This window comes from Neoarius graeffei, chromosome 3, assembly GCF_027579695.1.
Source record: "Neoarius graeffei isolate fNeoGra1 chromosome 3, fNeoGra1.pri, whole genome shotgun sequence".
Lineage (NCBI taxonomy): Eukaryota > Metazoa > Chordata > Actinopteri > Siluriformes > Ariidae > Neoarius > Neoarius graeffei.
The window spans coordinates 30759567-30886020 of record NC_083571.1 but is presented as its reverse complement, the minus strand read 5'-3'; the positions used below and the strand labels follow the sequence as shown (position 1 = coordinate 30886020).

The window sequence follows — 126454 nt, the reverse complement described above, 5'->3', positions numbered from 1 at the left end:
ACCAATGGGGAACCAGGACAGACAGTAGTATTGAGTGGGCTGGGCAGGAGCAGAGAGGAGGAGGGGCCAGGCGACCAGTAGTAGCAGAGCGTAGGGATCTGGCTGGCATGTACAAGGGGAACAGACTCTGGTGGTATGCTGGACCTAACCCCTTGAGAGCCTGGTAAGCTAGCACCAATGTCTTAAATTTGATATGGGCTGCGATAGGTAGCCAGTGCAGTTCGGCAAGCAGAGGGGTGATGTGAAGAATGAGAGAGGTTGTAGACCAGGCAAGCTGCAATATTCTGGATGAGCTGTATGGGTCTGATGGCAGAAGCTGGAAGGCCAGCAAGGAGAGAGTTGCAGTAGTCCAAGTGGGAGAAGATAAGTGCTTGGACCAGGAGCTGAGTAGAGTAGGTGGTAAGAAAAGGGCAGATCCTTCGGATGTTGTAGAGGAGGAATCTACATGTCCAGGTCACTGCAGCGATGTTCGCTGAGGAGGAGAGTTTGTCATCGAACATGACCCCTAGGTTCTTTGCACTGGGTGAAGGAGACCTAGAGATGTCCCCCATGTAAAGGATAATGTCCAGGGGTGGAGAGGATAGAGCAGGGGAATGTAGATTACCGCTTTCTTGCCTGGGTTGAGCTTCAGGTGATGGTTGTCCATCCAGCTCTGTATGTCACGCAGGCAAGCAAAGATGCAAGCGGAGATCTGTGTGTCAGAAGGAGGAAAAGAGTGAAACAGTTGGATGTCATCAGCATAGCAGTGGTAGGATAGACCATGAGCAGAGATAATTGGGCCAAGAGACTGGGTGTAGAGGGAGAAGAGAAGTGGACCAAGGACTGAACCTTGAGGGACACCGGTGGTAAGTGGGCATGGTGCTGATACAGAACTAGACCAGGTAACCTGGAAGGAGTGACCAGAGAGGTAGGACTTGAACCAGTCTAGGGGCTGTTCCACAGATCCCTGATAAGAGATGATAAGGATGACAAGAGGATGGAGTGATCCACAGTGTCAAATGCAGCAGAAAAATCAAGGAGAATCAGGACCGAGGAGAGGGAGGCAGCATGTGTTACACGAAGTGCCTCACTGACTGACAGAAGTGCAGTTTTGGTTGAGTGTCTGGCATGGAAGCTAGACAGGTGAGGATCCAGGAGGTTGTTCCATGAGAGAAAAGAGAAGAGTTCATTAGCAACAGCATGTTCAAGCATCTTTGACAGGAAGAGGAGGAGAGAAATGGGGCAGTAGTTCTGGATGACAGACGGGTCTCAGGTGGGTTTTTTTCAGCAGAGGGGTGATGTGAGCCCATTTGAAGCTGGAAGGAAAGTATCTGGAGGACAAGGAGGAGTTGATGATGGAGGTGATAAATGGGAGGATGTCAGGAGTGATGGTCTGGAGAAGAGACGAGGGGATAGGGTCAAGGGCATAGGTGGTTGGATGGTGAGAGAGCAGGAGCTGGGAGACATCAGAAGTGGAAAGAGGGGGAAAAAGCAGAGAGCAAGGGGGAAGAGACAGGGAGGGGAGGGTGAGGCAGATGTGGTGAAGGAATTGTGGATGGCTATGATCTCCTCAAAAAAGACTGTGAAGTCCTCTGCAGTGATAAAGGACTGAGGTGCAGGTGGTGCAGAGTTGAGGAGAGAAAACAGAAAACAGTTGACGAGGGTTGGAGATGGAGGTGTGAATTTTGGAGTGATAAAACTTCATCTTGGCTGATTTGAGTGAAGCTGAGAACTCAGCAAGGAGGGGCTGGTAGCAGGAAAGGTCAGCAGGGGCCCTGAATTTTCTCCACTTCCTCTCTGCTGCATGGAGACCAATTCTGTAGGAGCGAAGTGTTTTGCACATCCAGGGACTAGGAGGGGAAGACCTTGCTGGCCTGGAGACAAGAGGAGATAATGTGTCCAGTGATGATGATAGAGAGGAGAGCAGGGAGAATGCAGCAGATTCATGGTTGCCATTTGCCTGCAGGATTCCAAGTCTCTTATTATGCCATCTGGTAGCACCACCCCCTCAGTTCTGACTGCTTTCCCTCTCCTTGTTACCATCCAGGCACACTTATCTAGTTTGAATGACATTCTGATGTTGTTGCTGTAGATCAGTGAGTTGATGTCTCACTCAGACCTGGCATACAGCTTGATGTCATCCATGTAGAGGAGGTAGCTGATGGTTGCATCATTTCACAGTCTGTATCCATAGCCGGTCTTGGTGGTGATCTGGCTGAGGGGGTTCAGTCCTATGCAGAACAGCAGTAGGGACAGGGCCTCTCCTTGGTATATGCCACACTTGATGGTGACCTGTGTTATTGGCTTGAAATTGGCCTCTAGGTTTGTTTTCCACAGGCTCATTGAGTTCTTGGTGAAGGTTCTTAGAGTCCTGTTGATGATATTGTAATTTTAATTTTGTAACTTGTGCTGCCTCTTGGCCAGGACGCCCTTGTAAAAGAGATTATTAATCTCAATGGGTCTTCTTTCCTGGTAAAATAAAGGTTTAAAAAAAAAAATGTACATTTTCAAGCATTCTAGGATCCATGTATGGGGCATCGAGTCATAGACTTTCTTGTAGTCAATCCAGGTGGTGCACAGATTGGCATGTCTGGTTCTGCAGTCTTGAGCTACTGCACTGTCTACCAGTAGCTGATGTTTTGCTCCTCTGGTGTTCCTACCAATTCCTTTCTGGGCCTTGCTCATGTATTGAATCATGCGCCTACTCATCTTATCCACTATGATTCCTGACAGGATACCTCCTTAGATGGGTAGCCAGGGCTGTGAGTTTTTGTTTGGCAGTCTCTAGGGCCTCAGGTATGGACAGCTTGCTGTATTTCTTAGGTAGCCCTTTCCTTATCCTACCTTTCTGGAGTTCTGATAGCTGGCTAACTTCTCTTCTGGTCACCTTGAGCTTAGCCTCTAACCTTCTCTTCCATGGTGGATATTGCACCTTATGGTTTGTGTCCATCTTATAGCCAAGCATTTCCAGGATCCTTGTTGCTATTATGTATATCAGCTTGTTGGTCTCAGTGATGGTCATAGTAGGGATCGTTTGTACTGCTGCATTCACATCTTCTAGGAGATTTTCAGGAGGTACTTCACACAGTTGTAGTAGTCGGGCATAGTGGTTCAAGGTGTTCAGCTTTGTTACTATCTTCAATTTCAGGTCAGCTGCTCATGCATTAAGCTCTTGCTCACAAAGGTGTGTTGCTGGGGGGTTCCCAGTCTCCAAAAATGTGTACTGTATATACAGTAACTGTATACTTACTGTAAAGCTTCAAAGTACATATTTCCACTTGCTTTTACATTTTTTCATTTCCCTATTCATTGTACTGCACTATATTTATGTACTGTATTTACAATACAGTAAATATATGTATTCAAACATTACTGTATTGCATTTTATTGTACTGTACCACATAGGATTGCAAAACTACCTCACAGAGGTGGCAGAGGGTAAAAACTTTGAATCATATCCAGTCTCTTGCAATCAATCCCCCCACACAGTAATGTGTAACTTTGCAGTATTGACATTGTTATACCACACAGAAAAAAAGTGCTGCCTTGTGCATTTTCACTCAGTGTTACCAAAATCCTAGTCACAGTTTTCATTAGAAAATACTTACAGAGCAAACTATTATATTGACAACATGACAAAACATTTTGACTATCTTGTTCATAAACAATGGCACAAGGACTCGTCATTCTGATAGTACTGACAGTTTCATTGGCATAAATATTTGCTTTTGAGACATACACTAAACATTTTGAGGAAGGTATGTGCTTTTGCAGGGAATCCATTGTGTTTTGCAGTTTGCACACATTATTTCGAGAAATGCACTTACTGTTGTGCAAACGTTAATGATGATTTTGAGAAATGCACCAAAACGGCTGAGAAAAACTGTAATATGGGGGAAACCATGGCGTAAAGGTTAGAGCAGCTTTGAGACTTGAAGGTTGCCGGTTTGATTCCCAGGACCAGCAAGAATGGCACCTAACTTGATAAGAGCATCTGCTAAATACATGTAACGTAACTGTATTCATGATTAAAATTATATTAATTCTGCCAAAGAATATACATCTAGAAAAAAGTCTCACTTTACTATTAGATATAGCTATTAGAACAGAGGTTAAGAATAAACTATTATACATATTATTGTGCAATCGTGGCAGCAACAGTAGCAAAGGGAGTCTAAAGATAGCCTGCTTTATACAATCTTCAGTTAAGAAAACAAATATTCAATCCAGGAACAGATTTCAACAATTCATGTTATCTCGTCTCAGACGGGGGTATTGTAGGCTGACTAGTTTATTTAATAGATAAACATGTAGACAGGTTGTGTGTGGATATACTATAGGTTCCTTGAAACTCTACATCATGTATTAATTAGCTGTCAGAATTATAACGAATAAATAAGTATACTTATTTATGAACTTTCAAAGATTGGTGTTACCACTTTCTTGCTGCTCTCAATTTTATGTTCATGTAACATCCTGCCTTCATAACTTTTTAATATGAGTGTGTTCACAATACTGGGCATTAACAGTGTACCACCACTGTCGAAACGTACACTCACCGGCCACTTAAATAAGAACTTGTTGATTCTAAGATTCCTGTTCTTGGCTGGAAGAGTGGAACCCAATGTGGTCTTCTACTGTTGCATGCTGAGATGCTTTTCTGCTCACCATGGTTGTAAAGAGTTGTTATGAGTTACTGTATCCTTCCTGGCAGCTTGAACCAGTCTGGCCATTTTCCTCTGACTTCTCTTATCAACAAAGCATTTCCACCCACAGAACTGTTGCTCACTCAATGTTTTTTTGTTTTTCACACCATTCTGTGTAAACTCTAGAGACTGTTGTGTGTGAAAACCCCAAGAGATCAGCAGTTTCTGAAATACTCAAACCAGTCCAACTGGCGCCAACACCCATGCCATAGTGAAAGTCAGTGTGAGTGTAAATTGTCCCATATTAATACAATTGTTGTAGTTTTTGAAAGTATCCACCAACTTAAAGGAAATGAAAAAATATAAGCGGTCTCACAATCTTTCTTCTACCATCAAGTCAACATTACAACTGTATACACTAGTGAGTTTCTGTTGCCATGTTACGGACAGACGCTGTGGGACAGGAGTATTACTGTACCAATCCTGAAAGGTTTGTTAAGAAGAAATGTCATTATTATGCGCTATTATCACTTTCAGTATTACTCATCACACTCATGTTTAAGGCAGATATCTCCATTCTTAACCCTTTGATGCAAAACATGGGTCAAAAGTGACCAGGCTGAGTTTTTAATCTTCTATATCTTTGCAATAAATTAATTCCATCATTCAGTATTCAAGATATTCCTCAATTAACTTGTTTTTGATCATCATACATCCTTATTTTATTTTTCCTTTCTTACTTTTTGAATAAAAACCCTTTTTGTATCACTACCCTTCTAATGCACAACATGGGTTATTTCATGTATGGCTGAGTGTTTCTATGATATACTTTTTAAATAAATTCATTTTGTCATTTACTTTTCCAAATATGCAGTAAATATCTTGTTTTTGTTTCGCACAAATCATTTTTATTTTTCCTTTCTTAAGTTATGAACAAGCACAGCTTTTGTAATTCTACATCAAGTTTACACACATGGGTCAGAAACGACCCGCATGCGTTTACTCCAGCGTTTGGTGGGAACTGTGAATTGTGCTTGTGTCAGACATTTCACAGCTCAGCACAGCACCCTTTGCCCAGCTAATACATGGAAGGAATGTTTTTCAATTGTTCGAACATTACCTTAGAAAAAAATGGATTATGTTTAGGTTACCTTGAAGTGAGTAGATTACTTGTCAGAAAGTTACTATTAGCTACCGAGCTGTTGGCATATTCTACTTTAGTTAGCTAATTTTATTGTAGTTGGCTTAGCTAACTACATAGTTAATAAATAAATAACTGGCCCCATTCACTGCGAAAGTAATTACTTGAAACAAATTGTTATTATAGTATTAAGACATTTTAATTTTAAATCACACTTGGATGACCCATGTGTAGTAATATAAAAAGTATTTTTGTTCATAAAGTAGGAAAGAAAAAATTTAATGATTTGTGGTAATTAAAAAGATATTTAAAGAATACTTGTTAGGGTTTTGCTGGGATTCGAACCTGGTTCGTTGGTGTGATGATCCAGCAAACCCCCACTAGGCCACCAGGGGAATGACTCAAATGCAGAGGCGTGAGGCGGAAGTAGAAAAAGTAACAAAAGGTTTATTTATACTATGTACACTATATACAATCCAGGGCAAAACAAAAAAAAAAAACAAAGAGTATAATACAAAAAGAAAAAGGCAAAAATGCAAAAGCTCAGAAGATCCACAAAACACAGTACAAAGGAAACTGGAGATAAACATAACAGCACAAAGACTCCGTGACAAGAGGACTGAACTCAGGGGTATAAATACACAAACTAATTAAGGACACAGGTGAAGATAATTAGGACTAACAGGCAATTAACAAAAAAAAACACAAAACACAGGAACAGTGGCGGCCTCTAGAGGCCAAAATAAATATGACACGAAAAGGAAATAACAGCGGCCTCTAGAGGCCAAAACAGTCCAAGTCCTAACAGGACCCCCCCCTCTAGGAGCGTCTCCTGACGTTCCCAGGGCGATCCGGATGGGCCGAATGGAAGTCCCGACACAGTTCTTTATCTAGGACATCCCGAGCAGGAACCCAGCAGCGCTCCTCAGGACCATAGCCCTCCCAGTCCACCAGATATTGCAACCCGCCGCGGACCCGGCGGGAGTCAAGCAGGCGATGCACAGTGAACACAGTCTGCCCCTGGAAGATGCGGGGGGGTGGGGGGTTCCTAGGGGCAGGGGCATACGTAGACGTCAGTACAGGCCGCAACAGGGAAACATGGAAAGTGGGGTTGATCCTCAGAGTCCGGGGCAACTGGAGCCGGTAGGAGACAGGGTTCACCCTGCGCACCACCTTGAAGGGGCCAATGTAGCGAGGAGCAAGCTTGCGGTTCTCCACCCGCAGCGGAAGGTCCTTAGTGGACAGCCAAACCCGCTGCCCAGGGCGGAAAGTGTGTGCAGGTCTTCTGTGGCGGTTGGCCTGAGTCTGGTTGGTTCTGGAGGTCTGTATGAGGGTCTTCCTGACCTTGCTCCAGGTCTTGCGACACCGTCTCACATATTGGTTGACCGAGGGCACCCCCGCGTCCTCCTCCTGGTCCGGGAACAGAGGTGGCTGGAACCCGAATTGGCACTGGAATGGCGACAGCTTGGTGGCCGATGACTGCAGGGTGTTGTGGGCGTACTCTGCCCATGGCAGCCAGGTGCTCCACGATGTCGGGTTATCCATAGCCAGGCCTCGCAGGGTGGTTTCCAGGTCCTGGTTGAGCCTCTCCGTCTGACCATTGGACTGTGGGTGAAACCCAGAGGAGAGGCTGGCAGTGGCTCCGATGACCTTGCAGAACCCGTGCCACACTCGGGAGGAGAACTGGGGCCCTCGGTCTGAGACGATGTCCTGTGGAAGACCAAAGACTCGGAAGACATGATTAAATATAAGTTTCGCTGTTTCAAGAGCAGAGGGGAGTTTGCACAGAGGTATGAAGCGGCAGGCCTTGGAGAATCTGTCAACAATGACCAAAATGACCATGTTACCTTGTGACTCAGGGAGACCCGTGATGAAGTCGACTGCCACGTGGGACCAGGGACGCCGGGGAATGGTCAGAGGATGCAGGAGACCCTGGGGACGCTGTCGTGGGTTCTTGGTTCTGGTGCAAACCTCACAGGACAGGACAAATGACCTTACTTCCTGCTCCATGTTAGGCCACCAGAAGCGTCTTTTCAGGAAGTCCAGGGTCCTCCGAGCTCCCGGGTGGGCGGTGAGAGGGGAAGAGTGACCCCACTGGAGAACCTTGGCCCGGGCTTGATGTGGGACGTACAAGAGGCCCGGTGGCCCCGTCCCAGGACCGGGGTCCTGGCGTTGGGCTCGTCGAACAGCCTCCTCAATACCCCAGCGGACAGGGGCCACAATCCGGGACACCGGGATAATAGGCCCGACTTCATTCTCCCTGTTAGTGGCAGAGAACAGCCTGGACAGTGCGTCAGGTTTGGTGTTCTTGGAGCCGGGACGGTACGAGAGGGTGAAGTCAAACCGACTGAAAAACAGGGCCCACCTAGCCTGTCGAGGGTTCAGTCTCTTGGCTTGCTGGAGGTACTCCAGGTTCTTGTGGTCAGTCCAAACCAGGAATGGATGTTGCGCTCCCTCCAGCCAGTGCCTCCACTCCTCAAGGGCCAGTTTGACCGCTAGCAGTTCTCGATCCCCCACATCGTACCGGGACTCCGCAGGACTCAGGCGGTGGGAGAAGTAAGCGCAGGGGTGCAGCTTTCCTTCCGAACGTTGAGAGAGTACCGCGCCGACACCACTGTCCGAGGCGTCCACCTCCACGATGAATGGTTGGGAGGTGTCCGGGAGGACCAGAATGGGTGCCGTGCAGAAGCGGGCCTTGAGGTCTTTGAACGCCTTTTCTGCCTGAGGAGACCAGCCATAAGATCCACCTGTCCCTTTGGTGAGGTCTGACATGGGTGCTGCCACAGAACTGAAGTTCCTGATGAACTTGCGGTAGAAGTTAGCGAATCCTAAGAACCGCTGAACCTCCTTAACGGACTTGGGAGTAGGCCAGTCCCGGACGGCCAGGGTCTTGGCAGGGTCCATTTGGAGTTGGCCTGTCCGTACAATAAATCCCAGAAAGGAGACCTCGGGAACATGAAATTCGCATTTCTGGGCCTTGGCGAACAGATTGTTCTGTAGCAGCCTCTGGAGAACCTGGCGGACATGGTGGCGGTGCTCCTGCACGGTCTTGGAAAAGATAAGGATGTCATCGAGGTAGACAAAGACGTACAGGTTAATCATGTCCCTTAAGACGTCGTTGATTAGGGCCTGAAAAACAGCTGGTGCGTTGGTGAGTCCGAAGGGCATCACCTGGTATTCGTAGTGCCCAGACGGGGTGTTAAAGGCAGTCTTCCACTCGTCTCCCTGTCGGATACGGATGAGGTGGTATGCGTTCCGTAGGTCCAACTTGGTGAAGACGGTGGCGCCTTGAAGCAGGTCGAAAGCAGTGGACATCAGCGGAAGGGGATATCGGTTGCGCACAGTAATCTTGTTCAGGCCCCTGTAGTCAATACATGGTCGAAGCCCCCCATCCTTCTTGCCGACAAAGAAGAAGCCGGCACCAGCAGGTGAGGTGGAGGGTCGAATGAACCCAGAGACCAGGGCGTCTTTGAGGTATTCCTCCATAGCCTTGCGTTCTGGCTGAGAGAGGGAAAACAGTCTGCCACGAGGAGGGGTAGTCCCAGGGAGCAAGTCGATGGCACAGTCGTAGGCCCGGTGCGGAGGAAGAACGGCGGCCCTGCTCTTGCTGAATACCTCCTTGAGATCCCAGTACTCTGTGGGAACTTGAGATAACTCGGTGAGATCAGGGGGCTCGGCAGGAGACACAGGAGAGCTAGAGAGCAAACAAGAGGCATGGCATGCAGGGCCCCATTCCACAACCTGGCTTGTTACCCAGTCTATGCGAGGGTTGTGGCGAGTAAGCCAAGGAAGGCCTAGAATAACTGGGAACTCAGGTGAAGGAATCAGGTGCAGGGATATTTCTTCCTTGTGACCTTGAGACTGGAGGAAGACTGGAGAAGTAACTTGAGTGACTCTTCCATCACCTAATGCTTGGCCATCGAGGGCAGACACAGACAGAGGGACTTCAAGAGGTGCAGTAGGTATATTGATGCTTTGGGCGAAGTGAATATCCATAAAGTTCCCAGCCGCCCCTGAGTCTATCAAAGCTTGACAAGAGTGGACAGACTCACCCCAGGAGATGGAGACCGGGATGTAGATTCCTTGGCCAGGGAGTCCGGGAGAGAGGGTAGGCCCCGTCACAACCCTCCCTCGGCTGGACGGGGCGGTCCTTTTCCCAAGAGTTCGGGACATGATGCTCAGAAGTGACCAGGCTTGCCACAGTAGATGCAGCACTTGTCCCTCCTTCTGCGCTCCCTCTCAGATGCGGAGAGGCGAGTACGACCCACTTGCATGGGTTCTGGACAGTCACTGAAGGAGGTAGATGGTCTCCAGGTAGAGGTAGGGAGGCTGGGGGGGCTCAAGGCTTGGTGGCGTTCTCTCATCCTGTTGTCCAGACGAATAGCATGTGAGATGAGGGTTTCGAGGTCACTTGGGCATCCAATAGAGGCCAGACCGTCCTTGATGGGGTCAGACAGACCATGGTGGAAGGCTGACACCAGGGCAGTCTCGTTCTATCCACTTACTGCTGCGAGTGTTCGGAACGAGATGGCGTAATCTGCGACGCTTCCTCCTTGCCGGATGGACATGAGCTTTCGGGCTGCGTTGGTACTGATGTCTGCCTGATCGAAAACCCGAAGCATCTCTTCAGAGAACAGCTGGAAATCAAGGCACTCAGGTCCCTGTCTTTGCCAGATAGCAGTAGCCCAGGCTCGCGCCTTACCAGCTAATAAGGTGATCACAAAGGCAATCTTGCGGCGATCCGTAGTGTAGGTGGTAGGCTGAAGCTCAAAGGTGAGTTGACACTGGGTAAGGAACTCTCGGCACTCACTGTGCTTGCCGTCATACCTCTGTGGTGCAGGAAGGCTGGGTTCGCGAGGTGAAGAAGGCAGCATGGCAGGAGGCACTGGAGCAGGAGTGGGAGCTGGATCAGGAGCAGGAGATGCAGGCAGAGATGTCAGCTGTGCCAGGGTTTTCCCAATTTGCTGAAGCAGTTCCTCGTGGCGAGCAAGGGCCTCACGTTGGCTGGTGAGCGTACGTCCATGAGCGTCCATGGTCGCTCCGAAGCGTGTCAAAGCTGCCATAATTCCCTGAAGGTTGGCCGGGTAGACAGTTGAAGCAGCCTCTGCTGAGTCGGTCATGACGGAGTCTTTCTGTTAGGGTTTTGCTGGGATTCGAACCTGGTTCGTTGGTGTGATGATCCAGCAAACCCCCACTAGGCCACCAGGGGAATGACTCAAATGCAGAGGCGTGAGGCGGAAGTAGAAAAAGTAACAAAAGGTTTATTTATACTATGTACACTATATACAATCCAGGGCAAAAAAAAAAAAAAAAACAAAGAGTATAATACAAAAAGAAAAAGGCAAAAATGCAAAAGCTCAGAAGATCCACAAAACACAGTACAAAGGAAACTGGAGATAAACATAACAGCACAAAGACTCCGTGACAAGAGGACTGAACTCAGGGGTATAAATACACAAACTAATTAAGGACACAGGTGAAGATAATTAGGACTAACAGGCAATTAACAAAAAAAAACACAAAACACAGGAACAGTGGCGGCCTCTAGAGGCCAAAATAAATATGACACGAAAAGGAAATAACAGCGGCCTCTAGAGGCCAAAACAGTCCAAGTCCTAACAATATTAAATCATAAAATAAATTGATTTCAAAAGATAGAGCAAAGAAAAACTCAGTCAGCATGAAATAACCTGGAAAATGAATGTGGGTCATTTTTGACCCATGTTGTGCATTAGAAGGGGTGTGCATATGTTTTGCATCAAAGGGTTAATGATAATCTTTGGAACAGATTACATACAAACTTGTTGTTTTTGTGTCTACATGCCTGTTGGTCAAACTGCTTCTAGTTCTTAAAACTTTAACCTAAGTATGAAGTATCATACACCATTACAAGCTAGTACAGTATATATATCTGATTTTTATCAGATAAAATTATGTATTCCCCCCCAAAAAAAAAAAAATTAAAAAAAGCATCTGTTTGCTAAAACAGAGGTAATTTGCAACTGGTCACGCCAACATATCCTCGTGCTAGATTTGTTTTCTCAATCAGATGCATATCCAATAGAAAAATATATACTGAATTATTCTTTGAAGTTTAAAACATGGTAATTGTGTTCCATTGTGAACACGCTCATATTTTCTGCTATTTATTCCAGAATATAAACAGCGCCAGACCCATTATGTTGAATGATTGTATAATGAAGGTGAAGGTAATGCACCAAATGGTGCCTAATCTACCATTAAACCCGAAGAAGAAACACCTAACAGACATTACGCCTTTTCCACCAAGACAGTTTGAGGGCAGGTTTGGAGCCGATGCTTAATCTCGAACCAGTTCTTCATGTTTCCACAGCCAAAGAACCAACTTTCTGCCAGGAAAACCAGTTAGAGAGTGGCACCAACACTTTCCTGGTCTAGAACCAAGAACTGTTTATATCAGGGGCTGGGGGTGGGTTGATTGTTACCAACAAAACCAGCTAAAACTTTGTGACAGCCATTTTGTGGCACCTAATCTGAGGAAGAAAGCAGCCACCAGAGCTTCAGTATGGATGTGAGATTGAAGCAGCAGTGATCCGTGGAGGAGACAAATTGTCTTCTGGCACTGTGGTTCTCGACAGAAGTTCAGAAAAAAACTAGCTGGAGCTTCAAGAATGAAACTATTGTTCAGACAGATGCAGCATGGGATGACTACAGTGGGGTACAAGAGAAACGTCAAACAGATCAACAACAAACTGAAAAAGGAGTACAGGGACCAGAAGAAGGAGCTCAGATGAAGGAGCAATGCTCGGTCACAGAGAACTCTCCATTTTGAGTGTCTCGATTCAGTCCTTGGAGACAGACCTGCATGCCAACTGCAGGAATGGTCTGAGGAGGAGGTGAACTGTCTGCTTGCACTGTGGACTTTGAGAGAAGTTCAGAATAAATTAGATGGAGCTTCAAGAAAGAAACCGGTGTTGGAAGAGATACAGCACGACATGGCTACAGTGGGTTACAACAGAAACATCAGACAGATCAGCAAGAAACTGAAAAAGGAGTACAGGGACCAGAAGAAGGAGCTCGGGCAAAGCAGCAGTGCTCAGTCACAGAGAAACCCCCATTTCGAGCTTCTCAACTCGGTGCTTGGTGACAGACCTGCACGCCAACTGACCAAGGCCTTGAATTCACTCAGCACCAGCGGTGCTTGAGGTGACTGTGGATGATACGCTGTCGCAAAATTCCACTGATCCTGGTAAGTTCAATTTTTCAAATGTTTCAACTCTTTTTCGCCAGCCAGCTAGGAATATTTTTTAGCTGTTTAGCAAGCTGCTAATTTCTCATGTCAATGTTATAAATGTAGCTATATTTGCTTGGATAATGTTAGCTTATTAACAGCTAGCTAGCAAACCAGCTATCGTAACCTTGTAACAGTACCTAATGTTAGCATGGTACTTTCTAAGTAACCTTATCATCGGCTCATTTACCAACATCACTTAAAATTTGGCTTCACAAAAGGATAACATTGTATAAAATGTAATGGACAAGATTAAAAAAAAACTTTGTTCTTTTGTTTTTATTTATAGAGCCATCTGACGTCGATGCTGACGAGGAGCTACTGCCACCACTGGACTGCAACTCGCCCTCACCGTCTTGCAGCTCTGGAGCTCAAAGTTCTGCATCTTAGTAGTCTGCCACACCAAACTCAAGGCAAGCTTCAAGTTATATTTACAGTACACTCACTGGCCACTTTATTCGGAACACCCATCCACCTGCTGTTTGACGCAGTTATCAACTCAGCCGATCCCTTGACAGCAGCACAATGCATAAAATCATGCAGATACAAATCAAGAGCTTCAGTTAATGTTCACTTCAAACATCAGAATGGGAAAAATTGTGATCTCAAACTGAGACTTTCACTGTACCATGGGTGTTGGTTTGAGCCAGATGGACTGGTTTGAGTATTTCAGAAACTGCTGAGCTCCTGGAGTTTTCACACACAACAGTCTCTAGAGTTTACATGGAATGGTGCGAAAAACAAAAAACACTGAGTGAGTGACAGTTCTGTGGATGGAAACAAACGCCTTGTTGATAAGAGAGGTCGGAGGAAAATGGCCAGATTGGTTCGAGCTGCCAAGAAGGATATAGCAACTCATATAAGGCAAAAAAAAAAGATAGTGTGTTTCAGGTAACATGAAATACTAAAATAAGGTCGGTAGGAAGGAAAAAATTTTTTTTTCTTAATTTGTTTTTTATTTTGTTCGAAAAAATTAACACAAGTAAACATCTTACAAAATAGTATTTTGGCACAGAATCCTTTATACCACACATCATAATAAAATAAAAGTGTTTTAAATCTTTAAACGAATAAAAAAAATATCGTGAGAGTTCGAGTTATGATCTACGGAAGCGTATTGCTGCCACACTCAAAAAGAATTGGCTTAGAATCAAGTAATTACTTGAAAAGATATTGTTAACAAAGTTATCACGTTTTTACAATATATTTATCATGTAATAACATATCACGTAATTTCATGATACGAAATTATCACGTTATTTCATGATATTTTTATGTAATAACGTGAAAACACCTTATCAAGAAATAACGTGAAAATAATGTCCTAGGCTAGGCTACTTCCATTAAAAGCAGACAGCCTAGCCTAGCCTACTGTAGAACTTGGGTCGAGCAAAAACACCGAGCAAAAACATGGCTGAATCCTGAATGACTCCTATTTGTATAAATAGGGGACTACATAGGCGGCAAAATGTAGTGTTTTTCCCTGCCATGGAAGTGCACTTGTATACTGAAGAGGAAGCAATTTGCATTACAGCCTTGAATGAGGATTCAAAATGGCGCCTCGGCTCAGTTTCCCCTTCCTCCTTCAGTATACAAGTGCGCTTCCATGTTTATGCAGGAGGGCTGATAGAAGTGGTGAAACATTTTACTTTTTATCGTTTCTTTCACAACTTGAATGCGTTGAAACAAAAAATTATGACAAACTAACGCCGCTTACACTAAAATATCGAGGGAAATTTGTAATAAAAACTTTACGGTCGGCAATTTCGCCGCCGAAATTCTCGGTCGGTCGGGTTACCGGAAACACACTATTTTTTTTATTTGGCCTAATCACTCTTTACAACCATGGTGAGCATAAAAGCATCTCAACATGCAACAGCAGAAGACCACATTGGGTTCCACTCCTGCAGCCAAGAACAGGAATCTTAGAATCAACAAGTTCCTATTAAAGTGGCCAGTGAGTGTGTATTGCAATCAGGCTTGGACAGTTTTTATTTTTCTTCACTTACTGCTGTGGCAGGTAGCTGGACATTCAGCTCTTTTTGTATGGCACCTCTGAATCCATGGAGAAAGCCTTAGAAATACATTTGATTTTTCATTTGTTAGTATTTGATGGTAGAAATGTGTGATAAAGAATAGAGGCTTAATCAACATCAATTCATAAACCATGATAGATATTGATGTTGTATATTGTTCATTCCCTGCAGAAAACAGGTATTTGCAATGGCATGACTACTGTGTTAATTATTCTCATTCTTGTACACAGGAAAAAGGAAGCGAGACAACGTGGAGCTGCTGAAATATCTGGAGAGGGCAGATGAGAGGTTCTTGCAGCACAGCAAGGACATGAATGACTCCTTGCTGCAGAAAATAGAAGCAGAAACAGCTGCGTTGCTTCGGCTCATGGAGCGCCTGGTGGAAGTGATGGAGTGACGACTATACATCAATGCCATTTTTTTAAGCAGAAAGTTTGAGATTGCACACATGGCTACTACAGTGTGCTGTACATTTTTGTGTCAAGTTTTTTGTATTTTGTGTATTTTGCTGTGTTTTAATTTTTTTTTTAAAAGACAAACTGATTTTTCTGAATAGATATGTCTGCTTTAGTATGCTTAATCAACAGAGAAACATAATGCAGCTTATGACAGATGTCATAAGATGGGTAACTGTAGCACTCCCCCCCAAAAAACAACCAAACAAACCAGACAACACCCCATCACCCCCCCCACCCCATCCTGTCTAACTGTCTAATAAAGTACTCCATTCAATGCAGCTCTAATATCACTCCCTTCTGGATTATCATGCTCAGGTAATGTCTGAACAGGAGGCTGAATGACGCTTACCTGCCCGTCTTGATGCTCCTCAGTGAAACAGTCCTCACAAATGTTACAGAGCACCCAGCAGATCAGTGCCATTTTCTTGCTCAGCTCCAGCACGCAGTTGTTTCTTTTTAGGAGGCACCTCATCACCCTTTTAATCTCCCAAAAGACATCTCCACAACTAGGGCTGGACTGGGACAAAAATCAACCCAGGCATTTGGGCCCAGACTGACCCACATTCAGAACCTGCCCATCTTTTTTTTTTCTCTCTCCAAATATCACTACAGAGATGTACAGTAAGTGGACAATAGAAGTGTAAGATTATCGGATTAAAATTTAATTGTTCCAACAGTGAAATTTTCTGTCAAGAAAATAAAGACCGTTAAACTTTCATTTGTTTTTGATGCACTCTGAAATTAATTTAGCTTGGGGGGGGGGGACAATAAATAACTTAATAGGATGATCGCACCATCTTCTAGACAAAAAAAAAGTTACATGGATCGTATGCTCTATGGGTATGGTGAGTATTGGTGACGGCTTTGAGACTGCCTTCTCAAATCATGGCTTCATTCTTCATTGGTAATGTCACTTTTCACCAACAATCTAATTATGAGGTGGGACTTGGACAACATTAAAATTTAATAATAATAAACAGTGTGACTAGATTTTCCAAAAAGAAGGCACTTGTTGCAAAGGAGAGGAGATTTGTAAGGATTTTATGATGGAGAAATAAGACTAACTATAAATGATGGCTTAATCATGGCTAGCAAAATCATAACATGGGCTAACAACGGTCCTCCTCCATAAGACAAGGTATTAGAGCAACATTTGCAAGATATTTTTAGTACACGGAGAGTTAGCTAGCTAACTAGTTGTTAGCCGAGTTACCAGTATGCACAAATAGCTACTATAACCTAGCATTGATGTTAACTAGCTGTGCCTTCATTGACGAAGTAAGTGAGCCAGCTATGGACTTAAAATGAGGTAGAGTAAAGCCTGAAGTTTGCTTTGTTGTAATGTTGTCAAGCTATTTTTGAAAAAAGCTAGCTAGTAGGCATACCCTTCTAGTGCATTTTTGCTCAACTTTATCAAGGGAAACATCATGAGATCCTGTACTTGACAGTAAATGAACAATGGTTCTATGATTTGGTAACAGTCATCATGCTCACCTTTCAACTTCTAGTCTCTGTTTTTTACTTTGGCTTATCCATGTTTAACATGGGGAAGCCATGGCCTAAAGGTTAGAGAAGCAGCTTTGGGACCAAAAGGTTGCCGATTCAATTCAGCAGGAATGGCTGAAGTGCCCTTGAGCAAGGCACCTAACCCCCAACTGCTCCCCGGGCTGCCCAATTGATAGGTCCATTGTGGGTATAATAGGGTCTTGTAAATTGCTGTGGATAAGAGTGTCTACTAAATGCCTGGAATGTCATGTAACACAGATCTTAACATAGAGCTCCAAGGTGCCTTGTAAAATGGGAATGGACCACTGGGCAGCTCACTGCCGGTTGAGAAACCAACCAATGGGCCTCTCTGTCAGGCCAATCAAATTAAGTAAATAAATATGTTGGACACAGCCAGTCCAGAACTGTCCACAACTGGTCATGCTCAGTCTGTAGTTGTTCAAGGTCAATCTGACAGGGTCCGAAAAGTGTTTCTGCATGAGGTAAACTGGCTCACCAGTCAGGTAATGCCCTTTATCCCAACCAGAGATGGTCACTTTGTTTTTACCTTAGTAATTCCCCATCACTTAGGACCACCCACAAATGTGACTATTGTAGTACACTGGATAGACAACGCATACATCCCAGAAAAGACCTTTTGCCATCCACAACTGCTTGCAGAACAACTGAATGCCATTGTAAAAGACTCAAGGTTACTCCTCTGGTGCTGTTACTAGAATGTGGCTTCTATCTATTTCACCAACACACTGTGGTACTCGCCAAAGATTATGGAAGAAAGCGGCCATTTCTACCAACTTGTCAGTATCAGGTCATGGAATGTGGACAGGAAGCAGCACCATGATGCAGCACTGCAGAATTCCTGAACACAACTGAACACAGTGCTCAGGCCAACCTCAAAAAGATCACTGATGGTCCTGTATTCATTCCCGGTGGTCAGCTTCCAGATGGCAATTGCGGCCCACTTTCAAATTGGGACACACAAATAGTAATTTGTGTTCCTTCTCAACATGACATGCCTGACCAAATCGCAGATGTACTCCAATGACTCCCGGGAAGCACAGCACAAATCCGGAACAAATGTGTCCCACCAATTGTGAGACTGGGGTGTGTTATTTGCCGCAAGACTACCTGTAGAGATAAAAATTGGTGTTTCATTCATTTATTAGATTTGTTTAATGGCAATGTGATTGATACCAGTATAGTTGATACTAGGCTTACAAGCTTTAGTGTTAATCAAAACCCTTCTTCTCAAACGTAATCACCATCCATAGCAGTCACGAGGAGCAACACAAATGTGTTGGATGAGTCATGTTTGGATGCCAATAGGCTCACAAACCCAGGAGCAACACGTGTAAAGAGACGATGTAGTCCACCATTGTTGTTATTGTGCTTGAGGCGAGTGTTCCTGGGAAAGTGGAGATGTATACAGTGACAAAATGACGTGGCTTTATGGTAGCTCTATAGCCCGTGGAAAAGCATACCGGTTCTTAGAAAGCTTGCAAGTTGAACCAACTCAGAACTAGCACAACATGAACTAGTTCATGTTGGTGGAAAGGAGGTAACACAGACTTCAATGGGTATCTGTTCGCTCTGTGTCATTCCCCAGAAAACACTTCAAGTTTAATGAATGAACAGCCTGATAATGCGCTGAGATACTTGATCTTTTGATTTGCTAAAATATCAAATTCCACCAAGACTGATAAATAATATAGATACTTTGGTAAACATTTCATTGCTGTGTTTTAATGAAAAGTTACAAGAAGCTGGTCTTCCCATGTAGATTTAAAGCTCGGCTCAGACTAGACTTCACGACTGAAAGAAACAAAATTTTGTCTTGTGTTATAACATGGTTATACATACTGTGCTATTACATGTCCTGATCATCCTTAAAAACAAGTTAATCACAAGCTGAACACAAGACACAGCTATCATTTGTATACTTTCTCCCTGGATGAAAAAAAGTGTCCCAATATTTCATCCCTAACAACCCTTACAAGTCCACGGCTGGAAAATATGAATCGGTCCGGGAGACGTACTTTCAGCCTGCAAATGTATTTCTCACGTAGGTACAAGAAGGATTTGTGCAATTACATTACACTCTCTTATCTGTTTACACTCAGGAGCAGCCTCCATCTCCTATCAGTCCTCAACGAAACCAGAAAACGTCAAATAGATCCTGGATATGTTTATCAATGATTATATTTACGAAAACTAGTTTACTTTGTGCTACAATCACTGTCAGTGACAGGAGTGTTAGCATACATTAACAAATATTCCTAATATTTCAGATCTAAACATACACTCACCAGCCACTTTATTAGGAACATCAATACACTTGCTGTTTTATGCAGTTCTCTAATCAGCCGATCCCTTGACAGCAGCGCAATGCATAAAATCAAGAGCTTCAGTTAACGTTCACTTCAAACATCAGAATGGGGAAAAAAACTGTGATCTCAAACTGTGACTTTCACTGTGACATGAGTGTTGGTGCCAGACGGACTGGTTTGAGTATTTCAGAAACTGCTGATCTCCTGGGGTTTTCACACACAACAGTCTCTAGAGTTTACGCAGAATGGCGCGAAAAACAAAAAACATTGAGTGAGCAACAGTTCTGTGGGTGGAAGCACACGCCTTGTTGATAAGATAGGGTCAGAAGAAAATGGCCAGATTGGTTCGAGCTTTTTTGCCAGGAAGGATATTGTCACTCATATAATCACTCTTTACAGCCGTGGTGAGCATAAAAGCATCTCAGCATGTAACAGCAGAAGAACACATTGGGTTCCACTCCTGCAGCCAAGAACAGGAATCTTAGAATCAACAACAAGTTCCTATTAAAGTGGCCCGTGATTGTAGATACCAGTATGGCGGCCATGTTGCTTCACGTCCTTGAGTCTCTGAAATGTATAATTACGCCTCTTATAATGTAAATGAATTATGTAATTATGAGTTGGTAAGGCTATTTGTTGTAATTGATCAAAGCTTTACTTTCGGTTATAATATACTGTATATGATGTATGATATGTATGAAAATTTTGGATTTTATTTTTTCCTAAAGAAATGTTTTGTATACTTTGTAGATCAACTGGTTGCATAATTTGAATACTCTGAAACAGAAGTGATTCTAGAGTGATCGTCATGTTTTGTTTTAATTTGGACGTATTCATGACGTCCAATTAGGAAGCAGAGTTTTTGTAGCCAGAGGGATCAGGTTTGACTGAGCAGAATGAGAGCTGTGTGCAAATTATTCTTTGACAGATGGGGTGTGTGTGTGACACATAAGGAAGAATGTCTGTTGAGCTACATAGCTGCAGTGAAGGTGTGTGTGTGTGCGTTTATGGTCGTCACTAAGAAGATTCATTAGGTTCATTACGTAGAGCGTGGCAGTGAAAGTAGTTGAAGTAAGTTAGTAATGGTTAAAGACTTTCTGTGTGTGTGTGTGTGTGTGTGTTCTCATCCTCTGCAGTGGGCTGGCATAAAGCCATGCTCTGAGCTCTGATGTCCTTTCTGCTTACACAAGTCCACAGTCTCACACATTCACACCACTGCATGCTAGCTCTTTACCACACACACACACACACACACACACACACACACACACACACACACAATGTTATTGCACATATTTCTTGCACACTCAAAACTGTATAGCTCCGTATGCTCAATGCCCACTTCAATCATTTGTGTGTGTGGAGTGGATGAGGGACCCTTCTTCCTCCCACACACACACACACTGCTACTGAAGTGCTATCTATCATTTCCTCCCCCTCATGCACACTTTCTGTAGTGAGCTATTTTCATGGACACTACAACCCAAACTCAACATTAAAGAAATACTCCACCATATTTTGAAGAATGTGTAAAATATTTTTACAAAGATATGGGTATAATAATTGTTTATTGATAAAATTTCACAACTGCCCTTAGCAGCACAATGGTGCAGTGGTTTGCCTAACAGCAAGCAGGTTCTGAGTTTGACTGCGGGTTTCCTCCAGGTGCTCCAGTTTCCTCCCACAGTCCAAAGACATGCAGATAAATTGGCAACCTGTCCAGGGTGTACCCCGCCTCTCACCCAATGTCAGCTTGAATAGGCTCCAGCTCATCCGTGACCTCACAGAAAATGAACGAACTGCCGTTAGACTTCCACTCTAAGCGAGTTTTGAACTTTTCCGAAAAATGTCAATGTTCTTGAGTGCCATAGACACAGTACCTCAATAACAAACAGGAAATTTTGGGCTGTTATTTTGGTAAACATTGCAGCTATTGTGAAACCTATAGTGTCTAGCTAGTGAGCAATACAACTAGCTATCAGTAGTGGGTTGCTACATATATCCTAACTACACTTTACTCTTTGCAGGACTCAAGTGTGGTTTATTTGGTTAAATCCAGTATCATGTGCAAAATAATAGCTAGACAACATCAAACAAGGAAAATCCATGCTTCAAAACATGGGAAAACCAGCAAGGGCCAAAACACTAGACATGGAAGTATGAAACAAACTTAGAAATGGACAAATACAATCGACAAGACTTCGCAACACAACATACCAATGGCAGGACTGAGCTGAAGACTAAAATCATATGGCCAGACAAAGCGCATGACAGAACCTCAAAGCAAAACATGACAACACCACTTGTATTGTTTTGAGAAAGGGAATCTGTGATGCACAGAAGTCATAGGGAAGTTGACACAATTCCATTAAAATTATAAGACTAGTTATAGCTAGCGAGCTAATTCACAAAAAGTACAGACTGTAGAGTGTTTTCTGTTCATTGTGAATGTATATATAATGTTGGAGTCAAGCTCAAGGTGTAAGTGTTGATATCTAAGAAATGAGTACATCCTGTTGTGAAAGCGCAATTTGGAGACGTTATTGTCAAACCTCATCACAATCCCTCAACTTTATTCCATGACCTTCTTAAAGTCTTAAAGACAATGCTAAAATTAAATTCTGAATGCATTTTTAATTCCACATTGTGACAAATTTCTGAGTCAAACAGCATATTTTCTGAATTCGGATCTACACTGTGGTTGTTTATAAGCAATCATGGAGTACTGGAAATCACAACAAGGAAGTTTGCTTATGACATTACAGTAGTTGGCCTCATCAGCAACAGTGTTGAGTCAGCATACAGGGAGGAGGTGAATCAGCTTGCAGTGGTGCAGAGACAACAATCTATCTGTCAATACTGAGAATATGAAAGATGATTGTTGACTTCAGGAAGACTCGTGGTGATCAGTCTTCACAGCAACATCAATGATGCAACTGTGGAGAGAGTCCAAACATAGTGTGCACATCAGAGAGGACCTCACCTGGCCCATTAACACCACCTACCTAGCCAGGAAAGCCCAAAAGTGTATTCACTTCCTGTGGAGAACAAGGAGACCAAACTGTCCCCGTTCATCCTCACCATCTTCTACAGAAGACCAACAGAGAATATCCTGACTGTCCTACTGTTTCACAGTCTGATATGGGAAGTGCTATGGTGGATTGTGAGAACAATTGAGAAGCTCATCTGGGTCCTTCTACCAACCATTGACCTCCCACAAGCATTGCATCCACAAGGCCATTAGCATTGGAGATTACCTCTCCCACCTCTCACACAGGCTCTTCACCCTCCTGCCATTTGGTAGAAAGTACCAGAGCATCTATACCACCACCACCAGACTCTACAACATGTTCTTCCTTGAGGGAGTTGGACTACTCAACATTCACCTGGACAAAACAAGATCTACCCTAAAACAACCATCATTGCAGACGTGAACTTTCAAATTACAAAATTACCTCATGGATTTCATTACACCTGAGAGACTACGTTGTTATGCTAGGACACTTTTTTACTACCAATCTTTTACTCCTTGTTCCTCCATTCTACTACAATTTACAAACAATTGTTTGAACTAGTTTTTTCAATCCAATACTGTTCTGTCATTCTGTCTAGTTAGCATGCCATGCTCTATGTCTTTATTGGAGGCTATGTTTTGAGCTCGTCTCACAGTGTTATGTACAACCTCATGTAGTCCTGTGTATCATACTTCTGTATTGTTCATTGCAGGACCATGGTAATAAACAAACAGCATTTTGTTCCAATGTATACAAGTATATGAAGGAATGCCCAAAGTTATAGCTACAGGACAGGTGATTGCTTTGGACCCCGGGTTTTGAGTCCTGAAAACTTGAACTCCATAAACATATCAAATCTCAAAGTATGGAACTCCTCCAATACCTCTGATACCCCTTTTCAACCAACAGGGAATGGGTTCTGTTCTGATTCGTGCACCAAATTTTGAACCTTTCAGAGCATTTCAACCAAAAATAAACTGGTTCAGAACTTGAAAAGTTGGTTCCAAACTGGAACCAAAATATAGCTGGTTTTTCCAGTGCTACCCGTGACAACATCAGCGGGCGTGTCATTAGTTTGGAGAGAAAGCAGAGCGTAGCAATGGAGAACGAAATGGAAAAGGATACCTCTTCAGAAAAAAATATCTACAATAACAGAGCAAAAGCTCACAGGTAATCAGTGTGCTCTGCCATCTTGTTACTACTTGTTACGACTCCCATTGTGAATTGTGCAACACCCTCCTTTCATGATGCATCCTTGATTATAACGGTTCCACTCAAAACTGGTGAAAACTTGGGTTGGTTCACTAGCTGGAACCAAAATATAGCTTTCAAAGAATCCTGAATGGAACTGGTTCAAGAACATGCTCCCTGTTGGTCAAAAAGGGGTGTGATGGGTAAACTACAATGATATAACTGGAACCTCCTTAAAGGAAACACCGTCGTCCTCCAGAATAAGGGTCTTGGATCAACTCCCACTAACTTGGACTAAGTTTATTAGAAGAAGAACAACAACTTTATTCATCACACACTTGTGAAATTCCTCTCTGCATTTAACCCATCTGAAGCAGTGAACACACACATGCGAGCAATGAGCACACACACATACCCAGAGCAGTGGACAGCCATGCCAACAGCACCCAGGGAGCAGTTGAGGTGCCTCACTCAAGGGCACCTCAGCCCAAGGCCGTCCCATATTAACCTAGCCGCATGTCTTTGAACTGTGGGGGAAACCAGAGCACCTGGAGGAAACCCACGCAGACATAGAGAGAACATGCAAACTCCACACAGAAAGGCCCCTGCTGGCCACTGAGCTTGAACCCAGAACCTTCTTGCACCACCGTGCCACCCACGGTATGAATGGTCATCCATCCATCCATTATCTGTAGCCACTTATCCTGTTCTACAGGGTCGCAGGCAAGCTGCAGCCTATCCCAGCTGACTATGGGCGAGAGGCGGGGTACACCCTGGACAAGTTGCCAGGTTATCGCAGGGCTGACACATAGAGACAAACAACCATTCACACTCACATTCACACCTATGGTCAATTTAGAGCCACCAGTTAGCCTAACTGTGCATGTCTTTGGACTGTGGGGGAAACCGGAGCACCCGGAAGAAACCCACGCAGACACGGGGAGAACATGCAAACTCCACACAGAAAGGCCCCCGCTGGCTGCAAACCCAGAACCTTCTTGCTGTGAGGCGACCGTGATAACCACTTACACCACCACGGTATGAATGGTCATACTTTCCAAAATGAAGAAAACGTAGACTACCTGTGTGCTGGCTGGAAGCAAGAAACGAAGAGAAAACAAGAAAAAGAGGAAGCAGAAAATGTATCAAGTGATGGAGATAATCTAATAATGACAGTTATTATGAATTTAGGGTGGCACGGTGATGTAGTGGTTAGCACTGTCGCCTCACAGCAAGAAGGTCCTGGGTTCGATGCCAGCGAGGGCCTTTCTGTGTGGAGTTTGCATGTTCTCCCCGTGGGTTTCCTCCGGGTGCTCCGGTTTCCCCCATAGTCCAAAGGCATGCAGGTTAGGCTAATTGGTGGCTCTAAGTTGACCGTAGTTGTGAATGTGAGTGTGAATGGTTGTTTGTCTCTGTGTCAGCCCTGCGATGACCTGGCGACTTGTCCAGGGTGTACCCCGCCTCTCACCTATAGTCAGCTGGGATAGGCAGCTGTCCAGCTTGCCTGCGACCCTGTAGAACAGGATAAGCGGCTACAGATAATGGATGGATGGATGATCATTCATACCGTGGGCGGCGTGGCGCGGCGCGGCACGGCACGGTGGTGCAAGAAGGTTCTGGGTTCGAGCTCAGTGGCCAGCAGGGGCCTTTCTGTGTGGAGATTGCATGTTCTCCCCGTGTCCACGTGGGTTTCCTCCGGGTGCTCCGGTTTCTCCCACAGTCCAAAGACATGCAGGTTAGGCTAATTGGTGGCTCTAAATTGACTGTAGTTGTGAATGTGAGTGTGAATGGTTGTTTGTCTCTGTGTCAGCCCTGCGATGACCTGGCGACTTGTCCAGGGTGTACCCTGCCTCTTGCCTATAGTCAGCTGGGATAGGCAGCTGTCCAGCTTGCCTGCGACCCTGTAGAACAGGATAAGCAGCTATAGATAATGAATGGATGGATGACCATTCATACCGTGGGCGGCATGGCGCGGCACGGCACGGTGGTGCAAAAAGGTTCTGGGTTCGAGCTCAGTGGCCAGCAGGGGCCTTTCTGTGTGGAGATTGCATGTTCTCCCCGTGTCCGCGTGGGTTTCCTCCGGGTGCTCCGGTTTCCCCCACAGTCCAAAGACATGCAGGTTAGGCTCATTGGTGGCTCTAAATTGACCGTAGTTGTGAATGTGAGTGTGAATGGTTGTTTGTCTCTGTGTCAGCCCTGCAATAACCTGGCGACTTGTCCAGGGTGTACCCCGCCTCTCGCCTATAGTCAGCTGGGATAGGCAGCTGTCCAGCTTGCCTGTGACCCTATAGAACAGGATAAGCGGCTACAGATAATAGATGGATGGATGACCATTCATACTGTGGGCGGCGTGGCGCGGCACGGCACAGTGGTGCAAGAAGGTTCTGGGTTCGAGCTCAGTGGCCAGCAGGGGCCTTTCTGTGTGGAGATTGCATGTTTTCCCTGTGTCCACGTGGGTTTCCTCCGGGTGCTCCGGTTTCCCCCACAGTCCAAAGGCATGCAGGTTAGGCTAATTGGTGGCTCTAAATTGACCGTAGTTGTGAATGTGAGCGTGAATGGTTGTTTGTCTCTGTGTCAGCCCTGCGATGACCTGGCGACTTGTCCAGGGTGTACCCCGCCTCTTGCCTATAGTCAGCTGGGATAGGCAGCTGTCCAGCTTGCCTGCGACCCTATAGAACAGGATAAGCGGCTACAGATAATGGATGGATGGATGACCATTCATACCGTGGGCGGCGCGGCGCGGCACGGCAAAGCATGGTGGTGCAAGAAGGTTCTGGGTTTGAGCTCAGTGGCCAGCAGGGCCTTTCTGTGTGGAGATTGCATGTTCTCCCCGTGTCCGTGTGGGTTTCGTCTGGGTGCTCCAGTTTCCCCCACAGTCCAAAGACATGCAGGTTAGGCTCACTGGTGGCTCTAAATTGACCGTAGTTGTGAATGTGAGTGTGAATGGTTGTTTGTCTCTGTGTCAGCCCTGCAATAACCTGGCGACTTGTCCAGGGTGTACCCCGCCTCTCGCCTATAGTCAGCTGGGATAGGCAGCTGTCCAGCTTGCCTGTGACCCTTTAGAACAGGATAAGCGGCTACAGATAATGGATGGATGGATGGATGACCATTCATACCGTGGGCGGCGTGGCGCGGGACGGCACGGTGGTGCAAGAAGGTTCTGGGTTCAAGCTCGGTGGCCAGCAGGAGCCTTTCTGTGTGGAGATTGCATGTTCTCCCCGTGTCCACGTGGGTTTCCTCCGGGTGCTCCGGTTTCCCCCACAGTCCAAAGGCATGCAGGTTCGGCTAATTGGTGGCTCTAAATTGACCGTAGAGCGTGAATGGTTGTTTGTCTCTGCGATGACCTGGCGACTTGTCCAGGGTGTACCCCGCCTCTCACCTATAATCAGCTGGGATAGGCAGCTGTCCAGCTTGCCTGCGACCCTGTAGAACAGGATAAGCGGCTCCAGATAATGGATGGACGGGTGTCTGCGTGAGTTTCCCGTACAGTTAATATGGGACAGCCTTGGGCTGAGGTGCCCTTGAACGAGGCACCTCAACTGCTCCTTGTAGGACGGGATGGATTATGAGTTTCGTGTCCTCACACAATCTCAAAATGGATTCCTCTGGACTGGGGGAACATTTTGTTCTCACCGAGACCTGCAGAGAACTTCCCTAACCACACACACACACACACACACTCTTCACTCTCTCAGAACACCAGAAATGTTAAAAACTTTTAATTGCCTCCAGTGATGCAGGGTTTGTCACTTGACGTTCACGAGCTTCATATTTTGAAAAAAAAAAAAAAATGGCGCTCGCGCACTCGCTCGTGCCGGCTGGGACGTTGCATATCGAAGTGCGCGCGCGGTCCTCTGCTGTGCACGCGGAATCCGATCCGTCCCGTTCCTGCTGTCTTTCATCGGACACAACCGGATTCGCGCGCGCACACAGACAGACGGGACAGAGATGGAGTATGACAGCGGCAGTGTGTTGTTATAACCGGACGGCAGTGTGTTGTTATAACCGGACGTCTGTGCGTTTGAGTGAGCAAGGATTTATATGTTTATATAAATATTTTTTGGCCGGACTTCACGAGGTAAGGACCGGAGCTGCGTCCCGAACCGCACATTAAACCGCAGACTAGTAAACAGTACCTTTACTAAACACTGTTTAATATGCGTTCCTGATGCGCGCGCGCACGCGCGACCGACCTCGGGTTTCGCGTCCTACTTCCGCCTATTAATTAATCCTCTGCGGTTTGGGACGCAGCCTGTGAGCAGTTGAGGACAAGTCCCGGTCAGTGCAGTGTGGGTGTTTAATGCGCATGACAGTGCAACTTCCCCAAGTCAAACTTCACTCAGCCCGGCCGTTGTTTTCTTCTTCTGCTGCTGCTTGATTTTATTATTTTGTGCGCGTGAGTTTGCTTCAGTAACTCCCTGCAACCTCTGCGCGCGCCGTCTCTGGCTCACCTCAGCTCACCTCTAGTGATGGGAATTTCGGCTCTTTTTCGGGAGTCGACTCTTTTGGCTCTTCTTACCAGGGGCGCCGCTAGAAATCTTGGTCCCTATGAAAGATTACAATTTAGGGCCCCTCCGGTAAAATTTTCAAGCTCAAGCAACTGAATTTGAAGTCTGTTTTTGGCTGGCACTTTTACTTTACTACGCGTGTGATCAGCTGCCTAGCAAGTTTAGGTGATACAGTTATTTGGTATCTGAACATTTTAAATGCCGAACTGTCAGAATTATGCCGCTTTTCCACTACAAACGCGGCTGAGTGGGGCTGTTGGGGTTGCATTTCGACTACAACCGCGCTGAACCGTGCTGGCTGGAAGTGGGTGGACACATTGGGTGGAGTTAGTGAAAGTGGGTGGACGTCATGTGATGTCGTTAAGCAGCGCAAACAGTGACATCAGTGAGCTTTTAAGCGGTAGTCTCACGACCCGGAGAGTAAACAATAAACATGGAGTCGTTAGTGTTGCTGGTCTTGGTGCTGTGGCTTGTTGTCACCGACAACGCCAACAGATACTGGCAAGAGCGTATAGATGAGGCGAGGCGCATAAGGCTTCAGAAATTCTCGTAATTCGTAATTATTCTTCTTCCGGGTTTGCGGTGTTTACAGATCCCAGCGTGCTCGCGGGGCGTGTGTGGGCATGTGAGGACACTCCTCCTCACCAATCAGTGCACAGGGGAGTGTCTGCTCACGCCCCCAGCCTCACTCGGCTCGGTTTGGCTCGCTTCAGCCCCACTCCAAAACGGTGCGAGTTTTAGGGGCTAAGCAGGGCTGAAGCGAGCTGAGTCGTGCTGGTTTTTGGTAGTCGAAACGCGAGCCGTGTCGGGCTGAAGTGAGCTGAAAAGGGCCATTAGACTGAATAGACTGTTGCCTTAAAATGAACATTCCATGATATATATCTCATCTCATCTCATTATCTCTAGCCGCTTTATCCTTCTGCAGGGTCGCTGGAGCCTATCCCAGCTGACTACGGGCGAAAGGCGGGGTACACCCTGGACAAGTCGCCAGGTCATCACAGGGCTGACACATAGACACAGACAACCATTCACACTCACATTCACACCTACGGTCAATTTAGAGTCACCAGTTAACCTAACCTGCATGTCTTTGGGGGAAACCGGAGCACCCGGAGGAAACCCACGCGGACAACATGCAAACTCCGCACAGAAAGGCCCTCACCGGCCCCGGGGCTCGAACCCAGGACCTTCTTGCTGTGAGGCGACAGCGCTAACCACTACACCACCGTGCCACCCCTCCATGATATATATGGAAGATATATATATTAGTGCTGTCAAAAATGTCGCGTTATTAACGCGTTAACTTGACTCAATTTTAACGGCGATAATTTTTTTATCGCGAGATTAACGCTCTGTAGCATGATGTAGGTTTTTCATAAGCTTTTGAAACTGCCAGGAACTTGGAACAGAGACTTTGCTTAGAAAAACGATATCCGCTAGCCACCAATGATTAATGATTCATATTTTGTTCAATATTTTCAAATATTAGTGCTGTCAAGCGATTAAAATATTTTATCGCGATTAATGTCGCGACTGTCATAGTTAACTCGCGATTAATCGCAATTTAATCGCACATTTTTCTCATCTCATTATCTCTAGCCGCTTAATCCTGTTCTACAGGGTCGCAGGCAAGCTGGAGCCTATCCCAGCTGACTACGGGCGAAAGGCGGGGTACACCCTGGACAAGTCGCCAGGTCATCACAGGGCTGACACATAGACACAGACAACCATTCACACTCACATTCACACCTACGGTCAATTTAGAGTCACCAGTTAACCTAACCTGCATGTCTTTGTGCTGTGGGGGAAACCGGAGCACCCGGAGGAAATCCACGCGGACAACATGCAAACTCCGCACAGAAAGGCCCTCGCCGGCCCCGGGGCTCGAACCCAGGACCTTCTTGCTGTGAGGCGACAGTGCTAACCACTACAGCACCGTGCCGCCCCTCCGTGATATATATGGAAGATATATATATTAGTGCTGTCAAAAATGTCGCGTTATTAACGCGTTAACTTGACTCAATTTTAACGGCGATAATTTTTTTATCGCGAGATTAACGCTCTGTAGCATGATGTAGGTTTTTCATAAGCTTTTGAAACTGCCAGGAACTTGGAACAGAGACTTTGCTTAGAAAAACGATATCCGCTAGCCGCCAATGATTAATGATTCATATTTTGCTCAATATTTTCAAATATTAGTGCTGTCAAGCGATTAAAATATTTAATCGCGATTAATGTCGCGACTGTCATAGTTAACTCGCGATTAATCGCAATTTAATCGCACATTTTTGTCACACGAGAAACCATTGTAATTCTCTTACCAGCATAAAAAAGTGAATGGGCTTGTTTTGTACCAGTGTTTTTCTTATTGCAAAGCATAACACGTCTTGACACAGCCACTGCAAACTGAAACCTAAGCTGAGCACCGTGGCTCTTCGTCCCGAGACTAATGGCCCTTTTCCACTACCCTTTTTCAGCTCACTTCAGCTCACTTCAGCCCGACACGGCTCGCGTTTCGACTACCAAAAACCAGCACGACTCAGCTCGCTTCAGCCCTGCTTAGCCCCTAAAACTCGCACCGTTTTGGAGTGGGGCTGAAGCGAGCCAAACCGTGCCAAGTGAGGCTGGGGGCGTGAGCAGACACTCCCCTGTGCACTGATTGGTGAGGAGGAGTGTCCTCACATGCCCACATACGCCCCGCGAGCGCGCTGGGATCTGTAAACACCGTAAACCCGGAAGAAGAAGAATTACGAATTACGAGAATTTCTGAAGCCTTATGCGCCTCGCCTCATCTATACGCTCTTGCCAGTATCTGTTGGCGTTGTCGGTGACAACAAGCCACAGCACCAAGACCAGCAACACTAACGACTCCATGTCCTCCATGTTTATTGTTTACTATCCGGGTCGTGAGACTACCGCTTAAAAGCTCACTGATGTCACTGTTTGCGCTGCTTAACGACATCACGTGACGTCCACCCACTTTCGCTAACTCCACCCAATGTGTCCACCCACTTCCAGCCAGCACGGTTCAGCGCGGTTGTAGTCGAAATGCAACTCCAACAGCCCCACTCAGCCCGACTCAGCACCGCACGGCTCAGCCTGACTCAGCCGCGTTGGTAGTGGAAAAGCGGCATAACAAGAAAACCATGAGTGAAGTAATCTACTGCTTGAGTTAGTCTATCAGAGAGATAGGTTACACAGTGACGGTAGGCTTGACATGCTTGATTATAATATAAAGTGCACTATTATATTAACTTTAAGTTGTTCGTTGATAAATATTGCATTGAATCTGATCTTTACTGTTTCAGCTCACTTAACACATTTTGTACTTTTACACTTTCTGCCTGTTGATGCGTCGCGCTGTCCAATCAGAGGCGGTCAAATTTGCATATTACAGGAAGGATTTCTGGGATAGCATTGAGTTTACAGTTCAGAGGGATCTGGCTTCTTTAGACGCTGTCTTCTTAAAACTGAATGAATATTTAAAAAGAGCCAAATGAGCCAGTCTTTTGAACGGCTCTTTTCAAAGAACGGATCACAAAGATGCGGATCCCATCAAAGAGCCATAAATCCCATCTCTACTATTGCGCCCTGCCCGCGCTGGTTCTTTGAGGGAGGAGGGCAGAGGACTCTGGCTGTGCGGGGCGTGGCGTGGCTAGCTGATATCGTTTTTCTAAGCAAAGTCTCTGTTCCAAGTTCCTGGCAGTTTCAAAAGCTTATGAAAAACCTACATCATGCTACAGAGCGTTAATCTCGCGATAAAAAAATTATCGCCGTTAAAATTGAGTCAAGTTAACGCGTTAATAACGTGACATTTTTGACAGCACTAATATATTTTTTTCTTTTATGAGCAACTATTATTAGGCCACTCAGTAGCCTATGGAGTTCATTCAATCCAAATGTTTGTGTTGAGAGAAATTGCATGCATCACTGTATCAGTGTGGATTTATAACATTCTGTATGCACATTATGGAGACTCCAGAGCCCTCCAGCAAACATCATCAATAATCAGGATTACAAAATGTATTCCTTTGTTTCCTCCATTTATTGACTTATTGTATGTGATCAAATCTATGCCTTGATGAATAACTATAGTTTTTTGATACAATCACATAGTGCACTGCAAGAAATCCGCTAAGTGTTTTTGGTTTCTTTTAGGCATCACACATTTATTAGAAAACACAGCAAATGTTCAAATATTCAAGTTAAATACTTAGCAACAGTATCAATAAATCCACACATGAACAATAGCAATGATATCTCTGACCACAGCTAATGTGCAAAATATTAAAGTTAAATACTTAACAATATCAACAAATCCACACATGAACAATGGCAAAACATCTAGACTTAATTATACAATAAAGATACCTATGAAAAAAGGTGATTTTTTTTCACACACAGTGTGATATCCGGACTTCATAATTTATCACACCTGCTCCTGCTTAGCAACTTCTAGAATGTACACCTCTGTTGCGCGCAGAGAGAAACTGACAGCTGCTCTAAACTGCGCTAATCCCGCGCCCAGAATCACACTGTACCATTAGTAAAAAGGGTGGAGGGGTGAAATGAGAATATCATAAATAATTCAAGAAAAATGTTATAGCAAATCATAACCATGTATCTCATCTCATCATCTCTAGCCGCTTTATCCTTCTACAGGGTCGCAGGCAAGCTGGAGCCTATCCCAGCTGACTACGGGCGAAAGGCGGGGTACACCCTGGACAAGTCGCCAGGTCATCACAGGGCTGACACATAGACAGACAACCATTCACACCTACGGTCAATTTAGAGTCACCAGTTAACCTAACCTGCATGTCTTTGGACTGTGGGGGAAACCGGAGCACCCGGAGGAAACCCACGCGGACACGGGGAGAACATGCAAACTCCGCACAGAAAGGCCCTCGCCGGCCACGGGGCTCGAACCCAGGACCTTCTTGCTGTGAGGCGACAGCGCTAACCACTACACCACCGTGCCGCCCAGAAATAAAACTTACTTACCAATTAATAAATTATTTTCTCACAAACATAATGCAAAACTGTGTTATATTACCAATATAAAATACACAGAAGACATCAACTGTTTATCCTTTATGGCTTTATTTCACACTCGACCTTGAACAAAATGCCACAAAATAAATTATGAAGTATAAATCAGGCCTAAGAAACTATGAAGCAAAGTTGGAAATTATTTTAACAAACGCAGAACAATGTGCAACAAAATATTTTATTAAATAAAATATTAAATAAGTATATAAAATAAGTATGTTGTATACCACAGATTAATCTGGCCATGCCAAGGCGGTTGCCGACCGAACCTGTCAATTTATGAGCGACAATTTATATCATGAGCTTTAGGAATTCACGGCAACAAAACAATGATCATGGTTGTCAAATAGACAATCATCCTTCAGCTGAGCTGAACTCTCTCTCTCTCTCTCTCTCTCTCTCTCTGAGGCACCTAAGGACAAAAAACTAATTCGGCTCCCCAACTCGGCTCCCACCGAAGAGCCGGCTCCCGTCGTTCACTCTTTGAACCGGATCGTTCGCGACCGACACATCACTACTCACCTCACCTCAGCTCACCTCACCCTGCAGAGCTCAAGCTAACGGCTAATTTAGACCATTTTTACACAATACGACATTTTAATCATAATAAACACCGAATTTCCTTCAAATACTTGATGGGATACTGAACTTAACGACTTTTATTCGTTTTAAACTCTAAACGAGCTGTTGAATAAGGGTTGTTTTACAATCAGGGTACAAAGTTTGTGTCACAGGGGTCCAAAATTCAAACTGATTCAGACTGGTTCTTGTACCAGTTTTTAAGTGAAGGACAAGTTAAAGAACAGATTTCAGGTAATTTTTTGACGTGTGTATGGTAGTTTTGTGTAATCTGCTGTAAGATGGGAGAAACAAATGAAGTGATTCTCTTAGGCCCAATCCCAATTCTAATTTCTACCCCTACCCCTCCGCCTTCCCCTCCGCCTTCCCCTTGGCCCTTCCCCTTGAAACTGAGCTACAAGGGATAGGGCTTGAAATTCAACCCTTACGTATTGGGATAGCCCTTCAACGATCGCATACGTCATCGCGTACCTCCGTCAGCGTTTACGTTAGCAAAACGCGACGCGTCATTGGCTGCGACCAGCCGCTACAGTCAGAGGCAGAAATCTCTGCTGGCAGGGTGTGATTTGTTAACTAACACCACTGAATGGGATATCTTTGGCGCTTCGTGCACCACATCCGACAGAATGAGGTGTCAGAACACTCATGTAAACAATAAAAGCGAGAATAACAGAACAAAACGTACGCAGTAAAGCAACCGAAAACAATACTCACTCCCAAAGCTTTTTAGCAGCAGCTTGGATTTCAGAAATCGCTGCTCATTCTCAGCTCGAAAGCGAATCAAGCGGCGTGTTTCCTCTGGATAACAACTTAAAACACGTAAATAATGGAGAAAATACATTTATGACAATCTTTCGCCGCGGGAACCGCCATCTTTCTGAAATCCGCATGAAATCTCGCTGAAATCCGCATGGCATTGTGGGAAATCACTCAAACCCCTTCGTTCGGAGTCTGCTCCAGGAAAATCTCCGTTTGGAGGGGTACAGAAGCCCTACGCCTTCCCCTACCCCTCCGCGTTAACTGGGATTGGGATACCCCTACCCCTTCACGTGAACGCGCAAAATGGAGGGGAAGGGCTAAGGGGTTGGTCCAAGGGGTGAAATGGGATTCGGCCTTAGACTTAGACAAAACTTTATTTATCCCCGAAGGGCAATTAGAAGGGCGAAGAGCGGTACATTAAAAGGGCAAGAAAATAAAATCACAAAAAGAATAAAAATCACAAAAATGGGTGGGCAAAAACAAAACAAAAAAACACCAGCGTATTATGTACAATATACAATGGCAGGCCTGTTGCCAGTAACAAAGTAAAAAAAAAAAGGCAGCAGATAAAATATGGCAAATAACTAAAGGGCAATTCCATGTAAATGTCAACCTCACCATGCAAAAATAAAGCAACATGTAATACATCAAAACCACTCCCAGAGATATCACCTAGGCCTGTATTTTACAGATGTGAATAAGTTGAACCAATTTGTAACCAACCTAATGTCACTGTCAGTCTTTCTTTCTTATAATGTAAACCCCAAGCTAAAATCAACTTTGATCATGTACAATTCTATATTATTGCCACAAGCCACAGAAATGTATGCTAAAATCCACAAAACAGCAAAACAATAGCCATCCTAAATATTATTTAAGAACTTTGATAGTTTTAGCTGATATTTAGAGAGTTTTTCAAAGGGTTATGGTGGTTAAATTGCTGATTTTCTAAACATATGCCATGTCTATTTCAGACGCGTCACATCCGTAACGGAATTTCGTCACATCCATAACGCTGACTTTTCCTTCCGAAACTCTGCATGAAATACAAAATATTTTAAACAAAGATTTTTTAATATTCACCTTGGACCCCTCTATCAAATGGATATCTCCATTTCGACATTAGGTTTACGATTTCACAGAGTTTGATAAAAATGTACAGTCACCCAAGAAAAGTGATACTTTTTCTGTCACATCCATAACGCATCTTTTATTGGCGTTTTCTGGCATGCCCTAGATGTACTATGGGAATTGTTCTTGTTCTATCACTTCTCCAGTATGGTACAGCCTTAAAATATGCAACACCTGTTTAAATACTGGGAGACAATAAAACATGCACTGGGTCATTTGTTGCCATTTTGAGTTCAAGTGTCACGTCCATAACGCTGGAATTGCTCTAAAATGACGCGTGGATAAAATTAAAATGACAATATGACATACATGTCAACCTATACGGAATGTCCGTATTTTATACGGATTTGATTCAATAAACGTAGTATACGGGCGTACAAATAAAGTTATACGGATTCTTTAAAAAAACTTCAATATTTATTTAGAGCTATAATCAATTCCCATGATGATAAAAGAGCGCATAACATTTACAAACGTACTGTACACCACAGAAAGCACAGACAGCCAGTAAAGAGTCTTATGAAACCGCGCGTTATCTTGTGGTAGCGAGACTTCGTTCCACTTCTGATCATGCGCACACCGCATTGCGAGAATCCCGCCAACCGTGAAGTAACATTTTGTTTGAAATGCGTATTTCCACCTGAGCGACTTTCACTAGCGACTGAAAAGATTCTGAATGGGCACTCCGGCAAGATCAACACAGACACTTGCTGTGACATGCAGCCTCGTGAGGTATTGGTGCAGACTGCTAAAAAAGCTGTCTTGGAGTACAATTCAGAACATTAGAGTGACACTTTGTGTTTTTGTCAAACATTGGAGCTTTGTATTCATTCTGAAGGTTTATTGTTATTAATATTGAATAAAAAGTAACTTGGATATATCGTTGCTAATTATCATTCAAATTTTAGGTAAATTATTTTAATTTGCATCTTATAAGGATTTTATAAGGGAAATATGGATTTTGGAGGTTGGTTATACAGGTTTGATTGACCAAAGGTTGACATGTATGATATGATAAGAGTGACATTGTAGTTAAAGTGACAAGGTGATATTGATTCAAACTGGTTCTTGAATGGTTTATTATGATTAAAATGTCATGTCCTCTCGGAGAGGACATGACATTTTAATCATAATAAACACTGAATTTCCTTCAAATACTTGATGGGATATTGAACTTAACGACTTTTATTCGTTTTAAACTCTAAACGAGCTGTTGAATAAGGGTTGTTTTACAATCAGGGTACAAAGTTTGTGTCACAGGGGTCCAAAATTCAAACCGATTCAGACTGGTTCTTGTACCAGTTTTTAAGTGAAGGACAAGTTAAAGAACAGATTTCAGGTAATTTTTTGACATGTGTGTATGGTAGTTTTGTGTAATCTGCTGTAAGATGGGAGAAACAAATGAAGTGATTCTCGGACAGGACATTTTTTTTGACAATTCAGAATCCACTACTTCCATAGTGCTTTTAAATATAAGGCTGTAAGCTTTGTGTTAGTTGTCTCTAATTAGGGCCCGAGCCCTATGGGCGAAGGCCCTATTGTTCTTGTAAGAGTTCACTATTATTCTTCTTCTTCCGTCTTCTTCTTCTTCTTCTTCCGTCTTCTTCTTCTTCTTTATTTTTCTCCGCTGTTGGGCCATTTTCGGGGCGCTTGCCATGGGCGAAAACGCACGAAATTTGGCACCAGTTCCGAGAATTGCCACCGCTACTCAGAACCAGAAGGCCAAACTTAGCCGGGGCTCCGGGCCTCTATAGCGCCCCCTAAGTCGTTGTGATTTTGGCCTCCCGCATTAAGGTGCCTGGGTGCCATGTCGTTTGTAGTAGTGGCATGCCATTTGGTACGCGTATGTATCTCACTAAGCCGGACAAAAATGTAATGCCAATGCATTAGCCACGCCCAACAGGAAGTGAGGTAATTTCACTTTTGTGCGAAATGCATGGCCACGAAGACGGCACAACTCCTCCTAGACCGTTCATAGGAATGTCACCAAAATTGATACACATCATCTACAGACATGGCTGACAAAAGTTACTAAATACGTTTCACGTAGGATCAACCGTTCAGAAGTTATACGTCAATCAATTTTCGATGCAAAATTTTACATGCTTAAAAATTCATAACAAATCTTCTGATTGCTCAAAACTGCTCATACTTCACACGCAAATCACTCATTGGGCTTCTGATATGTTACCCAATTTCTGTGATATTTCGCCACTGGGGGCGCTATTTTTGGGCAAAAATTCCAATCTTTCCTCAAATTTGGTCAAACTTCACGGCCACCCTCTTACTACCTCCCATGTCATGTATACCACGTTTTGGGAATTTTCGTCCATGGGGGGCGCTGTTTTTGGCCGACGCACTTGCTCCAAAACGGGTTTTTGGTAAATAATTCCATAATGCTTTTCCTTCACACCACTACCTTGTGATAGTACGTTGCTGTTGTAGACCCTTATTTTTCCAACTCATCATCACTCATGTACAGCATAGCGCCACCTACTGACATGGGAAAAACCAAAAAATTTATTCTTCAAAAATCTATATCTCATCTTCTATTTACTCAATTGTCATCAAACTTCATACGCAAACTCTTCATAGCTCACCTGACATATACGCCAAATTTTGTGCACTTTCGCCACTGGGGGCGCTATTTTTGGGCAAAAAATCCAATCTTTCCACACATCTGGTCAAACTTCACGGCCACCCTCTTCCTACCTCCCATGTCATGTATACCACATTTTGGGAATTTTCGTCCATGGGGGGCGCTGTTTTTGGCCGACGCAATTGCTCCAAAACGGGTTTTTGGTAAATAATTCCATAATGCTTTTCCTTCACACCACTACCTTGTGATAGTACGTTGCTGTTGTAGACACTTATTTTTCCAACTCATAATCGCTCATGTACAGCATAGCGCCACCTACTGACATGGGAAAAACCAAAAAATTTATTCTTCAAAAATCTATCTCTCATCTTCTATTTACTCAATTGTCATCAAACTTCATACGCAAACTCTTCAAAGCTCACCTGACATATACGCCAAATTTTGTGCACTTTCGCCCCTGGGGGTGCTGGTTATGGCAAAAGTGATATTGCAGCTTCTGATTTGTCAAACTTGGCAAGCAAACTCTTTACAAGACCCTTATTGGGGCGCTTGCCATGGTCGACAACGCACGAAATTTGGCTCCTTTTTCTTAGACTGCCACCGCTACTGAGAACCAGAAGCCCAGATCCAGGCCGGCCTCAGGGCCTCTATAGCGCCCCCCGAGCACCGTTCAGTGCGAGACCCTATTGTTGCCATGTGTCCATTTCTGTGGTTTGTCGCCATTGTAGGAGTAATGTCTCTTGCCGAAGAAGCTGTGGAAGGTATTTCGCGGGGACGCATGCCCCCGCCCCCCTTGGCCGCTGGCGCGAGGGCCCGTCGAGGCCGCTTGCGGCTTTAATATTTATGTCCCAATATCTTGACCACATTTTAGGATGAAAATAATCTCATCTCATCTCATTATCTCTCGCCGCTTTATCCTTCTACAGGGTCGCAGGCAAGCTGGAGCCTATCCCAGCTGACTATGAGCGAAAGGCGGGGTACACCCTGGACAAGTCGCCAGGTCATCACAGGGCTGACACATAGACACAGACAACCATTCACACTCACATTCACACCTACGGTCAATTTAGAGTCACCAGTTAACCTAACCTGCATGTCTTTGGACTGTGGGGGAAACCGAAGCACCCGGAGGAAACCCACGCGGACACGGGGAGAACATGCAAACTCCGCACAGAAAGGCCCTCGCCGGCCCCGGGGCTCGAACCCAGGACCTTCTTGCTGTGAGGCGACAGCGCTAACCACTACACCACCGTGCCACCCATGAAAATAATCACTTTAGATATGTTATTTTATATTGAAAAATTAGCTGTCTCGGAGAGGACATTTTTTTGACACAATTACATACTAATTTGATCAAAATAGTCTGAAAACTTACTGGCATTCAACATTAAAACTTAACTATGTTTCCAATGATATGGAACCAAATATTTGTTTTATGGTATAAAGAATGATTTACGGTAAGTGCATCCCTGTGGTCAAAAAAGCACTTTTTCTAAATGACACGAGTAATTTTGCTAAATATGACATATATTGCCATACATTCACCAAAAATAACGTTATCACCAAATTTTTTTTTTGCATGGTAAATAGAGCTATCACAGGGCTACAATAAACAACCAAGTTTATTTAGTCAAGCCTTTTGATATTGAAGATAATACGTGTTCAATGTGATTTTTAGCTTGCGTACCCTGATTGTAAAACAACTCATATTGAACTTAATGACTTTTATTCGTTTTAAACTCTAAACGAGCTGTCGAATAAACTTGTTCTATGAGACAACTAATTCACAGATGAATAAACATGATACTTACTAAATTCTTACCTTTGTTGATTTTGAATTCAGGCTTAGAGAACAACAACAACAACAACAACAATCTGTGTTTTACCAATACCAATATACAGTATTAACAGTATGAATTAACTTGAATTACAGTCTCGAATTAAACTTTTGAGTGTTAAATGTACTCATATAACAGTTAAGGGTTGTTTTACAATCAGGGTACGCAAGCTAAAAATCACATTTAACACTTATTATCTTCAATATCAAAAGGCTTGACTAAATAAACTTCTGTTATTAAGAGCAATATTCGCCTGTTTGCTTTTGAGAATAAAGCTCATAAAGCTCATTGACCAGCAGAGACGCATTAGGGCTCGGAGGGCAGCAATTGCAGAGCTTCTGGTGACCAAAAGAGCCCGACCGTACCACCGCCAGCGTCGGCGATTTTGGGTTCGACCTGGACGGACTGCTATCTGGTGGGAGAATTTCGAGAATGGCGTTGTCGTCCCGGAGGAATGGCAGGAAAATTTCAGAATGTCGCGATCCTCACTCCTGTCACTCGCAGAGTTGGTACGTCCGTACATACAGGGTGAGTGTACTCACATGCGCGCTTCTGTCGATGTCGTCAAAAAAGTTGCCTGCACACTCTGGCGTAGTTTAACAGCTCTTGACAGCGTATTTATGTGGATCAATATGAACGTAATTTTAAAAAAAAAACGCAGCTGTGTGCACGAAGTTATTTTGGAAAAGGGAGTTTAGAAAATATGCGTTTTTAAAAATACCCGGGTATGTGTAAACAGCGCCTTATATTGAGTACAAAATATATTTTATATAAATATATCGATGTCGATGCTTACGTAAATTAAGAAGTAATTCTCATGTTTGTAAACAAATGTAAACAATGTTTAACTTGTGTCAGAAAATCTTTTTGTTCCACTTTCTAAGTATTTTCGCAGATCACATTTTGTTAATCATTCGTTGTTGTTTGTATTAATTTCTAGTTTACCAATAAATGTCAACGGGTAATCAACATTGTGACCGCATGAAAATCCAGGTCAAAGGTCGCATGTCATTCCTCGAACCAAAATATAAAATGTCTACTGATATTGTAATATGTGGTAGATATTTACAACAAACTGCAAAAAAAATATTTTCTGAATGGAATAGAAAAATCTGAGTATTTGGGCAATTCCATGTAAATGTCAACCTCACCATGCAAAAATAAAGCAACATGTAATACATCAAAACCACTCCCAGAGATCTCACCTAGGCCTGTATTTTACAGATGTGAATAAGTTGAACCAATTTGTAACCAACCTAATATGTCCCTGTCAGTCTTTCTTTCTTATAATGTAAAACCCAAGCTAAAATCAACTTTGATCATGTACAATTCTATATTATTGCCACAAGCCACAGAAATGTATGCTAAAATCCACAAAACAGCAAAACAATAGCCATCCTAAATATTATTTAAGAACTTTGATAGTTTTAGCTGATATTTAGAGAGTTTTTCAAAGGGTTATGGTGGTTAAATTGCTGATTTTCTAAACATATGCCATGTCTATTTCAGACGCGTCACATCCATAACGGAATTTCGTCACATCCATAACGCTGACTTTTCCTTCCGAAACTCTGCATGAAATACAAAATATTTTAAACAAAGATTTTTTAATATTCCCCTTGGACCCCTCTATCAAATGGATATCTCTATTTCGACATTAGGTTTACGATTTCACAGAGTTTGATAAAAATGTATAGTCACCCAAGAAAAGTGATACTTTTTCTGTCACATCCATAACGCATCTTTTATTGGCGTTTTCTGGCATGCCCTAGATGTACTATGGGAATTGCTCTTGTTCTATCACTTCTCCAGTATGGTACAGCCTTAAAATATGCAACACCTGTTTAAATACTGGGAGACAATAAAACATGCACTGGGTCATTTGTTGCCATTTTGAGTTCAAGTGTCACGTCCATAACGCTGGAATTACTCATTTCAAACATGTAATGTTTTCCATGCTCGGAATTTAATTCTGCTCTAATTCTATTTATTGCAATCAGATTCCAAATAGTCTATAAACATTCCATTCTATTATGAATCAGGAAAAAAAAAACATTATAAATCACAGCACTTTTATTTTTTAAAGTACTTCATCGACTTCAACAATGTTACACAAAGATCGAGCCATAACAGTTGTAAATGTCACTTAATTCCACAGGGTGTCGATAACGGTGGACACCGGTGAAAGTGATCACTATTATCGACACCTCACGTGATTCTCAAACGCGCATTTAGATACAAAATGGCGACTGTCAAATGAAAGAGTAAGAAACAAAGTAGATTTCGACAAGGAGATCATGAAATATCAGTGAATTTGATCAGTAAAAACATGTCCATGATCTTTCCACCATGCTTACCTGTGATGATAACGTCCGGGTTTTCCTCAAATTGCTGATCACGCTAAAAAAAATCCGTCTCAGGTAACGGGCTGTGCCATCAGATGACAAGATCAAAGGGCAGGGTGGGGACTTCCGGTTGATTAATTAACCAATAATAACTGTTGTAACTGAAACGCACCTTTGTCAAATAGTTTTTTTATTGGTAGATCTGAAAAGGTGTCGATAATTATGGACTGTCGATAATTGTAGCCACCGCTTTAGTGTTGAATTAGTGCCATCATTCTGGAATGAACTGGAGGGTTAATTATGTTATTCTGTGTTGAATTATCTCTTATGGTGTTAAAACAGTGACAGTGTTGAACTAGAAGGGTACCCAGCAGCGCACATACCACTGCCGAGCCACATAGTATCAACAGCAAAATCAAATCACTTGAACCTAAGATAATATTAACCCTTTGATGCAAAACATATGCACACCCCTTCTAATGCACAACATGGGTCAGAAATGACCCGCATTCATTTTCCAGGTTATTTCATGCTGACTGGGTTTTTCTTTGCTCTATCTTTTGAAATCAATTTATTTTATGATTGAATATTCCAAGTATTCTTTAAATATCTTGTTTTTAATTACCACAAATCATTAATTTAATTTTTTCTTTCCTACTTTATGAACAAAAATACTTTTTATATTACTACACATGGGTCATCCAAGTGTGATTTAAAATTAAATGTCTTAATACTATAATAATAATAATAATAATAATAATAATAATAATAATAATAATAATAATAATTTGTTTCAAGTAATTACTTTAGCAGTGAATGGGGCCAGTTATTTATTTATTAACTATGTAGTTAGCTAAGCCAACTACAATAAAATTAGCTAACTAAAGTAGAATATGTCAACAGCTCGGTAGCTAATAGTAATTACTTGTAACTTTCTGACAAGTAATCTACTCACTCTCAAGGGAACCTAAACATAATCAATTTTTTTCTAAGGTAATGTTCGAACAATTGAAAAACATTCCTTCCATGTATTAGATGGGCAAAGGGCGCTGTGCTGAGCTGTGAAATGTCTGACACAAGCACAATTCACAGTTCCCACCAAACGCTGTAGTAAATGCATGCGGGTCGGTTCTGACCCATGTGTGTAAACTTGATGTAGAATTACAAAAGCTGTGCTTGTTCATAACTTAAGAAAGGAAAAATAAAAATGATTTGTGTTAAACAAAAACAAGATATTTACTGCATATTTGGAAAAGTAAATGACAAAATGAATTTATCTCAAAAGTATATCATAGAAACACTCAGCCATACATGAAATAACCTGGAAAATGAATGCAGGTCATTTTTGACCCATGTTGTGCATTAGAAGGGTAGTGATACAAAAAGGGTTTTTATTCAGAAAGTAAGAAAGGAAAAAATAAAATAAGGATGTATGATGATCAAAAACAAGTTAATTGAGGAATACCTTGAATACTGAATGATGGAATTAATTTATTGCAAAGATATAGAAGATTAAAAACTTAGCCGGGTCACTTTTGACCCATGTTTTGCATCAAAGGGTTAAAGCTGTCCACCAAATTTCATCCAAATCCATTCACTACTTTTTGAGTTACGTTGGGAACAGCAAAACAAATCCTGGATATCCATACATATCTGAATCCCAGATTTGGATCAAAATCTAATCAATTGTTCCTTGGCCCATGGCTCACCCTTCCACCAAATTTCATCCAAATCTGTTCACTACTTTTTGAGTTACATGGGGGGGGGGAGGCGAAAAGATGCTGTGAAGATGCTGTCAGACTTGAGATCAATAAATGACTGCAGGATAACAGGTGAGCATTGGTGTTTGGGTTATTAAGGGCACTCTGTACTCTGTATGTGTGTGTGTGTGTGTGTGTGTGTGTGTGTGATGCAGGTGTTCAGTCATGGATTTGAGGTTATTGTTCTTGCTGCTGTTGCTGGTTCAGTTTTCTGCTGAGGGCACTGCAAAAGAAGGAGGCAAACCCAAGAAAGGCAAGAAAGGCAAAAAACCAGTCGTCTGTCCTTCGTGAGTCTCACTGTGTGTTGCTTTCTGTCTCTCTCTCTCTCTCTCTCTCTCACACACACACACACACACACACAAAACAGTAATTCCATTTTCTTTTACACCTGGTAACTAAATTTTAACTTATTTGGGTGGATTAGCTAACCTGGAGATATTTTGCATAAGCCTATTTGCAACATTTTAGAATTTTTCCAGACATTTTGTGACTCGAACATTACTTTGAAGGTGCACCGATGTTTGTTTGGTACCAACAGAACGTGCGATGATGATCAAATTTGACATTATCTAAAAATTAGCATCATTGTAGTTTCACTAATTCAAGAAAAAAAGATACATATAAAGTGAATTGGCATGTTTCAGCATTGCTATGGGTCTTCTTTTTTACGGAGGGTATATTTATTATCTTAATACAACACTAACAGGCTAAAAACTAGCAGCACACGACACTGTTCAAAATAAAGGTGCCCGAAAAAGTTTCTTCAGTGATGCCAATTTCTTTTCTTAAATAACCTTTAGGTTAATGGATCTTCAACCATTTTTGGTTCAGGAAGTCAGTAAAAGTTCACCAAAAGTGTTACTATTACATATAACGTCTTTAAATAGTTCTTTCGGGAAGCAAACATGCTTCTACTATGGCATAAATTCTTTCTGTGTTTTGCAACTGGGGTTTCATTTCGTGCCTTTTAGGGCCAGTACATGCAATATTATAGGGCAGTGTTTCCCAACCTTTCTTGAGCCACGGCACATATATTACATTTGAAAATCCAACGGCACACCACCAAACAAAAATGTCACAAAAAGTATATATAATGAAATATAATGATCATCTCATCTCAATTTACTCACAATTTACTTACTCAGTGTGAAACCTGGGTCTGTTTAGTTGAATACAAAGCTGATATACTCGCAGGAATTGAAGAAAGACACACACAAAGATCTTCCTCAACAGCTCTGAGTCACTCTCCTTTTTTAGTTTTTATAGCAGTCATGCTTGAAAAGCCCAGCTCGCATAGATAGGTTGTGGAAAATCACCTTTTTCGCTTTCTTCTGACCTCTACTCATACTAGGGCCTTCATCTGGGTCAGAATTTTCTCCAGGACCCAGTTTGGATTGTGTACTTTTTCTTTTCAAATATTTATCAATCGCCATCACCGCTGTCATGCCCAAAGCATTACTAATTCTGTTGTTTGAATGGCAACAGGTAAATACACAGGTTAATTAGCTACCTGCTGCCATCTAGTGAAAGAGTATTTAATTGTTCTGCCTGTCACTATACGTCGCTGGCATAGACGAACAAAGACAAATTATTGGCAGTAAATAAATAATTTTCGGAACAATTAAGTGAAATTGGATAATTTCCCATGGTACACCTGATGATCTCTCACGGCACACTAATGTGCCGCGGCACAGTGGTTGGGAATCACTGATATAGGGAATAAAACCTTTCGGGGCATGCCGTTAAAGGAAAATAATCAACGATGGATGTACATTTTGTGATGTGCCTTGACATTGTTCTTTTCCAGGAACAGCACATCTCAACACTTACATCTAAGGATAATGATTATTGCTCTATCTGTAAACAGGTATACCAATGCTGAATACTGGATAAACTTGGACTATAATATTGTTATCGGACAAAGTGATGAAACATCCCAGATTGGAAGTTGAGGTGTGATAAGAGGAAACCTTGAAAATGTTGGAAAAGACTAAACCAGGATTGGAATGGACTAAATTGGATTGCAAAGCAGATAACTTGTCTTTTATAGTCCAGAAAGTATGGTAATTTAATTTGGAAGACAGAACAAGGGTTCATTAATCAAACGTGGACAGGAGAGGTGAGAGGAAAACACAACTGTCACTGAGCTGCTAGTCAGCAATGATCAGTGCAGAACGTGGTGAGGGACACACTGACACCAGACACTGAATAGAGTAGACGAGAATATTTTTGTATACTTGAAGGAAAATAGGATATAAATTAAATAAAAATAGGAAGTAAATATACAGTATAAAAACAATATACTGTATAACAGCAGTCACTATGGTTCGTGAGCATCTCAACTGCTGCTGTGCTGCTGTGGTCACGTAATTGTCTTACTTTACTGACTGCAGAAAAACTCAGGAGAATAAAAACCATTATAATGTAATGTGGAGTGAGTTGAGACAGGCACAAGTCTGAAAAATTATTTTTTATTTTTATTATTATTTTTTAAATAGGGAAAACCTATTCGTAAACATTGTCAAAGTCAATGGCACGGTCCAAAAAACCATCAAATTAGATTAATCCATAATCAAAGATGACCGACACAGACATCTGTTAAAACTAGGAAGTAACTAAAAACATGAGAAGGAGGAAATATGGTAAGCAATAGGCATGTAACGATATATCATGCAATGATAAATTGCGATATGAATTTATGAGTGATTATTATTATTAGGCTGTGTAATCTCTCATTTTTTCCTCGCTGTAATTAAGAAAGAAAGAAAGCACAACTTTATTCATCACATACAGTGCTCAGCATAAATGAGTGCACCCCCTTTGAAAAGTAACATTTTAAACAATATCTCAATGAACACAAACGATTTCCAAAATGTTGACAAGACAAAGTTTAATATAACATCTGTTTAACTTATAACATGAAAGTAAGGTTAATAATATAACTTAGATTGCACATTTTTTCAGTTTTACTCAAATTAGGGTGGTGCAAAAATGAGTACACCCCACAACAAAAACTACTCCATCTAGTACTTTGTATGGCCTCCATGATTTTTAATGACAGCACCAAGTCTTCTAGGCATGGAATGAACAAGTTGGCGACATTTTGCAACATCAATCTTTTTCCATTCTTCAACAATGACCTCTTTTAGTGACTGGATGCTGGATGGAGAGCGATGCTCAACTTGTCTCTTCAGAATTCCCCATAGGTGTTCGATTGGGTTCAGATCAGGAGACATATTTGGCCACTGAATCACTTTCACCCTGTTCTTCTTCAGAAATCCAACAGTGGGCTTAGATGTGTGTTTAGTCATGTTGGAAAAGTGCACGACGACCAAGGGCATGGAGTGATGGTAGCATCTTCTCTTTCAGTATAAAGCAATACATCTGTGAATTCATGATGCCATCAATGAAATGCAGCTCCCCGACACCAGCAGCACTCATGCAGCCCCACATAAGGACACTGCCACCACCATGTTTCACTGTAGGCGCCATGCATTTTTCTTTGTATTCCTCACCTTTGCGACGCCATACAGTTTTGAAGCCATCAGTTCCAAAAACATTTATCTTGGTCTCATCACTCCAGAGTATAGAGTCCTAGTAGTCTTCATCTTTGTCAGCACGGGCCCTGGCAAACTCTAGGTGGGCTTTTTTGTGCCTGGGCTTTAGGAGAGGCTTCTTTCGTTGACGGCATCCATGCATGCCATTCCTCTGCAGTGTACGCCGTATTGTGTCACGGGAAATAGTCACCCCAGTTTGACTTTCTACTTCTTTAGATAACTGCAGTGAACTTGCCTGCCAATTTTCTTCAACCCTTCTCATCAGAAGACCCTCCTGTCGAGGTGTTAACCTCCGTGGATGACCTGGACGTCTCTGTGAGATGGTTGCAGTTCCATCTTTCTTAAATTTTTGTACCACTTTTGCTACAGTATTCTGACTGACAAGTAAAGCTTTGCTGATCTTCTTGTAGCCTTCACCTTTGTGATGTAAAGAAATTATTTTCTTTGGGGAATTCTGAAGAGACAAGTTGAGCATCACTCTCCATCCAGCATCCAGTCACTAAAAGAGGTCATTGTTGAAGAATGGAAAAAGATTGATGTTGCAAAATGTCGCCAACTTGTTCATTCCATGCCTAGAAGACTTGGTGCTGTCATTAAAAATCATGGAGGCCATACAAAGTACTAGATGTAGTAGTTTTTGTTGTGGGGTGTACTCATTTTTGCACCACCATAATTTGAGTAAAACTGAAAAAATGTGTAATCTAAGTTATATTATTAACCTTACTTTCATGTTATAAGTTAAACAGATGTTATATTAAACTTTGTCTTGTCAACATTTTGGAAATTGTTTGTGTTCACTGAGATATTGTTTAAAATGTTACTTTTCAAAGGGGGTGTACTCATTTATGCTGAGCACTGTACTTGTGAAATTTCCTCTCTGCATTTGACCCATCTGAAGCAGTGAACACACACATAGCCAGAGCAGTGGGCAGCCATGCTAACAGCGCCCAGGAGTTAGGTGCCTCGCTCAAGGGCACCTCATCCCAAGGCCTAACCTGCCTAACCTAACCTGCATGTCTTGGGACTGTGGGGGAAACCAGAGCACCCAGAGGAAACCCACACAGACACGGGGAGAACATGCAAACTCCACACAGAAAGGCCCTTGCCGGTCGCGGGGTTCGAACCCAGAACCTTCTTGCTGTGAGGCGACCGTGCTAACCACTACACCACCGTGCCGCCCATTAGATTGTCTAAACAATTAGATTGTTTAGACAGCAGAGGGAGGATGATAACGTACAATAGAGGGAATGCACGTGATGTCATGTCACCATAGATGGAAGTAACGCAGCTCTAATGCCACGGAAAACACACAGCAAAAAAACTGATCCGTTGCACGATTGACTGTACAAATACACTCACCGGCCCCTTTAATAGGAACTTGTTGTTGATTCGAAGATTCCTGTTCTTGGCTGCAGGAGTGGAACCCAATGTGTTCTTCTGCTGTTGCATGCTGAGATGCTTTTCTGCTCACCACGGTTGTAAAGAGTGATTATATGAGTGGCAATATCCTTCCTGGCAAAAAAGCTCGAACCAATCTGTCCATTTTCCTCTGACCTCTCTTATCAACAATGCGTTTGTTTCCACCCACAGAACTGTCGCTCATTCAGTGTTTTTTGTTTTTCGCACCATTCTGTATAAACTCTAGAGACTGTTGTGTGTGAAAACCCCAGGAGATCAGCAGTTTCTGAAATACTCAAACCAGTCCATCTGGCTCAAACCAACACCCATGCCACAGTGAAAGAAAGTCACACTTTGAGATCACAATTTTTCCCATTGAACATTAACTGAAGATTTGTATCTGTATGATTTTATGCACTGCGCTGCTGTCGAGGGATCGGCTGGTTAGAGAACGGCATAAAACAGCAGGTGGATGGGTGTTCCTTAGAAAATGGCCAGTGAGTGTAAATATAACTCGAAACCGGAATTCAGCCTTCACAAATGTTCATCAATGGTTATTTAGAATAAAAGGAGTATTTTAGTTAATAGGCTATTATATCATACTTCGAGCTTTATAAAAGTTGTAAATAATTATTGGTGATCAGTCGTACAAAGGTTTTTTTTTTAAATTGATGAATCAGAAACTAAAAGTTGCTTTTTTTTGGTAATAAAATTTTCTCTCTCTTTTTTTTTTTCAAAAATATCGTGAGTCGAACCGAATCATGAATTGGGTGAACCGTTACCTGGTTAGTAAGCAAAGGCTTAGAAAGGCATGAAAACACTGACTTCGCAAAGAGACAGTCAAACAGCAGGGCTTTAAATACGCACTAATTACAGCTTAATCAGGAAAACACAAAAGAGGTGAACACAGTAGGGCGAATGACCAATGGGAGGAGACGGCCAGCGACAAGGATAGAATGAAAACAAAGAGCACTTGGCGACATGAACAAAACATGAAAACAGAACTGCTGATACTGTGACGTAATAATATAACGGTGCATAATCAGACTGTAATAAGAAATAAATGTATAATCTTTGTAAAAGGAGTGGTATATTCTGCAGGCAAACAGGAAGGATCCTGCAGTGAGACAAATAGCCACATTAGGGTGAGAATGGGAAATGGTAAGGGAGGCTGATAATGCAAATGCGTTCTGCCGAAAGGCGACGTGATGATACAAATCCTCTTGGTATGAAGAAGCTGCAGAGTGTGAAGAGAAACACTGATGTTTTCCTGCATTTTCTGTGGCGTCATAAAAATGCTGACAAGCCTTTTAATATAGTTAATCAAAACATTACTTAGTATAATTACAAATCTAGCCAGCTTCACTGTAAGTTATGTGATAAAAGTAGCTTAATTACTGTAATTCAGTGACTGTTCTACTTATAACAAATAGCTGATTAAAAATAGGAGCTGCATGATACTTCGTAAACAGTAACCTCTTTATCATGACTTGTTTACAACCAAAAGGCAAGCACTGCTGCATAACTTCATGGAATAACAGGACAGTATACACTCACCAGCCACTTTATTAGGAACTCCCATCCACCTGCTGTTTGATGCCGTTCTCTAATCAGCCGATCCCTCGACAGCAGCACAGTGCATAAAATCATATAGATACAAATCTTCAGTTAATGTTCACTTCAAACATCAGAACGGGAAAAATTGTAATCTCAAACTGTGACTTTCACTGCGGCATGAGTGTTGGTGCCAGACGGACTGGCTTGAGTATTTCAGAAACTGCTGATCTCCTGGGGTTTTCACACCCAACAGTCTCGAGAGTTTATACAGACTGGTGCGAAAAACAAAAAACATTGAGTGAGCAACAGTTCTGTGGACGGAAAATGGCCAGATTGGTTTGAGCTGCCAGGAAGGATGTAGTAACCCATATAATCACTCTTTACAACCACGATGAGCAGAAAAGCATCTCGGCATACAACAGCAGAAGAACACATTGGGTTCCACTCCTGCAGCCAAGAACAGGAATCGTAGAATCAACAAATTCCTCTTAAAGTGGCTGGTGAGTGTATGTAAACAAAACATATATATATATATATATATATATATATATATATATATATATATATATATACAGTGGCATGAAAAAGTTTGGGCACCCTTGCTAAAAATGTCTGTTACTGTGAATAGTTAAGTGAGCAGAAGATGAACTGATTACCAAAAGGCATAAAGGTAAAGACGACACATTTCTTTTCAGCGTTTTCTGCAAGATTTGTGTATTATTTTTGTTTTGTACAATTGGAGAGTGAAAAAAGAAAAGGAACACCATGCGAAAGTTTGGGCACCCCAATACATTTGAGTTCTCAGGTAACTTTTACCAAGGTTCCAGACCTTAATTAGCTTATTGAGCTGTGGCTTGTTCAAATTCTTCATGATGCAGATTTCAAAGCTGTATAAATTCTCTGACTCCTCAAACTTGTCCCTAAAATCAACAGCCATGGGCTCCTCTAAGCAACTCCCTCGCATTCTGAATAATAAAATAATTGATGCTCACAAAGCAGGAGAAGGCTACAAGGACATAGCAAAGTGTTTTCAGGTAGCTGTTTCCTCAGATTGTAATGTTATTAAGAAATGGCAGTTAACAGAAACAGTGGAGATCAAGGTGAGGTCTGGAAGATGAAGAAAACTTTCTGAAAGAACTGCTCGTTGGATCGCTAGAAAGGCAAATAAAAACCCCTGTTTGACTGCAAAAGACCTTCAGAAAGATTTAGCAGACCCTGGAGTGGTGGTGCACTGTTCTATTATGCAGCGACACCTGAATATGACCTTCATGAGGGAGTCATCAGAAGAAAACCGTTCCTGCATCCTAGCCACAAAATTCAGCGTCTGAAGTTTGCAAATGAACATCTAAGCAAGCCTGATGCATTTTGGAAACAAGTCCTGTGGACTGATGAAATCAAAATAGAAATTTTTGGCCACAATGTGCAAAGGTATGTTTGGAGAAAAAAGGGTGCCAAATTCCAGGAAAAGAACTCTGAAGCATGGGTGTGGATCGATACTGCTTTGGGGTTGTGTTGTGGCACAGGGCACATTTCACTGGTCGAGGGAAGCATGGTTTCGAATAAATACCAGCAAATTCTGGAAGCGAACATCACACCATCTGTAAAAAAGTTGAAGTTAAAAAGAGGATGGGTCCTACAATAAGACGATGATCCAAAACACACCTCAAAATCTACAATGGAATACCTCAAGAGGCCCAAGCTGAAGGTTTTGCTCTGGCCCTCACAGTCCCCTGACCTAAACATCATTGAAAATCTGTGGATAGATCTCAAAAGAGCAGTGCATGCAAGACAGCCCAAGAAACTTGTAGAACTGGAAGCCTTTTGCAAGGATGAATGGGTGAAAATCCCCCAGGTAAGAACTGAAAGATTATTAGCTGGCTACAAAAAGTGTTTACAAGCTGTGATACTTGCCAAAGGGGGTGTTACTAAGTACTGACCATGTCAGGTGCCCAAACTTTTGCTTCAGGTCCTTTTCATTTTTTGGTATTTTACGCCTGTAAATGATGGAAATAAAAATGTAATCATGGGGAAAATATTAAAGAAATGTGTCATCTTTACCCTTATGCCTTTTAGTGATCAGTTCATCTTCTGCTCACTTAACTATTCATGGTAACAGACATTTTCAGCAAGGGTGCCCAAACTTCTGCATGCTATTGTGTATATATATATATATATATATATATATATATATATATATATATATATATATAATACACATCTAACACAACAAAATATTATTTATTTATTTTTATTTATTTGGTTTATTTGAGAAGGACACTGCACATTTGTGAACAATAGTATAAAATACATAATGTAAATATGCCAGTGTTAGCATAATTGCTAATTTTCATCCGTAGTCCCCAGGCAGGTGACATAAAACAAAATGGGATACAAATACACATACAACACTACACTAATTAAAGACAAATGCAACATCACTATTGACAAATCCAGGACAGTAATAAAACCAACAAAAACAAACAACACAATACAACAGCATGAATAGAGACAAGAACAACAGCGAGGTACACTGTGCACAAATCCAGTCTCAAACAGAATAAACTTAAAACATATTTTATATATATATATATATATCTCATCTCATTATCTCTAGCCGCTTTATCCTGTTCTACAGGGTCGCAGGCAAGCTGGAGCCTATCCCAGCTGACTACGGGCGAAAGGCGGGGTACACCCTGGACAAGTCGCCAGGTCATCACAGGGCTGACACATAGACACAGACAACCATTCACACTCACATTCACACCTACGGTCAATTTAGAGTCACCAGTTAACCTAACCTGCATGTCTTTGGACTGTGGGGGAAACCGGAGCACCCGGAGGAAACCCACGCGAACACGGGGAGAACATGCAAACTCCACACAGAAAGGCCCTCGCCGGCTCCGGGGCTCGAACCCAGGACCTTCTTGCTGTGAGGCGACAGCGCTAACCACTACACCACCGTGCCGCCCATATATATATATACGAGGTGCTTGAAAGTTTGTAAATTTTTAATGATTTTCACACAAGTCCTAAAAGTAGATAAAGAGAACCCAGTTAAACAGAGACAAAAATTTTATACTTGGTCATTTATTTATTGAGGAAAAGGATCCAATATTACAAATCTGTGAGTGGCAAAAGTATGTGAACCTTTGTTTTCAGTATGTGGTGTGACCCCCTTGTGCAGCAATAACTGCAACTAAACGTTTCCGGTAACTGTTGATCAGTCCTGCACACCAGCTTGGAGGAATTTTAGCCCATTCCTCCGTACAGAACAGCTTCAACTCTGGGATGTTGGTGGGTTTCCTCACATGAACTGCTCGCTTCAGGTCCTTCCACAACATTTCCATTGGATTAAGAACAGGACTTTGACTTGGCCATTCCAAAACATTCACTTTATTCTTCTTTAACCTTTCTTTGGTAGAACGACTTGTGTGCTTAGGGTCGTTGTCTTGCTGCATGACCCACCTTCTCTTGAGATTCAGTTCATGGACAGATGTCCTGACATTTTCCTTTAGAATTCGCTGGTATAATTCAGAATTCATTGTTCCATCAATGATGGCAAGCCGTCCTGGCCCAGATGCAGCAAAACAGGCCCAAACCATGATACTACCACCACCATGTTTCACAGATGGGATAAGGTTCTTATGCTGGAATACAGTGTTTTCCTTTCTCCAAACATAACGCTTCTCATTTAAACCAAAAAGTTCTATTTTGGTCTCATGCGTCCACAAAACATTTTTCCAATAGCCTTCTGGCTTGTCCACGTGATCTTTAGCAAACTGCAGACGAGCAGCAATGTTCTTTTTGGAGAGCAGTGGCTTTCTCCTTGCAACCCTGCCATGCACACCATTGTTGTTCAGTGGTCTTCTGATGGTGGACTCATGAACATTAACATTAGCCAATGTGAGAGAGGCCTTCAGTTGCTTAGAAGTTACCCTGGGGTCCTTTGTGATCTCGCCGACTATTACACGCCTTGCTCTTGGAGTGATCTTTGTTGGTTGCCCACTCCTGGGGAGGGTAACAATGGTCTTGAATTTCCTCCATTTGTACACAATCTGTCTGACTGTGGATTGGTGGAGTCCAAACTCTTTAGAGATGGTTTTGTAACCTTTTTCAGCCTGATGAGCATCAACAATGCTTTTTCTGAGGCCCTCAGAAATCTCCTTTGTTTGTGCCATGATACACTTCCACAAACATGCGTTGTGAAGCTCAGACTTTGATAGATCCCTGTTCTTTAAATAAAACAGGGTGCCCACTCACACCTGATTGAAAACACCTGACTCTAATTTCACCTTCAAATTAACTGCTAATCCTAGAGGTTCACATACTTTTGCCACTCACAGATATGTAATATTGGATCATTTTCCTCAATAAGTAAATGACCAAGTGTAATATTTTTGTCTCATTTGTTTAACTGGGTTCTCTTTATCTACTTTTAGGACTTGTGTGAAAATCTGATGATGTTTTAGGTCCTATTTATGTAGAAATATAGAAAATTCTAAAGGGTCCACAAACTTTCAAGCACCACTGTGTGTGTGTGTGTGTATATATATATATATATATATATATATATATACACACACACACACACACACACATATATATATATATACTATATACACATATACATACATACATACATACATACACATCCATCCATTATCTGTCGCCACTTATCCTGCTCTACAGAGTCACAGGCAAGCTGGAGCCTATCCCAGCTGACTACGGGCGAAAGGCAGGGTACACCCTGGACAAGTCGCCAGGTCATCACAGGGCTGACACATAGACACAGACAACCATTCACACTCACATTCACACCTATGGTCAATTTAGAGCCACCAGTTAACCTAACCTGCATGTCTTTGGACTGTGGGGGAAACCGGAGCACCCGGAGGAAACCCACGCGGACACGGGGAGAACATGCAAATTCCACACAGAAAGGCCCTCGTCGGCCGCTGGGCTCGAACCCGGACCTTCTTGCTGTGAGGTGACAGTGCTAACCACTACACCACCGTGCCGCCCCACACACATACATATACATATAAAAAAACAGAGTGATTACAATTACTTCATAATTGATTGATAAAATAAAAACAAAGGAAATTAGCTCGAAAACTAACTCAGCAAATACAAAAGGAAGGTCTAAATGGTCTAAAGGTCTAAAGGAAGGTCTAAAGGTCTAAACTAGTTTAAAGCTAGTTTACAAGGTAGTTGTGCTACTAAGTAATGTTGTTAGTTCTCTAGCTAGCTAATAGCTTCATTAGGAACACTGTGTTCTGAGCTCTACTAAAGATTTTCATGTCGTGTTTTTTTTTTTTTCTCATTGCGTTTATGGAGTGTATGTGTGTGGAGTGTAACTGTGTGGGTGATGTTATTTGTTGATTACAGTCAATTGTCAGCCGAAGATCTCGATCGAGTTCCTGCCAATTCCACTAGTAACATCCTCAACCGTCTGCTGGTGACTTATGACTCCCGCATCCGCCCAAACTTCAAAGGTACTGCCATTCATCACCATCATGCCTGCTTTGTATTGAGACTGAAAGAGCAATCTCATTGTCTTGAATTTTACAGAGACCATAAGGCGTAATCAGAATATTGTATTATAATGATCAGTTTGTATGCTGTAACACCTCAGTGTGAGATCAAATCAAAAATATTTATATTTCCAGAAAATACAGTGTGTGTCAAAGGCAAATCAAGGCTCTGTGTTTATGCAGAACTGGCAAGTCCAAAGTACAGTTATGGATGAGCTAATTAGAGCTGTAATTTGGGTTTAGGACAGAGTGAGGCTCACACTGTGCAAGATAATTGGAAGTTCTCGAGTGTCACAAAACAGCTGGTGGAATTACAATGTCATACAGGAGCATCGATGATCAACAGTCCTCGTTTTCACTTTCACAGGCATACTCGCACAAGAGCATTCTTCATAAAGGCCAATGATATGTGAGGACAAGTTCAAGCAGTAATATTCAAACTGCTGTTGGTTTTCAGCAATCAGTTTCCATTACACACACACACGCACGCAATTACACCTAACCCAAAGTTAGGCATTATTCACAAATCGTTATGGTGTGTATTTGTATGAATTCTATAAGTGTGTGTGTGTGTGTGTGTGTGTAGGCATTCCAGTGGAGGATAAGGTGAACATTTTCATCAACAGCTTTGGCTCAATTCAAGAGACCACAATGGTAAACATGACCATTTAAAGCTATTAAACACTATGTATATTCATTCATTCATTCATTCATTCATTCATGCTCTTGCTTGTTCATTCATTCATTTGTTTTTCCGACCATCTCTTTATCCACAGATCCATTTAGTCATCCATCCATCCATCCATCCATCCATCCATCCATCCATCCATTCATTAAGTCATCTATCTCTTCATTCGTTTGTTCATTTGTTCATTCATCTCCTTGTTTGTTTGTTCATTCATTTGTTTTTCCAACCATTAATTTATCAGTCCATTCATTCAACCATCCAATTTTCCATCCATCCATCCATCCATCCATCCATCCATCCATCCATCCATATCTTCATTCATTTGTTTATTTGTTTGTTCATTTGTTTTTCCAACCATCTATTTATCCATCCATTTAATTCATCTATCTATTCATTCATTTTTCCAACCATCCAATTGTCCATCCATCCATCCATCCATCCATCCATCCATCCATCCATCCATCCATCCATCCATCCATCCATCCATCTCTTCATTCATTCAGTTATCTATTTATCCATCAACCTATTCATCCATCTATTAATTAATTAATTCCCTTGTTTGTTCATTCATTCATTTGTTTTTCCAATCACCTATTCATTCATTCATTCATTCATTCATTCATTTTTTCAACCTTCCAATTATCCATCCATCCACCACCCATTAATTCATCCACTTCCTTCATTCATTCATTTACCTATCCATGTATCTAGCCATTGATTCATCCTTTCATCCATCCATTTATTCATTAATTTATCTATCCATTCATTCATTTTTCCATTCATCCATCTATATATTCATTCATTCATTAATTCTCTTGTTTGTTCGTTAATTCATTTGTTTTTCCAACCATTTATTTATCCATCTATTTATTCATTCATACATTTACCTATCCATCCATTGATTCATCCATCAGTCAATTCATTCATTCATTCATTCATTCATTCATTTTTCCATCCATCCAATTATTCATTCATCCTTCTACTTATCCATCCATCCATTCATTCACTTGTTTCTTCATTCATTCATTTGTTTTTCCAACCGTATATTTATCCATGCATCCATTTATTCATTCATACATGTACCTATCCATCCATCGATTCGTCTATCCATCCATGCATTTATTCATTCATCTATTTATCCACCCATCTATTTCATTCATTCTTTCATTCTTCCAACCATCCATTTATTCATTCATCCATCTACCTGTGTTTATCCGTCTATCAATTCATTCATTTACTCATCCATCCATTTATCTATCAGCCATCTGTTAATTAATTAATACATATATTTATCCATCCATTCCAAAAGCAAACACTGAAACATGACCATATTATCTGCTCCATTAATATTTCTCAGCGTCACAAATATATGAAAGATCATATTTGTGTACATTTAGCAAAATAAAAACGATTCTTTCTCTCCCTCTTTATTTGTGTCTTGTTCATCCAGGATTACCGTGTAAACATTTTCCTGCGGCAGCGCTGGAACGACCCGAGGTTGCGCTTGCCAACAGACTTCAAGTCAGACGCGCTGACAGTGGACCCCAAAATGTTCCAGTGCCTGTGGAAGCCTGATCTGTTTTTTGCCAACGAGAAGAACGCCAACTTCCATGACGTGACACAGGAGAACATCCTGCTGTTCATCTTCCGCAACGGGGACGTGCTCATTAGCATGAGGTAGCTCTGTCTTTAACTGTTTTTGATTCAGTTCTTTCCCTGGATATCTGCAGCCTGCTTATTGACTCATGATTGCATCGCCTGCATAAATTAGGGTATGTTTTATGTAAATTAGATGTATAATTTGGGTAAATTGAGGCATGTCTTATGCATTTGTCATGTAAATATGTAAGGATTAGTGTTTCAAACTAACTCAAACAAACTCAGTTTCACACAAATTGATTTTGATGTCGTATGACAGTTTCATGAATCAGACACCGACTTGTCCATAAATCATTCTGATGAATAAAGGCCATTATGACAAAAGGAAACTTCCTTCAGCTACACAGAGAAAAAGATTCAGTTAATTAGTGTATATTAAATAAAAAATTATTAGGTTATAATGTACTGTGATTTAATCAGCATTTCAGTTCTGAGCAAAAATAATCCTGTTGATTATTTTAGTCGATTATTATCAAGCCCTACAAAATGAGCTCTACTGGGATTCCTACTTAAACACGAGTGTTTTATGGACTGTAATGCGATTACATATAATTTGAATCCTCAAATGATTGTATCGGTTATGCATCAACGTGCGCCAGACTCGCCTGGATTGATTATTCACTAATAACTTGAACCCAAGACATTGAGCTTCTCTCATCAGCTCAGTCGTCGAGTATTAATATTAACACACAATAAAGCTGTAGCTCTTTGAATGAATTCCTGTTGCATGCTTGAGATAGCATCGCTGTTAACACTCTGTCTCTCTATCAGTTGTTGTGGTGTGTGAATGTTTTTTCAGAGAAAAACGCTGTATTTCGTTCCACTCTGTGTGGGGTTTTGTGCTCTGTGCTATAGCGCAAGCTGAAAAAAGGACTTTATAGTGTAGCAGATGAAGAACAAGAAAATTCTGGGTTTGTGCTTGTCATGTGTGGGATAGCCGTAGGCCAGACCCCCCCCCCCCCCCCCCCCTCTCTCTTTCTCTCTTTCTCTGTCTCTTGCTCTCTCTCTGGCTCTGTGTTTTTTCCTCATCTGCCACTGCAGCTTTTCAGGCAGCCGGGCCTAATGAACCTTGCAGTGTGTCTATTCAAAACCCCTCTTTCCCACACACACACACACACACACACACACACACACTATGTATTTCGTCAAATATATTGCCTTCTAAATTAAGTCATATGTGTGTGTGTGTGTGTGTGTGTGTGTGTATATAAAATCCACAGTACTGTGCAAAAGTCTTAGGCACCCTATTTCTTTTTTCATACAAACTTTGTTATAGATTTCTATTTTATGACTTCTACATTGAGTCGGTACAAAAACATTTTAGAGTCCAAACGTTCATTTTCATCATCTCATCTCATCTCATTATCTCTAGCCACTTTATCCTTCTACAGGGTCGCAGGCAAGCTGGAGCCTATCCCAGCTGACTACGGGCGAAAGGCGGGGTACACCCTGGACAAGTCGCCAGGTCATCACAGGGCTGACACATAGACACAGACAACCATTCACACTCACATTCACACCTACGGTCAATTTAGAGTCACCAGTTAACCTAACCTGCATGTCTTTGGACTGTGGGGGAAACCGGAGCACCCGGAGGAAACCCATGCGGACACGGGGAGAACATGCAAACTCCACACAGAAAGGCCCTCGCCGGCCCCGGGGCTCGAACCCAGGACCTTCTTGCTGTGAGGCGACAGCGCTAACCACTACACCACCGTGCCGCCCCCAAACGTTCATTTTCCAGCACAAAATTAAATATTACAGAAAAAAAAAGTTTGTATCTGAGCAGCATATTACATAAGAGAGCACTTTTCAGATTAAACTAGATAGAACTCGACACCAACGGCGTCGATGGGGATGCCTCCGCCTGGTAGACTACACGGCTTATTAAGTTGTGATTTGGGGATGGACATTTGACCTCACAGTAATCTTGACCTGTGACCTTTTAACCTCAAAATCTAATCAGTTCATGTTTGTCCCCAAATGCACAAATGGTGAAAGTTTGGTGAAATTCCTTTCATTAGTCTTTGAGATATGGTGTTCACAAAGTTTGGAGATGGACATTTGACCTCACAGTAATCTTGACCTGTGACCTTTTAACCTCAAAATCTAATCAGTTCATGTTTGTCCCAGAGGGGACAAATGGTGAAAGTTTGGTGAAATTCCTTTCATTAGCCTTTGAGATATCGTGTTCACAAGGTTTCGGGACGGACGCACGCACGGACGGACAACCCGAAAACATAATGCCTCCTGCACCTTAAGGTGGCGGAGGCACAAAAAGAAAACATAATGAAGGCTGCTGGGTTTTGGTGCAAAATGAAGACGTGAGTGTGACAGTCAAAGTGTCCAGAAGAACTGTGGCCGGCTCTGTAAGATGCTCAGTAAAACCTACAGCTCATTTCCGCATAAAACTGCACTCATTGTACCTGAGACTACTATTTTTTTTATCGAGCAAAAGGTCGTCTCATACCAAATATTGACTTTGATTCATTTATTATGGCTTACTGCTGCTTATAGTAATTTTTTAATGTTGAAACATTTAATTTCATTATTTTTTAAGGCAATTTTTGGTCTAGAGCATTTCTTTACATGTGCCTAAAACTTTTGCACAGTGCTGTATTTGATGTGTGTGTGTATATATATGTGTGTGTGCTTGCAGGTTGTCAGTGACTCTCTCATGTCCTCTGGATCTCACCCTTTTCCCCATGGACACACAACTTTGCAAGATGCAACTAGAAAGCTGTGAGTTCACACACTGAAAACACTCCCTTTCAAGATCAGATGGTACACCAGGGTCTTCTAGACCTCTGAGATTCTCTGTACATCAGTACATCTCTATTTGCAACCTGGACAAAAAAGCTGAACGTTACATAAATAAGTCCACTTACAATATTGTGCTTAACCAATCAGGTGATGGTAGACACCATCCAAGCATCAAGACTGAATTTGCTTCAAAACGCTGTACATATTTATTATATTGCTATATTACATGAAATATAGATGCATTGCTCAAAGAATCCAAAATGTTTTGTCAGTATTTATGTTCTGAAAGTTATGTTTCACATGTATTAAAGTTGAATTTTCTTTATAGGAAGTCCATATTCCGCCATTTTTAAATTTATAGAAATCATGGGATAGAAAATACAGACTGAAGAGGCACATTGGTTTTTTTTTTCTTTACTCTTACTGTAATGCAACATGATGTAATATAAAATAAAAACATATTGTGGTTACATGAATGTATCAGACTTAATATTGGTCTATTTACAATGTAGCCAAATTATTGAAAACCAAAATGAAATAAACTACAAAAATAATACACACTAACACTATCTACTAACATTGAAATATTTACTGTCTTAGGATTCACAGTTGTCTATGTTGCCAAAATTTTTCATTTTTTTCTTTCTGAATATATATATGTTATTTCCCAGCTGGGAGGTCCGTATGGTGAAATACCGTGACCGAGGTCTTGAAAGTACTGAGCGAGGCCCTCTGGGCCGAGGTCAGTATTCAGGGCCGAGGTCATGGTATTTCACCATACGGACAGACCTTAAGCTGGTAAATAATATATTTATTTTTTTCTTTACCAAATTCTAACAGAAAACGAGAGCGCCCGAAAGGGAAAACCGAGCCGAGCCGCCATTTTGAATCCTCATTCATGGCTGTAATGCAAATGGCTTCCTCCTCGGTATACAAGTGCACTTCCATGGCAGGAAAAAAACTACATTTTGCCGCCTATGTAGTCCCCTATTTATACAAAATTGAGTCATTCAGGATTCAGCCATGTTTTTGCTCGGCGTTAGCAAGTTAGAGGTTTTTAGCTTTCTCCTGAAATGTTTTCTTTTATTTCTTCTCCCTCAGGGTAGTAAAACTCGCTTTCGCTGTGAAGACTGTCGTTATCGCTATCCATGCTGTAAAATTAATGCTATTATACTGAGAAATGCTGGCAAAAATTTATAAGATTTTTGATAATCTCATAAATAAATCTTATAAAAAAAAGATAAACGTTGACAAAAAATGCTACTATGTTTGTTGTTGTTGTGAACCAGCGAGTCGCCAGAGGTCCATAACCGGGGTCCGTAACTCGCCAGCCAATCAGAGCACAGGATTTGATGGAAACCAGACCGCGAAAAAAATAAAGAAGAAATATTCTCTAAAATATTCTCTTTTATGACCATCCTTTCTTTGTCTCTTGTTATATTATCTGGGCAGTCCTTGGATCCTCACATTTCTGCTCTAACGCTGCTAGAGGTCATACCATCACATCTGGACCCTCTGTTATGAAACAGACCTTTTGGCAAATCTCTTTTTTTAGTCATGTTTTGAATGGTTTGTCTTGTTCCAGGATGTAATGTTATGTTATGTACATTATTATTTTTAGCCTTTGTGTTATAAAATAGAAGCACAATTTCCTCATTTTCATTCAGAAAGCTGAGAATGTGCAAAGTTTTGCTCTCACGCATATAATGATAGTCATTACTGTGTGTTAATAAAAATAGTAGAGTACAAATTGTGGAGTCAGTAGGGGGCCAGGCAGAATGCGTCAGCATTGCAGTCATCTGTGTGGGAGGGAGAAAAAATATGGTTAGGTTCAGAGTACAGAAGGCTTTTGTCACACACACACACACACACACACACACACACACACACACACACACACACACACACACACAACTGAATATCTGTATGTAATAGGGAGCCTATTTCAGCAAGGCCGGACTGTGGAACTGCAGGATAGTGTGTGTGTGTGTGTGTGTGTGTGTATATGATTCATCACCTCAATATTAATAATATAGCAAAACAGTATCAGCCAAAAATTTGAGAATCAATCGGATTCTCTCTGTGTCTCTAAAGCTTGACAGCACACACATTTTTGTGTCTGTCAGTCCCACTGATGAAGGTGTGGCCTCTGTTATCATGAATAATAATAATGGAGGTGTGGCCTCTGTTAATGATAATAATGATGGAGGCGTGACTTCTGTTCCTATAATGATTAAGGTGCGACCTCTCTGCCTGTCTGTCATTGTGATGGGGGTGTGGCCTTCATCCCCATCAGTAATAACCCCTTTGGACATAATGTGTACAACTGTACACATGAAGTTCCATAGCATTTTTCCTTGTGTCCAAAGGGGATAATGAAGAAAGCATGTTTAGTGTGCTTATTAACCTAAAAGAAAGAGGCATGGCCTCTGTGTAAAGGACTAAACGGAGTAAAGGAGGTGTGTGTGTGTTGTTTGCAGATGGCTACACCACAAAGGACCTGGTGTTCATGTGGCAGTCGGGTGACCCAGTTCAGATGGACGAGATTGCTCTGCCGCAGTTTGATGTCAAACAAGAGGACATTGCTTACAGGAACTGCACCAAATTCTACCCTGGAACAGGTACACACACACACACACACACACACACACTGCCACAAGCTCTTCAATAAAATGCTGACTTTCCTTTTCTATGCACTCTTAATTTGTGCCTGAATCGATGCTTGTGAAAGTGTTGAAAACTTCCTCACTCTCTCTCTCTCACACACACACACACACACACACACACACAAACAGTGTAGCCTCCTTTCCCCACAAACCGTATTGAATTTCCCCAAAATAAATTGGGAGAGGAAGGCAATGTAAAAAAAGTCAAATATAGCATGTATAGATTTCATGTCTCTTTGTGACTCAGAAAACTCATTATTTTTATTTTAATTAATGGCTATAATTTATGTTTTCCAATGATTCTTGCATAATTTAAAAGACATCAATGCTCTGTCTGATTTATTCAAAGACCTTCTCTATCAAATGTTTGTATAATGTGTAATTGGAAAAAAATTGATCCATCTTGTTAATAATAAAAAATGAACAAGAAATAAGGCAAAAAATAAGAACTAGATGGAACTCGACGCCAACGGTGTCGATGGGGATTCCTCCGCCCGGTAAACTACACGCCTTATTAAGTTGTGATTTGGGGATGGACATTTGACCTCACAGTAATCTTGACCTGGTGAAATTACGTGTATTAGCCTTGGAGATATTGTGTTCACAAGGTTTTCGGACAGACATTTGACCTCACAGTGACCTTGACCTTAGACCTTTTGATCTCAAAATCTAATCAGTTTATCTTTGTCCCCAAATGCACAAATGGTGAAAGTTTGGTGAAATTCCTTTCATTCGCCTTGGAGATGTTGTGTTCACAAGGTGTTCGGACAGACATTTGACCTCACAGTGACCTTGACCTTAGACCTTTTGATCTCAAAATCTAATCAGTTGATGTTTGTCCCAAAGCGCACAAATGGTGAAAGTTTGGTGAAATTCCTTTCATTAGCCTTTGAGATATCGTGTTCACAAGGTTTCGGGACGCACGGACAGACGGACAACCCGAAAACATAATGCCTCCTGCACCTTACAGTAGTGGAGGCATAAAAATCAGTTCTCTTGGTCTCAAAATCAGTCTTTTTTCTTTTAAATTGAACTATTTAAAAACAGTGTTTGGTTACTGAGGTTAGGGTTAGATTTAGGTGTCGCGTAGCTTTAATTAGCTGCATTAATAGTTATGATGATAAAATGTCCACATCTATGGATAGTAAGACACACGCTTGTTTGCTAGTCACTTGTACATATGTAGGTCATGATGTATAAAGTGCATTATGTACTATATTAAACCCTGTTTGTGTGTGTGAAAGAGAGAGCTGAGAAAAAATAATACATGATGTATGCAAGCGGTTATTTGCTGTATATTGCACTTCTGTAATTGTATGTACTAACAGACTCCATATATCACGAGTAGCAAAGTGTATTGAAACTATTTAATCATGTCTCTCTCTCTCTCTCTCTCTCTCTCTCTCTCTATCTATCTATCTATCTATATATATATACTGTATATGAAAAGATATATGCAGTCATTGAAGGATGTCCAGCCCTATGTGGACAGCATTAGTTTCCCACAGTGATGTTTATAATAAAATCTGTGTGTCTCCTCTGTAATTAAACACTCATGTCCTCTGTCAGTAATAGCACTGAAAACCTGAGTTTGGAGCAGCCTCCAAACATAGCTGCTGTATACTACAACTCCCAAGCACCACAGCGCCCCTCATCTCCAGAATACTAGGAAGTGCACCTGTTTCCCATTTCCCTGTAATTACTTCCCTATATAAGCCCAGCATCCATAAACATTCACTGCAAAGTATCGTTCTGTGTCTCTGTGCCTGATCATACCAAGCCTCCTGACTTTCGGCCTGACTACCAGTGCTTTTGACTTTATTTTTATTTCCGACTTTGCTTACTCGCCTGCCCTTTGACATTCTGTTTGCAAATGAACCGACCCTTGCCCATTCCCGACTACGACTTCAGATTGCTGTTTTGGATTTGGTTACCAGTTTGCGATGCACCTGCTCTCCCTTGCGCTTGCATCCGTAAGTACCTGCACCCTGACAGGATACTTTGCCAACAATGGATGCAGCAGAGGAAGCAAAGCTGCTCTCAATGCTCAGGGGCGACTGTTAGGAGAACATCAGCAAATGATAAGCAAACGTAACACCAGAATGTCACAATTAATGGCTGTTGTTTCGCAGGCCATCCTGGCACGCCTCTTGTCCTCCGTGCAGCCTTGATGGTTCTGCGACCTGAGAAGTATTCTAGAGAAGTTCCAGACTGTAAAGGATTTCTTCTTCAATGCTCATTATATTTCACCACCGGCGCGGGAACCGGGGGTGCGGGGGGTGCGGCAGCACCCCCTGGTGGTGGACCCTCAAAACTGACATGAACATAAAACAAAACTTACGTGAAAATATATTTGTTTATTTATTTGTTTTCATTTGGCTCTGCTGATTTTATATGTCATGTTTTAGATGTAGGATGATGAGAGCTACATTTTAGTTATTTAAAAAAGGATTTAATTAAAACTTATAACTTAATATGTAGCCTAGTGGACCATCAGAATTTTTTTTGTCGTGACGTTGACATTCAGCTTTTCAGCGCGCGAAATTACAACAGGAAGCGAGTACGAGTCGACCGTCTGTAGAGAAGAGTAAGAGTTAGTTAGTTAGTTAGTTGATACTTAATAGTTACTATGTCTCAGAAGAGAATTACATCCTTTTTTCAATCCCCCCCTCCCAAACACCTGAGGATTGATACTAGCCCTCACGATCAGGCCTATAAGTAGTAGGCAGTTTAATGAAATATTGCAATTGCAAGCTTAAAAGGATTTCGGACGCCTGATTGGTTAAAATGCAGGAAATTGCATCTAAGAAATACAAAATTTTCTGGGGGAGGACCCCCAGACCCCCCTTCAAAAAAATGTCCCAGGTCACATCACAGCACCCCCTGCCAACAATGTCTTCCCGCGCCGCTGTATTTCACGACCCTCACAGGAGCTACAGAGGAGCAGAAGATCACCCAATTCCTCACTCTCCTCACAAGCAAGGCTTTGCAGTGGGCTAGTGCTGTTTGGGAGTGTGGGGGTGAACACACCACTTCATATGATCAAGTTATTGAACTGTTCAAGTGAGTTTTCAATCATCAGCTGGAGGGGGTCGAAGTTGGCGAGAGCCTGCTAACCATCAGACAGGGAGATAGGAGATAGGAGAGAGACTATGCACTAGAATTTTGCATGCTAGCAGCCAGAAGTGGCTGGAATGAGCCTGCTCTCAAGGCCACCTTTCACCAGGGTCTGCACCCCGAAGTGCTCACTGAACTGGCATGCTGTGACAAACAACTCACTCTCAACTCCTTCATCGATCTGGCCATCTGCCTAGACCACCTTCTTAGCCCTTTCAGACACAAGGAAAAATGCTATGGAACTTCATGCTATGGAACTTCATGTATACAATTGTACACATTATGTCTGAAGGGGATAGAAACTAGCCCTTGTTACAGTCACCTCCAGCCCTTCCTCCTACTCTGGCATCCCCAACTTTGATGGAGGTCTCCCATGCTCGCTTGCAATGCTCAGAGAGGAATAGGAGGCATCATGAAGGGCTGTGTTTCTACTGTGGTGAGTCCAGCCATCTGATAGCCAAGTGTCCCATTTGCCCACCAAACCCTAAAAGGGAGGGTCCCACCCATCAGGAAACCTGTCCATCCAGCCCCGTGAGTCATGAATTTGTTCACACACCGCATTCTCTCAAAATGCCAGTGCTGTTAAAGCTACCAGACTCAACCCATGTTCTTTTTGCCTTCATAGACTCAGGGGCAGAGGGGAACTTCACCAGTATTGAGATTGTCCATAAGTACAACCTGTCCATGGAAGAACTCCAATGACCAGTGAATTTTAAGGCCATTGATGGGGGCCCCATTGGTGATGGGCTCGTTACAACACACATTGAAATCCAGGTTGGGGCACTTCATGTACAACACATCACCTTGTTGGTTACTCACACAGATCAGCATGCTCTTGTCTTGGGGTTCCCATGGCTACAATCCCTTAATATCCTGGCGGAGAAATTCTGACGGAGAAATTCTGCAATAGTCCTCATCCTGCTTCCAGAACTGCCTGAAACTTCCACAAGTCTCTCTTTCATCCACCTATGTGGAGAGCCCACTGACAGGTACCTTGGACAATGTTCCTCCCTGTTATCATGACCTCAAGGAAGTTTTCAGCAGGGGAATAAGTTAGTGGCCTGCCTCCTCACCGAACCTATGACTGTGCCATAGACCTCCTCTCAGGTATGACTCCACCTTGCAATCGCATACACCCTCTGTCTATCACAGAACAAGCTGCCATGGAGGAGTATGTACAGGAGGCACTACAACAGGGGTGCATTAGGCCATCCACAACTCCAGCTTCAGCCAGCTTCTTCTTTGTGGAAAAAAAGGAGGAAGTCTTTGCACCTGCATCGACTACCAAGGTTTAAACCAGATCACAGTAAAATGCCCCATCTGCTTCCCCTGGTGCCATCAGCCTTGGAACGGCTTAGGTCAGCGAGAATATTCACCAAGCTGGACTGTCAAAGCGCTTGAAACCTGGTCAGAATTTGGGAAGGCGATGAATGGAAGACCGCCTTTAGTATGTGTCTGGGCACTTTGAATATTTGGTCATGCCTTATGGACTTTCTTGCACTCCCAGCGTCTTCCAATGTTTTATCAACGATGCACTCAGAGACATGCTGGGATGATTCGTCATTGCTTACATAGACTACATTCTAATCTACTCCCCCAACAACAGCTCACATCACGAACATATAAGGTCAGTACTCACCTGATTATTGGAGAATCACCTCTATGTAAAAGCAGAAAACTGTGAGTTTCACATTCACCAGATCTCCTTTCTTGGGTACCTCATCAGTGCAGAAGGAGTAAGCATGGACCATAGCAAAGTTTTGATGGTCACCTCCTGGCCCACACCCACTACCGTGAAGGAACTGCAGTGCTTCCTGGGGTTTGCAAATTTTTATCGGCCCTTCATCGGAGCGTTCAGCATGATCACTGCTCCTCTCACCACCCTGCTAAAGAAGGGGCCTCGACATCTCCAGTGGAACCCAGCTGCTGAAGAAGCCTTCAACCAGCTCAAGACTGCCTTCATGACAGCTCCCATTCTTCAGCACCCAGACCCTACTAAACCATTCATTGTAGAGGTAGATGTCTCAGAGACAGAAGTGGGAAGGGTACTATCTCAGTGTTTTGGGGATAAACCTAAGCTACATCCTATAGCCTTTTATTCTAAGAAACTCACCTCAGCCAAACAGAATTATGACACTGGCAATCGAGAACTGCAATTAAACTAGCTCTAAAAGAATGGAGACACTGGCTAGAGGGCGCCACACATCTGTTCACTATCCTCACCGATCATAAGAATCTCAAATATCTGAAGACCGCTAAATGCCTAAACCCATGCCAAGCCAGATGGGCACGTTTCTTCACCTGGTTTCGATTCATGATCTCCTCTTGCCCAGGTCCCAGAAACACTAAGGCATATGCCCTCTTAGTTGCACGATGCAAGATGGTGGTGTGCGTGGTTGCAGCAGCTTACGGCTCTCCTTTTCAGTGCTCTTTTTTTTGTATTTCTTTCTTGCTTGTTTGTGCACCATCGGTTCTGCGAACATCCAGTACACCCACCAGACACTTTTAGCCATCGGTGACCAACACCAGATATCTGTTTTGAGCGACTTTCTCTTCACGCATAACATCCCAGATGACATAGCGAGACCGCCGGGCTCTCCGTGGATTGTTGTCGGGTCGAGGAGGCGGCGCAGACGGAGGAGGGAGAGGAAGCAGAAGCGGGGCCGCAGGTCCGGTGCTATGCTAAGGTGAAGAAAACAACCACACAAGCCACCTCTACCGAGCCTGTATCTCTCCAATGCCAGATCCCTGGTGCATAAAACGGATGATCTGGAATTACAACTCGCTGGAAATCGCTATGCTCGGAACTGCTGTGTTTTAATTATCACAGAAACCTGGCTTCATCCGGAAATACCCGATGCTAGCTTGCAGCTAGCAGGCCGCACTCTGCTCTGCTGGGATAGGAATGAGGACTCCAGTAAGAGTAGAGGAGGGGGGCTCTGTATTTATGTGCATGATAATTGGTGTAACAATGGAACAATTATAGATAAACATTGTTCCCCAGACCTCGAGTACATGTCTGTAAGATGCTGGCCTTTTTTTCTACCAAGAGAGCTAACTGTGGTGATTGTCACAGCTGTGTATATTCCACCTGACGCCAGTGTAAACACAACGCTCTCTCTCCTGCTGAACACCGTTAACAAACAGCAGCAGGCCCACCCTGATGGTGTTCACATAATAGCAGGAGACTTTAATAAGGCCAACTTGAAGACTGTACTGCCGAAGTTTTACCAACATGTTAAGTGTTCTACTAGAGGGGAGAACACTCTGGATCATGTTTACTCCAACATCAAGCATGCATACAGAGCCATACCCCTCCCCCACCTTGGCCAGTCAGACCATCTTTCCCTCCTGCTCTCCCCAGCCTACACCCCCCTCAGACGCAGAGCCAGGCCCACCACAAGGACTATCACAACCTGGCCTGACAATGCACTCTCCAAACTACAGGACTGCTTTAAACAGACAGACTGGGACTTATTTGAACACCAGGAGCTGGAGATATTCACAGGAACGGTGCTGGACTATATCAAGTTCTGCATCGGGAATGTGATGGTGGATAAAAACATCTGGGTCTTCCCAAACCAGAAACCCTGGATGACCAGCCAGGTCTGCTCACTCCTCAGGGCTCGCGATGCTGCTTTCAGGTCAGGTGATAGAGCTCTGTACAGAGCCGCTCGAGCTGATCTGAAAAGAGGAATAAATAAAGCCAAGGCGGACCACAGGCTGCGCATAGAGTCCCACCTGTCCAGCAACAACACACGGGAGGTGTGGCAGGGCATTCAGGACATCACAAACTTCAGAGACTGTGATGCGCCAACAGGAGACTGGAGTGCGCCGCTAGCAGAGGAGCTAAATCGCTTCTTTGCTTGCTTTGAAACATCTCAGCAGCACTCATCTGCTCCTGCCCTGCCCCCACCACCACACAGTTCCTACACCACTCCTTTCACTGTACAGGAGCACGATGTCAGACGGGTGCTCCTGGCAGTGAACCCCAAGAAAGCTGCCGGCCCAGATGGTGTACCTGGTAAGGTACTCAGAGAGTGCGCCCACCAGCTCACCCCTACCTTCACCAGGATCTTTAACCTCTCCCTGGCTCAGGCAGTCATCCCGCCCTGCCTAAAATCTGCAACAATAATCCCAGTGCCGAAGAAGTCTCCCGTCACCACCCTGAATGATTACTGTCCTGTGGCCCTCACCCCGGTAATCATGAAGTGCTTCGAGAGACTAGTTCTTCAGCACATCAAGGACCACCTCCCCCCAGACTTCGACCCCTACCAGTTCGCATATCGCACAAACAGATCCACAGAGGACGCCATCGCCGTGGCTCTCCACTCTGCGCTAAGTCACCTGGAGCAGCAGCAGAGTTATGTCTGCATACTCTTTGTGGATTACAGTTCAGCTTTTAATACAATAATCCCGGACATCCTTATTAGAAAACTGGACACTCTCGGCCTTCCCCCTCTCACATGTGCCTGGTTAAAGGACTTTCTTACTAACTGGCCCCAGACTGTGAGACTTGGCCCCCACTTCTCCTCCACCCGCACGTTGAGCACCGGCTCTCCACAGGGCTGTGTGCTGAGCCCCCTCCTGTACTGCCTCTACACCCACGACTGTAGTTCGACCCACAACAACAACCTCGTCGTCAAGTTTGCTGACGACACCACAGTGGTCGGACTCATCTCAAAGGGAGACGAGGCAGCCTACAGAGAGGAGGTCCTGAAGTTGGCAGCCTGGTGTTCAGAAATTAACCTCGCTCTGAACACCAAGAAAACCAAAGAGCTCATTGTTGACTTCAGGAAGCACAGCACCGACCTAGCCCCCCTCTACATCAACAGTGTGTATGTGGAGAGGGTCCACACCTTCCGGTTTCTCGGCGTCCTCATCTCCGCCGACATTTCCTGGTCAGTAAACATCACAGCAGTCATTAAGAAGGCTCAGCAGCAGCTACACTTCCTGAGAGTCCTCAGGAAGTACAACCTAAACTCCAACCTGCTGCTGACCTTCTACCGCTCATCCATCGAGAGCCTGCTGATGTACTGTATTACAGTATGGTACGGCAGCTGCACTGCTGTAGACAGGGAGAGGCTCCAGAGGGTAGTTAAGGCAGCACAGAAGATCATTGGCTGCCCTCTCCCCTCCCTGATGGACATTTACACCTCCTGCTGCCTTAGCAGAGCTAAGAACATTATCAAGGACAGCTCCCACCCTGGCTTTGATCTGTTCAACCTGTTGCCCTCAGGGAGGCGCTACAGGTGCATCAGGACAAAGACAAACCGATTCAAAAACAGCTTCTTTCCAAAAGCCATAACCGCCCTGAACTTGGATATGCTCTGAATTTATAGTCTATTTATTTTACTATGTGACTCTCCTCGTGCAATAATTTATAATGTGCAGTACTTTATAAGGTGACTCTCTCTGTGCAATACTTTTATAATGTGCAATACCTCACTCCATAATGTGAAACACAACACATTCACCTCACCTCAGGACTGTGCACCTTACATACAGCACATGCACCTCAGGACTGTGCACCTTACATACAGCACATGCACCTTACACACAGCACATACACCTCAAGTCTGTGCACCTACCTTACCTTGCAATACTTCATAAATGTGTAATATTTTATTTTATTTTATAATGTGACTCTCTCGTGCAATAATTTATAATGTGACTCTCTCTGTGCAATAATTTATATGTGCAATGAGCAATATCTCACTCCATAATGTGTAACACAACACATACACCTCAGGACTGTGCACCTTACCCCTCTTACACACTCCCCCCCCCTTTTTTTCCCTTCCTCCCTCTCTCTCTCACTCTACATGCTGTTTGCACTGTTATTGGAGATGCTTTAATCTCATTGTACATGTGTATAGTGACAATAAAGGCATTCTGTTCTATTCTATTCTATTCTATTCTATTCTATTCTATTCTATTCTATCCAGAATCCACAACACATCCAACCATGTTTCAGAACCCACGTCTATCCTATCACCCAAATGCTTCTTGCATGCCATTTCATGGGATGTAGATAAAGACATAGCATAATCGCAACCTCCAAATTTGCCTGAGAACTGTCCTCCTGGACTCATGTATGTGCCGCCCTGATTTCGAGGTCAACTCATCACCTGGGCCCACTCTTCTCCAGCCACGGGGCACTTCAGCAGTCACAGAACCTATCAGCTCCTCACAAACAAGTATTGGTGGGAGAACATGGTTTCCAAGATTAACCACTTTGTTTCACCCTGCTCCACCTGTGCCCAAGTGAAGATGCCATGAGCCCCGCCTGCTGGGAAGCTCTATCCACTCCCGGTGTCTGAACGACCCTGGTCACATATAGCTATTGAGTTCATCACCAATCTGTCTCAATCCCAAGGTAACACAATCATCCTAGTGGTCATAGATCACTTTTCCAAAGCCCTCAAACTCATTCTTCTGTATCCTCAAAGATATCATCAGTGACTGGGGTCCCCAGTTCATCTCCAGGTTATGAACCAAGTTTATGGACAGATTAGGGGCATCGGTGACCTCAACTTCAGGGTACCACCCACAATCCAACAGCCAGGTGGGCATGCCAACCAGGAGGTCGCTTGCTTCCTCAGGATATTCTGCATGAGGAATCAGAAGGATTGGGCACAGTTCCTTCCTTGGGCTGAGTACGCCCAGAACTCTGAAACACTGCCACACAGCTGACACCATTTCAGTGTATCCTTGGGTATCAACCACCACTCTTCCCCTGGGACGATTCCCCAACACAAATCCTGCCAGTGGACTCCTGGTTCAAGAGGAGTGAACAGGTGTGGGAGGAGATTCACCAAAGGCTGGAACAGGTCAACAGGTCAACAACAAGTACAAACAATATGCAGACAAACATCGAGGGGAGACTCCTGAGCATGCCCCAGGCGACCGAGTATGGGTGTTCACTACAGATCTACGAGAGCCAAACACCTGCCAGAAGCTCAAAGCCCGATACATTGGTCCATAATCCTCAAAGTTAACAAAGTCTCCTATAAGTTGGAACTCCCACCTCACTGCAGAATGGCTCCCACATACCATGAGTCGTGCCTGAAACCCACCATCCAAGGCCCCTAGCCACTAAGGGTAGTATTTCACTGGGCTGCAACAGCCCGCGACTAGTTGGAGACACAACAATTGTGATAAAATATGCGAATTAGCGACAATTTTCACTTGGACTCACACTGAATTGATATTCGCGTATTTTACCGCAATTGTTGTGTCTCCAACTAGTCGGAGGCTGTCGCAGCCTGGCTTTCCCTCGGCAGGCAGGGAAGTAGAGGAAGCCTCACGGAAACTGACTTGAGAAGGGTTTGCGACGGCTTTGCGACACCAGTGACACATTTGCGGCTATTTTGAGAGAAATTTTGTCGCACAAATTTTTTGAACATGTTCAAAATCTCAGCGACGAAGGAGCGACACTTTGCGACTCATGCGAGGAAATTGAGAAGTCCCGCGAATGTTTCAAGACACTTTTGAAACTCTTTCGTGAATGATGATCGCAATTTGTCGCAAGCTGTCGCAGCCCAGTGAGATACTAGCTTAACACACTCATCCAAGGACCTCCCCCCTCCCTGGAATGAGAAGGAGACCCAATATATCAGGTACACAAAATCCTCAATTCTCGGTGCAGACAGGGGCAACTAGAGTACTTAGTGGACTGGGAAGGGTACGGCCTCGAAGAACGCAGCTGGGTAAACTCCCGAGACATCTTAGACTCACTCCTCACCCAGAAATTCCACACTGAACACTTAGACAAGCCAGCACCAAAAAAAAGAGGCCATTCAAGAAAGGAGATTGCTCCCAGAGTGAGCGCCTCTGGATGGGGGTGTTGTGTCAGTAACACCACTGAAAGTCTGAGTTTGGAGCAGCCTCGAAACATGGCTGCTCCGGACTACAACTCTTAAGCAACACAGTGCCCCTCATCTCCGGAATACTAGGAAGTGCACCTGTTTTCCATTTCCCTGTAATTACTTCCCTATGTAAGCCCAGCATCCACAAACACTCACTGTGAAGTATCGTTCTGTGTCTCTGTGCCTGATCATACCGAACCTTCTGACTTTCTACCTGACTACTAGTGCTTTTGACTTTGTTTACATTTATTTCTGACTTCGTTTACTCGCCTGTCTTTTGACATTCTGTTTGCAAATCGACCGACCCTTGCCCGTCTCCGACTATGACTTCAGATTGCTGTTTTGGATTTGGTTACCAGTTTGTGACACACCCGCTCTCCCCTACACTTGCATCCATAAGTGCCTGCAGCCTGACATCCTCAGGATGAACGAGTTTGCAGCATGTTTCTTTCCCACCAGCCCTGATCTCATCTCATGTCATCTCATCTCATTATCTGTAGCCACTTTTATCCTTCTACAGGGTCGCAGGCAAGCTGGAGCCTATCCCAGCTGACTATGGGCGAAAGGCGGGGTACACCCTGGACAAGTCGCCAGGTCATCACAGGGCTGACACATAGACACAGACAACCATTCACACTCACATTCACATCTACGGTCAATTTAGAGTCACTAGTTAACCTAACCTGCATGTCTTTGGACTGTGGGGGAAACCGGAGCACCCGGAGGAAACCCACGCGGACACGGGGAGAACATGCAAACTCCGCACAGAAAGGCCCTCGCCGGCCACGGGGCTCGAACCCGGACCTTCTTGCTGTGAGGCGACAGCGCTAACCACTACACCATCGTGCCACCCCCTAATAAATTATCTCATCTCATTATCTCTAGCCGCTTTATCCTGTTCTACAGGGTCGCAGGCAAGCTGGAGCCTATCCCAGCTGACTACGGGTGAAAGGCGGGGTACACCCTGGACAAGTCACCAGGTCATCACAGGGCTGACACATAGACACAGACAACCATTCACACTCACATCTACAGTCAATTTAGAGTCACCAGTTAACCTAACCTACATGTCTTTGGACTGTGGGGAAAACCGGAGCACCCGGAGGAAACCCACGCGGACACGGGGAGAACATGCAAACTCTGCACAGAAAGGCCCTCACCGGCCACGGGGCTCGAACCTGGACCTTCTTGCTGTGAGGCGACAGCGCTAACCACTACACCACCGTGCCGCCCCCTAATAAATTATCATTCTTTTAATTTACTTTAGTATTTTTCTTCTTGAATGACTCACAATAAAGACAGCACGTGACCCAAAGCAACTAAATTTTTTTAAACTCCTCCAAACATCCATCAAATTTTGTCAGCAGTTAAAACTTGGACACATAAAGATGACATTCACATGTGGTATTATGCGAATGAAGATGTCTGGGTGACTGTTATGGCTTTCCTGCATTGGCCAGTTATACATTAAGTATTTTTTTTCATAAATAGTAGTAAGGAAGTAGTCCGGAGTTCATTCCAAAATTGTGCACATCGATATTCAAAACTACAGAATTAAGTGATACACTGAGAGATGAATACAAGATGTGAGACTAGAGCATTGAAAATCACATATATTTCTCTTGAACAACGTTAACTGACTTTTTACCTCTTTATGTCTGACATTTGCAAGTCCATTACCACTATACTACTGCTCTACTACCATTACCGAGAGTTTATTTGACCATATAAATACACACATTATTATTATTATTATTATTATTATTATTATTATTATTGGTGGTGGTTGTGGTGGTGGTGATGGTTTTGGTTGTGTTGGTGTTGTGCTGTTGGTGTTATTTCTGGTTGTGTTGTTGTTGTTGTTGGTGGTATTGGCTGTGTTGGTATTGTTTTTGGTTGTGTTGTTGGTGTTGGTATTGGCTGTGTCATTGGTGTTGTGTTGGTGTTGGTATTATTTTTGGTTGTGTTGGTGGTGGTGTTGGAATTGGCTGTGTTGGTGTTGTTTTTGGTGGTGTTGGTATTAGCTGTGTCATTGGTGTTGTGTTGGTGGTGGTATTGGCTTTATTGTTGGTGTTTTCTTGGTTGTGTTGGTGGTGATGATATTGGCTGTGTTGATGTTATTTTTTGGTTGTGTTGTTGGTGCTGGTGTTGCTATTAGTTGTGCTGTTGGTGTTATTTTTGGTTGTCGTGTTGGTATTGGCAGTGTTCGTGTTATTTTTGACTGCGCTGTTGGTGGTGATGGTATTGGCTGTGTGGTTGGTGTTAAAATGACAGAAGAGTTTATTAACTCAATGTTCAGTATGGGACTGTATCCAACTATTACTAGACCAAGCAGGATCACTTCTCACAGCACCACTTTAATAAACAATATATTTACTAATATCCTGGAAAATAATATAGAGAGTGGACTACTATTAACAGACATCAGTGACCACCTACCTATTTTTAATGTATATTACTGTAATTATAGCAAGAAAAAGGATACTAAAAGTTATAAATATATAAGAGTGAAAACTGAAGAAACCATGATTGCACTAAAAAATGACTTAATGATACAGGACTGGAATGTAGTTTATAAAGAAAAAGATGTTGATAAAGCATATGAGGAATTTTTAATAATATTCAATGAACTATATAATAAAAATTGTCCTATAAAGAAATACAGTAATATACATAAATATACAAATAGTCTGTGGGTCACCAAGGGGCTACAAAATGCCTGCAAAAAGAAAAATATATTATACAGACAATTCTTAAAGCATCGAACTATAGAGGCAGAGGAAAAATATAAAAAATATAAAAATAAATTAACTAATATTATGAGGATATGTAAGAAAGACTATTATAATAAATTAGTGGAGAAAAATAAAAACAATATTAAAGGTATATGGGCTATGATATGATAGTATATGATGTCTGTTGCACTAAATGGTATTGTGAGAAATGGATCCAAAACTACAAATTACCCGCAGTACTACACTGAAAATGATAAGACCATAAATAATATGGAGGATGTGGTGAATGGTTTTAACCAATTCTTTGTAAATGTGGGACCAGATTTAGCAGCAAAAATAAAGGAACCCGAGACAACACAATGTGGGGACATAGAAGATATGGGGGAAAGAAATCCAAGTACAATTTTTCTAACTGCAACTGATGATGAAGAAATTATGCAAATTGTAAGAAAATGTAAAAACAAAACCTCTGCAGACTGGAATGATATAGACATGTTAACAGTAAAGACAGTTATTGAGGGAATTGTGAAACCACTCACCCACATCTGCAATTTATCTTTTCAATCAGGTACATTTCCAGACCAAATGAAAATTGCAAAAGTGATACCATTGTTTAAAATCGGAGATAGACACCATTTCACAAACTACAGGCCTGTTTCTTTACTCCCCCAATTCTCCAAAATACTCGAAAAACTTTTTTCAGATAGACTGGACAAATTCATTGAAAAACACAACCTCCTTACAGAAAGTCAATATGGATTCAGAACAGACAGATCAACATTGATGGCACTAATGGAACTAATAGAGGAAATCACAAACTGTATAGACAATAAAAAAAATAGCAATTGGAGTATTTGTGGACCTAAAAAAGCATTCGATACCATTGATCGTATATTATTAAGTAAACTAGAAAAGTGTGGTGTTAGGGGAGTTGGGTGGAGCTGGCTGTCGAGCTATCTAAGAAACAGGCAACAGTTTGTGCAGATAGGTGACCATAAATCTGATTTCATGAACATTACACGTGGGGTACCACAGGGGTCAATATTAGGTCTGAAATTATTCATATTATATATCAATGACATATGTAGAATTTCGCAAGTACTGAAATTTGTTTTGTTTGCAGACGACACCAATATTTTTTGTTCCGGTGAGAATTTGCAGCAGACTTTGGAGACAATCACAACTGAAATAAATAAACTAAAACTATGGTTTGACAAAAATAAATTATCATTAAATCTAAGCAAAACAAAGATCATGTTGTTTGGGAGACACAAAATAGATTGTAATGTAATGTAGAATTGATAATAGACAATACTAAGATAGAAATGGTACAGGAAATTAAATTTCTTGGTGTGATTTTGGATCAGGGCGGCACGGTGGTGTAGTGGTTAGCGCTGTCGCCTCACAGCAAGAAGGTCCTGGGTTCGAGCCCCGTGGCCGGCAAGGGCCTTTCTGTGCGGAGTTTGCATGTTCTCCCCGTGTCCGCGTGGGTTTCCTCCGGGTGCTCCGGTTTCCCCCACAGCACAAAGACATGCAGGTTAGGTTAACTGGTGACTCTAAATTGACCGTAGGTGTGAATGTGAGTGTGAATGGTTGTCTGTGTCTATGTGTCAGCCCTGTGATGACCTGGCGACTTGTCCAGGGTGTACCCCGCCTTTCGCCCGTAGTCAGCTGGGATAGGCTCCAGCTTGCCTGCGACCCTGTAGAACAGGATAAAGCGGCTAGAGATGATGAGATGAGATGAGATTTTGGATCATAAAGTCTGCTGGAAACCTCATGTAGGATACGTACGAGCAAAACTAGCAAAGTGCTCGGCAATTCTGTGGAAAACAAAACATATTATTGATTGCAAATCTTTGCATACTCTATATTACTCATTATTTTTGCCATATCTGACTTACTGTGTCGAAGTCTGGGGAAACACCTACAAAACCACTCTGCAGCCGATATGTACAATACAGAAAAGAGCAATGAGGACAATAAACAAAACAGGATACAGAGATCACACAAACTCACTATTCATAAAATCACACATGTTGAAATTTATGGATCTGGTCAAATTCAGAACAGCACAAATAATGTACAAAGCGAGAAATAATCTATTGGCAAAAAATATACAAGGAATGTTTAGTGAGAGAGAGGGGGGATATAATCTAAGGGGAGACCTAAATTTTAAAAAACCAAAGGTTCGAACAAATATGAAAAGCATGTGCGTATCGAGCTGTGGGGTGACTTTATGGAACAGACTGGAGACAGAAATAAAACAAAGTGCAAATATAAATCTGTTAAAAAAAGGTACAAAAAATATTTTTAAACAAGTATATAGAAGAGGAAGTATGTTAACAGAGGATGATGAGGGATAAATCTATAAATAGAATAGGGTTGATTGTTACATTAGAACTAACTTTGTATATGGTATATATTTATTTATGGGGATAGTTTATATATTCATATTTACAGGGATAGGTATGTAGTAGATATTTATTTTTGTAATTATATATTTATATAGATATTTATGAAGTGTATATATGGTATATAGTATAAATATTTTTGTAATTATATATTTATATAGATATTTATGAAGTGTATATATGGTATGTAGTATATATTTATTTTTGTAATTATATATTTATATAAGGGCGGCACGGTGGTGTAGTGGTTAGCGCTGTCGCCTCACAGCAAGAAGGTCCTGGGTTCGAGCCCCGGGGCCGGCAAGGGCCTTTCTGTGCGGAGTTTGCATGTTCTCCCCGTGTCCGCGTGGGTTTCCTCCGGGTGCTCCGGTTTCCCCCACAGTCCAAAGACATGCCGGTTAGGTTAACTGGTGACTCTAAATTGACTGTAGGTTTTAGTGTGAATGGTTGTCTGTGTCTATGTGTCAGCCCTGTGATGACCTGGCGACTTGTCCAGGGTGTACCCCGCCTTTCGCCCGTAGTCAGCTGGGATAGGCTCCAGCTTGCCTGCGACCCTGTAGAACAGGATAAAGCGGCTGCAGATAATGAGATGAGATATATTTATATAGATATTCATGAAGTGTATATATGGTATATATTTTTATAGGTGTATTAATGTAGTTTGGATTTCGGGGTAGTTAAAAAGGGGGTGGGAAATTTAAAAAGTATTGTACTTCTTCCCACTCCTTTTTCGAACAATGTGCGGTGTTTTGTAATGTCTTAGCTCTTTGTTATTTTATTTATTTTTTGATTTCTCATTTTCTTTCTTTTGTATGTACAAATAGTTACATACATTTTTTATACATGTTTGAAATAAAAAAATAAATAAATTCAAAAATAAAAAAAAATGGTGTTGGTGTTATTTTTGGTTGTATTTTTGGTGTTATTTTTTGGTTGTGGTGTTCTTGGTAGTGATGGTGTTGGTACTGGCTGTGTTCATGTTATTTTTGGATGTGTTGTTGGTGGTGATGGTAGTCGCTGTGTTGTTGGTGTTATTTTTGTTTGTTGTTCATGTTGTTGTTGGAGTTGTTAGTGTCAGTGTTGTTGGCGTTGTTGTCCCTTTATTGTTTGTGTCCTTCTTTATCTTTTATTATTAGCTGATTTATTATTTCCAGCTTGAAGGCATGTACATGCTTTCTCAAGATTTTCCAAGAGAGCATTACTCATTCATATATGTTTTCAATAATCTTATCAGGGAGCTAAGGAAAATAAACGTAAGCACACATTGTGAATATGAATAACTTTACCCGCAAAAATATTGATGTCTCTTTTCACCTTACATCACCAACTCAAACAGTCTGATAACTTGGAGCAGACCTTCTGGTATTGTCCGACTTGCTGAACCTCCTATACTTAGACACAACAACCTGACTAGATCATGTTGCATCATGCATCGAACAGCACAAATCAAAATCACTACCGTCTTCTCTCTCATCCACTCTTGCACCCTCACATAAAAATACAGTCTGTTTCGACTGACATTTCTACAAAAGTGTCATCGATTTTTAAAAGTATTGATGAAACAGACAACTTGTGAATGGCAGTGGTGTCGGTGGTGGAGTGTTTACAGCGCATTAATTATGGGCACACAAATTTATTTGCAAGCATGGAGTTGTAAGGAGAGCGTGCAAAGAAACTACAGCATGGGGGTGTGTGTGTGAGAGAGAGAGAGAGAGAGAACCAAACTCTGAGACACACATACTTTGGAGTTTTTGGTAGTTTCTCAGAGTTAAAGCGAGAACAAACACATTCCGGATCTGGACAGAAATAAAACCACCTGGGTAAGATGGAAAAACCTCAGCAGCTCTCTATAAAACTGACGCTTTAGTAATGTATATAATAAAGTGTGATGTACACATATATATGGACACAAAAGTACACATAACACACACCCTGAAATTTCAGTGACAAATTCTCTTTGTACATACTGTAGTTTAGTAGAGCATAATTTTCCCACGAGACATTAGTTACATGATATAGAGTTAGCTTCTTATATAAGTGCATCATAAATCTAACCTGTCTATCTTTCTCGCTCTATCCAGCTCTCTCCCCGTCTCTCTCTGTCCCTCTCTATACCATACATTTCCCCCTCCTCTTTAATTCATCTGTAGATTTCGATGTAGTGCATGCCATTACCTCCTACGTGCCAGTGTGAAATTAATCTCACACTGTAAAACATTTCAAATTGGTTTAACTTGGAAATGCAAGTTCACCTGCTGCCTTGAAGATGCAAGTGAAGTGAATTTGACGATTATCTTTGTTTCAACTCAGAACTAGTCAAGACAACTAAGTAATTCAAGTCTAACCTTTGAAAACTTGCACAGATTAGTTCAAATTAACCCTCATCCTACCATGCTATTTTACACCTTAATCTTACCATGTGGGGTCCGTTTGGACCCCAATACTTTTCTTTAAAATTAAAGCTTATAAAGACAAAATCACCAGATAAGTTTTGTTCAGAACATCTTGTATTAATAACAGCAATACACTAAAGGGCCCAAGGCATAAAGAACACACTTAACCTTCATCCTACCAGCCAATTTTACATACACAAACTACCAGGCGGGGTCCGTATGGACCCCAGGAGGGAATACCTTGAAATCAATGCAGTAAGAACCAATTCAATGCAGCAAACAGACATAACTTTATTGAAGAACAAAATCCACTATGGCTGAATATCAATGATGTATTATAAATGCAATAATATTGCAATAACTAGCATACGTGTAGCAAATTATCTCATCTCATCTCATTATCTCTAGCCGCTTTATCCTTCTACAGGGTCGCAGGCAAGCTGGAGCCTAGCCCAGCTGACTACGGGCGAAAGGCGGGGTACACCCTGGACAAGTCACCAGGTCATCACAGGGCTGACACATAGACACAGACAACCATTCACACTCACATTCACACCTACGCTCAATTTAGAGTCACCAGTTAACCTAACCTGCATGTCTTTGGACTGTGGGGGAAACCGGAGCACCCGGAGGAAACCCACGCGGACACGGTGAGAACATGCAAACTCCACACAGAAAGGCCCTCGCCGGCCCCGGGGCTCGAACCCAGGACCTTCTTGCTGTGAGGCGACAGCGCTAACCACTACACCACCGTGCCGCCCTGTAGCAAATTATAGCGCCACAAAAAAAATTGGCATTATATACATGATTTTTGCAGCTCATGCAGCTGTAAAACATTCTGGATTACAACTTAGGTCTTTTCTTACAGAATTTAAAACAAAAAAGTAATTGTAAAATAATTTAGGGCTTTTGTTTTGCAGCCTGTGCTTATTGCAGCAGTAGGGTCCACACGGACCCCAAGAAGGAATGCCTTGGTAGTTTCATTATGGAACATAAAAGAAATAAAAGAAGTTAACTTTCAGTGTGCTATTCAATTATAAAATGAAAGACAGATAAACTTTACTCTGGGGTCCGATTGGACCCCAGTAACAAATTAATTAGACCTTCACAATGCAAAAAGCTGATCTTCTGGTGCTTTAGTGTTTTAATTAAGACATAAATTCCGACAAATTCATAAAATGGTGAGGCAGTATGTCACATATTTTTAAAATGGCAAACAAACATATAGGTGCGGGGTCCAGATGGACCCCACTTGGTAGGATGAGGGTTAAAACTCTTTTCAGAGCTCATTGAGTTAAAGAGAAAAAGTAAGTGGACATAACTAAACAAGGCTGAAATGTTTCACAGTGCATTAACGTGATTGAACTCGGTGAGCTACAGACTTTGATCATACTCAAGTTTTAAATGTATCAGGATTCTCTCGTGAACACTTTTATATCAATAAACTCAGACTTGTATAGACTTACAACATGGTATAAAAAAAAATCAAACACATTGATTGCAGGGTTATGTAAGCAGAGTTCATCTCAGTGCAGAAATGAAATCAGGGTTCTGTCCAGGAATCAGAGGAACTGGCTCTGCAAAGCTCCGGTTACAGCGTCTTTATTGTTCTTTGGTGCTGTAGATGGCTCCAGGGTGTTTCTTATTACTTTAGTTGGTTTTAGATGATGGGGTTTCTTCACAAACTGTCTGTGGGTTCATGGTGTAAAGATTCGTAGAGTTGAATCAGTTCACTGGGTGTCAGTATTTATTACATGGCTGCACTGATTCAGAGCGTCGTTATCAGGAAAACGTTTCGAAGAAGTTGACTAAATCGATACGAGTGCTAATTTATTGCGAGTGTTATTATTGTAGAGGCGTGGCCTATGGGACTTTTAATTTAAGAAAGAGAAACATGGCATTGGTGTCTGATTGTCTTAGTAAAGGGGGTGTGTCTGTTTGTTTCAATGAAGCAAAGAAGGCCTTGATATTTTCGTCCGAACAATGAAAGAAGACATCATCTTGGTGCTTGGATGTCTTAGCAAAGGCGGCGTGGCCTCATCCTGTCTGTTCTAGAAAAGGAAGCATGGCCTCTGTTGCCTCTTTTCCACCAAAGCAGTTCCAGGGCTGGTTCGGGGCCAGTGCTGGTGCTGGTTCACAACTGGTTCAACTTGCAAGCCAGCTGAGAACCAGTTTGCTTTTCCACAGCTCGTGGTGCTAAGTGAAGACACGGAATTACGTCACTGTATACGTCGGTTACATCGTTGTATACGTCATTACGTCGCTGTATACGTCAGTTACGTCGCTACGTTTGCATAAACCTTGGTGCGAATATCGAAGCAAAAACAACACGGAAGAAGCAGCAGCAGCAACAACAATAATAATAATGGATGACTTCGCGTTTGTACAGCTGCTGCTTCTCATCGCTTAAAAATGGCGATCTTTCGCGGTCTTGTTATTGTTGTTGGTCTTAACAACTCCGCCCCCCCGCTGACATAAGCGGTTCTTTCCTCTGGCCCAGCAGAGAGTTGGTGCTAGCCTGGAACCGGTTTTTCTGGCCCCAGAGCCAGTTCTTTGTCAGTGGAAACAGAAAACCCGGTTCCAAACTAAGCACTGGCCCCGAACCAGCCCTGGAACTGCTTTGGTGGAAAAGGGGCATGTGTCTGTTTGTTTTACCAAAGGGGTGTGGCATGCGTGTGTTTGTTTTAATAATACAGGCGTGGCCTTGGTGTCTATTTGTTAGTGAAGGAGGTGTAGCCTTGGTGTTTGTTTGTCTTAGTTAAAGAGGTGTGGCTTAAGAGCCTGACTGTTCTAGTGAAGAAGGTGTCTGTTTTAGCAAAGGGGGTGTGGCCCGAGTGTGTATTTGTCTTCATGAAGGAGGCATGGCCTTGGTATCGGTTTGTCCTAGTGAAGGAGGCGTTACTGAACATACCTGTTAGGGTTTTGCTGGGATTCGAACCTGGTTCGTTGGTGTGATGATCCAGCAAACCCCCACTAGGCCACCAGGGGAATGACTCAAATGCAGAGGCGTGAGGCGGAAGTAGAAAAAGTAACAAAAGGTTTATTTAAACTATATACACTATATACAGGGCAAAACAAAAGACAAAAAAAACCCAAAGAGTATAATCCAAAAGAAAAGCAAAGTGCAAAAATTCAAAAGCTAAGAAGATCAAAAAACACAGTACAAAGGAAACTGGAGATAAACATAACAGCACAAAGACTCCGTGACAAGAGGACTGAACTCAGGGGTATAAATAGACAAACTAATTAAGGACACAGGTGAAGATAATTAGGCAATTAACACAAACACAAAACACAGGAACAGTGGCGGCCTCTAGAGGCCAAAATAAACACGACATGAAAAGGAAATAACAGCGGCCTCTAGAGGCCAAAACAGTCCTAGTCCTAACAGGACCCCCCCCCTAGGAGCGTCTCCTGACGTTCCCAGGGCGATCCGGATGGGCCGAATGGAAGTCCCGACATAGTTCTTTATCAAGGACATCCCGAGCAGGAACCCAGCAGCGCTCCTCAGGACCATAGCCCTCCCAGTCCACCAGATATTGCAACCCGCCGCGGACCCGGCGGGAGTCAAGCAGGCGATTCACAGTGAACACAGTCTGCCCCTGGAAGATGCGGGGGGGTGGGGGGTTCCTAGGGGCAGGGGCATACGTAGACGTCAGTACGGGCCGTAACAGGGAAACATGGAAAGTGGGGTTGATCCTCAGAGTCCGGGGCAACTGGAGCCGGTAGGAGACAGGGTTCACCCTGCGCACCACCTTGAAGGGGCCAATGTAGCGAGGAGCAAGCTTGCGGTTCTCCACCCGCAGTGGAAGGTCCTTAGTGGACAGCCAAACACGCTGCCCAGGGCGGAAAGCGTGTGCAGGTCTTCTATGGCGGTTGGCCTGAGTCTGGTTGGTTCTGGAGGTCTGTATGAGGGTCTTCCTGACCTTGCTCCAGGTCTTGCGACACCGTCTCACATATTGGTTGACTGAGGGCACCCCCGCGTCCTCCTCCTGGTCCGGGAACAGAGGTGGCTGGAACCCGAATTGGCACTGGAATGGCGACAGCTTGGTGGCCGATGACTGCAGGGTGTTGTGGGCGTACTCCGCCCATGGCAGCCAGGTGCTCCACGATGTCGGGTTATCCATAGCCAGGCCTCGCAGGGTGGTTTCCAGGTCCTGGTTGAGCCTCTCCGTCTGACCATTGGACTGTGGGTGAAACCCAGAGGAGAGGCTGGCAGTGGCTCCGATGACCTTGCAGAACCCGTGCCACACTCGGGAGGAGAACTGGGGCCCTCGGTCTGAGACGATGTCCTGTGGAAGACCAAAGACTCGGAAGACATGATTAAACAAAAGTTTCGCAGTTTCAAGAGCAGAGGGGAGTTTGCACAGTGGTATGAAGCGGCAGGCCTTGGAGAATCTGTCAACTAAGACCAAAATGACCATGTTACCTTGTGACTCAGGGAGACCCGTGATAAAGTCGACTGCCACGTGGGACCAGGGACGCCGGGGAATGGTCAGAGGATGCAGGAGACCCTGGGGACGCTGTCGTGGGTTCTTGGTTCTGGTGCAAACCTCACAGGACAGGACAAATGACCTTACTTCCTTCTCCATGTTAGGCCACCAGAAGCGTCTTTTCAGGAAGTCCAGGGTCCTCCGAGCTCCCGGGTGGGCGGTGAGAGGGGAAGAGTGACCCCACTGGAGAACCTTGGCCCGGGCTTGATGTGGGACGTACAAGAGGCCTGGTGGCCCCGTCCCAGGACCGGGGTCCTGGCGTTGGGCTCGTCGGACAGCCTCCTCAATACCCCAGCGGACAGGGGCCACAATCCGGGACACAGGGATAATAGGCCCGACTTCATTCTCCCTGTTAGTGGCAGAGAACAGTCTGGACAGTGCGTCAGGTTTGGTGTTCTTGGAGCCGGGGCGGTATGAGAGGGTGAAGTCAAACCGACTGAAAAACAGGGCCCACCTAGCCTGTCGAGGGTTCAGTCTCTTGGCTTGCTGGAGGTACTCCAGGTTCTTGTGGTCAGTCCAAACCAGGAATGGATGTTGTGCTCCCTCCAGCCAGTGCCTCCACTCCTCAAGGGCCAGTTTGACCGCTAGCAGTTCTCGATCCCCCACATCATACCGGGACTCAGCAGGACTCAGGCGGTGGGAGAAGTAAGCGCAGGGGTGCAGCTTTCCTTCCGAACGTTGAGAGAGCACCGCGCCGACACCACTGTCCGAGGCGTCCACCTCCACGATGAATGGTTGGGAGGTGTCCGGGAGAACCAGAATGGGTGCCGTGCAGAAGCGGTCCTTGAGGTCTTTGAACGCCTTTTCTGCCTGAGGAGACCAGCCATAAGATCCACCTGTCCCTTTGGTGAGGTCTGACATGGGTGCTGCCACAGAACTGAAGTTCCTGATGAACTTGCGGTAGAAGTTAGCGAATCCTAAGAACCGCTGAACCTCCTTAACGGACTTGGGAGTAGGCCAATCCCGGACGGCCAGGGTCTTGGCAGGGTCCATTTGGAGTTGGCCTGTCCGTACAATAAATCCCAGAAAGGAGACCTCGGGAACATGAAATTCGCATTTCTGGGCCTTGGCGAACAGATTGTTCTGTAGCAGCCTCTGGAGAACCTGGCGGACATGGTGGCGGTGCTCCTGCACGGTCTTGGAAAAGATAAGGATGTCGTCGAGGTAGACAAAAACGTATAGGTTAATCATGTCCCTTAAGACGTCGTTGATTAGGGCCTGAAAAACAGCTGGTGCGTTGGTGAGTCCGAAGGGCATCACCTGGTATTCGTAGTGCCCAGACGGGGTGTTAAAGGCAGTCTTCCACTCGTCTCCCTGTCGGATACGGATGAGGTGGTATGCGTTCCGTAGGTCCAACTTGGTGAAGACGGTGGCGCCTTGGAGCAGGTCGAAAGCTGTGGACATCAGCGGAAGGGGATATCGGTTGCGCACAGTGATCTTATTCAGGCCCCTGTAGTCAATACATGGTCGGAGCCCCCCATCCTTCTTGCCGACAAAGAAGAAGCCGGCTCCAGCAGGTGAAGTGGAGGGTCGAATAAACCCAGAGACCAGGGCATCTTTGAGGTATTCCTCCATGGCCTTGCGTTCTGGCTGAGAGAGTGAAAACAGTCTGCCACGAGGAGGGGTAGTCCCAGGGAGCAAGTCGATGGCACAGTCGTAGGCCCGGTGCGGAGGAAGAACGGCGGCCCTGCTCTTGCTGAATACCTCCTTGAGATCCCAGTACTCTGTGGGAACTTGAGATAACTCGGTGAGATCAGGGGGCTCGGCAGGAGACACAGGAGAGCTAGAGAGCAGACAAGAGGCATGGCATGCAGGGCCCCATTCCACAACCTGGCTTGTTACCCAGTCTATGCGAGGGTTGTGGCGAGTAAGCCAAGGAAGGCCTAGAATAACTGGGAACTCAGGTGAAGGAATCAGGTGCAGGGATATTTCTTCCTTGTGACCTTGAGACTGGAGGAAAACTGGAGAAGTAACTTGGGTGACTCTTCCATCACCTAACGCTTGGCCATCGAGGGCAGACACAGACAGTGGGACTTCAAGAGGTGCAGTCGGAATATTGATGCTTTGGGCGAAGTGAATATCCATAAAGTTCCCAGCCGCCCCTGAGTCTATCAAAGCTTGACAAGAGTGGACAGACTCACCCCAGGAGATGGAGACCGGGATGTAGATTCCTTGGCCAGGGAGTCCGGGAGAGAGGGTAGGCCCCGTCACAACCCTCCCTCGGCTGGACGGGGCGGTCCTTTTCCCAAGAGTTCGGGACATGATGCTCGGAAGTGACCAGGCTTGCCACAGTAGATGCAGCACTTGTCCCTCCTTCTGCGCTCCCTCTCAGATGCGGAGAGGCGAGTACGACCCACTTGCATGGGTTCTGGACAGTCACTGAAGGAGGTAGACGGTCTCCAGGTAGAGGTAGGGAGGCTGGGGGGGCTCAAGGCTTGGTGGCGTTCTCTCATCCTGTTGTCCAGACGAATAGCATGTGAGATGAGGGTTTCGAGGTCACTTGGGCATCCAATAGAGGCCAGACCGTCCTTGATGGGGTCAGACAGACCATGGTGGAAGGCTGACACCAGGGCAGTCTCGTTCCATCCACTTACTGCTGCGAGTGTTCGGAACGAGATGGCGTAATCTGCGACGCTTCCTCCTTGCCGGATGGACATGAGCTTTCGGGCTGCGTCGGTACTGATGTCTGCCTGATCGAAGACCCGAAGCATCTCTTCAGAAAACAGCTGGAAATCAAAGCACTCAGGTCCCTGTCTTTGCCAGATAGCAGTAGCCCAGGCTCGCGCCTTACCAGCTAATAAGGTGATCACAAAGGCAATCTTGCGGCGATCCGTAGTGTAGGTGGTAGGCTGAAGCTCAAAGGTGAGTTGACACTGGGTAAGGAACTCTCGGCACTCACTGTGCTTGCCGTCATACCTCTGTGGTGCAGGAAGGCTGGGTTCGCGAGGTGAAGAAGGCAGCATTGCAGGAGGCACTAGAGCAGGAGTGGGAGCTGGATCAGGAGCAGGAACTGGATCAGGAGCAGGAGATGCAGGCAGAGATGTCAGCTGTGCCAGGGTTTTCCCAATTTGCTGAAGCAGTTCCTCATGGCGAGCGAGGGCCTCACGTTGGCTGGTGAGCGTACGTCCATGAGCGTCCATGGTCGCTCCGAAGCGTGTCAAAGCTGCCATAATTCCCTGAAGGTTGGCCGGGTAGACAGTTGAAGCAGCCTCTGCTGAGTCGGTCATGACGGAGTCTTTCTGTTAGGGTTTTGCTGGGATTCGAACCTGGTTCGTTGGTGTGATGATCCAGCAAACCCCCACTAGGCCACCAGGGGAATGACTCAAATGCAGAGGCGTGAGGCGGAAGTAGAAAAAGTAACAAAAGGTTTATTTAAACTATATACACTATATACAGGGCAAAACAAAAGACAAAAAAAACCCAAAGAGTATAATCCAAAAGAAAAGCAAAGTGCAAAAATTCAAAAGCTAAGAAGATCAAAAAACACAGTACAAAGGAAACTGGAGATAAACATAACAGCACAAAGACTCCGTGACAAGAGGACTGAACTCAGGGGTATAAATAGACAAACTAATTAAGGACACAGGTGAAGATAATTAGGCAATTAACACAAACACAAAACACAGGAACAGTGGCGGCCTCTAGAGGCCAAAATAAACACGACATGAAAAGGAAATAACAGCGGCCTCTAGAGGCCAAAACAGTCCTAGTCCTAACAATACCTTCCACATTATAAACAAAAGATTGTCACTGAGGTGGAACATTTAGGGATACACGTTTTGTACGTTAAAGAACCTTGAGGATGTAGTGGAACTTTAACACATTTAAAGTAAACAATAAGACTATGGGGAACATTGTTGTACATCTGTAGAAGGTTTATATTGTTTCTACATTTGGAAACAAAATCCAAAAACCTCTGATCTAAAAACTCACTTCCTTATCAGCAACCTTGGGATTACAAAGAACTACCGCGGCATTACCTTGACAGCAATCTCGGCTAAGATCTACAATCACATGCTGCTAAATAGAATAAGACCTAAAGTCGACCCAGTGCTAAGGAAGAACCAAAATGGCTTCAGAACCAACAGATCGACATCAGGCCAGATCCTTACCATCAGACGTATCTTGGATGGCGTAAATGCAAAAAACCTACCACTAACTCTCATATTTGTTAACTTTTCCAAAGCCTTTGATTCAATTCATCGTGGAAAAATGAGGGAAATTTTGATCGCATATGGGATACCAAGTGAAACAGTCGATGCCATTATGATGCTGTATAGGAATACTCGGTCGATGGTTCGCTCTCCCGATGGAGACACAGCTTTCTTTGATATCACGGCTGGAGTCCTGCAAGGAGATACCCTGGCTCCTTTCTTATTCATCATCTGCCTTGACTATGTTCTGAGAAAGGCCCTCGATGTAAACCTAGAGCTCGGCTTTACTCTAAAAGAACGGAGAAGCAGACGTTACCCTGCACAGAAGATTACAGACGCAGACTACGCTGATGATTTAGCAGTATTGTCTGACTACCTGGAAAACGCTGTTTCTCTTCTTCATCACATCGAGAATCTAGCCCAAGAAATCGGCCTTTATGTCAACGCCGATAAGACAAAGTTCATGTGTTTAAATCAAGATGGATCGACTGGCGTGAAAAGCCTAAGCGGTGATTCAGTGGAACAAGTGGATGATTTTGTTTACCTGGGCAGCCATATAGCTTCTACCGAAAAGGATGTTAACACCAGAATTGGCAAGACATGGGGTGCTCTCAATGGAATGAGTCAAATATGGAAATCCGACCTTCCTGACAAGCTCAAAAGGAATTTCTTCAGAGCCACTGTCGAGTCTGTCCTTTTATATGGTTCAATATCATGGACTCTTACATCTAAACTCCAGAAAAGGATTGATGGCTCATTTACACGAATGCTCCAAGCTGCTTTAAATGTATCCTGGAAAGACCATAAAACTAACAGAGCTATATGGAAGCATTCCTCCTGTCACAAGCACGATCCGCCAACAAAGACTACGCTTTGCTGGCCATTGCTGGCGTAACAAGAGAGAGCTGGCGGCCAACCTGGTGCTATGGGACCCAACCCATGGCAAACGACCGTGTGGTCGGCCACCTAAAACCTACATCGACCAGCTAACCGAGGACCTGTGCTGTCGGCCGGACGACGTGCCTTTTGCCATGAGCGACTGGGAATCCTGGAGAAGGCGGCTGTGTCATGACAAACCGAGCTAGCTCGTCCTGAAGAAGTCTCAATTATAGGTGGATAAAAGTACAAATAAATGTAAAGGAATAAGTGTACCGATGTATTCCTTTCTCTGACTGTAGGTTATTACACGTGTGTGGAGGTGATATTCACTCTAAGGAGGCAGGTCGGCTTCTACATGATGGGTTTCTACGCTCCCACGCTCCTCATCGTGGTCCTGTCATGGCTGTCTTTCTGGATTAACCCCGATGCCAGCGCAGCCCGTGTTCCTTTAGGTCAGTCTGCCAATTAAAGTAACAAACAATCAATAAAAACAGGAGGTGTGCTGAAGATTAAAAATGAACCAAATGATTTTACACTGGAAGATAAACTGTGTGGTAATTTATTTCATTTTTTTATCCGTGACATACCGTTGCAATCCAAATTAAGGTTTCTAAGCTTCTGATATGAGAGAGTGCCTTGGCTTTGTGAACGTAAAGAAAGCAAGAAGTGTGTTTTACCTCTCTCTCTGTCTCTCTCTGCAGGTATTCTGTCTGTCTTGTCACTCACATCTGAATGCACATCTCTGGCATCTGAACTGCCGAAAGTCTCCTACGTGAAGGCCATTGATATCTGGATGATCGCCTGCCTGCTCTTCGGCTTCGCCTCACTGGTGGAGTATGCTGTGGTTCAGGTGTGTCCTCAAGTGTCCATTAACTCAAGTAGCACTTGTACAGTACAGGAAATAAGGTTACCTGTATAAAACAGGCTAGAGTAGTCATCAGAGTGAATAATTTTCAGTGGTAAACTACATTTATTGACGTCTACATAGCAAAACATCTTCAATTCTAATAACGTGGTTAATTTGGATTTAGTGTCCTAACCTCAATTAATGATCAGAATGATTCATGTCTGAATCTAAATGTTGGAGTGAAATCAAACCTTCAAACCTCAGACCAATTTATTTTTTAGCGTGAGCACAAAATATGAGCCGGGATTTTAGCCAAGCATTTTGAATGCTCTTTTATGAGCAGGCTTGTCACAACCAATTGAAGTGCACATTACTTCAGTTCCACCGGAAAGCTCTAGTGGTGGCTTCAGGGGAGATACGAGTTACTGTAACTGTGATGCTGCTTTTGTTCAGTACCAACGATCACTTCTACTGCGTAGAAACACCCCGGTGAGTTTGACTGGGTGTTCACGTGTCTTTACCAGACTGCTGTCGGTGTGAATGACATGACAGGTCATGCTGAACAGTCCTAAGCAGATAGAGGCGGAGAAGGCGAGGATGGCTCAGAAGGAGAAGGAGAAAGAAAAAGAGAAAGAGAAGGAAGGGAAGAACACGTCCAAGGCCAACTCCATTAATGGCACTGGAGGAACCCCGATTCATGTTAACACGCTGCAGGTGAGCAGGGTTACACACATTACACTATCATAGGTTAAATCTATGTGGTAGTGGGCATGGCCGAAACCAACAGTGTGTCAGTTCTGGCTCGGAGAGCTCAACCTCAGCTTCATCTCTCTATTTCATAACCCAGAGGTGGACAAAGTACCCAACTTCATTACTGAAGTCAAAGTACAGATCCCACCGGTCAAATGTTACTCCGATACACGTGAAAGTTGTCCAGTCAAATTTTTACTTAAGTTAAAGCACTGAAGTACTTGCTTTTAAAAATACTTAAGTATTAAAAGTACATTTTCTGTCAACGCATCGTTGTATTATTGCCACAACGCTTACAAAACCTAACGCCGTTACCAAAGACAGAAATGTGAATTCACAAAATGAACGCATGCTGTGCCATCATGGTGGTTTAACGTTAAGCTAGCTAGTCAGTGACGCTCCACCTGACATGCTAGCAAACTCTTTTCAAACTTAAAATCATATTGGGTAGCTATCGCTACTAGAAAAGAAAGATTTCTACATTCTGTTTATTTGGCAAGATTATGCTAAAACATACAGTGGTGCTTGAAAGTTTGTGAACCCTTTAGAATTTTCTATATTTCTGCATAAATATGACCTAAAACATCATCATATATTCACACAAGTCCTAAAAGTAGATAAAGAGAACCCAGTTAAACAAATGAGACAAAAATATTATCTTTGGTCATTTATTTATTGAGGAAAATGAGCCAATATTACATATCTGTGCGTGGCAAAAGTATGTGAACCTCTAGGATTAGCAGTTAATTTGAAGGTGAAATTAGAGTCAGGTGTTTTCAGTCGATGGGATGACAATCAGGTGTGAGTGGGCACCCTGTTTTATTTAAAGAACAGGGATCTATCAAAGTCTGATCTTCACAACACATGTTTGTGGAAGTGTATCATGGCACGAACAAAGGAGATTTCTGAGGACCTCAGAAAAAGCGTTGCTGATGCTCATCAGGCTGGGAAAGGTTACAAAACCATCTCTAAAGAGTTTGGACTCCACCAATCCACAGTCAGACAGATTGTGTGCAAATGGAGGAAATTCAATTCAGATTCAGGGAAATTCAATTCAGATTCAGGGAAGCCATGGCCTAATGGTTAGAGAGGCAGCTTTGGGACAGAGAGGTTGCTGGGTCGAGTCCCTGGACCAGCAGGAGTGGCTGAAGTGCCCTTGAGCAGGGCACCTCACCCCTGACTGCTCCCCGGGCGCTCTAGTGTGGCTGCTCACTGCTCTGGGTGTGTGTGTGCATGTGTGTTCACTGCTTCAGATGTGTTAAAGGAACAGTCCACCTTACTTTCATAATGAAATATGCTCTTATCTGAATTGAGACGAGCTGCTCCGTACCTCTCCGAGCTTTGCGCGACCTCCCAGTCAGTCAGACGCAGTCAGACGCAGTCAGACGCGCTGTCACTCCTGTTAGCAATGTAGCTAGGCTCAGCATGGCCAATGGTATTTTTTGGGGCTGTAGTTAGATGCGACCAAACTCTTCCGCGTTTTTCCTGTTTACATAGGTTTATATGACCAGTGATATGAAACAAGTTCAGTTACACAAATTGAAACGTGGTGATTTTCTATGCTATGGAAAGTCCGCACTATAATGACAGGCGTACTAACACCTTCTGCACGCTTCGGCAGCGCATTGATACGGAGCTCAGATATCAATGCGCTGCCGAAGCGCGCAGAAGGTGTTAGTACGCCTGTCATTATAGTGCGGACTTTCCATAGTATAGAAAATCGCTACGTTTCAATTTGTGTAACTGAACTTGTTTCATGTCACTGGTCATATAAACCTATGTAAACAGGAAAAACGCGGAAGAGTTTGGTCGCATCTAACTACAGCCCCAAAAAATACCATTGGCCATGCTGAGCCTAGCTACATTGCTAACAGGAGTGACAGCGCGTCTGACTGCGTCTGACTGACTGGGAGGTCGCGCAAAGCTCGGAGAGGTACGGAGCAGCTCGTCTCAATTCAGATAAGAGCATATTTCATTATGGAAGTACGGTGGACTGTTCCTTTAAATGCAGAGGATGAATTTCACTGTGCTTGAAGTGTGCATGTGACAAATAAAGGTTTCTTCTTCTTCTTCTTCTTCTTCTTCTTCTTCTTCTTCTTCTTCAAGACCATTGTTACCCTCCCCAGGAGTGATCAACCAACAAAGATCACTCCAAGAGCAAGGCGTGTAATAGTCGGAGAGGTCACAAAGGACCCCGGGGTAACTTCTAAGCAACTGAAGGCCTCTCTCACATTGGCTAATGTTAATGTTCATGAGTCCACCATCAGGAGAACACTGAACAACAATGGTGTGCATGGCAGGGTTGCAAGGAGAAAGTGACTGCTCTCCAAAAAGAACATTGCTGCTCGTCTGCAGTAGGGCTGTGCCGATAGACGATGCCATCGTCCATCGACAGTGGTGGTCATCCATCACGATGGAGAGCCACCATCGTGATACTACGCCCCCTCCTGTCATAAACATGCATATATCATCTGGGCCTATTTAACCTAAAAAGTTAGTTTTTTGTTAGTTTAGTTAGTTAGTTTTGTTTAATATATAAATATATTATATAACATATAATTATATATAAATACATAATTATATAAATCATTATAAAGTAATATCCTATTACCGCTTGTACACGTAGGCTATGGTGCAGGGACGTGCTAGTGAACATAAGATGTGGTTACACAAATACAGTATGCTACTAATAATAAATTTTGACTTCATTTTTTAGCCTACACTATACTTTTAATGTAAAATTTGTCATGTTGTTCAAACAAATAGCCACTATTAACAACTTCAGTCGGGAAATATTGCACCTTATCAAACGGCAGTGAAGCGCAGACTTTGGCAGAAGTCAAATAACTTTAATCTGGTAAATAGGCCTACTTTCAGACACAAAATGGTCCACTCTAAGCCATAATGTCAAACCAAATGGAAGAATGAAGGTGATTCTGTGAACCGGTATTCGTGAAAAGATACAGTAGGCTGAACAACAAATCAAGTCTAACAGGAACGCACAAGCATGCGCTTAACGGTAGCCTACACAATTTAATTTAGGCATTAGGCATTAACCAGGCTTAGGCATTAACTTTTTATTGTAAAAATGCTACAAAATAAATAGTCATGAACATGATTTTGTAAACATATATTTATTTAAAGATGAACGATCAAGACGAAGAGAACCGGAACGTGTGCAGCACGAAATGCGCTCAGAAAGTTTAACGTAGCCGGGCATTAACTTTTTACAGTGAAATTAAAGCTACCAAATATTCATGAAGTCGACTCAGTTAGCAAAGAACAGCGATAAAAAAACAAGAGAGCCTGCGTTAATACAAGAACAAGTAAATAAATAACAATAATAGTAATAATAAAAATCAAAATCAAGAAAACGCAGGCAGTCCGAAGCAATTTAACCTAATGGGTTAACAGTGCAGGCAATGGTCACCATGTTTAAATGTCGAGGTTTCTGGCCAAAAATACTAGCATGTTTACTTTGTCTGGTTTTAATGAGCTGCGGATTGGGGTAACTATACTACCCGCGGTGCTGAACACTCGTTCTGATGGAGTACTGGTGGCGCATATGCACAAATATTTACGTGCTAATCTTGCCATTAATGGAAGTCTTTTCTCGTTCCTTTTCCACCATATCAGTGGGTCCTCCCCCCATCAGTGACAATTTCCTGCAGGTACATGGTCATTTCTGCCTCAGACTTTTCTTCATCAGTAAGTGTGGATGCTCTGGCTGCTGCTCTCTTCCCAAGAAGGCTGCCCAAAGACCCTCTCTTTTTCTTAGGCACTGCCGCGGTGCAGTCACCTGGTTCCTCCCCTTCATCATGTGATGGACCTGGTGTTGTAGCACCTGACAGCGACGGAACGATCTCTGTCACCATCTCTTCTATCAAATCACATTTTGTGGCGTGAAGAGCAGGGGGTTCCATATAGTCGCCTCGGTACCTGGGGTCAAGCAGTGTGGCTTTACGCAGCATCCTCTGAATTGTCTCAGCATATCTGCCTTGCATCTGCTGCAGGATAACACTCTTCAGGTTGGCTGTCAGTTCCAAATCACCATCCCGCTTCTCCAGCACACCTTCTAAATGCGCCAACATGGGAAGCAGTGAGGACACCGTCACGTAATTTTCCCCAGAAAGAATATCAGTGAAGTCCGCCACTGGCTTCAGCGCGTTGTTCACGGATTCAAGAACACCTATGTCCTGCCAGGTCAACTGGGGCAATGGGCGCCGGCTTTTGTCTTCAGCAAACACGCATTTGATGGCTTGTGCCTGCTCTAGTATTCTCTCCACCATTTGCTGTTTGGAGCCCCAGCGGGTGGGACAGTCCTGTCAGTAAAGACAAATGTAAAGACAGTAAAAAAAACAATATTAAATCATGATTTTAAAAGCTGGTGCAATAATTCAAACACTAATAAATTGGAAAAATTAGCGCGTTCAAGTGTGCACTAAAGGCCGAAACGCATCTTCAATTGATATGGTGTAGATAAACAATGAGTAATAGCTTAAGTGTAGTTTCTTCTCATAGTTTGAATACTAGTCTTTCATTGTTAGAGCAGATTAATATCTTACCGTGATCAGTGAGTGCTCAAGGAGGTTCATTTCCACCTGCGCTTTGCGCAGCTTATTTCTCCGAAGCCAGCTATGCGCAAACGCAGTGTTGACTGCTCGGCAAATTCCAAACGCTCGGTCTGTACTGGCCCTCTGTTGCGCAAGCGAGTTGGTTATGGCCAGGTTCAAATTGTGCCCAAACCAACTTAACCACGGCCATTTCAGTTGCCTGATGACTGCGACAATATTCGCCCCGTTGTCCGTTGTTATGCAGGCGATCTTTTTCTCCTCTATTTTCCATTCGGCAAGTGTCTCGCGCAATGCGTCTTCTAAATTGTCCGCTGAATGTGTCTCTGGCATGAAACTCGTCTGCAGGCATTTGGACTGCATTGCCCACTCTCGGTCCACATAATGTACGGTAACTGACATGTAGGGCATCATGTTGCAGCTGGACCACATATCCATTGTCAAGGCCAAATATTCCACATCACCTAGCGCTGTGGAGATGGTGTTTCTGACTTCACTGAAAAGATTCGGTATGGCCGTCTTGGAGAAATATTTCCGAGCTGGCAACTGGTACTTCTTATCAAAAGTCTGCAGCATGGCCTTGAAAGCCGGCTTCTCCACTGTATTGAAGGAAACCATCTCTTTGGCTAGGTAGCGCATTACCCCAACTGTCAACTGCCTCCACCTGTCACTGTCAGTTTTATAATAGGTGCTTTTTGCAAAAGCCCAGGTTATCGTTGGCTGACCCTTTTTGCTAGGCCCAGGACGTGCAGGCAAAGTAGCATATTCTCTCGGATGGTGAATACGCAAGTGTTCGTGTAGATTTGTCGTCTGCCCATCTTTTGCGCTGATCACAGATGAGCAGATCCTGCACAGGACTTTAGTCGTGTCCCTTGGCTCTCCCCTCTCATTGGATTCAAATCCAAAAAATTGCCATATAGGCGAAGTAGTGCCCTTCTTCTCAACCAGCTCTTGCGCCATTGTGCCACCAACAACTGGAATGGAATGGAGGCCTTTTAAACGTGCCAATACCGTGGATGAGTAACGGAATAACGGAATTGTTTTAACGGAAATAACGGAATTAATTAGGTAGTTAGCAAAATAATGGAATTCTACATTTTAAGTAGAGAAAGGCATGGGACTATGTTGATATGTAATCAAACATAGAAAATTAGGTAGCCTAAATTTAAAGAGATAGTAGGCTATGGGATATAGTATCACAATTCTCAGCGCAATGGAATTTTTTTTCTTTACGTGGCAAAGCCTCGGATGAGTATCTAATACTTTTAATAATAATAATAATAATAATGGGGCGGCACAGTGGTGTAGTGGTTAGCGCTGTCGCCTCACAGCAAGAAGGTCCGGGTTCGAGCCCCGGGGCCGGCGAGGGCCTTTCTGTGCGGAGTTTGCATGTTCTCCCCATGTCCGCGTGGGTTTCCTCCGGGTGCTCCGGTTTCCCCCACAGTCCAAAGACATGCAGGTTAGGTTAACTGGTGACTCTAAATTGACCGTAGGTGTGAATGTGAGTGTGAATGGTTGTCTGTGTCTATGTGTCAGCCCTGTGATGACCTGGCGACTTGTCCAGGGTGTACCCCGCCTTCGCCCATAGTCAGCTGGGATAGGCTCCAGCTTGCCTGCGACCCTGTAGAAGGATAAAGCGGCTACAGATAATGAGATGAGAATAATAATAATAAAATATTTAATAATGTGGTATTAAAATCCCCCCCCACAATATGATCGTCCATCACGATGTTTGCACTGTAAACATCGTCGATGCCAATTAAGGGGACATCGCACAGCCCTAGTCTGTAGTTTGCTAAAGATCATGTGGACAAGCCAGAAGGCTATTGGAAAAATGTTTTGTGGACGGATGAGACCAAAATAGAACTTTTTGGTTTAAATGAGAAGCGTTATGTTTGGAGAAAGGAAAACACTGCATTCCAGCATAAGAACCTTATCCCATCTGTGAAACATGGTGGTAGTAGTATCGTGGTTTGGGCCTGTTTTGCTGCATCTGGGCCAGGACGGCTTGCCATCAGTGATGGAACAATGAATTCTGAATTATACCAACGAATTCTAAAGGAAAATGTCAGGACATCTGTCCATGAACTGAATCTCAAGAGAAGGTGGGTCATGCAGCAAGACAACGACCCTAAGCACACAAGTCATTCTACCAAAGAATGGTTCAAGAAGAATAAAGTTAATGTTTTGGAATGGCCAAGTCAAAGTCCTGACCTTAATCCAATGGAAATGTTGTGGAAGGACCTGAAGCGAGCAGTTCATGTGAGGAAACCCACCAACATCCCAGAGTTGAAGCTGTTCTGTACGGAGGAACGGGCTAAAATTCCTCCAAGCCGGTGTGCAGGACTGATCAACAGTTACCGCAAACGTTTAGTTGCAGTTATTGCTGCACAAGGGGGTCACACCAGATACTGAAAGCAAAGGTTCACATACTTTTGCCACTCACAGATATGTAATATTGGATCATTTTCCTCAATAAATAAATGACCAAGTATAAAATTTTTGTCTCATTTGTTTCACTGGGTTCTCTTTATCTACTTTTAGGACTTGTGTGAAAATCTGATGATGTTTTAGGTCATATTTATGCAGAAATATAGAACATTCAAACAAACTTTCAAGCACCACTGTATTTCTGAAAGGACTTCAGATAAGTTAACGTTATTCATGTTAGCGTAACTCTGTTTTTACATGCTAACTAACAGTGTCCAATAAAACTGACCTTCCTTTGAGCAGATTGAGTTTCTGGAGCATCACATTTGTGGGGTCGATTAAATGCTCAAAATGGCCAGAAAAATGTCTTGACTATATTTTCTATTCATTTTACAACTTATGGTGGTAAATAAAAGTGTGACTTTTCATGGAAAACACAAAATTGTCTGGGTGACCCCAAATTTTTGAACGGTAGTGTAGGTGCCTCGCTCAAGGGCACCTCAGCCCAAGGCCGTCCCATATTAACCTCACCGCATGTCTTTGGGCGAAACCAGAGCACCCGAAGGAAACCCACGCAGACACGGGGAGAACATGCAAACTCCACACAGAAAGGCCCCCGTCAGCTACTGGGCTCGAACTCAGGACCTTCTTGCTGTGAGGCAACTATGCTAACCACTTACACCACTGTGCCGCTGTTAGATTTCTCCTGGAACGTTGTAGCAAACCATTTTGATAGAAATTATAATCAGACGAGCAAGAAGAAGCAGCGCAGCAGCCAACACTTTTTGGCTGTAATCTTGGAATTTTTTTAGCTCTGCATCATTAACCACTGTACTGGGCTGTTCTGAGCATGCGCAGTGAGATACGGGTGAAGAGGAAAAGATGTGTTTGTGGGGTTTGAGTCTAATGTGTTCTAACAGACAAGAAGCCTCAAGCAATAGCGCTGCAGCACACAGGATTTTGTTCTTACAGTATAAAACTCTCTCACATGCTTCTTGACCATTGACACAGTTTTATCAGTATCAGGATTTACTTCATTTAAACTCAGTTCCATAAACCACTTTTAAACACAACCAAACAAAATGTTTTCAAATAGCCTGAATCCAAAGTAGAGTTTCTGACCAATCAAATTCACGAGTTCAAAATCTCCGCGGTGTGATGAAGCAGAGTTACTGTTCCCACTCCAAAGTTGATTATTTTCCAATAACAGCATGTCCCGGAATGGTTTATTCCTCTTATATGGCAGCATTTTCCAACAACTATCATTTGTATTTATTAAAGAGTGACATATCATAGTTTTAACTATTTATAGTAACATTTAAGAGTGTGGAACATCTGTGAACATTGTGTGTGTGTTGTGTGTCTGCACCTCCAGGTGGTTGAAACCCGCTGTAAGAAGGTGTGCACCTCCAAATCGGACCTGCGCTCTAACGATTTCAGTATTGTCGGCTCTCTGCCACGCGACTTCGAGCTCTCCAACTTCGACTGCTACGGGAAGCCCATCGAGTCCACAAATGCGCTGCTCAAATCGCAGAACAAGAATGCTAAGAAGCCGCCGCCCCCAAAACCTGTCATCCCGTCAGCTGCCAAGCGCGTCGACCTGTACGCTCGTGCACTATTCCCTTTCTCCTTTCTCTTTTTCAACGTCATCTACTGGTCCGTTTACCTGTGAGCCATGTGTGTGTGTGTGTGTGTGATTTTGAGCATGCATGACTGCCAAGACAGAGTTTCCAGCATGCACCAAGTATTTGAGATTTGCAATATTTGCCATTTCCACCTGATAACGAAGCTAAAGACTCATTGCCCATGAGGTATGTAATAATTGTCAATATCACATCCAACTTAGGCTTGTGTGCTATTGATTATCTGGTTTAATAAAAATAATAGCCTCAAAAAAACATTGAAAAAGCTGTGCAGTCGGGGGCTGCTTGTTGGCAGTGGCAATTACAAAATCTCAGCTGGATGGTGGATTTTTAGGTGATTCTTCATTAATACATAGTAAACGATATAATTTGATATAATTCATTTACAGTCAGTTGCCTAACATCCACATGGCTGACATTTCATCCTTGTTTGCTTTCAAAAGTCCAATTTTTTTTGCCATTTTTACCCAAAAATATTTCTGAAGTTAACTCTGTAATTGTAATGTTAGCTAAATCGAACCAAATATACACTGATAGATTAGATTAGATTAGATTAACTGGAAACATTCCCCATTTACCCAGTCGAATGTGTGAGATAGACGAAGGGGGCGGGGCTTTCTGGTGGTGTCAGTTCATATCAGAGAGTGAAACACCTGCGAGAATCGTTCCAGATTCATTTGTCAAGCAGCTCATCTGTCGTTTTTATTGAGTGGAAAAAAAACCCCCCCCCCCACTCTTTTAGGTGTATTTTTGAGTCAGAACTTACTTCCAATCAGAAGTGGACAAAGTACCCAACTTCATTACTGAAGTCAAAGTACAGATCCCACCGGTCAAATGTTACTCCGATACACGTGAAAGTTGTCCAGTCAAATTTTTACTGAAGTTAAAGCACTGAAGTACTTGCTTTTAAAAATACTTAAGTATTAAAAGTACATTTTCTGTCAACACATCGTTGTATTATTGCCACAACGCTTACAAAACCTAACGCCGTTACCAAAGACGGAAATGTGAATTCACAAAATGAACGCATGCTGTGCCATCATGATGGTTTAACGTTAAGCTAGCTAGTCAGTGAAAATCCACCTGACATGCTGGCAAACTCTTTTCAAACTCTAAATCATACTGAGTACCTAACGCTACTAGAAAAGAAAGATTTCTACATTCTGTTTATTTGGCAGCATTATGCTAAAACATATTTCTGAAAGGACTTCAGATAAGTTAACGTTATTCATGTTAGCGTAACTCTGTTTTACATGCTAACTAACAGTGTCCAAGTTACCCAGCTATGTGTAAACGTTAGCTGTGGACAAGGCTACGGCAACTTGGCGGGCAAATCCATAGAAAGTCATTTGACTAACCAGACTGCAACGCTATTGCAACGTTATCGCTAGCTCTAAAAGCACAGACAACTTCGTTGCAAGCTTTCTCTTGGAATAAAACGTTTACAGACCTCAATATGCTTCCGCAGGTCGGACGATGAGTTTTTGTAGTTTGATGTGGTTTGGTTTTTGGCAAACAAAGCAAACATTTAAAACTAAACGAATCTTTATTCCTTTCAGAAAACTGAAACATGGGTTCTCGGTAAAGCCATGATGGTGTTCATGAAGAACCGCCTCCTTCCATTCTGCCATCAACTGATCGTGTTCAAATAATGCTGCTGAGAAATCAGTGAACTTGATTTTATACAGTCTATGGACGTGACGTGACCCTAGTGACTACTGACAGACTGTCTCAGTGTCACCTGTGAAAAAACCAATCACGTTTTAGAAAAGAAAAGTAAAACCATCCACTTTCAAAGCTGCTTCATAGTAACGAGGACCTTGATAGAAATGTAGTGGAGTGAAAAGTACAATATTTGCCGTTCAAATGTAGTGAAGTTAAAGTCATAAGTTTCCAAACAAAATAATACTCAAGTGAAGTACAGATACTCAAAAAGTGTACTTTTTAAGTACAGTACTCAAGTAAATGTATTTCGTTACTGTCCACCCCTGCTTCGAATCCTAGCATACTCGTTACTCACTAAACTCATAAAGGTTGGTTGTAATAAAATATAATCAGAGTAATATCACTGATTATTGTTGCATTGTATTATAATATTACATATAAATTATTATATCACACGAGCCTAATCTTACATACAGATATTTTTATTACAGAGCATTGTATTTTGATGTGCAAAATTATTGGCACCCTCAATATATTTGGGGGGAAAACCCCAAAATGGGTGTTTAGTGTTGTTGAGGATTGTTATCAAATTAGAAACCGTAAGAGATGTGAAATAGTACAAATCACAAGTTATTTATTTATAAAACATTACAGTAAAGGATTTATCGAAGTACACAAAGAAAAAATTGAATAGAATTTTACATCCAGTCAACTACAAATATTTCATCATATCATGGTGATATAGAACTTCTAATAAAACCTGAAATACATCCAGAAGTGTGTATCATGTTATGATATCGGTCACTTCCAGGCTTCAGTGGTGGTAATTTGTACCCCTAAGGAAAAAAAAAACGTAAATGACTTATTTACTTCTTGTTTACTGTTTTGGAGTGCATGACTTTGCAAAGTGGAAAGTTCAGACTCCTTTCTAACCAGCTTCTTTGCATTGAGACCATTTTACATCTGTGTGTGTGTGTGTGGGGGGGGGGGGGGGGGGTGAGACGACGACCCTTTTCAGTGCCTGTGTACTGATCCAGATTTATTCTTCACAATGTTAACCCATATTCTAGAATGCAGACTGGGCATTTCTGTGGCTTATTATTAACTCGAGGTTTTCTCTGCTGAGTTGGTTATCTTCTGCATGTTCCCAAAAGACCGTGTGAGTGTGTGTGACTAAAATGGAGATGCTGTTCTAATAAAGAGCTTCGTTCATCACTGAGGACCTTTCGAGCTCTTCTTTCACAGTGTGCTCTATTAAAGACACATTATTCAGTTATATTTCTTTATATTCTTAATACCAGGGATCCTGGAGCTATGAGGCAGCACTTCAGCATACTTATTACAGTTACCTTAATCAAACACGGCTAAACCAGATTCCGTTGTTATGAGGATGTTTTCCTGTATGCACGGCTAAAATCAGTGCAGCACACGAACACATTTATCCATAGTTACACCAAACTTTTCAGTGTAGGGTTTTCCATCATGGACGCACTCCTTTACAACTTTACATGTCAGTGATATTGGGAGAACTGTTGAAATGTGCGAAGCAGTTCAACATCTCATCTCATCTCATTATCTCTAGCCGCTTTATCCTGTTCTACAGGGTCGCAGGTGACTACGGGCGAAAGGCGGGGTACACCCTGGACAAGTCGCCAGGTCATCACAGGGCTGACACATAGACACAGACAACCATTCACACTCACATTCACACCTACGGTCAATTTAGAGTCACCAGTTAACCTAACCTGCATGTCTTTGGACTGTGGGGGAAACCAGAGCACCCGGAGGAAACCCACGCGGAGAACATACAAACTCCACACAGAAAGGCCCTCGCCGGCCACGGGGCTCGAACCCGGACCTTCTTGCTGTGAGGCGACAGCGCTAACCACTACACCACCATGCCGCCACAGTTCAACATACTTACTTATATCCAAAAAAAGTGTAAAGATGATCCAAAATGCACTTAGGAAAAAAAAGATGCCATTTATTTATTTTGTACATATTCAGTAAGTGTACACCAACTTGTATGGTTGTTTTACAAAGAAGTGCTGTTATAGGAAAATCATCAACTTGGGACACACTATACCACCTTGTCATTGGTTATTTTCCAATAATATCACATCCTGAAGTGTTTTCTTTCTCTTGGGTCACAGTAGGGATTCAGATTTTTATGTCTTAAAGATATAAAGGTGCGTCACACTTTTTATCCGTTCATAGCTCCATTTAATGTTGTTGAATGCTGTGTTTCATGGGGAAGCCATGGCCTTAAGGTTAGAGAAGCAGCTTTGGGGCCAAAAGGTCACTGATTTGATTCCCTGGACCAGTAGGAATGGCTGAAGTGCCCTTGAGCAAGGCACCTAACCCCCAACTGGTCTTCAGGCTGCTCTAGGTGTGTTGTACGTTGCTCTGGATAGCAGCGTCTGCGAATACCTGTAATGTAATAGACACTAGAGTTATGAGAAAGTCAAATTAGTTTCATAGTCATGAGGATGGATTGAAAATGTATCTTTGACATCATTATGGATTAATTTCAATCCACTAATCCCTACTATATAGATTGTCCAACATTATATTTTGTCTATATGATGTTTGCTTGTTTGTTGGGGCGTTAGCACTGTTGCCTCACAGCAAGAAGGTCCTGGGTTCGAGCCCAGTGGCCGACAAGGGCCTTTCTATGTGGAGTTTGCATGTTCTCCCCGTGTGGGTTTCCCCTGGGTGCTCTGGTTTCCCCCACAGTCCAAAGACATGCAGGTAAGGTTAATTGGTGACTCTAAATTGACTTTGAGTGTGAATGGTTGTTTGTCTCTATATGTCATCCCTGCAATGACCTAGCAACTTGTCCAGGGTGTAACCTGCCTTTCGCCCATAGTCAGCTGGGATAGGCTCCAGCTTGCCTGCGACCCTGTAGGACAAGATAAGCGGCTACAGATAATGGATAGATGTTCCAATGTTTGTTTGGAACAGTTATGTTTTAGCTCCATCTGCTGCTTGTACAGGGAACTGCAATTGCAATGTAAACAGCAGATCAGATCTGAATTTGGGTGAAGCTTAATTTCCAGGCTGGAAAACATGAATCAGAAATGGAAAGTCATAGAGGATCACCAGGACATTTTCCTTTGGAGCTAGTTATAGTGGAGATTTCTTACCAAGCACTAATAGCAAAGTCACGACCGTGACTGACTGTGACCGTGACCTCACCTCTGCCCATCTTCATCAACCCGAGTGATGCAGGCATAGTACATACATAAACAGTGCAAGCTGTGTATCAAAGAGGGTTCATAACACATCCAGTTCTTCGACTAATTGAGAAGACGAGAATGGGAAAAAAATGAGAATGATGTAACGGGGTCTGCACAAATCAGTTCACAATCACAAGATGTGATTTTGGCAAGAAAACAAGCAAACTGGAAAACTCCAATAGTTGGAAAGTAAACCACTCTGGGGATCCGAAAACAAAAGGAATCAAAAGTAACATCTCAAAGAAGGGGATGTTGTGAATCTCGGATTTCTTAGGTATCATTGAAATTAAATGAATATTACAAGACAAGAAACGTTACTGTAAAATCACAGACAGCACCTTTAATCCAACCTGAGAATCAGTTCTTTCTCCAGAGAGTCCCAGACTGGCACTATAGACGGGAGTGTCAGTCTGTGATCAAGTACAACAATTTACTGACTGACATCTCATCTCATCTCATTATCTCTAGCCGCTTTATCCTGTTCTACAGGATCGCAGGCAAGCTGGAGCCTATCCCAGCTGACTACAGGCGAAAGGCGGGGTACACCCTGGACAAGTCGCCAGGTCATCACAGGGCTGACACATAGACACAGACAACCATTCACACTCACAGTCAATTTAGAGTCACCAGTTAGCCTAACCTGCATGTCTTTGGACTGTGGGGGAAACCGGAGCACCCGGAGGAAACCCACGCGGACACGGGGAGAACATGCAAACTCCGCACAGAAAGGCCCTCGCCGGCCACGGGGCTCAAACCTGGACCTTCTTGCTGTGAGGCGACAGCGCTAACCACTACACCACCGTGCCACCACTGACTGACATATCACTGAGAATACAATTTATATGTACTGTATATATTTCAGAGTGACGGAGTGAAAAAAGGCTATTCCACGCAAAAACACACAGACAGTGGTACCTTAAAGCCAAGCTGGGCTGCTGTGACGGCTGCCACATAGTCAAAACAAGTAGAATATATGAAAATGCATAGAGGACTTTAATATAAGTTTGTTAGGCTGTTTTAGGAGGTGATGGTAAGAACCTTATAGCCAATGGAGACTTGAGAATGGCGCGAAGAGAGAACTTTCTGGAACGTGAGGACTTCATTTTCTGAGGTAAAATTTCATCACACATTGAGTGTCTCAGAAATCGTGGAAATCTGTGTTTGTTCTTTACGGTGTTCTTTTAAAATACACTCACGGGCCACTTTATTAGGAACACCAATCCACCTGCTGTTTGATGCAGTTCTCTAATCAGCCGATCCCTTGACAGCAGCACAGTGCATGAAATCATACAGATACAGATCAAGAGCTTCAGTTAATGTTCACTTCAAACATCAGAATGGGAAAAATTGTGATCTCAAAGTGTGACTTTCACTGTGGCATGGGTGTTGGTTTGAGCCAGACGGACTGGTTTGAGTATTTCACAAACTGCTGATCTCCTGGGGTTTTCACACACATCAGTCTCGAGAGTTTACACAGAATGGTGCGAAAAACAAACAAACAAAAAAATCGGGTGAACGACAGTTCTGTGGGTGGAAATGCCTTGTTGATAAGAGAGATCAGAGGAAAATGGACAGTGCTGAGTTTCCCAAAAGCATCGTAGCACAAAGATCATTGTTAAATGGTAGAGCGAGCAGCACAACGAACACTCTTTCTCCTAGTTAAGATGCTCTTAGCACTAAGAGGCTTTTGGGAAACCCACCACAGATTGGTTCAAGCTGCCAGGAAGGATATAGCAGCTCATATAATCATTCTTTACAACCGTGGTGAGCAGAAAAGCATCTCAGCATACAACAGCAGAAGAACACATTGGGTTCCACTCCTGCAGCCAAGAACAGGAATCTTAGAATCAACAGCAAGCACCTATTAAAGTGGCTGGTGAGTGTGTATTGCCAATTGTTTGCTGTCTTTGGTTGATATTCAGTCCAGGTGAGGTAACACTTTTGCCGTGAGTATTGCTTGACAGCTAACTTGCGCAGGCTAATCTGACGTTCCAAGTTTATGCTGATGAAACACACAGAGAGAGAGAGAGAGAGAGAGAGACTGTTTGAATCTGAATGTGATTCATGTTCATCATCGTGCCATTGCAGTTTCACACATGCTACAATACGGTAACTTGTTCACCCTGTTAATGTTCCTCTCAAATACAGATTCTGGTGAAGGGGCAAGGAAACATCTGGTGAGGGCCACTAAAAGGGACTCCCTCACTTCTAAGGATGAGGCTGGAAAAAGAGCTAGTATGTAAGCACTCTACAGTACATGCAAACAACACCTGATCCAAGTCTGTCATTGTTCCTTGTAGTTTATACAGACCTATTGTCCTACTACAGGCCCTCTGCCAAAGTGACGGAGCAATCTGAAGTCCTACTGTACATCATTTCAGGACTGCCGTCACCAAGCCTGCTTCCACTTTGAAGCCAAAACGTGTGTTCCAGCCACCTCCAGGTTTTTCACCTCTGCCTTGTATGACTCTTCCCACTGCCTCCCATGTGTAGCCTGATGGAACCCAATCTGGTACTAAACCTTTTGCTGGTCAGCAACAGAACTGAGAATCTCTGAGACGTTAACCATAATGATCAAAGTCACAACAGAATTACTTAAGCCAGGGGTTCTCAACTTTTTCTGCTTTAAGGCCCACCTATTCATACTTGTAATGAGTCAAGGCCCATTAAAAAAGATCCCCAATTATTTTGGCTCATCTATTCTATTGGAGTCTAACAATCTACTGTAAACAGTGGCGGCTGGTAGTCTTTCAAACAGGGGAGGCTGGTCGGTTATGATATTTCCAGATTTTAAAAGAAAAAACATCAATTTTGCCCATACTCTTGCCTCTGATCTGGCTGATTGTTGGCAGCGTCACAAACTGTGAAATAACAGGTTCTTTTGGCCCATTAGCCTACTGTCCAATATACATGATGGTGGTGTTGGGGGGGTGGGGGGTGGGGGGGTGTATATTTTAACATTTTATATTTTACAATTGTGGCATGTTGTTTAAAAATTGATCATTATTGAAAGCAGCTCTTTGTCAGGAACCTCAGCAGTAGAGCTGGGTGCCACACATTTCATTCAATGACACTTTCCCTATATTTTACTCATTTTGACTGAGAAATGTTTTATTGACAATTTTGATAACCCTTCACTTTTAATCCAGGTCTGTAGTGTGAAATGTTCTCGGCTGTGTTTTTGTTTAAAAATGTTTTCCAAATTGTAGCTGTGTTTAATTCATATCCAGAAAAATATATATTCCAATATAATATACTCAGCATAAACATTTTAAATAGATTCTATATTTTTGGTCCATCCATGACATATTACTAAAGTAGCCTATTTACTGTTGTTGATGTGGGTCACTTGCTGTTAGCCAATTCACTTTCTCGTACCAGGAGAGCTGAAAGGAACGAGTATTATTCCCTACCTTTTTCACCAAGTCAATTTGAGGCGTTGGTCTACCCTGCTCTTTAATTTTAATTTTTTCCTCGAAAGGAAGACTGGCAAATGGCTTCGCCAAAATTAAATCAGCAATGCTTGGCCTCCGTGCGCAGCTTTCTTGCTAGCTGACTAGCCCCCTCAAGTTCAAGTTCAGTCACTCAAATAAACGAAATTTCTGGAACTAAGATAGCAAACTTGACAACACTATATTTACACTTTATTTACAATGAAAATATATACAAACTAAAAAAGCTGGTAGAAACTGTATGTAATGAATGAAATCGAAATGTAAGCTGATCTCTTACAATACACCACACCACTTGCGAATCTGCATGGGACTGAACTGATGTTGCCAGATACTGCTGACGTTATCCAGCCCAAAATATGTTCAAAACCCGCCAAAATGCACTCAAAACCGCCCAATTGGGCGGGAAACCCCCCAATCTGGCAACACTGTACCGCTGCCTGTCTATAGTTGAAACGAGCTGTCAATCAAAGAAAATATCCGGCCGCTTTCACCAATCACCAGTCTCCTCGCGGAAACTGCCATGTCCCTCCCATGTGAGGCTGGGAGTCCGTGGGCAGGCATTTGCGCAGTATTTGTCCAATAACCGTCTTGCATTTTGAGATTGACAAACGCATAGCTCCCAAATGCCGTTGAAGTCCACTGAGGCTGGGAGTCCGTGAGACTCCGTGGGCGGGCGTTTTCACAGTATTTGTCCAATAATCGTCTTGCATTTTGAGATCGACAAGCACAAGCTCCCAATCCACTGAGGCTGGGCTGCATCGCGCTGTCACGAGGGGGAAAAACTCACGCACACATTAGGCGAACTGGGGAAAGTTATAACGGAATTATTTCGCACTGTAGTGGGTTGAGCACATATATTTCTGTGATTCTGGATCTGAAATAGCAATATTATAAGGTCGGCTATAACATAAGCCTAGCGCAATTCATCCTACACGATGTTCGTCATTTTTAGAGGAGGCTGAGCCTCCCTCGTTGTCTTAGAGCAATCGCCCGTGACTGTAAAGTGTATTAACGGGATATGACATCACTCCCTGTTACAGAAGGGAGCCCAGGAATTAAATAAATGCAATAAAAACAAATTGTTTTTAATTGTAGGTATTGTATTTAAAACAGTACGGATGTGCCAGAAGCCAAACCATGCATGCAGGGCATTCTCAGTCAAAAGGGATTAATGATCCAAAAGTGGAGTCTGGTCCATTAACACAAGAACTTATTGCCATGTTTGTGTTCAGCAAACAAGCAAGTTATTAAAACCAAGAAGTACACTCAAAAGAAGTGGATATAGAAACCGCTCAATGGGATTCGATCCTTACACGCTAACAAAGAAAGATTTTTCTTATGAGTTGGAAAATTATCCATCTGTTGAGTTCCCCGACATCTCAAACTACCTGGTGCTGCAGACATCATTCTACACGGACACACAGATGAAAACCTGGAAGAGCACGGAGGCGTACAACTTTTTATATGTGGCTGGGTTAAAGATCTGGGGATCAGGACACTACAAGATAGACGGCGGTAGATGGATCTAAGTGCAGGAAGAGTGTTTATCAGCAGGCATGATCTCATCTCATCTCATTATCTCTAGCCGCTTTATCCTTCTACAGGGTCGCAGGCAAGCTGGAGCCTATCCCAGCTGACTACGGGCGAAAGGCGGGGTACACCCTCGACAAGTCGCCAGGTCATCACAGGGCTGACACATAGACACAGACAATCATTCACACTCACATTCACACCTACGGTCAATTTAGAGTCACCAGTTAACCTAACCTGCATGTCTTTGGACTGTGGGGGAAACCGGAGCACCCGGAGGAAACCCACGCGGACACGGGGAGAACATGCAAACTCCACACAGAAAGGCCCTCGCCGGCCATGGGGCTCGAACCCAGACCTTCTTATTGTGAGGCGACAGCGCTAACCACTACACCACCGTGCTGCCAAGCAGAATCATAAAGCAGAGTATTTAAACAGTGTTATAAATATGTCTGGAAACAAACGTGACAGTGACAATGATGATACTTCACAAAGCCTCTGTAAAAACAGAGTCCTTATATGCATGTGCTGATTGTGCTCAAATCAGTATCAGGTGTTTCCCATAACAAGTGGGTCTCAAGAGTGCGCTCAATGCGCTCCGTGAGCACACATGGCCGCTTGAGCTGCACCAGACTCAAGTGCGCAAAGACATGACACTTAAGTGTTCACTTGCTGTGTGACCACAACTTTTAGCTTACGTGTATATTGCCATTCACCAGAGGTGGACAGTAATGAAGTACATTTACTTGAGTGCTGGACTTAAGTACACTTTTTGAGTATCTGTACTTTACTTTAGTATTATTTTTTTAGAAACTTATGACTTTAACTTCACTACATTTGAAAGACAAATATCGTACTTTTTAATCCACTACATTTCTATCAAGGTCCTCGTTACTTGTTACTATGAAACAGCTTTGAAAGTGGATGCTTTTTTCTTTTTTTTTTCTAAAATGTGATGGTTTTTTTCTCTGGTGACACTGAGACAGGCTATCAGTAATCACTAGGGTCACGTCACGTCCATAGACCATATTAAATCCAGATCAGTGATTTCTCAGCAGTGTTATTTAAACACAATCATGGAAGGAGGCGGTTCTTCTGGGGAATACATGCACCCATGGCCATACCTAGAAGCCATGTTTCAGTTTTCTGCAAGGATTAAAGATTCATTTCGTTTTAAATGTTTGCTTTGGGCGGCACGGTGGTGTAGTGGTTAGCGCTGTCGCCTCACAGCAAGAAGGACCGGGTTCGAGACCCATGGCCGGCGAGGGCCTTTCTGTGAGGAGTTTGCATGTTCTCCCTGTGTCCGCGTGGGTTTCCTCCGGGTGCTCCGATTTCCCCCACAGTCCAAAGACATGCAGGTTAGATTAACTGGTGACTCTAAATTGACCGTAGGTGTGAATGTGAGTGTGAATGATTGTCTGTGTCTGTGTGTCAGCCCTGTGATGACCTGGCGACTTGTCCAGGGTGTACCCCGCCTTTCGCCCGTAGTCAGCTGGGATAGGCTCCAGCTTGCCTGCGACCCTGTAGAACAGGATAAAGCGGCTAGAGATAATGAGATGAGAATGAGATATGTTTGCTTTGTTTACCTAAAATGAACCACATCAAGGCCTACAAAAACTTGCTGTCCAACCTGCAGAAGCATATTGAGGTCTGTAAACGTTTTATTCCAAGAGAAAGCTTGCAGTGAAGTTGTCTGTGCTTTTAGAGCTAGCGATAACGTTGCAATAGCGTTGCAGTCTCGTTAGTCAAATGACTTTCTATGGATTTTCCCACCAAGTTGCCATCGCCTTGTCCATGGCTAACATTAACACATAGCTAGTTAACTTGGACACTGTTAGTTAGCATGTAAAAATGGAATTATGCTAACATGAATAACGTTAACTTATCTGAAGTCCTTTCAGAAATATGTTTTAGCACAATCCAAACCCAATATGATTTCGAATTTGAAAAGAGTTTGCTAGCATGTCAGGTGGAGCTTCACTGACTAGCTAGCTTAACGTTAAACCACCATGATGGCACAGCATGCGTTCATTTTGAGAATTCACAAAATAATCCAGTAGGTTGCTTCAGAGGCATGAGGTATTGTAAGTGTTGTGTCAATAATACAACGTGTTGACAGAAAATGTACTTTTAATACTTAGAGTAAGTATTTTTAAAAGCAAGTACTTCAGTACCTTAACTTAAGTAAAAATTTGACTGGACAACTTTCACTTGTATTGTATTCACTTGTATTTGCATTTGACCAGTGGGATCTGTACTTTGACTTAAGTAATGGAATTGGGTACTTTGTCCACCTCTGCCATTCACCACCACCAAAATGGCTCAATTTCATCAATAACCCATCGCAAAGCATCATGAGCTGTAAGCCAGTATCTCACTGGGCTGCGACAGCTTGCGACAAATTGCGAATGTTATTTGCGAGAGAGTTTCAAAAGTGTCTTGAAACATTCGCGGGGCTTCTCAATTTCCTCGCATGAGTCGCAAAGTGTCGCTCCTTTGCCGCTGAAATTTTGAACATGTTCAAAAAATTAGTGAGACAAAATTTCTCTCAAAATAGCTGCAAATGCGTCGCTGGTGTTGCAAAACTTTCACGGACCCTTCTCAAGTCAGTTTCCGTGAGACAGGAAGTGCGAGTTCAGCCAGTATCTCTCTAGGCTGCGACAGCCTGCGACTAGTTGGAGACACAACAATTGCGATAAAATATGCGAATTAATGACAGTTTTCACTTGGAATCACACTGAATTGATATTTGCATATTTTATTGCAATTGTTGTGTCTCCAACACAACAATTCGCATATTTTATTGCAATTGTTGTGTCTACCAGAACCATCTCCATTTGGGCCAATCAGAAGCCATGGCTGACAGGGGAAGTCTATAGGCTCCTGTGGGCTCAGAACGCCGCCTTCAGAGCTGGGGATGAGGTGGGCCTGAGGACAGCTAGGGCCAATCTGTCACGTGGCATCAGGGTGGCCCAGAGACAGTATTCCAGGCACATTGCTAACCATTTCAACGACAGCAGAGACACCAGGAACCTGTGGCGGGGGATTCAGACCATCACAGACTACAAGCCCTCGCCACAGACCTGTGACAGCTCCACGTCTCTGCTGAATCAGTTGAACGACTTCTTCGCTCGCTTTGAGGCAGACAACAGCACCACGGCACAGAAGACCCCACCACCTCCCGGTGACCAGGTGTTGACGCTGTACCCAGACAGCATGAGGAGAGCTCTCAGGATGACAAATGCACAAAAAGCCCCGGGTCCTGATAACATTCCTGGTTGTGTCCTGAGAGACTGTGCCGAGGAGCTCACAGATGTCTTTACAGACATCTTCAACATCTCGTTGAGCCAGGCTGTTGTCCCCACGTGCCTCAAAACCACCACCATCATCCCGGTCCCGAAGAAGCCGTCTCCATCCTGCTTCAATGACTACCGCCCTGTCGCACTCACTCCCATCCTCATGAAGTGCTTCGAGCGGTTAGTCATGAGGCATATCAAGTCTGCCCTCCCCCCCGCCATGGATCCTTTCCAGTTTGCATATCAGTCCAACCGTTCGACCGATGACGCCATCTCCACTGCCCTCCACTCAGCCCTCACCCACCTGGAGACAAAAGACTTGTATGTCAGAATGCTGTTCATAGACTTTAGCTCAGCATTCAACACAATCATTCCTCAGCAGCTCATTCACAAACTGGACCAGCTGGGACTCAACACCTCCCTGTGCAACTGGCTGCTGGACTTCCTGACGGGGAGACCACAGACTGTACGGGTTGGCAGCAACTCATCCAGCACCATCACACTGAACACGGGGGCCCCCCAAGGATGTGTGCTAAGCCCCCTCCTCTTCACTCTGCTGACCCACGACTGCACACCAGCATCCAGCTCAAATCTCTTCATTAAGTTTCCGGATGACACGACTGTGGTGGGTCTCATCAACAATGGCGATGAGACAATCTACAGGAGTGAGGTGAGCCGCTTGGCCATGTGATGCAAGGACAACAATCTCCATGTGAATGTGGAGAAGATGAAGGAGACTGTCGTGGACTTCAGGAGAGAGCACACCCAGCATGCTCCACTATCTATCGATGGTGCTGCAGTGGAGAGGGTGAGCAGCACTAAGTTTCTGGGTGTGCACATCTCTGAAGACCTGTCCTGGAGCAACAACAACGCATCACTGGCCAAAAAAGCCCAACAGCGTCTGTACTTCCTCCACAAACTGAGGAGAGCAAGAGCCCCGGCCCCCATCATGCACACTTTCTACAGAGGCACCATCGAGAACATCCTGACCAGCTGCATCACCGTGTGGTACGGCGCCTGCACCGTGCCCTGCTGCAAGTCTCTGCAGTGCATAATGAGAGCAGCTGAGAGGATCATTGGTGTCTCTCTCCCTTCTCTAATGGATATTTATAACTCCCGCCTCACCCGCAAAGCCATCAGGATTGCAGGTGACCCCACCCACCCATCTCACAGCCTCTTCAGCCTGCTGCCATTGGGGAGGAGACTGCGGAGTCTCCGGGCCAAAACCAGCAGGCTCAAGAACAGTTTCTTTCACCAGGCGGTCAGGAGGCTCAACTCCCTCCCTGTTCTGCCCCTCCTCCCCCCTCTGCCCCCTGCCACAGATTCTGCTCGCACACCCCCCTGCCCCCCCTTCAGCATCTGACATGTCATCCTCATAGTTTCCCCCCCCAACACACACACACACACACACACACACACACACACACACACACACACACACATCTCATCGTTCATTAACACACTGAACTCGGGGACCGCACATCTCACTTTACCTCGCTCATTTGCACTATTCCGCACTACCTCACCTTAACAGCTGCTAGTTTGTTTATTCTGCTTATTTCATGTTTCATGTTTACCTGCTATACATCAAGTGCCCTTGACTGTTTGGTTATTTGAACCAATTTGTGTGTGTGTGTGTGTGTATATATATATATATATATATATATATATATATATATATATATATATATATATATATGAGTGTTTAGTCTACGTCTAGTTCATATCTAGAGTGTTTATATTGTCTGTTTGAGTGTTTAGTCTGTGTGTAGTTCTTATCTAGTGTTTACACTGTTTATATTGTTTGAGTGTTTAGTCTATGTCTAGTTCCTATCTAGAGTGTTTATACTGTTTATATTGTTTGGTTTTTTTCAATTATTCTATTTTTATTTATTGCATTGCCTGTTTGCACCGTGGGTCAGAGAGGACTGATATTTCATCTGTGCTGTATGTCAAGCATGTATAGCATATTTGACAATAAAGTTGACTTGACTTGACCAACTAGTCGCAGGCTGTCGCAGCCCAGTTAGATACTGGCTGAACTCTCACTTCCTGTCTCATGGAAACTGACTTGAGAAGGGTTCGTGACGGCTTTGCAACACCAGCGACGCATTTGCAGTTATTTGGAGCGAAATTTTGTTGCATGAATTTTTTGAACATGTTCAAAATTTCAGCAACGAAGGAGCGACACTTTGTGACGAAATTGAGAAGCCCCGTGAATGTTTCAAGACACTTTTGAAACTCTCTCGCGAATGACGTTTGCAATTTGTCGCAAGCTGTCGCAGCCCAGTGAGATACTGGCTATACTGGCTGTAGTGTGACTGCAGCTTAATGAGGTGGATGCGACGTTGGATTCAATCCAGCAACTGTACCCTACTACGAGTAAAAATTATCTTCAACTTGATAAAAAAATTGCGGCCCACTAATGGGCCATGGCCTAGTGGTCAATAAACACTGACTTAAGTAATCTGAAATATTTTTGTTGTTCTGGAAAACATTTGTGTTCTTACCTATAGAACGCAACCAAATGATTTTGAGGGGCTTGGAGTACATAAAGGTGTGTGCATGTGCGTTAGGACCCCACCCTCCTCCTCCTCCTTAAAGCACTGGCTAAAAAATGAAATGTTGGCATATCCTTTTGATAACATTACTGGAGTACTGTTTATTGCAAAACTGTCAAAAAGCTATTTCTCAACAAGACCACACAGTTTACTTGTGGTTTTAAAAGCAGATAATTCTTCACCTTTACTATTCAATTTGCTTTAGACACTTTTAGGTTTGAACTTGTTGGGGAGAAATATAATCATGCAAACGCTGAACAAATTCAAAATCTCTCATTTTTTTTGAGCACTGAATGTATCACAGAAACAAATATGACATAATGACGTAAAAACACTATAGTGACAATCTGTTCTTGTTGCCATGCGTATTACAGACAGGATTTCTGGACTTTTCGTACTTCTGACTTTTTTCTGGCCACTCTTCCATAAAGCCCCACTCTGTGGAGTGTACGGCTTAAAGTGGTCCTATGGACAGATACTATAAGTGTTGTAGAGGAAAATCTAATTTTTAGATTTATTCTTATGCTTTTAGTGATTTTTAAAAAGGTAAGCTTTAAAGACACTGTGTAGAGGAATTTTTAGAGAACTTGTGCCTCTTAGATACTCAGAAAGTCAGACACTGTGTCTCATGTTTATATAAGATGAAGAATGTTGTTTATGTTCTATTTTTTAGGTTAGTAAAACATGCGTACAGTGGTGCTTGAAAGTTTGTGAACCCTTTAGAATTTTCTATATTTCTGCATAAATATGACCTAAAACATCATCAGATTTTCATACAAATCCTAAAAGTAGATAAAGAGAACCCAGTTAAACAAATGAGACAAAAATATTATACTTGGTCATTTATTTATTGAGGAAAATGATCCAATATTACATATCTGTGCGTGGCCAAAAGTATGTGAACCTCTAGGATTAGCAGTTAATTTGAAGGTGAAATTAGAGTCCGGTGTTTTCAATCAATGGGATGACAATCAGGTGTGAGTGGGCACCCTGTTTTATTTAAAGAACAGGGATCTATCAAAGTCTGATCTTCACAACACATGTTTGTGGAAGTGTATCATGGCACGAACAAAAGAGATTTCTGAGGACCTCAGAAAAAGTGTTGTTGATGCTCACCAGGCTGAAAAAGGTTACAAAACCATCTCTAAAGAGTTTGGGCTCCACCAATCCACAGTCAAACAGATTGTGTACAAATGGAGGAAATTCAAGACCATTGTTACCCTCCCCAGGAGTGGTCGACCAACAAAGTTCATTCCAAGAGCAAGGCGTGCAATAGTCGGCGAGGTCACAAAGGACCCCAGGGTAACTTCTAAGCAACTCAAGGCCTCTCTCACATTGGCTAATGTTGATGTTTATGAGTCCACCATCAGGAGAACACTGAACAACAATGGTGTGCATGGCAGGGTTTCAAGGAGAAAGCCACTGCTCTCCAAAAAGAACATTGCTGCTTGTCTGCAGTTTGCTAAAGATCACGTGGACAAGCCAGAAGGCTATTAGGAAAATGTTTTGGGGACGGATGAGACCAAAATAGAACTTTCTGGTTTAAATGAGAAGCGTTATGTTTGGAGAAATGAAACACTGTATTCCAGCATAAGAACCTTATCCCATCTGTGAAACATGGTGGTGGTAGTATCGTGGTTTGGGCCTGTTTTGCTGCATCTGGGCCAGGATGGCTTGCCATCATTGATGGAACAAGGAATTCTGAATTATACCAGCGAATTCTAAAGGAAAATGTCAGGACATCTGTCCATGAACTGAATCTCAAGAGAAGGTGGGTCATGCAGCAAGACAATGACCTTAAGCACACAAGTCGTTCTACCAAAGAATGGTTAAAGAAGAATAAAGTTAATGTTTTGGAATGGCCAAGTCAAAGTCCTGACCTTAATCCAATGGAAATGTTGTGGAAGGATCTGAAGCGAGCAGTTCATGTGAGGAAACCCACCAACATCCCAGAGTTGAAGCTGTTCTGTATGGAGGAATGGGCTAAAATTCCTCCAAGCCGGTGTGCAGGACTGATCAACAGTTACCAGAAACGTTTAGTTGCAGTTATTGCTGCACAAGGGGGTCACACCAGATACTGAAAGCAAAGGTTCACATACTTTTGCCACTCACAGATATGTAATATTGGATCATTTTCCTCAATAAATAAATGACCAAGTATAATATTTTTGTCTCATTTTTTAACTGGGTTCTCTTTATCTACTTTTAGGATTTGTGTGAAATTCTGATGATGTTTTCGGTCATATTTATGCAGAAATATAGAAAATTCTAAAGGGTTCACAAACTTTCAAGCACCACTGTAGGTGTGAATGTGAGTGTGAATGGCTGTCTGTGTCTATGTGTCAGCCCTGTGATGACCTGGCGACTTGTCCAGGGTGTACCCCGCCTTTCGCCCGTAGTCAGCTGGGATAGGCTCCAGCTTGCCTGCGACCCTGTAGAACAGGATAAAGTGGCTAGAGATAATGACATGAGAATGAGAAGTCTACAGTGGTGCCTGAAAGTTTGTGAACCCTTTAACATTTTCTATATTTCTGCATAAATATGACCTAAAACGTCATCAGATTTTCACACAAGTCCTAAAAGTAGATGAAGAGAACCCAGTTAAACAAATGAGACAAAAATATTAGATTTGATCATTTATTTATTGAGGAAAATGATCCAAAATTACATATCTGTGAGTGGCGAAAGTATGTGAACCTTTGCTTTCAGTATCTGGTGTGATCCCCTTGTGCAGCAATAACTGCAACTAAACATTTCCGGTACCTGTTGATCAGTCCTGCACACTGGCTTGGAGGAATTTTAGCCCATTCCTCCATACAGAACAGCTTCAACTCTGGGATGTTGGTGGGTTTCCTCACATGAACTGCTCGCTTCAGGTCCTTCCACAACATTTCCATTGGATTAAGGTCAGGACTTTGACTTGGCCATTCCAAAACATTAACTTTATTCTTCTTTAACCATTCTTTGGTAGAACGACTTGTGTGCTTAAGGTCATTGTCTTGCTGCATGACCCACCTTCTCTTGAGATTCAGTTCATGGACAGATGTCCTGACATTTTCCTTTAGAATTCGCTGGTATAATTCAGAATTCCTTGTTCCATCAATGATGGCAAGCCATCCTGGCCCAGATGCAGCAAAACAGGCCCAAACCACGATACTACCACCACCATGTTTCACAGATGGGATAAGGTTCTTATGCTGGAATGCAGTGTTTTCCTTTCTCCAAACATAACGCTTCTCATTTAAACCAAAAAGTTCTATTTTTATCTCATCTTTCCACAAAATATTTTTCCAATAGCCTTCTGGCTTGTCCACGTGATCTTTAGCAAACTGCAGACAAGCAGCAATGTTCTTTCTGGAGAGCAGTGGCTTTCTCCTTGAAACCCTGCCATGCACACCATTGTTGTTCAGTGTTTTCCTGATGGTGGACTCATGAACATTAACATTAGCCAATGTGAGAAAGGCCTTCAGTTGCTTAGAAGTTACCCTGGGGTCCTTTGTGACCTTGCTGACTATTACACGCCTTGCTCTTGGAGTGATCTTTGTTGGTCGGCCACTCCTGGGGAGGGTAATATTGGTCTTGAATTTCCTCCATTTGTATACAATCTGTCTGACTGTGGATTGGTGGAGTCCAAACTCTTTAGAGATGGTTTTGTAACCTTTTCCAGCCTGATGCGCATCATCAACGCTTTTTCTGAGGTCCTCAGAAATCTCCTTTGTTTGTGCCGTGATACACTTCCACAAACGTGTTGTGAAGATCAGACTTTGATAGATCCCTGTTCTTTAAATAAAACAGGGTGCCCACTCACACCTGATTGTCATCCCATTGATTGGAAACACCTGACTCTAATTTCACCTTCAAATTAACTATTAATCCTTAAGGTTCACATACTTTTGCCACTCACAGATATGTAATATTGGATCATTTTCCTCAATAAATAAATGACCAAGTATAATATTTGTGTCTCATTTGTTTAACTGGGTTCTCTTTATCTACTTTTAGGACTTGTGTGAAAATCTGATGTTGTTTTAGGTCATATTTATGCAGAAATATAGAAAATTCTAAAGGGTTCACAAACTTTCAAGCACCACTGTAAATCAGTTCATTAGAGGCTGGGGCTATGTTTATGAAGAAAGATGTTTGCAAATATCTCCATCAATGCATTTGGTAAAAATTAATTAGGTTATATTCCAAATAAAGCTATTTATTTCAGTCTGATGCACTGAACAGGAGATAACATAATGGTGTGGTGCTTTATTTAATTAGTTTAGTTACAACTAGCTTAGTTCAAAACCCTCGTGAAATCTGACAATACAGACAAATATGAATGTTTCTCAAACATTTATTCTGCCAAATGAGAATACAGTATACAACTGAGCCCCTAACATTGAGGTAACTGCAACAATTCGCTTCGGATAGTCCCTTCTCTCTGCTATCTCATGTGCATTTGCAGACACCATCATCTGTACAACATCTCCCTGTTGGCTAGTTGCCTGATATCCTTTCCATGCAACAACACTGTCCTAATTGTCATGCTTATTAAAGACAGACAAAGCTTTTTTCCAATTTCTGCAACCACAACTGAACAAAGCATCATGCTTGATGTTTTTGCCAAACACTCTGCATGGGAAGCAGAAAGCAGCATTCAGGTTGACTGAATACTCTAACCATGTGTACTTAGCAAACTAGCTGTGGTGAAATGCCCTCTTCTGTGTACCAAAGATGTCTTGTGGATAGCTATTCAGCTTTACCTGTCTGGGCCCTGTGTCTTTATCACCTAAATCACTAAGAGAAGATGCTGCAGCTTCTTGATCCTTTTCTTCCTCTTGGCCTCCTTGCTCACCTTCTGTCTCTGTTTCAGTTTCTTCTCTCTCTAGATCTATTTGCTCGACCTCCTCTGAATCTGGATTCACTTCCTCTCTCTGACTTGAACTTGCCTGATGCTCATTTTCCTCCTCAGCCTCTCCTGCCTCACCCTTCAAGGAGTTCAAAAACAAAATTAACATGATGAAACCCTGAAGTTAAATTAATATGATATCTTCCAAGATTGCTAGATGACGTTGGGAATGGGGTTAGCCTACCACCAAAATAAATGCACTGGCTGATTATCTGACATGGCAATGTACAGGAGGCCTAGAGTAGCCTATGACTGTTCTCATTAAATTAAATTATTATAAAATAATAATTAATTAATTAAATATTTTGTTGTGTAGGCCTACTGTATGTAAGCTGGCCTATCTTTAACATCCAATGAGACTAGTTTAGACTACAGGCTAAGCCTAGACAGGGAATACAAGTCAAGTTGGCCAGAACTGAATATGAAATAAGGGGCTAGTTTATGCCATGCAAGATGGTTAATTCAACAGAAACAGCGGTGCACTAAAGGCGTTGATCAGACAGGAGCAGCTGAGTGGGCCATCACTTGCCATTTGCTTTTATCCAAGCTTGATTAAGGCATATAAATATGGGGATTGCTTTATTTTCACTCTTATATCATTCAACTGGAGGTGGATAGCCTACTGTGCATGTTGTCTTTTTTTCTTTTTAATTCGGTGGGTTTTTGACAGCCTGCACATCAGTGCTGATATGGTGACTTCTGACACACCCACCAAACAAAAGAAAACAAACTCAGAAGCCTATTGCAAAGGCCAATGCGGTCACAATGTTTTGAAATGTTTTCCTACAGTTTCCATTCTTATGCAACGCGTTGTCATCTTTAACTTGAGGAAAGCGTTGTGGGCTACTACGTTGCGGCCAAATAGGCTACCTCGTTCAATTAGTGGCCTAGATCAAACCGGAGCTAAACCGTCTCAAAACGGTGCATTGGTTGAACTCGGCCCTGTTTTCTCTGTTGACATTTACTGACCTCGATCACGCAGACCTCTTCAGCATCAGCTCCCTCGTCACTCTCCTGTTCCTCACTCCCTCTCTTAAAAAATCGCTGTATATCCATCTAGCCAATGAATTGAAAAGACACATTAAATCTTCTCTCACCATAACTATTGCTACTAATGGCATTTAGTTTTCACTCGCAATAGTTGAAGAACGGCGGCACGGTGGTGTAGTGGTTAGCGCTGTCGCCTCACAGCAAGAAGGTCCGGGTTCGAGCCCTGTGGCCGGTGAGGGCCTTTCTGTGTGGAGTTTGCATGTTCTCCCCTGTGTCCGCGTGGGTTTCCTCCGGGTGCTCCAGTTTCCCCCACAGTCCAAAGACATGCAGGTAAGGTTAATTGGTGGCTCTAAATTGACCATAGGTGTGAATGTGAGTGTGAATGGTTGTCTGTGTCTATGTGTCAGCCCTGCGATGACCTGGCGACTTGTCCAGGGTGTACCCCGCCTTTCGCCCATAGTCAGCTGGGATAGGCTCCAGCTTGCCTGCGACCCTGTAGAACAGGATAAAGCGGCTAGAGGAGATGAGATGAGATAGTTGAAGAACATACCAATACACAGATGGGGCAGAATATAGAAAGCTGTCAAGTTTAACTGTTCACGCTAATATTGGCTAACATTTTCCATAAAGTTCAATTTAGCTGCCATAATGTTAAAAGGGACAAGTAGCCTACAACATCACATTTTCTTCCCCTTAGATAAACGTAGGTAACGTTAAGCAATTAACAATAACTGACATCAACTTACAATCTCTTGTTCACTGTATCATTCACTGCGAATTAAGTCCTCTTCTTCTCTTAACAACTCTGCCGGCCTCAGGAACGTAACGTTACAGCAAGTAGGCCTAATAACATACAGCTCCCGCCTGAACCGCGCATGGCCGCCTACCTGGCTATGCTGGGAAACATAACGATAATTTTATTCATGTTGTAGCTAGAACTTGTAGACATATTATTGTTTGACTCGTTTTCTTGCTGGTTTGTGTTATGTGCAAGTCTGCACTATTTTCAATATATATAAAAACCACTGAACATTATAGGGTGGCTTGGGAACATTTTAGGGGGGCTTAAGCCCCCTAAAATGGACCTAACGACGTCCATGGCTATTGTGCTATTTTGACAAGTATATAATGATGGGTGTGGAAAGGCAGAGTGCTCTTCTCTGGGTGAAATTCTTTCATTCAAGAAAGCCCCCTTACAAGTGGTATACTTTGAATAAATTTTTTTTCAATAAATTCATATAACAGCCTGGAGTTTTATTATACTTTTCCACCACAGTGTCCAGAGCAGGGGCGGAGCTTGCCTTTCCTGGCAATGGGTGTGAACGATCAGAATTGGTGGAACAGTGGGTGTTTCTTTTATACATGCAACTTTCTGTCCTTAGACAATTTTCTTTATTGATTGCAAACATACCAAGCACATAGGGTACAGAACATGCAGGCCATAGGCATAACCACATATGCCAAGCATAAACAACTGAACTGTGGATGTAGGATGAAGGAAAAATATGTTCATGTCTGCAGCTAACTCTCTTTCCATAAAAAAGTATTCTTTTTCTCTTCTTTTTCTTTACTTTTTAATCTTTTATTTTGCCTTTCCAGTCCTCTGGCACCCTCTATTGTATAATATAAGAACTACGTCACGTACATCAGGCTCGCAGAGTCACAATCAGTTCCTCATTCACCACTCCATTCATCATAAATCCAACTGAAATACTAATTACCCCAATTGACCGACCAATATTTTTGATATATGACAGATAGAACATGATTTTCCACTAATTTGGTCACCTTTCTAGATGGGGCAGTTTGCTCACTACCTGATTTAACTCCAGAGAGTTATGATTGCGGGCAGCACGGTGGTGCAGTGATTAGCACTGTCGCCTCAGAGCAAGAAGGTCCTGGGTTCGATCCCAGTGGCCAGCGAGGGCCTTTCTGTGCGGAGTTTGCATGTTCTCCCCGTGTCCGCGTGGGTTTCCTCCGGGTGCTCCGGTTTCCCCCACAGTCCAAAGACATGCAGGTTAGGTTAACTGGTGACTCTAAATTGACCGTAGGTGTGAATGTGAGTGTGAATGGTTGTCTCTGTCTATGTGTTAGCCCTGCGATGACCTGGTGACTTGTCCAGGGTGTACCCCGCCTTTCGCCCGTAGTCAGCTGGGATAGGCTCCAGCTTGCCTGCGACCCTGTAGGACAGGATAAATGGCTACAGATAATGGATGGATGGAGTTATGATTGCACCTAGTGGTCAAAAATGAGAACCAAGTAGAGGTTCATTGGAGTAGGAATCATGCTGCCCCATGCTTGGAGGAGGACACTGGACAGAATAATGACTGATAAGGTTGTCAGGGGGCAGGATGGTGGTGTAGTGGTTAGCACTGTCGCCTCACAGCAAGAAGGGACCTTTCTGCGTGGAGTTCACATGTTGTGTCTGTGTGGGTTTCCTCTAGGTGCTCCAGTTTTCCCCACATTACAAAGACATGCTACTCTTAATTGTTTATTGATCAAGCTTGGGGAGGGATGGGCTCTGCCAAGTTTAAAACGCCCATGACACACTAATGATGGGCTATTAAAA

At 43.1% G+C, this 126454-nt stretch overlaps 1 protein-coding gene across 3 annotated transcripts; it reads left to right on the top strand.

Annotated features, from left to right (window-relative positions):
* Positions 1 to 27463: 27463 nt before the first annotated feature.
* glrba (glycine receptor, beta a) lies at positions 27464 to 104889 on the top strand. 3 transcript variants are annotated; one of them, XM_060915867.1, is made up of 11 exons: positions 27464 to 27593; positions 44292 to 44423; positions 56037 to 56143; positions 56769 to 56836; positions 58321 to 58547; positions 61189 to 61271; positions 63773 to 63913; positions 92311 to 92463; positions 92713 to 92861; positions 93411 to 93572; positions 101985 to 104889. In XM_060915867.1, exons 2-11 carry the CDS (start codon positions 44302 to 44304, stop codon positions 102279 to 102281), a joined length of 1509 nt encoding a protein of 502 aa, XP_060771850.1. In that variant the 5' UTR covers positions 27464 to 27593; positions 44292 to 44301; the 3' UTR covers positions 102282 to 104889. The 3 variants fall into 3 exon arrangements, with proteins under 3 accessions (XP_060771850.1, XP_060771849.1, XP_060771851.1); XM_060915866.1 differs by having other exon boundaries at positions 27464 to 27646; XM_060915868.1 differs by lacking the exon at positions 101985 to 104889 and having other exon boundaries at positions 27464 to 27646; positions 93383 to 93509.
* The last annotated feature ends 21565 nt before the right edge of the window (positions 104890 to 126454 follow it).

Excerpts from the sequence above, each read along its gene's own strand:
- glrba (XM_060915867.1), top strand. The coding sequence starts at position 44,302 with ATGGATTTGAGGTTATTGTTCTTGCTGCTGTTGCTGGTTCAGTTTTCT. Across the intron at positions 63,914-92,310 it reads CAAATTCTACCCTGGAACAG|GTTATTACACGTGTGTGGAG; the intron begins GTACACACACAC and ends CTCTGACTGTAG. Across the intron at positions 93,573-101,984 it reads TTCATGTTAACACGCTGCAG|GTGGTTGAAACCCGCTGTAA; the intron begins GTGAGCAGGGTT and ends CTGCACCTCCAG.